The 144,179-nt window shown below is 38.3% G+C and overlaps 6 protein-coding genes and 1 pseudogene across 8 annotated transcripts in view; 3 read left to right on the plus strand and 4 right to left on the minus strand.

Moving 5' to 3' along the window:
• Positions 1-4,223, minus strand: part of LOC104452848 (bifunctional riboflavin kinase/FMN phosphatase) — a 4,716-nt gene extending 493 nt beyond the window's left edge. The window contains exons 1-10 of the mRNA XM_010067341.3: positions 4,091-4,223; positions 3,452-3,585; positions 2,821-3,007; positions 2,256-2,386; positions 2,114-2,183; positions 1,948-2,013; positions 868-1,022; positions 680-775; positions 142-293; positions 1-61 (exon numbers count right to left, since the gene is read on the minus strand). The exon at positions 1-61 is cut by the window's left edge and continues 23 nt beyond it. Coding sequence (XP_010065643.2) covers positions 1-61; positions 142-293; positions 680-775; positions 868-1,022; positions 1,948-2,013; positions 2,114-2,183; positions 2,256-2,386; positions 2,821-3,007; positions 3,452-3,527 — 994 coding nt within the window. The 5' untranslated portion in view covers positions 3,528-3,585; positions 4,091-4,223. The remainder of the gene's footprint in view (positions 62-141; positions 294-679; positions 776-867; positions 1,023-1,947; positions 2,014-2,113; positions 2,184-2,255; positions 2,387-2,820; positions 3,008-3,451; positions 3,586-4,090) is intronic.
• Positions 4,224-18,465: 14,242 nt separating this feature from the next.
• LOC104452849 (phospho-2-dehydro-3-deoxyheptonate aldolase 2, chloroplastic) lies at positions 18,466-23,052 on the minus strand. Its single transcript, XM_010067342.3, has 5 exons — positions 22,566-23,052; positions 20,968-21,245; positions 19,719-19,995; positions 19,165-19,410; positions 18,466-19,026 (listed from the first exon to the last, which is right to left on the minus strand). Exons 1-5 carry the CDS (start codon positions 23,031-23,033, stop codon positions 18,760-18,762), a joined length of 1,536 nt encoding a protein of 511 aa, XP_010065644.1. The 5' UTR covers positions 23,034-23,052; the 3' UTR covers positions 18,466-18,759.
• Positions 23,053-48,971: 25,919 nt separating this feature from the next.
• LOC108960860 (polyol transporter 5-like) lies at positions 48,972-51,691 on the minus strand. The gene is made up of 5 exons (XM_039317518.1): positions 51,357-51,691; positions 51,188-51,272; positions 50,859-51,045; positions 49,469-49,814; positions 48,972-49,260 (listed from the first exon to the last, which is right to left on the minus strand). The coding sequence occupies exons 1-5, from the start codon at positions 51,689-51,691 to the stop codon at positions 48,972-48,974; spliced, it is 1,242 nt and encodes a 413-aa protein (XP_039173452.1).
• A 15,122-nt stretch (positions 51,692-66,813) lies between these two features.
• LOC104452850 (disease resistance protein At4g27190) lies at positions 66,814-79,846 on the plus strand. Of its 3 annotated transcripts, none has more exons than XM_039316603.1 (9): positions 66,814-69,822; positions 73,659-74,467; positions 74,576-75,292; positions 75,940-76,397; positions 77,288-78,131; positions 78,253-78,353; positions 78,652-79,053; positions 79,220-79,258; positions 79,321-79,846. In XM_039316603.1, exons 1-2 carry the CDS (start codon positions 66,952-66,954, stop codon positions 74,370-74,372), a joined length of 3,585 nt encoding a protein of 1,194 aa, XP_039172537.1. In that variant the 5' UTR covers positions 66,814-66,951; the 3' UTR covers positions 74,373-74,467; positions 74,576-75,292; positions 75,940-76,397; positions 77,288-78,131; positions 78,253-78,353; positions 78,652-79,053; positions 79,220-79,258; positions 79,321-79,846. The 3 variants fall into 3 exon arrangements, with proteins under 3 accessions (XP_039172537.1, XP_018715066.2, XP_039172536.1); XM_018859521.2 differs by having other exon boundaries at positions 78,253-78,323; XM_039316602.1 differs by having other exon boundaries at positions 78,253-79,053.
• Positions 79,847-82,230: 2,384 nt separating this feature from the next.
• LOC104452851 (accelerated cell death 11) lies at positions 82,231-87,685 on the plus strand. Its single transcript, XM_010067344.3, has 4 exons — positions 82,231-82,625; positions 83,225-83,397; positions 84,670-84,815; positions 87,356-87,685. The coding sequence occupies exons 1-4, from the start codon at positions 82,431-82,433 to the stop codon at positions 87,460-87,462; spliced, it is 621 nt and encodes a 206-aa protein (XP_010065646.1). The 5' UTR covers positions 82,231-82,430; the 3' UTR covers positions 87,463-87,685.
• Positions 87,686-93,350: 5,665 nt separating this feature from the next.
• Positions 93,351-93,829, plus strand: LOC120295904 (annotated as a pseudogene).
• A 3,190-nt stretch (positions 93,830-97,019) lies between these two features.
• LOC120295905 (phospho-2-dehydro-3-deoxyheptonate aldolase 2, chloroplastic-like) lies at positions 97,020-98,482 on the minus strand. The gene has a single exon (XM_039317520.1). The coding sequence runs from the start codon at positions 98,480-98,482 to the stop codon at positions 98,009-98,011; it is 474 nt and encodes a 157-aa protein (XP_039173454.1). The 3' UTR covers positions 97,020-98,008.
• Positions 98,483-144,179: the final 45,697 nt, after the last annotated feature.

Raw genomic sequence — 144,179 nt, forward strand, 5'->3', positions numbered from 1 at the left:
TGATAAGATGCAGTTCCTCTCCATAGAAATCCTCATCGAACTTGTGCAACAACCAGGGCTCCTACAAGGAAAAATTACCATTAAAAGTGTTGCAGAAGGAGAAAGTGCTTGCAGATTGCACCATCTGTTGGGTTCACTAACAATTGTCTTCTCCTTGTTGTCAAAGTATGGATTCCAACCGATGCTCATGGCCATTTTATAGATGCCTCTGGTTGATAGTCCAGCCCAACCAAAATATACTCCGGAGGGATGTTCTGAGAGTAGATCCGAATAACCTTCTGTTGATAAATTAGCTGAAAAGAAAAAGGTTTTTACAAGGGGAGAAAATGCAACATTAAGTCTGAGTAACAAACTCTTGAAGCTATACTATATGACACAGAATTAGCAATCACAAACAATTGAGCAGAAGAATGAGAAAATAAAAGCAGTAATAAAAATGCACTCTGGGCTCCACTCATTATAGAATAGTAGTCGACAATATACGAATAAGACCCATCTCGCATTTTCCAGTCTGGAAATCAAGAGAGGATCTAAAACATGGCTACTTGATTTTTATGTAGAGGGAAGGCACTTCAATGCTCACATATCCAATATCACAGTGAAGTGCGAACAATAACAACTAACAAACAATAATATCATCGCACCAGAAAAAAGGAGGGGTGGAGATATCTGACAGTACCAGTTGGAATCCCAAGAACTTTGGAGCCACGACCAAATCCCTTGATGACAGGGCCACCAATATGCCATGGTTCTATAGGCAAAGTACCCTCAATCCCTGTCATTAAAACCAATCTTCTGAATAAGAATCTGATATGATAAAGCTAACTATCATAAAGCATAATCGTGAGTGAAGGTCTAGGGTTTTACAATCTTGAAATGGAGGCAAGCCCCAACTTTCAGGTCTTAAATCAAGTAATGAGTTGATGACCTCATCAGCTGAAGTGTAAAGGTGATTCTGTTTGGGAAGGGATGGCACAGCAACTACTTCCATTCCAGCAGCCTTGCCAGCAGCAACACCGGGTCTGACATTGAATAAACAAGTGAAAATTGGGAAAATAAAGGCCCAGATAAAAAAGAGTCCGATGTGAATGGGAGATGGTAGATTCATTCCAGGATGACATATGTATGATGAACAAAGGAAGGCCCTCCACAATGCTAACTTAGTTGGAGCTCTCCTTTAGACGACAAAGAAAAGGAAAAACAGAATAGGAAGACGAGACCCTACCAAAAATATCCAGCATGGAAACTCATTGGTAACATACACCTAGCAGACAAATAGCAGCCTCTGATCTATTCAATAAGACATCAGACGGCCTGTCACAAGCATTACATAAACTACGTTCGACAAGCTCTACCTTCTATGGAGCTATGAATTTAAAATGCAATTGTACAGCAATAGATAGATTACAGTGCACTAGCAAGACATGATTAATTGCACCATATAAAGATTTCATATGTAATTAAGTAAAACAAAACACGTTGAAAATGTTGGCAAGAACATTTTTTTTATGACAGGAAAACATCAACAAGGACATAGAAAGACTTTAGATAGACAGTTCTCTTTCAAGTTTCAACCTATAATACTTCATTAAGAGTAGCTACACTGGTACAGAAAAGTGTATTATAAAGCTGTCGCATCTGTTGGTACCTTTTGTTAATTGAATGAATGGGCCAGTAAATATGATAATATTTTTTTAAAAGAGAAAAAAGACCCAAAGTTTGTGCTGATAGAAACTATTTTGACAAATGATAGCAACACCGAGTAATTCGTGACTTTGATGCAACGCCAATTGTGGGAAAGATCGATCCAATTTTCTGACGAATCACACCATAAAGTGGAACTGGGAAGTGAGCATAATGACAACCTCATGACACTCATTAGGCAGAAGATTCATAATGCCAGAGCAAAGGACAAAATTGTCACTGTTAATGATATAAATCACTTACACAGAATCTTCAATAACCAGCAAGTTAGAAGGTTCGATCTTTAATCTATTAGCTGCTTCAAGGAATCTGAAATTCAAAGAAAAGGCTGCAGTTTAGAAGGAAATACTCCATCACTAGTAATTTGAATGATGCAAAGATGACTATACAATATAAATGTCGCTCTCACATTTCAGGAGATGGTTTTCCAATCCTCACTTCATCGCCCCCAATGATAACAGAAAATGACTCCTTCCAACCTACGTTTTAGTGTAGTTAATTTAGCAGTCCCCCTGCAGGTCAAAGTACTTCAAGGATTATGAACAACATACCTTGATGATAAGATATTTTCGTTTCTATGTTTGCTTTTGGAGAATTAGATGCCAGTGCCACTGGTACTTCATGATGTCTCAAATGCTTTATTAGCCGGTTGGCACCTGGAAGTGCCTTAATTTTACACCATCTGCACCAAGATCAAATGACGGAGCTATTAAAAAATCTTCAACATGTATTACAGTGCATGCAGGGCAAGCTGCTAATAACTTCTCTACACACCAAAAAACTGCCTGAGATTGCAAGTGGAGTGGTTGTTGAGAAAACATAATGACTTCATACACGAATCGCTTGTCTTAATCAGATGAATTTCACATCTTTCAATAGAAAAACTTGTCACCACGCTCTATAGACGAAGACAAAGAATGTACGATCAGACATGACCTAATAAATTATCATTGAAAAAAAGGAATCTAGGATTTCAGCCACATATAAAATAAATGTCGAGAATGTCACTGTTCGATGAAACATATATTATGACAAGAGGCGGGTCTTAAGAATCTCTGAACACAAAGATTTAAATAAGCATGCGACAAATTTAAGCAAAGTTTATAGCTCAATTACTGATTACTAAACATTGGAGTGATTTCAGAGAGGAATTCTTCTGCTGCACAAGGAAGCCCATAATCTTCAACTATAACAGCAGCAGACTCAAATGGCGTCTTCCCTGCAGTTTTATGAGCTTCCCTACCATCCCACTGTTTTCCATATTTAACTAGGAATACTTTTAAAACCTCCTTTACAATGCCATCTGCAATGAGTGGAAAATAACAAATTTTGTCAAAAGGATGGACTTTAACATAGGCGCAGACGCTAGATTATTTAAGCACTCGTAGACATTGGAGTCTTCATTGGAATATGAATTCAACCATAATTTTTCTACAGACTCTGAAGTATGCTTTTCATCCAAAAAGTTCTTATGTTTGACTACTGCATCAGACTATGAGGGGAAACTATGATCCTCCAACTAAAATTGATCCTGTTCAAATTGCATCTAGAACAATACAGAAAACACATACAGATGCACAGATGACGAATGCGGCTCATTTATTATGTAAAGTGTAGATGAATAGAGTAAAAGATCTTAACCAAAAAAAATAGAGTAAAAGATGGATGAAAGAATGACAAGATCATGGAATATTATGTGGACACGACGTAGCAATAGCAAAAAAAAAAAAAAAAAAAAGAAATTGACCTGTGTTCAAAAGAGTGCCATCCAAATCAAGGACAACACCCGAGACTAACTTCTTCAGAGGCTGTGCAGTAGACATCCGAGCAACCCTATGAAGATTATGATTCAGTCGCAACGCTCTCGTTCCTGGAACATGCCTAAAAACAGGTAGAGATACATGTCTGTCAGCCCAAGAGTCGGTGTAAACAGGAGAAATCTACCCAACATCAATCATACACCAAAATTCAAAATCACCCTCTTCACCAGCGGTTACTCAAGAACCGAGGAGTTCGCGAAAAAAACCAGACTACACAAAACCCAGTACGCGAAATCGAAAAAGGAGCTCGACCACATAGAAACGAGCTGAAGGGCCGCCATTCCCTCCTCCCTCACGGCTCAGTTCAGTCCGTCGACACGGACTTGGGAATCGAAACCCAACTCAAAAAGCAATCAAATTTCCTTCGGGAATAGGATTCGCAATCGAGGGTCCGGCAGTAGCCACCCGTAGCCGCACGCATTCAATCGGTCCGACTAGATTCCTAGGCGCCCGTAGATCCTAAACGCCGCGGTTTCTCACACAAACATTTTAATCGAGCGCATCGGATGCAGCCGAACGATGAAACTAGCTTTCAACGGCGACCTCGGAAAGGGCGGAGGGAGTACCGTCGACGGCGGAGGGGCGGAGGGGGCGCCGGGGCGGGGGCTGTGGAGGGAAGCGGAGCGCGATCTGCAGGGCCAATTGGCTTCTGGACTGCGTCACGTGTGTTCGGTACTGTCTCTTATCCCACCAACGGAATATGCTGCCCCCCCCCCCCATGTACGGCCAAATTTGTGTTTGGTTTGTCCTTTTTTCCTCTCAAATCGATAAAAGTCACAAAAAATTTCAAACCATATCAAATGTGACATATTTATCATTAACTTTTTTTTTATGATGTTAAAAACCTCACATGTTAAATTATCATAAACTTTTTCTTGTGTACTTATATAACACATTTGCCGGTTGTCAAGGTTTTATCGAATGATTTTTAAATTAAAACAACGTTATTCTTATTTTATTTAAGCCACGTGAGTGTTGTGTTAATGCCATTTGTTTTTGATATTTAGGAAGATAGATTTTTAACAATGTTCATAAATAAAACTTTCATGGAGAGTAAATGCGTCATACAAGTATAAATTGGAAATTTTTGGAATTGTAGAAAAAAGTTAAGGGTAATTTGTCACGGTAGATATAATTTGAAGTTATGGATGGGTTTTGTTCTTTCTTTTTCTAATTTAAACGATTGTTTTTTTTTTTTTTTTGGGATAGATCATCGAAGGAAAAAAAAAAAGCTTAACTTCTTTACAAAAACACGAACTTGCGGACAGAATTCTCACTTAAACTTCTTTTTGTCTTGTAAAAAATCACTGACTTTAGATCGATCTTGATCGTAGCCCCATTTTTTTTTTTTTTTTTTGGGTAAATGCGAAAAAAGAATCTCGACCAAACGCAAGGGGGTTTCCGCAAAGCTCTCTCTGAAGCGCACCCAACATCTTGGCACATTGTCTCAATTCCTTATTAGAAGCATTACTTCAAATAAAAATAAAAATAAAATAATACTATAACAGAGAAGGATATGTTATAATCGAAACGAAGAGAATAGCATGATTTTTCTCAATAAATATATCGTGATTCATATTATTTATCGCCATATTTTTCTAGTCTTTTCTCCTTACTAAATTTTGCAATCAAATACTCCTCAACGATTCTGATCCAAAAAAAAAAAGAAAAAACAAACGCAAAACTACTCCGTCGCGACCTCCTTTTTTCTCGGTGCCCGCAATCGGGTACGAACGCCTAAGGAGGCTAATGGCTCGGCTGAAATTAGTTATGCCCGGACTCTCCCAAGTCCACCAATTCACGACTTAATAGTCCAAATTTTTAACCTGTAAGTCAATTTTAAAACGGAGTTGCCACTAATCAGTTTGGGGTGGGTCGATTAGAAACCCAAGCGAAATATCAGGAGAAATACTCGCTCTTGCGTAACCAGAGAAATTAGGATCGGGGACTTGATTACACTAGTTAATCACTAATGCCCTTTCGGTACCTAATCTTATTTAAACCCTAAGGCTTTTTAGATATTTTAGGAATTTTCCATTCATTTGTGGAGGAAAAACATTTTTGGGATCTTTTTCTATTTTTAGACATAAAAAGCATTTTTTTGATTTTTTTTTTTTTGATCTTTTTCTAAAAATATAAATCATTTTGGCCCTTTTTTTTTTGACATTTTGGCTTTTTTTTTGGGATATTTTTGATTTTTGGAAAATAAAATATTTTTTGGATATTTTTGATATTTTTTTTTGGAAAATAAATTATTCTTGATTTTTCTCGATTTTTTAGAAAATAAAAAATTTCAACATTTTAAAAAAATATTTTTCGATTTTCTGGAAATTAAAACATTTTGGACTTTTTTTAAAATAAATTATTTATTTATTATTTATTAGAATATTATTTTATATTAAAATAATAAAACAAAATAAAACCGACCCAGTCGGATCCGCGGGTTAGGTCCAACCCGGCCGACGACCCAACGCGGAAGGGCCGCGTTGCAAGCCCGACTGGATTTTTCGCCTTTTTATTTTTATTTTTTTATTTATTAAAACGACGCCGTGGCGGGCGTTTGGGGACGCCTTGCCCGGCCCGACAACCGACCCGACAACCCGCTCCCTCCGGCGAAAACCTACCCGACCCGGCTCTAGCACCCGACCCGACTCCCACCGCCCGCGGATTGCGAACCCTACCCGATTTTCCGGGTCCGGATCCGCTTCGCCACCCGGAAAATCGCAAACCCTAGGGTTTGCGAATCCGCGGCGTCGAGGACGGAATGCCTAGGTGCGGAGGCGACGACGGCTACGGCGGCGGCAGCAAGGACGATGGCGACTACAGCGACGGCGACGGTGACGGAATGGGGTTGTGATGAATGGCGGGGACGGCGACGGGCTTTCGTTACCTTTTGATCGCGGTGATGACGGCGACCGCAAGGGTTGCGATGAACGGCGGGGGCCATGGCAAGCAACGGTGAAGCCGGTGAGCTTGATCTCGCGACGGCGAAGGCTACGACGAACGGCGACGGACGGCGACGGCGAGACCTAGTCCGGTCAAATTTAGGCGGAACGCTCTCTCTCTCCCCTCGGGCTCGCCCTTTAAGCTCCCCAAAGTCTCTCGGGGACCCCTCCGAGCTCACCACACCACGGCCGACCTGAACTCGAGCTCCCCGAAGTCTCTCATGGGACCCCAAGCCTTGGCTGGCCTCTCTCTCTCTCTCTCTCTCTCTCTCTGTCTCCCTCTGTGTCTCCCTCTGTCTCCGTGCGTCTCTATGCTCGCTTCTCCGGCCGACCTTGGATCTCGGCGTGCTCGTCCTCGGCCCCCTTACCAAGTCTCTCGGGGGAGGTTTCGAGGATCCGCAGCTTTCGATCCTTCTCGGCCCCCTTCGTCGACGGTGGCCCCCTCTATTTATAGGCGCGGGAGCGGCCGGTCGACGAGGCTTCGACCTGCCGGTTGGACTGCCGTCCCATCCGCCATCATCGCTTCCTTTGGTCACGTCCCGTCGACGCCACCTGCTCCTCTGCTCCGCACGCGATCGCCGTCCGCTCATGCTTCTGGCCGCGCGCGCCCGCGTGCTCTTCAAAGGCGCGAGGAAGAAGACGACGCGGAGGGGCCGGCTTGAGGCGATGATGGGCCGGGCCCACGCTTGCTTTTTTTCTTTTTATGTTTTCGCTTTTTTTCGCTTTTCTTGTTGTTTTTTCATTTTATTATCTATTTATCCGAAAAAGGAAAAATAAAACAAAATAAAAACCCTATTAATTAAAAAAGGAAAATTTAGGCGGCAACAGCTGCCCCTCTTTGAAGGTGAGTTTGCAGAGGTTGCATTCAAAGACAGACTGAAGCCTAAATTTTACCCATGGATGCATAGCATATTATATTTTATTTGGAACCTATTGTTCTATGCAGAAAAAGAGCAATATAACATTACATATACTAAGATAGATATGAAGATACCTGTAGTTACTTACCGGGAGTGAGTGAGATAGGGTGTGAACCCCGAGTTTGGTAAGTATCAAGGCGTCATCTTACCTGGTGATATGAGGAGGTTGTTTTTCTAGGGCTTGAACCATTCTTCGGTCGCCTATTAAAACAATCAATGATTTGTCTAGGACTCGAACCTTTCTTCGGCCGCCTTGACGGGAAATTGCTCCTCCAGGACCCGAACCATTCTTCGGTCGCCGTGACAGGAAATTGCTTCTCCAGGACCCGAACCATTCTTCGGTCACTGTTAAAACAATTAATGGTTTGTCTAGGACCCGAACCTTTCTTCTACGCCTTGACGGAGATTGCTCCTCCAGGACCCAACCATTCTTCTGGCCGCCGTGACGGAAATTGCTTCTCCAGACCCGAACCATTCTTCTGGTCGCTGTTAAAACAATCGATGGTTTGTTTAGGACCCGAACCTTTCTTCGATCGCCTTGATGGGAGATGCTTCTCCAGGACCCGAACCATTCTTCGGTCGCCTGTTAAAACAATCAATGGTTTGTCTAGGACCCGAACCTTTCTTCGGTCGCCTTGACGGGAGATGCTTCTCCAGGACCCGAACCATTCTTCGGTCGCCTGTTAAAACAATCAATGGTTTGTCTAGGACTCGAACCTTTCTTCGGTCGCCTTGACGGGAGATGCTTCTCCAGACTCGAACCATTCTTTGGTCGCCCGTTAAAACAATCAATGGTTTGTCTAGGACCCGAACCTTTCTTGGTCAAGCCTTGATGGGAGATGCACCGACCTTTCTCGGGGCATCTCATTTGTGGGTGCCTGATTTGTATCGAGGACACCAGTTGGTACCCGACCTTTCTCGGGAGATGCGTCGACCTTTCTCGGGTCATCGATTCTGGAAGATACATGGACATTCACAAGCATATCAAAGAGTACCTAGATATTCACAAGTACCAACCTGAAGGGTATTTGGACCTTTCCAGGCGTCAAAATGGGTATTTGGCTGACCATAGGCATTGAAGGGGTACTTGGATGATCACAAGTATGAATTCTTGGGGGATACTTGGTCATTCACAAGTATCGAAGGGGTACTTGATAATTGGAAATCTTGAGAACATACCTTGGATATTTGTGAAGGTGTCCCACCTTCTGGCAATTGGGAAATATCGAGGGCGTACCTGGGATATTCGTGAAGGTCTCTCACCTCCTGGTAGTTAGAATATCAAGGACGTACCTTGGATATTCATGAAGGTCTCTCACCTCCTAGTAAATTGGAATATCGAGGGCGTACCTGAGATATTCATGAAGGTCTCTTACCTCCTAGTAATTGGGAATATCGAGGGCATACCTGAGATATTCGTGAAGGTCTCTCACCTCCTGGCAATTGGGAATATTGAGGATGTGCCTCGCATATTCATGAAGGTCTCTCACCTCTTGGTAATTGGGAATATCGAGGGCGTACCTGGGATATTCGTGAAGGTCTCTCACCTCCTGGTAGTTGGGAATATCGAGGACGTACCTCGCATATTCATGAAGGTCTCTCACCTCCCGTAAAGGGGAATATCGAGGACGCACTGGATATTCGTGAAGGTCTCTCACCTCCGGTAATTGGGAATATCGAGGGCGTACCCGAGATATTCGTGAAGGTCTCTCACCTCCCGGTAATTGGGAATATGGAGGACGTACCTCAAATATTCATGAAGGTCTCTCACCTCCTGGTAATTGGGAATATCGAGGACGTATCTGGGATATTCATGAAGGTCTCACCTCCCGGTAATTGGGAATATCGAGACGTACTGGGATATTTGTGAAGGTCTCTCACCTCCCCGGTAGTTGGAATATTGAGAGCGTACATGAGATATTCGTGAAGGCCTCTCACCTCCCGGTAATTGGGAATATCGAGGACGTACCTCAAATATTTGTGAAGGTCTCTCACCTCCTGGTAATTGGGAATATCGAGGACGTACCTCAAATATTCATGAAGGTCTCTCACCTCCTGGTAATTGGGAATATCGAGGGCGTACCTGGGATATTCGTGAAGGTCTCTCACCTCCTGGTAGTTGGGAATATCGAGGACGTACCTCGCATATTCATGAAGGTCTCTCACCTCCTGGTAATTGGGAATATTGAGGACGTACCTCGGATATTCATGAAGGTCTCTCACCTCCTGGTAATTGGGAATATCGAGGACGTACCTGGGATATTCATAAAGGTCTCTCACCTTCGGGTAATTGGGAATATTGAGGGCGTACCTGAGATATTCGTGAAGGTCTCTCACCTCCTGGTAATGGGAATATCGAGGACGTGCCCCGCATATTCATGAAGGTTTCTCACCTCTTGGTAACATAAACTTGAATGTAGCATGAGGCTTACTTGGATGACCACAGGCACTTAAAAGGGGTGGAACACCTGGATAGCCACATGTGTACAAAGTACTGGAATACTTGGATGAACACAAGTATTTAATGATACAACCTGGGACCACTCAGTTGGTCCAAGTGTAAGAAAGCATACCTGGGTAGGCGCGCACACAAAGCAGTGGAATGCGTGAACATACTATTATTTGGGGACAACTTGGGCAAGTCAAGTGTCATAAAAGGAAGTACCAACGGTGGGTACTTAACGATATGGGGATACCTAGACAAGCAGAGGTATTCCAAGAGATTCTTGGTCGGTCCACAAGTATCAATGCTCAGGGACAACTCGAACAGTCGAGTGTCGAAAGGGGAGTATCCGAACGGTGGCTGGTACTCAAAGACAATAGGGATACCTAGACAACAAGTAGGCATTCAACGATAAATGGATACTTGGTCACCACAAGTATCAATACTGGGGACAACTCGAATAGGTCGAGTGTCAGGAAAGGGAGTATCCGAACGGTGGCCGGTACTCAAAGACAATAGGGATACCTAGACAAAGCAGTAGGCATTCAACGATAAATGGATACTTGGTCAGTCACAAGTATCAATACTCTGGGGGCAACTCGAATAGGTCGAGTGTCAAGAAGAGAGTACTTGGACAGTGATAGGTACTTTAAGACAAACGGGACATAGGATATGCTTACCTCGGCAATATCTCGATCTCTAAGAGTATGTCTGCTATTTGCACAATATGCACACATGATTGTATATGCAGTAAATTCATGAGTTTAAATGGGATTCATGCATGACAATTTTGTCAGTTTTGGCATCATCCGAATTCCACTAGGGAAAATTTGAAAGACAACCTTCATTCCAAATGCAGATGTCTTGAGCATGCTAGATGAGGGACTTTCAGTCTGAAAGGACTTTCCACTCTCTCTCATGGAAAAGGCTATCATGACCATTGATGCAGGATTTATAAGGACCACACTTCTCACTGTCATCATGTCAGCAGGGGTCTGAGTATTCTCGCAAATGGTACGACTTTACCAATGTGAGAGGTCTTTGTTGAAATTGTGATGAAGACTTGGTCAATAGCTCATCGAATGGGACCGTCGAGGTCAAGGCTCATGAACGAAGTGCCGCACGATCATCTCCAGGTTTGCAAGTCAAGAGTCCCGCGAAAGAGATAGAATAGTCTTGCTCGTACTTCTTCAAGCGATGCTTATAAACATATGAAATCCCACGTTAATTGAAGTGCCCTAGTCTGAAAAGACTTTTACAATGGGATGCAATGTAGGCTTGATTCATGTGTAAAAGGGTGAGAGTTAGTGATTGCCTTGGCATTTGTCACCGTCTTTCTTCTCACCGTCAAATGGAGGTTCTATGGACCACAATAGCAACATTTTCTTGGCTGTATTTTTGACCAAGGGGCATTGGCCTTGCTTTTACCAGGCACACGTTTTTCCATGCCCTTATTTTTTATCCCAACTTTTCATTTATGGGCATTGACCTTGCTTTTACCAAAAGTACACCTTTTATGCCCCCGCTTTTTCATTCTTGTTGCTTGAGAGCCGATCTTGGCAAGCTTAATCGAAGCACCGTTATTAGACTCTTGAGTCTTCATCTTCAAGCGGCGCTAAGGCTATAATAACTTCGCTTTGTCTTGATGTGAGGTAAAATTACAGACTCACTTGGGTTGTACAATGAATACAAGTGCGTAAAGAAAGAATTGCTCTTCATGACTCTAGGGCACTTAAATTAACGCGAGTGTTCATATGCAATAAAGACACTCGAAGATTGATGCAAGTGCAAGCAAGAAAATTTCTATCCCTTTCTCGCCTTGTGATGCTGACTTGTTTTCGACTTGCCCTAATGGGGGTGGTTCTTTGACTGGGGATATGAGAGAAGCTTCACCAGTGTATGGGGCTTAATGGGGTGAGCAATGAAATGCCTCTCACTGTTTTGGTTATCGTACCATTCGTGAGAGAACTCTTTACCCTGTAGTCATGGAATCTTCTGCACTCATCTCACAAGTGTATAGATGGGGGATTGTGTGTAGGATATAGCTTGCCTGTCATCATTCTGACGCGCCTCATCCAGCATGCCCAATCAATCTTGTATTCTTCACTTAGCAAGCTATTCTAATAATCCTCAGGGAATCGGTGACTTAGACAAGACGAAATCATCATGCATAATTCATCTGGAAATGACATGCAACATTTTGAATATGATGGAGTTTGAACTTTTCAAAACAAGTGAATGGTTTTGACTCAAAAAAGACCCTATTGACAACTTTAGGAGTTAACATGATGGTGTTTCCAAATATGTTAAATTTTGAACATCAAAAGGGTTATTCGCAAATGGGTGTCGATAGTCATCCCTATTGATTAGGGATATGACACATGAAGGATCAGCCAAGGATTGGGAATTTGATCGGGCATCTCTGCTTTTGCCCCTGTAGAGGAGGAGATGTACAAGTAGATCAATTAGTTTGGCCAAAATCAAATGTGAGTTGAGGCCTGAAGATTTTCTGTCATTTGCTTTGGCGATTACTCACGACGTCATTTCGTTTAGGAGAGTTTGTCATGCCTCTCATTGATTTGTTATCCTTGCTTTTGACAGTTAGGTGCTCCTGCAACAATCAAGAGGGAATGTGTTAGTCATGAACTCTTTTAAGAGTCGAATAACTGGAATCGATACAACTTTACCCTTCACCTGGTTTGCGGATGATTGGGTGAACCCGAAGTGAGAAGGGGACACGAAGTCCTATGTCCTTTGTTTTGTTAGGTCAATTATTCTCCGAATTGGCTCTGGATGACATGTCTTTTTACACAAAGCCAGTAAATTTGATGTAGGTCACTTCCATGGACCTCACTTGGCCAATATTGACCATCAAGTTTGGTTTTTGATTCCCAATGTTTCTGTCAATAGGAAAATACGTCAAAAGCGAATTTTTCAAAGAGTTGAGAGTATTGGAAACGATACCAAATTACTCTTCTCCAAAGTTTGTATTTGCTGACTCCTAAAGATATTTGAATGTCGATGATGGCCTCTTTATCTTGGCATAGTTTAATGTTTCCTTCAATTGGCCTTCCTCATTTTTGACCATGTATGCATGATTGTTGGTCGTTGATTCATCTTCAACGCCTTCCTTCTGTGGAATTTTTCTTTTGTCTTTGACTATAGCAGCATTGAGCAAAGTCATGTACTTCAAGCTTCTTTGGAATCTGAGATGGACAATCAAAACTTCCAATTCTCTTACGGAAATTACTTCTTGCGAGAGCATGCGTCTGAATAGGAAGTCAGGTTTCTAGGTCCTCATTTTGAATAGGGGCTAGAGACCGCTTCAACTATCTGGATTTCTTCCCTGTTGACAGTAGCCAATTCAAAAAAAGAGAAAAGATCCCTTCCTTGTGCTTTTGGGCTTGTTGAAGCTGGAAGTCTCGTTGATGAAACCAAGCATCTGGTTGCTCAGGCACATTGTGGGGAAATGATATTGCTCTGGCTTGTGAAGGAGTTGGGCAGGAGCGAGGTGGAGTGCATAGAGCTCTTAGGAACGGCTTGATTTTCAACCGTATGCCTGTACCTATTACGTCTTATCTTCCGTTTCCTGTAAATAGAAGAGAGAGGACATCATTTCCAAATTATATTAAGAGAATAAGACTTACCCTCCTTTGGTGTAGGATGATTCTTTTTATTTGCCATTGTTTTCTTGGCAGGGTGTCTTTGAATTTGGCGAGTTCACCTGATGTGCTTGCTTCAAATGCCCCCTGTCACACTAAGTCAAAGGGGACGGGAATGATCTTCTGAGACATGAAGTGAGTGAGTCAGAAAGACAAATGTGCGTAAATTTATCATCTTGTTTTGACAAAAGCTTTTGGGTGATGAAATATTATTTATTTTCAAAATACGTCTTTGGGGGAGAAAAAGCACAAGGAAGTCTAGCCCTCAGTATTCTCCTTGGATGATATTTTTTCATGGTTGGATAGCATCACCGGGCTGGTTTGGGATACCGCCTCATGCTCTCAAAATATTTTCAACTTTATTTAATAGGTGGAGAAAAAGCGGAACTGATGTTGAAAATAAAAACAAGCCGACTTAAGAAAGAGGTATAAGTTCCCACGTAGGGGAATACGAAAGAAAATTAAAAAGGGTTCTACTCGAGCGGGCTGCACCCATTTCCCCTTACGGTCCTTCATTGATGGTGTTCATGAAAAGGTCTCCAAACATGGTGGTCATGTCATCTCGGCCCTTCTTTCTCTCGTTGCTAAGGGTGGCACTTCATTGCCCGAATAATACGGCCTTCACCAGCCCTTGATAGATGTCAGCGGTATGTGCTTCGACATTTCTGCTCTGACTATCTTCAAAACTGAATACAGCGTTTACTTTGTCGGTGTGATCAGGGAGCGGATTGTCTTGGAATGAGAAAGCTTTAGTATCTAACAGGTTCTAGATTCGACTCTTGAGGGCGAAGCACTCATCAGTTGAATGCCCCACTTCTTCCATGTGATAGTCACATATTTTTGACGGGTCATAGTTGGAAAAACTTTCAGCGTTGGGTCGTTTTGGCTCAATTGAAAGGAGGTTCTTTTTCCGGAGGACTGCCGCACTGTGACGGAGATCCAAGAAGAGGAGTAAATTGTCTCTTGTTGTTGTAACGCCGAGATGGTTAACGGCCGGTGGTCTTCAAGGCTGTCTTGCACTTGTCTCGAATTGTTGGAGAATGATTGTAGGTTGCATTGACATCTACCGGGGTTCTTTATCTTTCTTCATGCTGAACTTGCCCGTGGATGCGGAGTTCGCTGAACCAACCATCCCTCAACCCTATCTCGATTTGCTCCCCTCTTTTGGAATGAGTTGATTAAATGATTCAGCGATCGTGGTTACCATTCGATTGCGGTACCCAAGGGAGGGTTTTGATAAACATCTTTCTCAGCTTGAAATCTGTTGGTTCGGACCGATTTGGGCGCGATTCCTCCATCGGATAGTATATTCTTTGAACGATTCATGCTTTTTCTTTTCAGTGCGCTCGAGATCCTCACGAGAAGGGGTAATGTCCATTATGAACTTATACTGCTTGAGGAATGCTTCACTCACTTTGCTCCATGTTTCGAGGAGATTCATGTTCTTTGTAATGTACCACCTTAGGGCAGGGCCTATTAGACTTGATTGGAACAACTAGATCATTAATGGTGCATTATTAACATATTGGGTCATTTGAACCAAGTACATTTGCAAATGAGCCCTAGGGCAAGTTGTGCCATCGTACTTCTCAAATTCAGGCATTTTGAATTTTTCCGGCATTTTGACATTGGAATAAATGGAGAGATCCATCAAAGTAGGATCTTTGAGGCCTTGCGCTTGTTTCGCTTCTCCTCAAGCTTTTCGAGGCGTTTGTCATGCTCAGTTTTAGACAAATTGTCGGCCTAGCTTTCGATCATGGTTGGGTGCGGATCATCCTCCACCCGGGCATGTTATCGTCGGTATCTCCACCTTGATCACCCCTGGTAGATGATGGTGGCAACAATACCTCGACTGAGGCTGGGGCAGGTGTAAGTTTGCCCTGGATGGAGTCTATCTGCTTTGAAAGTTGTTGAAGCACATTGAAGACTTGCTTCATTTCACTTTCCATGACCGCAATACGGCTTGGTACGTTTTCTTCGGCCATTCTTGCTCTTGCTTTTGAACGAGTCTGGATCGGCGAACGTTGATGTTCCGTGATTACCTTGTCATGAATAAACAAGCGTGTGGGAATACAAGGCGTAAATAGGGAGTCAGTCCATGATGACGACCTAACCCTACTCATTTCGTTTATTCATGAAAAGGTAGACGATTTCTTAAGCATGGATTGAAAAAGGGCATGTGAGATGTTAGCATAGACTAAAAAGATATTTAATTTGAAAGGTGAAGAAAGCATGAATTGCAACAAATTTTGAAAAAGATTTCTATCCCTTTTTGAGGCAAATGAAAATTCTTGCGAAAAAGAACTTTTTAACATGCATGAGAATAAAAACATTAACTGAAAGTAATTTCTTTTGCAAAAGTTTTTTTTTTAACTTTATGACAATTACTTCCAAATTTAATTGACCGTGGTATTAAATCCTAGACTAATCATGGACCACTCAATATATGCAGGAAGGTAAGTAAATTGCAAAGTACACGAAAAAAACTTACATCACGCGAGGAAATTGATGACAATCATATAGACATACGCATGATATGTGCGGCTCGATTTCTAACTAAGAAGGTTTTGTGAGATTAAAAGGATATCCGCCTGTCGCAGTCTCGCTTTAGCAGCATACCCTCCTAACCTCGGCTAAGAAATTCGGGGAAAAGAAATGCAACCTCTACATCGCAGTCTCGCGTTTGAGGTCGTATCTTTCTTAACACCATCCTAGACATCCTATGGCGGCCCAGTCCGGCCGGGTTGCGTGTGCCATGTGTAGTGCTAAACATTTAAGGATGCACAGCAGTTTATAATCACAAAACAATTTATTTTAACAGAATAAAAAAACTCTAAGCTATTACCCGCACAAAAGAAAAAAAAACCCAAGTCAAAAAGCATTTAAACAAAGATAAAATGGCCTAAGTCATCAATGTCCCCGGAGTCGCCAAGCTATCGCGACCTCTTTTTCTCGGCGCCCGCACCGGGTACGAACGCCTAAGGAGGCTAATGGCTCGGCTGAAATTAGTTATGCCCGGACTCTCCCAAGTCCACCAATTCACGACTTAATAGTCCAAGTTTTTAACCGTAAGTCAATTTTAAAACGGAGTCGCCACTAATCAGTTTGGGGTGGGTCAATTAGAAACCCAAGCGAAATATCGGGAGAAATACTCGCTCCGCATAACCAGAAATTAGGATCGGGACTTGATTACACTAGTTAATCACTAATGCCCTTTCAAGTACCTAATCTTGTTTAAACCCCGAGGCTTTTTGGATATTTTAGGAATTTTCCATTCATTTGTGGAGGAAAAACATTTTTTGGGATCTTTTTCTATTTTTGGACATAAAAAGCATTTTTTGATTTTTTTTTGTTTTTTTGATCTTTTTCTAAAAATATAAATCATTTTGGCCCTTTTTTTTGACATTTTTGGCTTTTTTTGGGATATTTTGATTTTTTGGAAAATAAAATATTTTTGGATATTTTTGATATTTTTTGGAAAATAAATTATTCTTGATTTTTCTCGATTTTTTAGAAAATAAAACATTTTTCAACATTTTTTTAAAAATATTTTTTCGATTTTCTAGAAATTAAAACATTTTGGACTTTTTTTAAAATAAATTATTTATTTATTATTTATTAGAATATTATTTTATTTTAAAATAATAAAACAAAATAAAACCGACCCGGCCTGGATCCACGGGTTGGGTTCGACCGGCCGGCGACCCAAACGCAGACGGGCCCGACTGGATTTTTCGCCTTTTATTTATTTATTTATTTATTTATTTATTAAAACGACGCGCCGTGGCCGGCGTTTGGGGACGCCCGGCTCGGCCCGACAACCCGCCCAACAACCCGCTCCCTTCGGCAAAAAACCTACCCGACCCGGCTCCAAAGACCCGACGACTCCCGCCGCCCGCGAATTGCGAACCCTACCCGATTTCCCGGGTCCGGATTCGCTTCGCCACTGGGAAATTGCAAACCCTAGGGTTTGCGAATCCGCGGCGCCGGGGACGGAATGCCTAGGCGCGGAGGCGACGACGGCTACGGCGGCGGGCAAAAGAAGGGACGACGGCGACTACAAAGAACGGCGACGGTGACGGAATAGGGTTGTGATGAACGGTAGGGACGATGGCGACGGGCTTTCGTTACCTTTTTGATCGCGGGCGATGACGGCGACCGCAAGGGTTGCGATGAACGGCAGGGGCCACGGCAAGCAACGGCGAAGCTGGTGAGCTTGATCTGTGACGGGGAAGGCTACGGCGAACAGTGACGGCGACGGCGAGACCTAGTCCCGGTCAAATTTGGCCGGAATGCTCTCTCTCTTTCCCTCGGGCTCGCCTTTCGAGCTCCCCGAAGTCTCTTAGGGACCCCAAGCCTCGGCTGGCCTCACTCTCTCTCTCTCTGTCTCCCTCTGTGTCTCCCTCTGTCTCCGCGCGTCTCTGTGCTCGCTTCTCTGGCCGACCTTGGATCTTGGCGTGCTCGTCCTCGGCCCCCCTTCTGAAGTCTCTCAGTGGGAGGTTTCGAGGATCTGCAGCTTTCGATCCTTCTCGGCCTGCCCCTTCGTCAACGGTGGCCCCCCTCTATTTATAGGCGCGGGAGCTGCCGGTCGGCGAGGCTTCGACCCGCCGGTTGGACCGCCGTCCCATCCGCCATCATCGCTTCCTCTGGTCACGTCCCGTCGACGCCACTTGCTCCTCTGCTCCGCACGCGACCGCCGTCCGCTCATGCTTCTCCGGCGTCGCGCCTGCCCGCGCGTGCTCTTCAGTGGCGCGAGGAAGAAGACGACGCGGAGGGGCCGGGCTTGAGGCGATGATGGGCCGAAGGCCCATGCGGGGGCTGCTTTTTTTGCTTCTTTTCTGTTTTCGCTTTTTTCGCTTTTCTTGTTGTTTTTTTCTTTTTATTATCTATTTATCCGAAAAAGGAAAAATAAAACAAAATAAAAACCCTATTAATTAAAAAAGGGAAATTTAGGCGGCAACAACTCCTCAATTTATGAGGCAAATATTCACACGTGGCTGCACTCTGCCTCTATGAGAAAAAGAAAATACAATATCCAAGCCCCTGTAAACATAGCACACAAAATGATATCCTGAGTAGTCGTCATGATGTTGAAATAGGCCAAAAAGTCTCTACGTATAGATATACATATCTTGATATAGTCATGTTCACATTTCAATACTAACTCAGCATCCTTTGACGCACCACCTACTAGATTCTGCATCTGCAACTGGAAAGGAGCGCGAAACCAAGTTGGATTCGCCAGCGGGATTCGATGAGAGAATCCTAGAGCCGGAAAGAAGACAGAGGGTTCCGAGGTCCGAGCCGTCTTTTCCTTAACCGCTCGGCGATGATGAACGCGAGCTCCAGCGATTGGGAAGCATTAAGCCTCGGGTCACAGTGGGTGTGGTAACGCGAGCTGAGGTCGTTGTAAGTTACGGTGCGGGAGCCTCCCACACACTCTGTAACGTTTTGCCCCGTCATCTCGAGGTGAACTCCACCGGGGTAACTTCCTTCTTGATCATGCACGTCGAAAAACGCTCTTACCTCGGCCTACAAAGATAACAGTATCATTGGCAACTTTTCAGGGACCAGAAATCCATATACTCCACAGGATCCCAAAGTCAACAATCTAGAACCAAATGTGGAGCTTTAAGCAGCCATTAGAATGAAATTTGCAAAGATCCTTACCCTAATTGCATCGAAAGACCGAGTCTTTAGTCCACAAGGAGCTTTGATGGTGTTTCCATGCATCGGATCACTAACCCAAGTGACAATTTGACCAGCTTGGCGAACTGCTCTTATCAGATGAGGAAGCTTGACTCTCATGTTCTCCGCTCCCATTCTCACAATCACAGTTATCCTTCCAGGCTTATTCCTAGGGTTCAGAATGTCAATGAGCCTAACAAGCTCATTTGGGTCCATCTTGTCACTCGCCTGCATCACAATTCAGAAATGCTTTGTTACAAGTATATAATACATTCAAACCACATTATTATGTCAGGATTCCAGAGCAACTGAACCACTGACTTGCAATATAAGAAAGATCTACAAGTATATAATACATTAAATAGTAAATCTAAATCTGTAACAAAGCCCCAACAACACCAATTCTTAATAGTCATGAATATATGGGACATTAAATAGTAAATCTAAATCTGTTAAAAAGAAAAGATAGAAGTAAAAGCAGAAGTAATGTTAAAAGCATAAATCATCCCAAACACATAATAGAGATACCTTCATACCTTAATACCAAGGGGATTAGAGACACCTCGCAGGAACTCAACATGAGCACCATCGAGTTGACGGGTACGTTCCCCAACCCAAAGCATATGGGCAGAGCAGTCATAGTAAAGTCCAGAAGTTGAGTCCTCCCTGGTTAGAGCTTGCTCATAGGGCAAAAGCAAGCACTCATGGGAAGTCCAGAATTCAGTTGTAGTCATTATTGGGTGATCAACTGTGAGACCAGCAGTGGCCATGAAACCTAGGGCTTCGTCCACCCTATGAGCCAGTTCACGATATCTGGAAAAATGCAAACCAACAAACTCAAATGTCAGCATTTACTGACCCACTAAATTCTATTCTCATGTGAATCTATTCTCAGTTCAGATTTTAAAAAGAGAAAAGATTTCCATGTTATCTTTGTTTTGGCTTGGGATAAAAGCATAAAAAAGACCAAAAAACTAAGGTTCCTGTCACACACTGCTCAATTTTAAAGGGTAGAAATCAAAACTTTATAGAGCCAAGAATTTATCCACAACTTCCATAGATTGAGGCTGAGATCATTTAACCTCTCTTGAGATATCCACTATGTTAGCCAAGACTCTGCTTTTTATAGGCATTTTAGATCAGGTATGCATCACTTAAATTTTCAGTTCCACACATGCGCAAGCAACCCACTATAAAGATTGATGACAAAGCAGGTTTCCTTATGCATTTTTATATTTCAATTGAATTTGGATGTTCAAATCTCATCTGAAGTAAAAGAATTGGGACAATTATATTTGCACAGCTGTACTGTTACTGTTAGAAAGATTTAATAGCAAAAGCAATGAGCTACTAACAGCAAGTGGAAATAAAAGACGAATATGTGACAGCATTTCACCACAGTAGTGAACTTAACCAAACATTAAATTTTTCCAACAGCTGCATTTTAGAGGACACTGACATTATTAGGATCACAGAAAATAATCTGGAAACATCACCACAAACTGTTGTCCTTCTTTTGACCCTAACATACCATCATCAGAAAAAAGAGGGAACCAATTTCAGTTTAAGAAGCATAATGCTATAGCATCAATTTATCTGAATCAAGCCTAAATAAAACCATCAAAGTTCCACCCATGCCTTGCCAAAAGAGAGCCATTCATTCTTACTTTGAAATGGCAGGGCCCTATCTTTTTGAGGAACCACAGAGGTAGAATAGTAAAAGAAAGCAACTTACAGGGTGTAAGGGGGAGAAAGAAAGGGGGGGGGGTTGTTTGCAAGAAATACCTGTCACCTTGCTCGCTATGCTCTGTGAAATCCAAATTCCAGTGTGTGACTCGCTGCATGGCCGCATATCCTCCAGTTGCAAAAGCCCTCAGAAGGTTCAACGTAGCCACAGACTGAGTGTAGGCCCGAATCATTCTCTGGGGATCTGGGATTCTAGATGCTTCATCAAATGCATCGCCATTTATGTTGTCTCCTCTGTAACTAGGCAGCTTCACTCCATCTTTCTCTTCAAATGATTCAGATCTGGGCTTTGCAAATTGTCCGGCCATTCTCCCGACCTAAAAAATATGAAAAAAAAATTATTTCTGGTCCTCCTAAAAGGCAGTCATGAGAAAAGAAAATCCAGCCAATGATCATCCAATGCACCATTGAAAGGGGAATGGGGAAAAGAAAGAGAGGCAAATTTATACCAGAACATGGTAAGCCAATCTTAGTACATAATGATTTACTCCTCACATTGACAGGATCACATGTTAGTTCATCTAATCATCAGGTGCAAAGTGAACAGAAAAGAATACGTGACCCCAGCCTTGAATGCTACAATGGAACACACTTGATTTTATACAAAGTTGATTTTGAAGTTCTTGTCATTTCAAATAATCACCCTCTGGAAGCTTGATGCACTTGAACTTGCCCTCTAAAGTCACAGAACATGTCGTCAAAAGGCAACAACATGAGGTCTTAAGACCCAAAAAGGTTGAGGGAAGTGCAGAAAATAACACGTATGCATAAAGCCAGGCCTAATTTATTCATTGTTCACCCAATTTTTTGGATTCGGATGTTCAATCTTCAGTTTTCCTAGGTAAAATAACAGAACACTGTTGAACTCTCACAGTAGTACAACATGCACCTGGTTCACCTCAACTAGAGTTGTACAATGTTTCTCTAAGGGAACAGCAAAACAATTAAGTTTGTCTAAATCGACAGATTACGAGAAAAACAGTATGATCAACATGAGAAGATCCTCCTAATAAATGAAGAATCAGAATTCCAAGTAGCCGTGGAAACAATGGGGTTCATTAACAATTGAGTTTGTCTAAATCAACAGATTACGAGAAAAACAGTATGATCAACATGAGAAGATCCTCCTAATAAATGAAGAATCAGAATTCCAAGTAGCCGTGGAAACAATGGGTTCACCAAATGAACCATCGAACTCAATCATAAGGCAGAGGATCTCAAATTCAGCTGCACATTAAGACACACAATTTGGTTCCGTGGTTTTCATTCAAGGAACCATAATGGTCCAAAATATCAACCAGTCCAGACGAGCAAAAGTCTCTACTAATCAAATCGCCCAGTTCAATTTGCAGGAAGACATTAACGAATCAAGGGTGCGAAATTGGAGTCAACAAAATAACACAGCATCGAGTTCTTGTCAGAGAAAGCTGATCTATCCATGGATGCCAGGTAAATTATAGGCGAGGTTTTCATCGAACCCGCAAATTGCATCACGATATCAATCACCAACTCCTAGATATCCAAGCACCCAACAACGCGTGCAGGCCAAGACAGAGACCCAAAAGAACCAATTTTTTTCCCACGCAATTCAACAAATACAACACTACCCTCGACGATCACCGGCTTCCGAACCAGACCTTAATAACGGGCATCTGGCCGCCGAACATGAGCACGACGCTCATCTGGAGGATCACCCGGAAGGTGTCGCGGATGTTGTTGGCGTTGAACTCCTTGAAGCTCTCGGCGCAGTCGCCGCCCTGGAGCAAGAAGGCGTTGCCTATGGCGGCCTGGCCGAGCCTCTCCTCCAGGCTCCGCGCCTCCCCGGCGAACACGATGGGCGGGAACGACTCGAGGGTCCGGAGCACGGACCCGAGCGCGTCCGGGTCCGGGTACTCGGGGAGCTGGAGGGCGTTCTTGTTCTTCCAGCTCTCGATGTTCCATTTCGCGGTGGCGGCCGAGGACGAAGAGAGAGGAGGCGGGTCCGTCGCGTGGACGGCCGAGATGGGCCTGGCAGCGGGGAGGGGGAGGCGGCGGCGGTGGCGGGAGGAGGCATGGCGGAGGAGGGGCGTGGAGGAGAGAGGGGACGGGGTGGTGACGAGAGCCATTGGAGAAGGGGAGAGGGGAGGAGAGAGAAAGTGGGAAGTTTCGGGAGAGAAGAAGGAAGACAGGTCTCTCTCTCTCTCTAACTAGCACTTCCAAAAGGGTAACGGCGGAGAGATATTTCACAATGTCAACTCCTAGATGCGATTACACACGTGCGACCAAATCGACATATCATTGTTTTCCTGACTTATTCACCGAATCTGTGGACTCGGTCCGGCTTTCGCACGTGAAATCATCTCCTATGTTCTCTCCATTTGACCAGATCGGGACGAGCATCCACGCCTCTTCGAGACTTGTTACTTTATGCGACAAACATTTAAACTCTAGGGATGATCAGTTTTCGGTTTGTTCTGATTCTATCTAAGAACTAGAATTGAACCCATAGTCTAGTTCTCGTTATGGTGATAAATTAGTTCTCGATTCAATCTGATTCTATCCAGGAATTGGAGCTAGACTAGTAGTCTAGTCCGAGTTCATTACATATGATAAATCAGTTTCCCTCCTCTTTAAAATCAAGCATGTGATCCTTACCCACAAAATGCTTAAAAAATTGCGTGAGCATCACACTTAACAAAAATTGAACCCAAAAGCCTGTTTGATTCTCGACATTTATATGAAAGCTAGACACAACAACAGAGACAAATCAAGAGTCTCACATCAATGGCGATTGTATGAAAGACTAAATACCGCAAGAGAGATAAGTCAAATATGTTGAGAGTCCAACATCAAACAGGAACGTAAAGACCGTAAGAAGGGATTGTGAATAAAATCCTAGTCATATACTTAACCAAATCATGCCTTTATTGGTTTTTTGTAAGAGTTCAAATTATTAAGAAATAAAATTAAAAAAATATTCAGTCTAGTTCGGATAGTTCCATCCCTCAATTGGAAATTAAACCAAAATCACCGGTTCATTAGATTGAACCGGTTGCTCACCATTATCAAACTTCATACAATTATTGAAATCTATTATTAAAAAGAAAAAGAAAAAACTCAGTCACTTTTATTGGGCTTTTAGCTTGTGCAATCAAGCTCGGGCTATCGGAGGGACCCGAGGTAGACGAGAATATATCGGCCCTATTTCCTGCCCAAGGCTCCGTTTCATACCTCGGTCCAAGCCCGAGCACTAGATCAGTCCACAGGGTATGGCCCTCAATGTATAAGCTAAATAAGGCGAGAACTCGTTCCCACATCCTATTTTTGCGGGGCATTATTTGACCGTGTAAGTGCAAAGGAGCAATTGGTCCAAACGGGGGAGCTGCCCTACTTGAGGAGCAACCTTCACACACCTCCTATGGTTACATAAGTACATCTTATTGTGATCGTATCAGTACCCTAACCTTAACACACTTTGCCACTCTTTCTCATTTCATCTCATACATACACTTCACGGACTCCTGAAGCATTAAAGTGTCCCTCTTAAGGCCAAACTCAAGAGGATCTCTTTTCTTCATGATGCATACGTTTGCCCACTATCGGTGGAGCCCGCCATCGCCGAAAACTAGCTCGAAAATGTTGGACGCAAAACGCGCAATCCCATGATCTCCATAACCAGAACAAGAACATAAATAATTTGGTAGAAAGATTAACGCACATGTTTTGGGATCCATCGTTCTTGATGCTGAAGCGAAAAATAATGATTCACGCGCAAGTCATTCTCCTCTATTGCCCTCCGTATCACTAGCCCTCACCCCTTAGCGCTAGGTTAACGCTCCTTGTGTGAGGATACATGTGAGAATTAGGATTAGAGAAGAGACTTGAGCACTATTTATACTATTTATAGAGTTTCCAACCAAGCCCTTTTATCACAGGCTAGGCTCAACTCGGCCCACACTAGCCAGCCTCATATTAGACTAATTAAGAAATCTTCTATTTCACCTTAGATCAACCCTATAAAAACGGTAAATTACAATATCAGTTAATGTAGTCAACATTAGAAAAACCCTTACATTCTCCCACTTGGACTATATTAATTAAGATTGTACTGTATGTGCGCACCTTGGTCTAGAGATAATTCTTAATAGTCAATCCCATTCCATAAAGTCTCAAATACTAAATCATGACGGTAACTGCATGTATACACACAGAGTTTTCCATTGTCACAAATGTTTTAAACTTTATTGATATGTATTCAATATGGTAGTGTGGCAAATGGATGATATCTCTCATAGAGAGATCCCATTTGTCAGTCACCATTCTTTTACTTTAAGTGTCACAAAACTTGTGTCACTAAAGAATGTCTTTATGGTTCCAATGAACCAACATATGCCTTATCTTTATGGTTAAAATTTCTTTCTGTATAACAAGACATATGCATAAGATTAATAACCGGATGCTCCTAGCCTTCACTCAAGGTTTATACAATACCTTGAGACTTTTATCAATATATATAATCAACATAGAATATTTTATTAAATGTAAAAATTGATATATATTAAAATGTTACTAAATGTAACAAATACAGATGTAAACTTTATTAGAAAAAAAGTAAAAACATCTCCCACTAAATAACAATATCCCAAGATACTCCTAAGCCCATGCTAATGACATGTCGCTCAAATACACACAGGCGTAGGCCTTTAGTTAGTGGATTTGCAACTATATTATCTGTAGGAATATGATTTATTGCGATGTCACCATTCTGCATTGATTCTTTTATGGTTAAAAACTTGACATACATGTATTTAGATCCCTTGAGACTTTTATTGTTATTAATAAATAACATTGTAGGGTTATTGTCATAATATAACTGTATGAGTCTATCCACAAAATTAAAAACTATTAACTCCCTAATGAGGTTCCGGAGCCAAATAGCTTGAGTAACAATTGAAAAACATGCTACAAACTCCGCTTGCATGGTAGAAGAAGATATAAATTTCTGTTTCTCACTATTTCATGATACTGCACCTCCTACCAACATAAATATGTATCATGTCATTGACTTCTTATCATCTTGACAACCAGCAAAATCTGCATCTGATACCCTACTAATTACAAGTCCGGAACATGTTTATAAACCAACATATAATTTATTGTCCTTTTTAAGTATCTTAAAACCTTCTTGGTAGCAACCCAGTGATCGCGTCCTAGATTTGACTGATATCTGCCTAGAAACCCTATCGTAAAGGTAATATTTGGTCAAGTGCAAACTTGAGCATACACGATACTTCCAGGCACACTGGCATAAGGTACATTCTTCATTTAAGTTTTCTCAAAATTTGAATTAAGGCATTGTAAAAAACTCAATTTATCACCCTTGATAACATGAGCATTTCCTGATTTGCAATGCTGCATATTGAATCTTTCTAAAATGCGATCAATATATGCCCTTTGAGACAAACCCAATGAACGGCGAGAACGATCCCTATGGACCTCAATGCCAAGAACAAAAGACGCCTCACCAAGGTCTTTCATGTTGTTAACACCTAAATTTTTGCCCAAAAATATTTCATTCCGGCATATAGATTATCTAGGTGTTTATATAGTGTTTTAAATGAAAGATGTTTTTCCTATAAAAAAATAATAATAATTAAAAAAAAAGAGAAGAAATCGAAAAAAAAAAAAAGAGAACAAGTTGGGGCCAATGATCTAAATGTGACTAGCCAAGCCCAGGAGGTCAGATTGGAATTCAAATTGCAAGTTGGGGCCAAAATGCAATTTCCAAAAGTTGAGGGACCAATTTGCAAATTTTGCAAAATTTGCGCCCGAGCCCTTAAATCATCATCTTGGTCACCAATTAAGTTGAAATTGAATTTGGGCCAAGTTGAATCAATCAAATCGAGCCAAAAAGACCACATTTGTATTGAATTGGGTATTTTTGGATAAGAAAATTGCCAACTTTGAGGGACTTTCTTGCAAAATTGGGTGGGCACAATTGCGAAATCTGGTCAAGACCTTAAACTAATATACATGAACTTGCTAATTGATCAAAAACCGTAGCCAAATTGATGGATTAAAGCACCCAAACCAGCTGCCAAATCTCAGTCTACGATTAAGTCTTAATTCGGAGCTGCTAAGTAGGCATATTGGTGGCCCCACCATATCCCACTCAGCCGCCCATTTAGCTCGATCTTTGCACGTGCTGAAAGACTGTATATGATAGTGCAAGTGGACGAAAATTCACCAGGGATAAGTGAGAGTGCTAGTATGAACACCTAGAGGGGGGTGAATAGGTGTTTAAGATAAATCTTGGCAAATATATGCGGAATAAAATAAACTTTAAACAAAGGAGTTAGGGAAGAGAATAAGAACACATAAATTATAGCGGTTCGGCTTAATCCAAGCCTACGTCCACTCTCCCACGCTAACAGCCTTCTTGGCTGGATTCCACTATGCAATCAACAAGAGATTACAACTTCGAGTGCAAACACTTAGTAGATCACACTATCTCACTAAGTCACTCTTTTGGTATTTCTCTCACGATCACAAACGTTTAAGCTCTCCAAAGACAAGTGTATGATCGAAGGTCGCTTAGACTTTGGAATTATAAATTCTACGCTCTATCTCTTACTTGCTCATCGGTCCTTCACCTCCTTAAATACTCCTTCACTTCCAAACTACCCGTTGGACAAGTATCCCGAGGATCGTCTTCCAATATACCTATTGGACAGCTCAGTATCTAGAAGATTTGATAGCCGTTGAGTGACAAAGGTAGAATCCCAAATTGATTCCGATCGCCCATACAAACGGAATCTTGGTTTCCATAAGTAAATCTTCTTCGTATAGAAAGATCTTGTCTTCAAGATCCAATTGTCAATCAAATAGATTGAGTCAATCAAATCAATCTTGATGTGGAATCCAAACCAGATCACTAGCCGTTATATGATTGGGCTTGAGTTACGTTCTGTTGAGTCTGGATGTAAAGTCTGAGAGCAATAGACTTTACAATGAGTCTCGTAGACTTTACAAACTGGTCCGAACATATCTCGCTTCGAACAGATTTAGCTTTAAGGTCTCAACACCGTTTGAATAAGTTCAGCTCCAACATAGAGTCTGTCTTTGGTTCATCATTCACGTTCGAGTCTGGAATTTGTCGAGTGAGCAGACTTTGATATAGAACAGACTTTGACACTAAAGTCTGGCGGTCTTCGACTTTGACACTAAGAGTACAGCGGCAGTCTTCGACTTTGACACGAAGTCTGGAAATCTTCAAAATATACTTTGAGCATATGTTACGTTCAGTCTTCTAGTCGTCTTCACACTTTGACAATATCATTTACATGTTCTATCATCTGCATAGTCTATTACTTAACCATTAAACATGTTAGTAGCCTTTGATTTATTTTGTCATCTTCAAAACATCATAAGGGATTTCCCTAACAATCTCCCCCTTTTTTATGATGACAAAACAATATCTGAATATGCAGATTTGTAAACATACTTTTAAAGATATTAATTTAAATCAAAGGACATCAGAAGATAGCAAATAGATTGAGCATAAGAATATATAGACAAATAATCGCAGCTCAATATTATGCAATAAATAATATCAACCAATCAACACATATGCATATTCACATCTTCTCCCCTTTTTGTCATAATCAAAAAGCGATAATAATGAAAAAGTATAACGTAGAGAATTATAACAAATATCTCTTGCATAATTTCTAAAATCAGCTTTTATAAAGTAAATCGAATATTGAAGATATGCAATATAGCTCATTTCGATCATATACATCAGCAAATATCCAATAAAAATCACGGATGCATCATAAAATGCATGTACCTTTTTTGTCATAATAATATCAATAAGAGATTTGTTAATGACAAAAGGTAATAAAAATGCACTAACCGGATTTTTAGAACAAATTCTGATACATTTACCTTTCCTTCTATTCATAAGAAGATCACGATCAATCCAAAAAGATTTTTTCCATAATTGATCAATGCTCCCCCTCAATTGTTGCCTTTTTGAGGTGATCACGATTCTTTTCCTTTTCTTTTGGATTTGATTTCTCCCCCTGTCATCATGACAATATTTTCGAATAGAAACAGTTGTTGCTTGTGCACGTTGAACATAATATTTTTCCAATATTTCCTTTGTAGCAATAACATCTGCAACGATCACTTGCATTTTAAAATTCGAGGCAAAAATTTATTTTCTTCAATCAAGCTCTTCTCGAATTCAACCTGCATCAACTTAACAAACTTTTTCCACAAATAATATCCACGTAATATATAATGCCATTTCTTCAAATAAATAAGTTGAATAGCATATGTAAAATTAAAATTCAGAATTACTCAACCTTCCGTACGACACATAAGGGATTTCCTCAACAATTTGCACAAGGAAGGGAATTTTGAACTTCCAAAAGATAACTGACCAAAAAAAAAAAAAAAAAAACTTCCAAAAGATAGAATAAAATCTTCATGGTTTTCTGATTGAGTTTTCCAAAATCCATGTGGAAGATTCTATTGATACCTGCAAATTCTTGTATAATAGATAATCATCTTTGCAAAAATGTCACGTAATATTTTCCTTCGATTTGCGGATCAAACTTGCTAGATAGAATATATATTCTAAGAATATAGCAAGAATATCCATAAATATGCAATCATATCTTTCAAGATCAAAGAGATTTCCTTGAGCATAAATTTCAGATATGCATTTTGCAAAAGGAAAATAGATATTTCTGTCACGTGCTAAAATTGCGATATCTTATATTTATGACAAAAGATATAAACAATCATCCAAAATCATAATAAATGCATGTAGAGATTTGCAAGGCGGGATGATAATTTTTTTTTTCTCTTACCCAGGTATATGTTTCAAATATACCATTGATTTAAAAAAATCATTACCAATTGTCGCAGGAGATATTTTCTGATTGCACCAAAATTTGCGTAGATTCGCAATCATCCTTCCCTTAAAGAATTTCCTGCAATCAACTCATTTCCCTTTTTGGTATCCATCAATTTGGATCCTTCCATTTCGTTAGAGCAAAATATAAAATCTCCATAAACAAATATTCTTTCTTAATTCATCATAACAGAGTACTCAAAGAAAGAATATTATGCATAATGATATTTTGAAAATTAAATTCTCACTTAGTCATGGTACGATAAAAACATAGAGAATGAAATCTTTGAATATCTAAGAATATCTTGCATCATCACGTAAAATAGATTTTCACTTTGCAAAATATGATTAAATTTGAGAGTATAAAATTAGACAAAATGATCTAAATTATCTCAAATAATCACACGTGCTAAATCAAATCTGAGAGTATAAAATCAAACCAAATAAATTCTTGTGTCTTTAAGCATGATATCAAAAATGATCACATGTATCAAATTAAAGCTTGTCACAAAAACAAATCATGCGATTCTTTCTTCAATAAAGCAAAATATGATCATTATAAAATCTCAATCAACCAAAGATATATCAAATATCAAGCATAATGAGAAATAAAAATATATACATTTCTTACCAAACTCTCTTTCTTCTTTCTTCTTTATATCTTGCAAAAATAACTCATCTCGATTTCCTCATCGGATTCTGAGTCTGTGTTCAAGTCAGACTTTGATTCTGAGTTTGTGCCTGAATCAGACTCAGATTCTGAATGTGCCATCAAGCATAAATTTCCTTGCTCATCATCTTCTTTTATTGTTCTTTTCTGGCCATTCTGCTTGTATTTTCTTCCATCGAAATATGGTGGCCTTGTGTTGCTTTGCCCTTCCATAAGTCCTGGTGCCAACATACTAGCCATAAAGAATCTTTAGCTCAAAAGTAAAAACACTTTTATAAACTGAGCACTTGGCTCTGATACCAATTGAGAGTGCTAGTATGAACATCTAGAGGGGGTGAATAGGTGTTTAAGATAAATCTTGGCAAATATATGCGGAATAAAATAAACTTTAAACAAAGGAGTTAGGGAAGAGAATAAGAACACATAAATTATAGCGGTTCGGCTTAATCCAAGCTTACGTCCACTCTCCCACGCTAACAGCCTTCTTGGCTGGATTCCACTATGCAATCAACAAGAGATTACAACTTCGAGTGCAAACACTTAGTAGATCACACTATCTCACTAAGTCACTCTTTTGGTATTTCTCTCACGATCACAAACGTTTAAGCTCTCCAAAGACAAGTGTATGATCGAAGGTCGCTTAGACTTTGGAATTATAAATTATACGCTCTATCTCTTACTTGCTCATCGGTCCTTTACCTCCTTAAATACTCCTCAACTTCCAAACTACCCGTTGGACAGTATCCTGAGGATCGTCTTCCAATATACCTATTGGACAGCTCTGTATCTAGAAGATTTGATAGCCGTTGAGTGACAAAGGTAGAATCCCAAATTGATTCCGATCGCCCATACAAACGGAATCTTGGTTTCCATAATTAAAGCTTCTTCGTATAGAAAGATCTTGTCTTCAAGATCCAATTGTCAATCAAATAAATTGAGTCAATCAAATCAATCTTGATGTGGAATCCAAACCAGATCACTAGCCGTTATATGATTGGGCTTGAGTTACGTTCTGTCGAGTTTGGATGTAAAGTCTGAGAGCAATAGACTTTACAATCTGAGTCTGTAGACTTTACAATCTGGGTCTGAACATATCTGCTTCTGAACAGATTTAGCTTTAAGGTCTGAACACCGTCTGAATAAGTTCAGCTCCAACATAGAGTCTGTCTTCTGGTTTATCATTCACGTTCAGTCTGGAATTTATCAGAGTGAGCAGACTTTTGATGTAGAATATACTTTGACACTAAAGTCTGGCGGTCTTCAGACTTTGACACTAAAGTTTGGCAGTCTTCAGACTTTGACACAGAAGTCTGGAAATCTTCAAAATATACTTTGAGCATATGTTACGTTCAGTCTTCTAGTTGTCTTCACACTTTGACAATATCATTTACATGTTCTATCATCTGCATGGTCTATTACTTAACCATTAAACATGTTAGTAGCCTTTGATTTATTTTGTCATCTTCAAAACATCATAAGGGATTTCCCTAACAATAAGCTGCTGAAAGCACCGGAAAATCGTAGCAAAATCCGCACACTCAACAGCTGCAGAAGTTAAAAAAATTGGCTGAGTCAGAGAGTGGGTGGAGTAGCCCTGTTGACAGGCTTGGTAGGTGGACAAGAGACCGACCAAAAATCCCTTAATTCAGGGGATAAGATCACTGAAGCAAGGTCTTTCAGGGGACAAGAGAGAAGAGACAGGGGAGAGAGGAGAGAGCTCGGAATCGATCTCCAAAGAAGCCCTCAGAAGCAACTCCAGAAAAGAGAAACCCAGAAATTCCAGACCGACCTGGAGAGAGAAAAGTGAGATTTTCACACACCTGCGGCTAAAATTAGCCAAAACCTTCAACTAGAGAGTGAAACTTCATTCAAAGATATTTCCAACCATAGGTCGCATGTCCCAAATGAAGATCGGGAAGGCCTTCTAAAGCCCCCCGAAACAGTGCCTTTCTAGCGGGCCAAGAAAGTCCGAAACTGTTCTTTTTTTTTGCAGATCTCATTTCCAGTTGAAGAAGCCAACTTCCACAGGCCCCCCGAGGATAATTTATTGGTTTCATCGGCCAATAACCACTTGAAAAGGAAACTAGGAAGCAATGTAAGCATTCTAGATGTACTTATTTTCGAGTTTGAGCATGTTTTGATCACGAAAATCAAGAGGAAAACCAGCCCAGAAAACTGATTTATGAGGCTGAAATTTTTCTAGTGTTTGAAATCTCTTCAAGAGTTTTGCATGTATGCTTCTTGTAGAGGTCGTTGTGATGTGTTCAATTGGTCATTCTCTATGATGTTTGTTGCATTTGAAAGCCCATGCTACATACTTTTACTCAGATCAAGTAATGTGTCCCGTAGATCTTGCATGTGGTGAGTGTCGGGGCTTGAATATGGGCATGTAACCTATTTGCTTGACCTGGGTTCAAACCCAGATTTGCAAAATCAGCTCAAACTTGTGCATTTGAGGACGATTTTAGCTTGGTTCTAGTGTGTTTTTAGCTATGATTTCTATCTAATCTTGTTCTTTGCATGTGGTAGTATAATTTTGATACTTTAGTTCCACATGAGATTGCTTATGAGTGGAGATTGAAGGCTACAAACATGGCTCGAGGAGGCTATTGGGGCTAGTTTAATGCACACCAAAAGTTCGACAAAATGCCCAAACTAAGCTTCGATATTGAAACGGTCGATTTGAGTTTGATTATTGTGATAATCATGTGATGTGTTACTCCTTGTTAGCATAGATCGGTTTAAGGAATTATTATTAATTTTTTAAAAATAATTAAAAAAAGAGAAAAATATGAAAATTTCAAAAATATCAAAAAATGTTAGATAGCATCAAATTAGGATAGAAATGACATATACGAAATTTTCCTAATTTTATAAGGTCATTTTCCTAATTTAATGCTATTTTGGTATTTTATAACCATTTTTTTTATATAATCCATTTTGCGTAGATTAAAACTATTTAAAGTAATTTCATGCATATAGAGTAATTTCATGCATATTTGAATTCTCATTTTGCTCATGGGGTCCTGTCCCAGGTGTGATAACAAGGTTATGTAATATTATTTGCTCGACTTGTATCGGGTTTACCTTTTCCGCGTTTATTTTCAAGTCATTTCAATTTCTTGGATGTTTATTTACCGCGCCGCTTTTCATTAATTTGAGTGTAAATTTCTCTTCTAAATTATGTTAGGATTAGTCTAGATATTTAAAAAAAAAAAAACCTACTAAAACACTTAGTGGTTTCATAAAGATTATAATTGGTAATCAAGATTGTATGGCCATTTAGATAAACAACCTTCCAAGTTAGTGGTACCGCAAGGGTGCTAATAGAAACATTGGCGTAAACAAGTCCCCGTTCCTAGAAATCTCTGGTTGCGTAGAAATCGAGACAACACTCCCATGTCTTGATTGGTTTCTAGCCGACTCCAATAGGCTAGTGACGACTCCTAGAAATACATAGGTTGTTAAGAACTGAAATACGAAATTCAATGTCGCGCGAGGTATGGGCTTGGGAGAGCCCGCGCCTAATTTAGGGTCGCTGATCCGCCTCTTTAGGCAAATACCCCTAAACCTTCTTCATTTCCCCCCGGATGGAAAAAATGGGGTCGTGACACATGTCAAAATTTTTCGATAACATCCGTTTTGTCTCATGCAATAAACCAATGTCAATACTAGCAAGCAAGATATCATCCACATAAAGTATGAGAAAAATATATTTCCTCCCACTAACCTTGCAGTATATACATTGATCTACTTTGTTCTCAATAAATCCGAATGAAGTGACAACACTATGAAACTTCAAATGCCATTTTCTAGAAGCTTGCTTTAGGCCATAAATAGACTTTTTCAATCTACATACGAGCTTACCTAAGTCTTTTGCCGCAAAACCTTTAGGCTGCACCATATAAACCTCCTTATTAAGGTCTTAATTTAGAAAAGTAGTCTTAATATCTATTTGGTGTAACTCCATATCAAAATGAGTTACTAATGCCAAAATCACTCTAAAGAAATCTTTTGAAGAAACTGGAGAAAATGTTGCTTCATAATTTATTTATTCTCTTTAGTGAAACCTATAGCTATCAGTCTGGCTTTAAACTTTTCAATATTTCCTTTGGAAATTGAAAACTTATTTTCAACTAATGTTTAACATTGATTGGGTGGAAGGGTCTAAGTTGTCAATTAGTAGAATATTATAAAAATTGCTATACAATATATAAATTAATAATATGGCCATCTTACGTTTTAGAGTCATTTAGATTTGTTTATCATTTTGAAAATAAAGCTTAATCTTTAATTTGTTCAATTGGCTTAAATATCATGTTACTAATATATTTTGTTAGATGAATTCAAGACCCACACAAGGAGCGGGTTTAGATCTGTCCTTTTTTTTTGGGGGGTTTTTTCTGGTTGTTTTTTTCACCTTTTCTTTGTTGTGCGAAAAAGCAAAGAAAAATGTCAAATCGATGTTGCCGTTGAGAAAAAAAATGAAAAATCACATTAAACTCATCACAAGAAGTCATTGTTGATATAAGGGTCTAAGTAATGGTTCAAAAGGCAAGAACAAAGAGACCTTAGAAAAATTCAATCGTATCATCACATGGCAAATTTTTTATAATGTTCTGTTTGGACTATGAGTGCATCTACCTCGAACATTCCACTTCTCTAATGGCTCTATCAATGTCTTTTGACTCCTTTTTTAAAGTGGAAGCCATGATGGGATCTTCTTGGATGTCACAAAATTTAACAGTAAACACGTTTGGCCTCTAACGTGTAATCAATGATGATATCGATATGCATCTCCAATCTTGCATTGAGCATTGCTTCATTGGACTGAAAAGTAAAATTCAATAGACTCCAAAAGAAACATTCCTCTAGTGTGTATACATATACAAAACACCTATTTTGTTTGGCTATTTTCCCACCCAATTTAGATTAAATCACATCTTTTTAAGTCTGAATCACAAACAAAACGGCTGATTTGTTTAAAAGATTGGAGCATAAATGCATGTTTCAGAATATGAAATTATACATATGCTTTCATCGAACTTTAACTGTAATTTTCTGAAAATCATGACTAAAACACCATTTCTTGGATTTTTCATATTTGAACTTTCATTATTTCATAAAAAAGATCATTTCAACAGGTTAATTTGATTTAGATGAGTTCATATGTCAGTGAACTTACAGATGGTTCTGTTAAAAAAAAAAAACTTGCAGATGGTTCTCTATTTAAATAGTTATAGACAATGGTTTTGAGACATCAGAAGTTGATTCTTTTCATTTTTTTTTAGCTAATTGGTTATTCTGATTTTATAATGCTAGAAAACTTGGGTGAGAGTTTCATTTTGAGCATCTTCAGAGTTATTTTAAGAATAATGGTTTTTCCCAAAGGAAGAAAGATGGATGCTTATTGTTTGATTCAACTTGTTGACCATCTTAAAATTTATATTGTGTTGAGTAAAGAGAGGAGAAATCAACATTTTACAAAACATGGATTTTGTACTTTAAAAAAAAATGTGGCCGCCTAGGCTCCGCCTAAACTAATATTATACACTACTGACTTGATAAATTACCCATATAGAATAATTTTCTTATATGCACTAATTCCTTATTAACTAGACAAAGGTTCCACTTAGTCTAATTACAAGAGAGTGTCCCGCATGACATTAATTGTTTTTAATAATTGAAAAATATTTTCAAACGGTCATAATGCATGCACAGATTTAGGGGCAAATTGACCTTTCCACCTTAACAATTCTGATCGCCGAATTTGTCACGTGAAACTAATAAACAAATAGAATTTTAGCTAGCTCAATATATAAAGTAGATCTATCATGCCTTGACCCTTGGACGTGCAACAACCCTCCTTCTCTTTGGTCAGTTAATTGCGATGTCCTAGGAGGTGTCACCGACTCATTCATTCTATCTTTTGATTATACGTGAACAAAATAGAATTAACACTACCCAATTATTTACAATAAGAGGGATAACATAGAACACATATTAAAACACACTTTCATTTAATATATACATTACACTTCAGTTTAAGCATTGTAAGTTCACATTTACATATCTGCGGCACGGATTCCTTTCGGTCCATCAAAAAGGGGTTGGGGGTCAGCTTAGCACCTCTATACTATGAATGCGACCTCAAAAAGTGATATCCCCTAAGCACCTAGTACGCGTCTAGGTTATAGTACCAAGGCTCGGATTCGAGATCCGACTCTAGATCCGAGTCCACTTTCGGGTTAGTGACGTCGCCGTTAGGAGCATCCACGACCATTGGGTCCTAGATGGGACCCCGGGTCCCCTACTTGGCAGCCTTATCAAACCCCCAAAAAGGGCACCAGAGCTCCCCTCCAAATCAAACGTACCAGGTCACGAACCTATGGGGCACTAGGTTAGGCAGCATGTGCTTCTCATAACGCACATCCAACCCCTTGACCGGGTAGGAGGTCACCTTAGTGTTCTGGTCAATAGGCACCTTGAAGGGAACCTGGCAGAATGGGCTAGTCATGCTTAGGTCTTGAAACATTTAAATAACAACGAATGAGATATACTTAGTAAGTAAACTTCCTAAATCTTGCGTAGGAAGGTATTTTGCCTCGAATACGTCTTAAACATGCAGCTTAATTGTCAATGGCAGATCAATAGCAAAGCCTTAGCTTTGCTTTAACTATAACATGAATGGATTTAATCTCAACCTAAATCTCTTAGACCAAATCAAGGTATACAAATCCACATACCTCTCAATTCATAGCCAAGGTCGATCAAACATGTACATGCTATATAAGTTATTAATATGATAATTAACTCAAGCATGTGTTTCATGCAACTCATATAATTCTATGCCATAAATGGCCAAGTCATAATATCACTCTCAAAATATGCACTTTGCACATGTTTAGCGTCTCGAGAATCATATGACTTCCCATAGTATCATGCTATTCTTAAGACCATAATTCCATATTATTACGACCATTCTTGGTCACGATCGACACTCATGTTGGTGGTCTTCCAGCATAACCGAGTATCGTCTCATCCCATCAGGCACGACATTGTCTTGACCTCACTCAAAAACGGCATTCCATTTAAGGAGCTTCCTTTCGAAATCTATCCACGAATAGCATCCTATTAAAGTGGGGGCATCCGAAATCCATTGGGCATCATCTTTTGTAATCATGCGAGTATGGAACCATTATGTGATCACATGAGCACATAACTACTCAAGCCAATTTTTATCTTTCTCATTAGCCAATGCAAGAGTATTTAGTGCTCATATGTTATGCATTAGCAATATTCACACACAAAAATGCCATGAAATAATCCCATGTGATCATCCATTGATTATTCATCCACCAAAATAATCATGCATCAACCTCATAGCATATAATACCATACCATGAGTTCCTTTATCAACTTAGCATTTCACTTTTCAAAAAGAACATTTTACAAGCACTTATCAAATTTAAAATTAGGATATAATAAGTATTCATCACTTTAAAAAAAAAATTAGAAATTAATAAGTACTTATCACTTTAGAAATTAGAAATTAATAAGTACTTACCATTTTAAAAATTAGAATTTAATAAGTACTTATCACATTTAAAACTGCAATATAATATGCACTTATCACGTTTAAAATTAAAATAAAATAAGCACTTAACACATTTAAAATTAAAATATAATAAGCACTTATCACATTTAAAAATTGAAATATAATAAGCATTATCACCTTTTGATTAGTTACAACATACCCTATTCACTATTCATGATAAGTTATCTTTAGTACTTATCCTATTCATGATAGGTTATCACGTCCACTTATCACTATTCATGATAACCTATCACTTGTACTTATCACTATTCATGATAGGTTATCATGTCTACAACTCTAGGAACAGATTCGGCTGGACCAAGTGCTACTCTAACTCATTCAGCGGACTTTTCACGCATAATGGATGTTTTGTTGGATTTAAAGAAGGGTTAGTATGGTTTGGACTATGAGATAAAAGATCTCAAAAATGGCTTTCTTGGCTACTTCAGTTTTTTTGCAAGATTAGTTACTCACCCTGAAGACTCAAGTGCAAGATCATGTGAAAGGTGAAGATTTACAGTTGTTGAAGGAGACTATAGAAAAGCTTGAGAAGACAATGAATTCCATGGGAGAATTCTAGCTTGTTCGTCTACCCAAACAGCCTTGACTCTCTCTATTTTCAAACAGCTCTTTTTATTTGTTCTCCACTTTCTGCTGTTGACAAAATGGGGAGAAGTTTGATGCATATTTGACTTTAGTTTTTGACTTTGGTTTGGATTTTTGGACTTATCTTTCTTTTGTTTGGTTGTGGAATATTTGATCTGATCCTTTGTCTTGCAGTAACTTAGGCCGTGATAATGATTATGGAAAGGATATTTGTTTTGCAGGACTAACATGTTTTCTGTGGTTGCAGAATCGTTGCTATCCATATCCTAATTCACTTATCTTTTATGAGATATCTTTTTTTGCTTAAGTATTGTTTTGCAGGACAAAAGTGCTCAAATTTGCATGAAAGTTTTGTCATCATAAAAAATGGGGAGATTGTTGAAGGAAACTTTTTTATTTGTTTTGAAGTTGACAAAACATTTCCATCAGTCTAGTCTAAAGACTTGCAAACTCTATCGTCAAAGTTTGAAGACCTCTAGACTCAAGATTTAAAGTCTATCATCACCAATAGTTTCCAGACCGACGAAAAGAAGACTTATCCAGATGCAAGTATATCTCTAAGGTTTTGGTTCGTACGGTTGAAGAAGATCTCACATCTGGAGATAACATCTTGTGATCAATTATTCTTATTGAAATCAATTCGGATAATTAGATCTATTGATTGACGAAGTATACTTGGAATATTCTACTTATGGAAACCTAGATTCTAATTGTATGAGCGAGCAAGATTGGTGGGCTATCATTACATTCCTTAAATAACTCAAGATCTCCCTAATTGATTATGTCCAACGGATAGATTGGAATAACTCATTTGAAAGGTGCCAACGATCATGAAGGCATGAATGAGTATATAAGGAAGACGCTCAAGTTATTCAAGTGAGTGTGTGAAAAGAAAAATTCCAAAGTCTGAAACTCCTAGTTCTTTGTTGATTCAATCGTTGAGCTTAAATTATATTCGAAAGAGAAATTAAATACTTGTGAGACATTGATAAAGTGTAGTAGAGTTTCTACACTATGGAATTAAGGATGTGAAACTGTAAATTCTCTTTTGGTTCTTAGTGGAATCCAACCAGTGGGCTATCAGTGCGGAAGGGTGGACGTAGGCTTGGTTTAAACCAAACTACTATAAACATTGTGTTTCAATTCTCTTTTCCTAAACTCTTTACTTTAACTTGCAGTCTTATATAACTGCTTATAGTCTTTTACATCTTTAGTCTATTATCTTCAAAAGACGAATTAAGTTGTTAAGTCTTGCAAAAACTTTTTTAACACCTATTCACCCCCTCTAGGTGTTCTTACTAGCCCTATCACTATCCACCTAACATGCATCGACATTTAATTAAATTCACTAATCTAGTATAATCTAACCACCTAATCCATCTTAGCCTAAACTAATCAACCCCTAAGCATAATTAACCTACTAAGTGAGGATTAGTGAGTTAAACTCACTTGTTTTGTGATCCGATCGGCTCAAATTGTCGGAGACGCAACGGGCTCACTTTTTCCAAAGCGGGCCTAGTTTTCGGGGCCGGGAACAACCTCAAAACGGGCCTCGAAGGTTGTTGGAAACCCACTGGTTTTTGTTTTGTTCTTGGCTGAAACAGAGGGAAACAAGCTCGTTTTAAGGCGGGGATGGACCAAGGATGGTGGAAGGGGCCAAATCGGGTGCAAGTGGGGACTCAAGGTGGTCGGAGATGGGCTGAACGGCTCTGGTCGAGCCTCACAGTGCTGGACAGTGCATGAACAGCTAGGGACGGTGGTGAAGCTAGGTGTGGCAAGGCGTGTGTGGAGGTGAGCAGCACGAGCGGTGGCGGTTCGACGATCCGGTGGTGGTGCGCGATGGAGGAAGAACCGGACAGCTTCTCCTTTGGATTTTTGGTCTTCGCATGATAGCTTAGATGGAGGAGGAAGAAGGCTTGGACGGCAGCTTGAATGGAGAGAGGGAATAAGTCTTGGCTTTGGTGGGCCACCTTGGTCACATTTTCTCCCCATTTGTCCCCTTAACCTTATCCCCCTTGCATGACTGTTGGATTCCACCAGCAATTTCCAGCCTCAACTTCCTTCTAGAAGGCTTTTTGAATTGGTCCGTAAGTCATGGATGGGGGCATACGAATTTCAAGCATTTTCCCTCCAATTGGACTTCATGTCTTTCTTAAATCAACACAAACCGGCCTTTATAAATTCAATCGACACCTCACCAATCCAATTGGTATTTTTCCTCACCAATTGATCCCACTTGTATCTCGATTGCGTGATAAAAAACGATCCCTGACTTTTTCTAGACAAAAACGGCATTAGGACGACTTTTTCCAAAAAGTCCCGGTTTGCAGAAAAATCTTCTAAGACTGAATCGACGTTCCTAAAATGATTAGTAACATGATAGAACCTTCAATTTTTGAAATTGGACTCAAATTCGCAGTTAATTTCCATTTGGCATGATTTTAGCGCGACCTAGGCTACCGATTAGCTTTCATAAAATTTTAATACAAATGACTTGTGGTCGATTTTCTTCGAGCCACAATGAACCCACTTGACGCATTGGCGACTCTCAATTGTCGTGAAAATGTCGATGATTCAAATACGGACATAGAGTACCAAAACAATAGAAAAATCAGTTTAGTGTCGACCGATGAGAATTTCATCACCCACGTTTAGCCACACATCTCGGAGAAACCTGACCTCTCTCTAATTTTTAATCGATTTTTCACCATCAAAGTGTCGAACATGCTTTTTGGCCTCTAAAGATGAGTACGGTTGAATCATGAGTAGGGTTTGGAAAATATAAGGACTTTCTTCAAGTTCTTTGCGTTTGAAAATTCCTCTTTTTCCTTACGAACTTCCCTAGATAACACGGTCGAATCTTCAGTCATTCTCAAAGTGATCAGCTAGTCTAGTTATCTCGAGAATGATTGGCTCGAGAACAGCGTGTTGATGAAATGCCCGATTTATTCGATGAAAAATAGGATTGAAAATCTGGGATGTTACACTTGGGCTTTCCCAAGCCTATATCTCACATGACATCGGGCATTGAAATTTGTAATCAATTAAGCCTATACAACTTTTTTTTATAAGGAGACACCATTAACCTTTTTTATGGGTCAGCTAAAAACTCAACAAGATATTGGAGGATATCTTACTATTTACATAATTAGAGATTTTGGACTCGGGAATTTGATTACGTTAACCTTAAAGCTAACACTCTTTTAGTATCTAAGCTAATCATGTGCTAACTAACGCCATAGAGCCTATCAAGAAAAATCTAAGATTTGTTTGAAACATTCTAAAACAAGAAAATAACATCCAAATATTGAGATGCACAATCAATTATAATTGTAAAGGAAAGCACACAAGCATTTTGATATCACCCTAAAAATGAAAAAAAAAATCCAAAACAAAGAACCCTATTGCAAAGCCCTAAAGGCTTTTCACTTTATAGGGGTTTTTAATCTTTCTAAATGTTTATGATATTTTTTTTTTTTTTAATGATTTTTCTAATTTTTTCTATTTTTTAATTTTTTTTTTTTTTAATGATTTTCTGAAATTATAATTTTCCAATTTTCTAAAATTTTATATTATTTATTAAAATTTTAAATTTTTTTATCATTTTGAAATTTGAATTTGTTAAATATTTTTCTAAATTTAAAATTTTTAATTAATTTATTATTATATTGAGGAACGGGTTCGGACCATGTTTACCTGATCCGACTCATTGGCCCCACCCAAACTTGGATCCAACCAGTCGGATTAGAGCAAAAAAAATTTCTGACTTTTCCTTAACTTTCTTATTTCTCTTTTTCTTCCTTCTCTTGTCTTTTTTCTATTTTGTCCTATTCCCTACACCTTCTTCTTCCCCTTGCTCTATTCTTCTTCATTGAAGCGTATCTTCTCTGCAACTTCACCCGAACCACCTTCCTCCGACGCGCACTCACCGGATCTCACACTTCGACGATTTCCAATCTTTGAAGCACCTTCATTCACCATCGGTCATCGCCTCCAACTATCATCGAGCTACAATAGCGATGTCACCGCCAAGTAGAGTTGAATGCGGGATTCTAATGCAGCTTCAAAGATCGGTAGAAAACGACTATATGTAGAGGCTACGGTGTCCAGAGATGATGAACTTGATGTGTCCACGACAAAGATTCTCCAGCAACTACGGATGACGGAAGACGAACAGAATGAGGAACGATCGCTGGCGAACTCGACTATTTCGTTTCTCCATTCGCAACTTTGGACGTTTGGATGGTTGCCATAGGGAATCGGGGGCTTCATTTTTTCGGAGAGATTTTTTCGGTGAAATTTTTTGCTTCTTCCTTTTTCGCCTTTGCAGCCATAGCCAGATCCTCCAAAGTCGAAGGTTCTTTCTCTTTAGCCATTTCTTGGCTCTGCTGGGCTTGCCTTCATTGTCTTCATCTTTCTTGTAATCATTGGGTTAAAGCTCAGGACCAATATCACATACCCAGCTTGCAGCATAAGGCCTAGACGCCTCCTTTAACACTATAAACGGCTCATGCCAAGTGAGCTTGCCACGCTTCTTGATGTGAGGAGGATCGAGCATGCCTGAGAGAAAGTTTAACCTTTGTACTTCCAAATATAGATGTTCCAAAACAAGTGTTCCTAACATTCTGGGGTTCGGGTTGGAGGCACCATTTTCAATAATTAACCTTTCAACAGCTTTAACATTTTTCTACCCTTGCTCACATGCATTCGCACACATCTAGTACATTTTATATATCGTTAAATGAGGTTAGAAAGCAGCTGAGTTTACGAGAAAATTGGGGGCAAATATCAATATAGTCATAAATCTATCCATGCTACCAAAAGTTATTGTTCAAATTTTCGAGTTTAATCTATTGTCATAACTAGCTAAAGTAGTCTCCCAATTCCAATTATTTCAAAGCCATTAATCTGATGTTCTTCGTTGAAAGGGTATATATACAAGAGCTTGTCTGTAAATTAATAGCCAGGACAACAAAAGGGGGAATTGGTGTTATGTATATGAGATGGAAACTATCTACTTTTGTTTTTCTTTGCTAACACCCACATGCATGTTATGACCCTTTTAACATCATTATTTTTACTTCTCTATGGCACGTGAATTAATTGGCAAAAATAGAACATTTCAAATCCATGATCAAAGTCTCACATGGAAACCTTTGGACCTGTTGCATGATTCGGGGTTAAGCTAGATAAAGGCTCTTTAGTAAATAGTAACCTAAAGTTGGTCTAACTATAGAGAGTTGCTTAGCTCAATCACTTCATAAGACAACCTTTCAGGCTCATCTTCGGATCGCACAAGCAAGGGAAAGAGAAGAAGAAGGTAATACCAATTCCTCTCCCTCTCTCCCACTCCGATGACAGCCCTTATTTTGTCTCTTCAACTCCATCATTAAATCTCTCTCTCTTTTTTTCGTTAAACATCATTAAATTTTGTTTTCGTATCAAAAAAATGGAGAAGCACTCTTAAATCTGAGCTGAAGCACTCTTAATTTGCTAAATTAAGACAACACTTCCAACGATCCATAGACCTTAAGATTTCACCAGTTCCGCCTGTCAAAACACACAAGGCAAAAGAAGGATAATTTGTAAAAGGTTTTTTATTGGGGCTGAAAGAAAGGGCATATGAAATCACTTCATTTAGGTTTCTCCTAAGCTAAGCTAGCGTACAAGGACATCAAATAAATTATAAAGGAAACATGAACTCGTCCATCAACGTTCTGGAACATAAACACCGCACGCAAAGCGTCTTCCGAAAACAAACAAGGAGCCGAAGTCGATCCCACTTACTCCGCTGAGGTTTGGCGATGTCAACCGGAGCCATGATCACCGGCATGTCCCGCAACCCCGTCCACCGTCCCGACGAGCGAAGAAGGGGAAATCGATCGAATCCGCTCGACTCCAAATCGCCGTTGATTCTGCGAACCCCCTTCTCCCCAACGTGAGCGTGCCAAGGAAGAAGAGGACAGCTTGGGCCGGGCTATACAAATACATATTGTCTATTTTCTTTATTTATGTTTTTACCTTTTTATTAATTTTTCTTGTTTTACAAAATAAACGGACGCCTAAATTGATGTGGCAAGGAGGCACCTCATGTGTTTTTTCTTTTTAAATATTATTTTATGTATATCTTCACTTATCCTTTTATTTCCTTTTTTTTGCATTTTTTGTCTGGTCCACTTTATTCATTTTTCAATTTTTTTGGCTTTTTATCTTTTATAAATTTTAATGCTTTTGTAAAATAAATGAATATGTAAAATGTCAACAAAAATTCGTCTGTCAACACATCCAAAGATAGTTGCACGTTATCATCTTCCGTCATTAGATTAGGTCATTTAATTAAAATCACATAACATATAGCTTGCATGTTAGGCTCATTTAATTGTATGTTACATGTCATCTTGATATAGATATATCTTGTGCATCATTGCATTTAGAATAATTGCATTACATTCAATGTATGTAGTTTCATTTAAATAAACAAAAACCCTTAAAAATGAGTGAATTGTGGTTCATCCATCATTTCATACGTACGAAGAGGGAAATCACAGTAGCTATCGTCGTCCCTGAATGATGCATGCTCTCGGTCACCATCGAAAGACAAGCTCACACATTTACGAGATGGACCTGGCGGGTGGACTGAATCAAGACCTCCACAAAATATGATACTTTATGTCACTTCATATATATGTTGCCCTATAATCTTGAATTTCAAATAATTTGTCAATTTTCTCTCTCTCTCTTCTATATATGTTGCCCTATAATCTTGAATTTCAAATAATTTGTCAATTTTCCTCTTGAATTTCAAATAATTTGAATTTCAAATAATTTGTCAATTCTCAGTTTTTATCTCACTTGACAATTTAGAGTATCAAGATCAATTTTTAGATCTTGCATTTCATATAATCAAAAAATTGTAGTCCGTGTATTTTGACTTCTCTCTTTTTAATCTTGAACCCTTGAAATTTTCATAAAAGTGTAGATATTAACTTGTATATGATTTTTTTTTAAATTTAAATGATATTTTAAATTTTGACGGCCAAGTATAAAGAGGTTTAGTTTTACCTTTCATTCAAGCTGAAGAGAACACATCTTTAATATTCTTCTACATATCTTTCTTTTCAATCCAAAGATTGACTTTAATGAGCTAATCATTTGTCTCCATGTGGAAAGTCAAAACGAGAGTTTTTTGAAGTAGAAAGGTGAAGTCTAGAAACCCTTAACATCAACTACTGGTGCCGTTGAGCTGAGTTAGGGTTGACCAATACTCAAACTCAAATAAGCTTGAATTTTTTCCATGCCTACTCTCTTACGTGATATGCCCGATTAGATGGAGCTCAACTCGATTCGGCCTGCTTATCCAACATTAAGGGCTCAGGTTTTCAATAAATCCAATTTCCAAATTGCTACGGATGTTATAGATATAGGGTGCCGGTATATCTAATACTACAAAATGTATATATGAAACAATGTCATGTTCATAAAATAAGTTATAAATTGAATGAGTTATTGCATTGTAAAGGAGCAACACTATGCATAATAATATCGAATAAAATATCATCAAGTGAAATTCGATGATTACAAGTTCAATAGCATTTAATTGAGATGTTCAAGATTTCTAGATAGTACTAATTTGACGTCATCCTCACAAGTGAGGAGAATTCAAAATTCTAAATATAATATTAAGCACCTTTAGTTGCGCTACTCCTTCGACCTTCTAGTTCTCTAACTAAGGACCTCCAATGGATCCATTAACCAAAAAATTCTAGCCATCTGTTCTAGATTCCTTCCCTTTGACTTTGGCATGATAAGGTAGAAGCAAACCCATGCTAGGATCGACACAACCATAAATATGAAGAATAGCAGCCCACCAAGAGTAATTTTCTGGAAGTAAAACACGAATTCGAATGATATTAAGTTGCTCGCCAGCTGGCTCACAGTGACGCCTATTGCACACCATCATACACACAACCTTAGAGGGAACACCTCTAAGCTATATATTGATGCAATTGGCCCCATCCCAATGGAGAAGGAGGCCACGTAGCACACCAACAAGAGGAAGCAGATGGTTAGTGCCCACTTGACCACCCCCTGGCTTTGGTCAATGATGGTGAGACATGTACTAAGGAGGGCCAACGATATAATCATTCCACCAATACTAGTTAGCAACAACGGTCGTCACCCAATCCGATCAAGAAGGAAAGCGGCTAAGAGGGTGCAAATAATCTTCACAACATCGAGTGTTATGGCCAAGAGGAGCTTTGTGGTGTTGGAGATAATGGCCCTATAAAAAATGGAAGGGTTGTAAAGGATGATGGTGTCACTCCCAAAAGCTTGTTGGATGAAGTAGATTCCAATAGTGCATGCAAGCATGTGTAAGGCGGGTGAGGTCCAATGGAGATCCCGCCACATGTCCCCCCAAGTTCCCTGGCTAGTGACATCGATGATGTCGTCATTGTTCTCTTCATGGATGCCAACAGCATCCTTAATCTTGGCAAGCTGGACTGTAGCCTCCTCCTCAAAGTTGGAGATCTAGGCAAGGATACGCTTCGCATCGCGCTGACGGCCCTGCGTGATAAGCCATCAAGGGGATTTTGGCATGGCGAAGACCCAAAAAATGAGCAAGAAGGGGATTCCTCCTATGCTGAGTAAGAGACGCCAGCCGAGGTTAGAGTGAATCCTAAATAAGAAAAAATGGGTGATGTCACTGAGGAGGGTGCCCATGTCGATGAATACTTGAACCACCAAAACATGTATAAGAAAGCAATCACCTTCCTTTAAATTTAAATATCTAACCTTAATTCTTCCCCCGACAATCATTGATGATAAATTAAAAAACAAAAATATGTTACAAAATTTGGGGAAAAAAAAAAAGAAATGAAAGGAGTACCTTAGGAAAGAGGTGACAAAGCCCCGATAAGAGACTAGAGTGATTTCAACAATATAAATGGGAATGATGATGAGGGTATAGGTTGCAACAATATTAATTATGAAGCGGCCAACCACAAGGATGAAGTTGTCATCCTTAATGGTCACAATGAGGGCTCCGACGAAGAAGATGCTTGCTACCAACCCTATTTTGCAATGGTAACCAATCTTGTTGGGGATCCACCAAGCGAGTATCAACCCAATGGGGATGATAACTTTGAAACCCCCATAAGATGATCCTCGAATTCATCATTCGTTTGTTGGTTGGGCTTTATGTATGCTATCCTCTTACTCATCAATCCTATGTCTAATTTCAAAATGAAAATCTTAGTTATTATCCTAATATTCTCAAGTAAATCATAATTATGTATAAGAAATTGAAAACATAAAAAAAAAAAAAATAAGTTTTTTTTTTCTAAATATTTCTGATTTTCATTAATTTTCGGAATTTTCAATTTTTTATTATTTTTCTATTATATATTATCTTTTGATGTTACCTATCCAAAAGACAAAAGGCATGAAAAATAATCATTTCCATAATTTGAGCCTGAGCCGCTGGGCAGAAAACAATCTTAGTTATTATCCTAATGTTATCACATTGATACTTTATAAAAATTATGTGCCCTAAGTGTGTTATGTACGTGTCGTGCTAGCATCGTGCATGTGCCGTGCCGGCATCATGCACGTGATGTGCCGGCATTGTGCATATTATGTACATATTCCAACATCAACATAAACAATATAAAATTGGATTAAAAAGGATAACAAATTCAATTGACATAAGTACTAATAAGTCATAAAGTATTTTTGACTAAATTGAGGTTCGGTCTTATGTTGGAAGTAAAACACGAATCCGAAGGATATTAAACATCTTGCCAGTTGGCTCATAGCGACACCTATTGCACACCCTCGTACACGCAACCTTAGAGGGAACACCTCTGAGCTATATATTGATGCAATTGGCCCCATCCCAATGGAGAAGGAGGCCACGTAGCACACCAACAAGAGGAAGCAAATGGTTGGTGCCCACTTGACCACCCCCTGGCTCTGGTAAATGACGGTGAGGCATGTACCAAGCGAGGCGAGCGATATAATCATTCCACCAATACTAGTCAGCAACAACGGTCGTCGCCCGATCCGATCAAGAAGGAAAGCGCTAAGAGGGTGCAAATAATCTTCACAACATCTAGTGCTATGGCCAAGAGGAGTTTTGTGGTGTTGGAGATAATGCTAGCCCTATCAAAAATGGAAGGGCTATAAAGGATGATGGTGTCACTTCTAAAAACTTGTTGGATGAAGTAGATTTCAGTAGTGTAGGCAAGCATGTGTAAGGCAGGTGAGGTCTAGTGGAGATCCCACCATATGTCCCCCCAAGCTCCTTGGCTGGTGACATTGATGATGTCGTCATTGTTCTCTTCATGGATGCCAACAGCCTCCTTAATCTTGACAAGCTGGACTGTAGCCTCCTCCTTAGAGTTGGAGATCTGGGCAAGGATACGCTTCGCATCGCGCTGACGACCCTGCATGATAAGCCATCGAGGGGATTCTGGCATGACGAAGACCCAAAAAATGAGCAAGAAGGGGATTCCCCTTATGCTGAGTAAGAGACGCCAGCCGAGGTTAGAGTGAATCCTAAATAAGAAAAAGTGGCAGATGTCACTGAGGAGGGTGCCCATGTCGATGAATACTTGAACCACCAAAACATGTATAAGAAAGCTATCACCTTCCTTTAACTTTAAATATCTAACCTTAATTTTTCCCTCGACAATCATTGATGATAAAGTAAAAAATATATATGTTACAAATTTTGGGGAAAAAAAAAAAGAAATGAAAAGAGTACCTGAGGAAAGAGGTGAGCAAGCCCCGATAAGAGATTGGAGTGATTTCGGCAATATAAATGGGAATGATGATGAGGGTATAGGTTGCAACAATATTAATTATGAAGCGGCCAACCACAAGGATGAAGTAGTCATCCTTAATGGTCACAATGAGGGCTCCGATGAAGAAGATGCTTGCTACCAACCCTATTTTGCAATGGTAATCAATCTTGTCGGGGATCCACCAAACCAGTATCAACCCAATAGGGGAGGATAACTTTGAAACCCCCATCAGATGATCCTCGAACTCATCATTCGTTTGTTGGTCGGGTTTTGTGTATACTATCCCCTTACTCATCAATTCTATGTCTGCCAAAATTTCAAAATGAAAATCTTAGTTATTATCCTAATGTTCTCAAGTAAATCATAATTATGTATAAGATATTGAAAACATAAAAAATGAAAAAAAAATATTTAAATTTTTTTTTCTAAATATTTTTTATGTTTTATTAATTTTCGGAATTTTCAATTTTTTATTATTTTTCTATTATGTATTATCTTTTGATATTACCTATCCAAAAGACAAAATGCATGAAAAATAATCCTTTCCATAATTTGAACTTGAGCCGCTGGGCAGAGAACAATCTTAGTTATTATCCTAATGTTATCACATTGCTACTTTATAAAAACTATGTGCCCTAAGTGTGTTATATACGTGTCGTGCTAGCATCGTGCACGTGACGTGCTGGCATCGTGCGTATTATGTACATATTCCAACATCAACATAAACAATATAATTTTGGATTAAAAAATGATAACAAATTCAATTGACATAAGTACTAATAAGTCATAAAGTGTTTTTGACTAAATTGAGGTTTGGCCTTATGTTGGAAGTAAAACACGAATTCGAATGATATTAAGTTGCTCGCCAGCTGGCTCACAGTGACGCCTATTGCACACCATCATACACACAACCTTAGAGGGAACACCTCTGAGCTATATATTGATGCAATTGGCCCCATCCCAATGGAGAAGGAGGCCACGTAGCACACCAACAAGAGAAAGTAGATGGTCAGTGCCCACTTGACCACCCCCTGGCTTTGGTCGATGACGGTGAGGCACGTACTAAGGGAGGCCAGCAATATAATCATTCCACCAATACTAGTAAGCAACAATGGTCGTCGCCCGATCCGATCAAGAAGGAAAGCGGCTAAGAGGGTGCAAATAATCTTCACAACATCTAGTGCTATGGCCAAGAGGAGCTTTGTGGTGTTGGAGATAATGCTAGCCCTATCAAAAATGGAAGGGCTGTAAAGGATGATGGTGTTACTCCTAAAAGCTTGTTGGATGAAGTAGATTCCAATAGTGTAGGCAAGCATGTGTAAGGCAGGCGAGGTCCAGTGGAGATCCCACCACTTGTCCCCCCAATCGCTCTAGCTGGTGACCTCGATGATGTCGTCATTGTTCTCTTCAGGGATCCCAAAAGAGTCCTTAATATTGGCAAGTTGGACTGTAGCCTCCTCCTCAGAGTTGGAGATCTAGGCAAGGATATGTTTCGCATTGCGCCGACTGCCCTGCGTGATAAGCCATCGAGGGGATTCTGGCATGGCGAAGACCCAAAAAATGAGCAAGAAGGGGATTCCTCCTATGCTGAGTAAGAGACGCCAGCCGAGGTTATAGTGAATCCTAAATAAGAAAAAGTGGGAGATATCACTAAGGAGGGTGCCCATGTCGATGAATACCTGAACCACCAAAACACGTATAAGAAAGCAATCACCTTCCTTTAACTTTAACTTTAACTTTAAATATCTAACCTTAATTCTTCCCCTAACAATCATTGATGATAAATTAAAAAACAAAAACAAAATGTTACAAATTTTGGGGAAAAAAAGAAAGAAATGAAAGGAGCACCTTAGGAAAGAGGTGAGCAAGCCTCGATAAGAGACTGGAGTGATTTCAGCAATATAAATGGGAATGATGATGAGGGTATATGTTGCAACAATATTAATTATGAAGCGGCCAACCACAAGGATGAAGTAGTCATCCTTAATGGTCACAATGAGGGCTCCGACGAAGAAGATGCTTGCTACCAACCCTATTTTGCAATGGTAACCAATCTTGTTGGGGATCCACCAAGCGAGTATCAACCCAATAGGGGATGATAATTTTGAAACCCCCATCAGATGATCCTCAAACTCATCATTTGTTTGTTGGTCGGGCTTTATGTATACTATCCCCTTACTCATCAATCCTATATCTGCCAAAATTTCAAAATGAAAATATTAGTTATTATCCTAATGTTCTCAAGTAAATCATAATTATGTATAAGATATTGAAAACATAAAAAATGAATTTTTTTTTATTTTTCTAAATATTTCTGATTTTCAATAATTTTCAGAATTTTCAATTTTTTTTATTTTTCTATTATATATTAATTTTTGATATTACCTATCCAAAAGACAAAAGGCATGAAAAATAATCCTTTCCATAATTTGAGCCTAAGCTGCTGGGTAGAAAACAATCTTAGTTATTATCCTAATTTTATCACATTGCTACTTTATAAAAATTATGTGCCATGTGCCATAAGTGTGTTATATACATGTCGTGCTAGCATCGTGCACGTGACGTGCCGGCATCGTGCGTATTATGTACATATTCCAACATCAACATAAACAATATAAATTTGGATTAAAAAATGATAACAGATCCAATTGACATAAGTACTAATAAGTCATAAAGTATTTTTGACTAAATTGAGGTTCGGCCTTATGTTGGAAGTAAAACATGAATCCGAAGGATATTGAACATCTTGCCAGCTGGCTCATAGCGACACCTATTGCACACCCTCGTACACACAACCTTAGAGGGAACAGCTCTGAGCTATATATTGATGCAATTGGTCCCATCCCAATAGAGAAGGAGGCCACGTAGAACACCAACAAGAGGAAGCAGATGGTCGGTGCCCACTTGACATCCCCTGGCTCTGGTCAATGACGGTGAGGCACATACCAAGGGAGGCCAGCGATATAATCATTCCACCAATCCTTCATAAGAATGCATGTGACAGCATCATACGAGAGTTTTTCAAGGACAATGGCTTTCGTAACGATGAATGTTTTGTTGAAGGATTTTGCTAAGAAACCCCTTCTAGACGAGAATTATCAAAATAAGTAAAAATCATTTCCTCATCTTATTTCTTCTCAAAGAGCTCACTTTTTCTTAAATCTTTTACTCCCACTTCATTTAGGGCTAGGGTTAGGGCTTGAGTTGGAGGAAAACCAAATTTGATGATAAAAGAATGCCAAACCAAGAAAAGAAAGAGTGCTTCATTTTTGTGTCACAAAGAGAAGGAAAGACAAATCGTGAAAAGGGATGAACAGAAAAGAAAAAGAAAAAGAAAAATAGTTGTAGCTCGAGTTTTTTGAGATACTAGGAGACGAAAGGAAATGGCAATCACGATATTATCACATTGCTACTTTATAAAAATTATGTGCCCTAAGTGTGTTATGCACGTGTCGTGCTAGTATCGTGCACGTGTTGTGCCAATATCATGTGTATTGCAACATCAACATAAAAAACCTAAATTTTGATTAAAAAAACATCACAAGTCCAATTGACATAAGTACTAATAAATCATAAAGCATTTTTTACTAAACTTGAGATTTGGCCTTATGTTGGTATTTCCCCCATTCCTCCGGGAGAGTTTAACTTAGTTATGCTCTATTATTTGAATTCAAAGTTCATAATGATGAAACCATTGATCTGGATAACCATGTCTTTACTATTAATAGGTACAGTAAGTGTGTCAACAACATTTTCTCTAGTGACAGCGACAATTCCCTAGTAATGCCTTTTATTAAAACTCATAGTTTGGACTTCCAATGTAACTTCATTTTTCCTTATATAGCTGTTGAGAACATTACAAAGGAGTGTAATAATGAACGTTAAGAAAGGTAAGGCGCCATTTGTAATGGATGAGTTTTACTGGTTTCCACTTCAAGTGGTAATATGATGAAAGAACTAGCGCTTGAAGTTTAAACATTAAATGCAACATCATGGGTACAACAAGGATAAGCTCTTTGTATCCGTTCATGTGGGCTTTATCGCGGTACCATAGAACTTAAGGAAGTATTATATGCTTCTATGAAAAAAGGAGTTAAAAGGAAAAGAGTCCTTATAAAATGTTAATGTTATGTCATGTGCAGCTTGAGGAAGAAAGCGAAACGATGTTAGCAAGTGCAAAGATATCAAATCTTGAGACGCAAAAATTGTCATACCTGGCTTTAGTGTTGCTAAGATGAACTTAACGGGAAACTTCGACGTTTACATGCAACTTTACGATGCTTTTCCTTTTCCCTTATTTTAGTAATTTGGTTTATGTTGCTGCTTGATTTTTTGATGTCCTACCCAACTATCATGTTCAATAAGAAAACTTGAGCATGAAATAAGTAAATCCATCTAAATGGACGAGTCATAAATGTATTTAGCCCATAGGGCTTTAATTTTCTTTAACAGGATATCTAGTCTTTTGAGGTACTTATTTAGAAGGATTGTACTACTAGATGGTTGTCCTTTTCTGCTACCGGCAAGTACCCTAATAGGTCTGTCAATGTTATGATACCCTTTCGCAAATCATAATTCAGTCATTGTTCATGATATTTATGTTTGTTCTTTTTTCTTTCATTTTTTGCTTAGTTCTTTTCTTAATGCCAACCGTTTATTCATGTTTACCTCAGGGCTGATGGCAGAGCAGCAGCTCCGTGATATAAACCTGACGAATCTGCTGTCCCTGGAACAACGTTAGGGCCAACTCAAATTGAGGCTTTCCCAGGAGGAAGTGTATCTCTCTCTCTCTCTCTCTCTCTCTCTTTTATGCATGGATGCATGTATGGCTATGTCTAAGACCCTACTGAAATTTTTCTTTCCACAGAAGTTGTATGACACACCCGGTGGTGACTCATCTGTGTGAGTAATTTCTTGATGAAAGATTTGAAAAAGGGGGCTATGAATGATGCATGTGAAAGTGAAATAGCTTCAAGCTGGCCCATGAATTGAATAATTGCCCAGGCCATCAGCCCTTGAAAAACTTGCACAGGCCATCAGCCCTTGAAAAATTCGCACTTGAAAGTGGAATAGCTTCACAACCCTGGTGTTTCGATCACATTATCTATGTTATCTTGATCCGCTCAATCTTTGGTGTATTGCATTTGGAGATCTGTTCTCACTTCCCGCTCGGGTCGCATATGAGAACTACAAGATCACGTGGATGCATGATGGCACCAATTAGTCAATTACATAACAAAGTGCACAACTTGAAAAGTAAAAAGGAAAGAAAATTACCAAATGATACAATGCTATTCATAAGCAAATGAAGCACTAAATTCTTGGACGCGTTCAATTTAATTTAGTGTAAATACAACGAGTAAATTTAAATGCTTTTTAATTGTTGATATTGTATTTTATTTATCTCTACGTGGTAGCATTCGCAAAATTGGTTTCATTTGGAAAAGTAATAGTGGTATATTGAATTTATTTTCTCACCTAATTAAAAAATTGAATTCTTATGAAAACTAATGAAGTTTTTATCTTGCTGGGCAAAAGACAACTTGATTGGAAAATTAATCTTATAATATATAACGGCAAAAAAAAAAAAAAAAAAAACAAAGTAGAAACCGAAAAACCAAAACAAGCCGAGCCAAACCAAATCGAACTAGGATTTGCGGTTCAAATCTGATCGGATTTTGGTTCGGTTTGGTGAATTTCCTTATTAGTTCGGTTTTCCAAAAAATGGAAATGAATCGAACCACTTACACCGCTAGTGAAACATCTATTTTGAAGATAGATTGCACACGAAATAGCTTTAGCCTAGAACTTCTTGGGCAAATTTTTACTCTTCAACATGTTTCGAACGATGTTAAAAATGGTTCTATTTTTTTGTTTAGCTACGTCATTTTGTTGAGGAGAATACGAAGCAGTCAAGAAAAGCCGAATACCATGATCCCCATAGAATTTGTTGAATATGGCTGAAGTGAATTCTTTGCCACGATCATAGCTTTGATAAAATAGTCACTCTCATTTTCAGCCAAGTTCTTGAATTGTTTGAAAGTATCAAACACTTTTGTCTTCTTCTTTTTTTCAAAAGATACACCCAAATTTTTCGAGTAAAATTATCAATAAATGTAACAAAATATCAATGATTACTATATGAGGGAGGAGTGATTGGGCCACACACATAAGAATAAATCAATTCAAGCGGCTTCTTCACTCGATAAGTTGTTTCCTTGGGAAAACTATTTCTAGAATGCTTATTGATAACGCACTCTTCACATAATTAATTAAGGTGATCAATATGTGGTAAGCCATAAACCATCTTCTTGCAGAAAAGTAGTTGAGTCCACCAAAATTGAGATGGTCAAACCTCAAATGCCATAACCATGAAGGATCATCCACACACGTCTTTAGACATCGAGATATTTTATTCTTTATGTCACACACCGACCCTCAAGCACGCAATAACCCCTATTTCTCTTTGGTCATTTAGATGTTGTTGGCCCATTTATTTTATCTTTCGATTAAATGCAAACGGAAACATATAATAATCACCTAGTCAATCATAATAGTAAGAATAGTATAAAATAACAACAAACATTTCCAAAAGCACTACTTTTATTTATATACTTGTTAACCCTAGGAAGTTTAATACTTACAAGCCTTTACAACAACAATTTCCATCAATCAACACAAAAACCAGCAGGAGGTCAGGTTAAGTTAAACTTCTCTAACACAAGGGCCAGCCAAAAAGTGATGTGTCTCATGTCCATAACAAGCCATGGTGTCCGGGTGGAGTCTCAGGGTCATAATTGGAGGGATATTTCTCGTTCGAGTTAGTCTCTGGATCCTCTACGGCACCATCTGAGGTGTCGATATCCATTGCATCCCAAATTTGCTTTCTAGGACCCCCGTCAGGTGATCCATCAAAAGCACACATCAGGCCAAAATGTTCCTTCCCAACCTAAATGAACCATGCTTTAAACCTATGAGCCACCCAGTTGGCCAATCCATCGTCTACCCAAATCGTAGTAACAAAAAACTCATAAACATGGTCAGTCCCCGATATGGGGTACAAGGTTACAACATTGTCTTGGTCCTTAAAAACTCCGAACCGAACATGACGGTTCCCTTGACTACGGGCCTAAAAACAATAAACGACAACAAATGAGATAAAATCTCAGTAAGTTAATAACTTAAACCTCGTTTAGGATGCTAACTTGTCTCGGGTGCAACCTACAAATGCAACATTATATCGACGGTGGATCAATAGCAAAGCGATCCCCGCTTTGCCTTAACTATAATCATGATCATGCAATTCGACCCAAAAACAAACATCAAACTGTCAACTAAACCCACGGGTATTTTTATCTCACCTTGCCATGCCCCTACATAATAACAACTACCACATGCCAATAGCATTGCATCAAGTATAACATATAATTAGAACACTCCTTATATTTTTCCATGCACAATGCATTCATGCATATTCCAATTATTACAACTACTCAAGTCACAGCCAACACAAGAGTTGGCGGTTTTTTGACATGATTGGGTATCGTCCCACCCCATTAGACATGGCATTGTCTTTGTCCCCCGCCATAGACAGCATTCCATAAGGAGCATCGATTCGGCTTTGATCGCAATTTGACATCTGGACCCCCACTAGGTATCCAATAAAATTGGACATCATCCCTAAACTCTCGTTAGGTGACGGGTTCCTTTAAGTGACCACACGAGCACACCACCCACTTATGCCAATTTCATTTCTCATCAATTAGCCGGTACATATTCGGTTCATGCTCATACAACCAACTATTGCAACTTTCACACATAAAATTGCGGTAAAATAATCACACATGATGACATACATATAATTAACCCATCAAACTTTGTATACTTTCATTTTAAAACATCATTGCCCCATTTGACATATAAAATATGGCACCCAAACACGACTCCTCATGAATTACCATTTATATATCCATAAAACCTTTCTTAAAATATAGCGACCAAGGTTTCTAAATGGGCAATCAATTTTCATGGCATCACAAGCTTCAAGCACCATAAAACATGTATAAATTCATCTCATAACTCAAGCATAAAATACATATAATCACTACTTATCGCCCTATTGCGATAACTTATCAATATTAATCCGATAACTTATTGCTCTATCAATGATAGCTTATCGTCTATTTAGCAATAACTTATCACATATGTTTTGATGGTTTACCACCATTTTATTGATAGCTTATCACCTAATTGATGATAGCTTATCAGTCCTTTAGTGATAGCTTATCATTTTTTTTCATGATAGGTTATCACTTCCATCGTATCACTTTCCTTGATAATCTATCACCACTACTTATCACCTATTATGATAACCTATCAATTTGACTTATCACTTTTCGTGATAACTTATCCACTAGGCCATCATTAGTTAAAAGTAACTACAATTAACCTTAATATAAAACTATCCCTAAACGCAGTTAACACCATAATTAAAGATTTGGAAGTTAACTCATTGTTTAATGGCAATAGCGAGCTAATAGTGACGGTGGCGCGATGGCAACGACAATGTGGTCATGGTTCAAACGACGGCACCAACGATGGCGACATCTTGCGGACAATGCATGAATGGATGGCAACGAGTGGCGTAAGCCTCACAGCCAAGGAGCTTGGCATGCTTGGCAATGAGGACGGTGGACAACACGGACGACAGTGGTGTGAGGGACGATGAAACATGGCGACAGGTGACATAAGGGACAACGATGGTGGTGGTGAATGGCGGTGGTGAAGAGAATGAGAAGTAGAAGAGAAAACTAAGAGAGATGGAAGGGGAAGGGAGGGTCAACCAAACCGAAACCGAGAGAGAGAGAGAGAGAGAGAGAGAGAGAGAGAGAGAGAGAGAGAGAGAGAGAATTGAAATATCTCACTAACTCTCCCTAAAACTCTCCTATCCATGCATCTTGCCCCTTTGTCTTCATCAATGCCCAAGTCTTTTAGAAATGGCAATTTAGTCATTTCACCAATCCTTATATAAAATTTCAATTTTGCTCTTGAGCCCAATTGCTTGAAATGGGCATGGATGGGCTTCATTGGGTTAACTTGGCCAAACCTCCTAGGTGTGAGGCCCACTGGGCTCTCTTAACCTGGCTTCTTTTTTCAACTTCCAATTCTCGACCTACTAATCCTTATCTAGAATTTAAAGCTTATCGGTAAATTGGCAAATAAATGAGGCGACATCTAATAGGTTCGTCTTGAAATCCTTGAAAGTTTGATACCTAAAATTGGATTGAAATCCATGATTAAAAATTGATTGAATACAACTTTAGTACGACTTAAACTATCGGATGTCTCCTATGCATTTGACCCATGGTTGATAAATTTTCAACCCAAGTTTGTACTTCTTCGAATCATGGATAACCTTCGGTTGTCATGTAATCACGAGAAATCAATTAATTACCCTAAGTATAAGATCAATAGGAAATTGGTTCACTATCAATCGCAGCAAGTATCGTAATCGTACGGAATTACTCGTAAAATAACTACGTAACTCTATCAAATTAATTTACATCCATTCGCTTATTGACTTGTAATAGCATAATATTATCCCTTGTTTTTATGGTTGAGCGATCTATCCCTAATTGAATTCTCTGGTTGTGCACATTTTAATTTTTTATGGCCTCTCCAATAAATTAGTTAACTCATGAGTGATCGATTTAGAGTAAATTCAACTAATAGTGCATTGATAAAATAACAATTTCATATATCTCGAGAATGGTTGAATTTTAGGATATCACACTTTATATTAAGAGTAAACATCCTATTCTTCGACATCTTCACATTTGCAATCGGTTTATTATTCCGGTCTCTTAGCACAAGGTTAAGATCTTTCATATGAACAGTATAACCTTTCTCCATAAGTTGTCCCAAACTCAAGATATTGCTTGACATTTTTGGAACATAATAAACATTAGTAATAAACTAACATGCACCATTCTTCAAACAATTTAGAATTGTATCTTTGCCTTCAACAAGAATTTTGGAGTTATCACCAAACGAGACTTTCCCTTTAATTGTCTCATTTAACTCGACAAACATTTCCTTTCGCCCACACATGTGATTATTTGCACTGATATTCAAGTACCACGTATCATTTTGACCTTATTCATCTTCTTTGAATGCCAATAAGAGAAATTGATTGGAATCATTCACTAAGTTTACATTTTTCGTCTACTTTGTTACTCTCTTTGTTTTAGTAGTCGGAAGCATAATGGGCAAGTTTATTATAATGATAACATTGAATTTTAAAATTATCATACCATTGGCCTGTCGAGTTATTTCCTCTTCCCGAACACCTCTTTGATTAAGGTATCTACCGTCATTTCAAGCAGCATCTCCTTTACTTTGTCCATGACCTCTTGCTTGAAAGCGACCTTAGTCTCAACCTCGATCACAATCTTGATTTGTCGCTCGAATTTGCACAAGCTCCCTTCTTCGCTCCTCATCTTGGATGGTTAGCCGCATTTGAAGAACTTCATCGACCAGTCAATCTTTTTTCTTCTAAACCTTTCTTTGTGGGCTTGTAATGAACCCATAATCTCATCTATCGTCACGACATCTAGGTCTTTGGATTCTTTGGTTGCAACACCAAAGTGGTCGTACTTCTTATCTAAGAACCGAAATATTTTCTCGACAATATGAACATTTGAAATGTCTTCTTCATTTCTTTTCATTTGGTTCACAATTGCCAAAGCTCTTGTGAAATAATCAGTAATCAATTCAGATTATTTCATATTCAGATTATTTCATATGAATTACCTTGAATTCGTCTCTCAAGGTTTGAAGGCAAATCTTTTGAACTTTCTAAATTCCTTAGTGTGTGTTATGAAGAATCTCCCATGCTCCTTAGTAGTAGTGGCGTTCAAAACCCTTTGAACATGGAATCATCTAAAGCTTCATAGATAATTGACAAGGCATATTGATCTATATTTGAACTTTCTCTAAGGCATTCCTCTAGTTCTGGCTCAAGGTGACTTCGTCCTCTGCTCATCATAGCTAGTATTAACAAGTTCCAATACACCATAAACGCTAAGTAGAGCTTTCATTTTAATGGCCCGGTTATCATAATTTTCTTTAATAAGATGAGGGTACTGAAGAGGAAGTTAAGTATATTGTTGAGGCCATGATCATAAATCGTGAGCTCTAATACCAATTTGTTGGGAGAAAATGAAGGTGAAATACTCACAACTTACACAAAGAAGAGAATGAGATAGATAAGCTTTTTATTTAAATTAACCTTATTTCACCTTATCAAGAACGATTACAAGACTTCCACATTTATAAACTTGTTACATAACTTTTACTTTTCTTCATAAATATAGCCAACGTTCTAAAGGAGATAAATGTTAGGAATTTACAAAACATTAATTGCACCTTAAAACACGAACAATCACGATATAAAAATATAAACAGACTTCTCAAAAGAAACATTATAATGATAACTCTTGTTTAATGTGTATACCGGACAATCTTTGGTATCAACTCTGAAATATCCACACTGCGATAATTGATTGACATTGGCAACTCCTCCATTGTCATCGATAACTTGATAATCTATATATTTTAATAAATTTGATTTAATTTCTAATAATATAGGGGTTGCCGTGGGTTGGAGATGCGCGAGTGAGAGTAAAAAATGAAAAGAAAGACAAAAGGGAGGAGGGGAAATAATATTATAAAAAAATCCTCTGGTCAAGTACAAAAGTTGGGGTCTAGGCTAGTGAGAGTAAAAAATGAAAAGAAAGAGGAAAGAGGGAGAGGGGAGAGGAAATAAATAAATAAAAAAATCCTCTGGTCTAGTACAAAAGTTGGGGTCTAGCCTCCTATAGTCTGAACGTATATAAGGGGAGAATAGACAAGAAGGGCGTAAAGTTAAAAAGGGAGGAGGACAAATTGATAGAAAAGAGCGGAGGGAATAAAAAGAAAAGGAAAGAAAATAGGAGAGGAAAGGGAAAGTCAAAAAAGGGAGGAGGACAAATTGATAGAAGACTGATTGGGGCCCTCCCTCTTTAGGATGAGCATAGATCTATGATCAATTCCGAACTGACCATGAACCGATCCAATCATGTTGGTTTTGATTCAATTTTCAAGGATATTGGGTCCGTTCTTGATTCTAAGATTCCTAGATCAATATTGTATGGATTAGTTCTCAATATTAAGAATTTAAGATTGATCTAAGAGAGTTTAAGGTTAATTTAACCTAAATCAACCATAACCGTATATATTATATCCAAAATATATTATATATATAATATATTATTTATAATATCTTTGCATATGGTGTTATGAGTATTATTAATAGATGATTATATGAACTTTTCATCTTGTCCTATATTCTTATGAGTGGTTTTAATCGTTTTTATGGGTTTTTGCTTTTAGTAGGTGTGAATTTTCTATTATTACATCTTTACCAAAAAAAAAAAAAATCTATTATTACATCATCTTAAATTTGTTGAAAATATACTTGTATTTATAATTTGGTTGCATAACGTCATATTATTATCAATGGATATGTAATTTGGAATTGTAGATTTTATTTTTCAAGGAATATAAAAAATAAAATAAAATAATTATTAGTTGGTCTCAAATTAATTTTAAAATAGTATCGACTCTAGTAAGGCAATTCGTTCTTCGATCCTAGACTCAATAGGATCGATCTTCGATCTAAAAAATTGAGGATCAAAATTATGTGAATTCATCTTAGAGTTAAGGATGGGTCGGCCTAATTCGGATCATGCCAATCCGTACCCCTCTTTTTGTTAAGTCTGACATTTGCATAGGATCTGCAAGAAGAAGATCACGTGAAGAAGAAGAGAGAGGCGAAGAGTCAAAGAGAAAGAAAAAAGAAAGTAAAAAATGAAAAGAAAGAGGAAAGGGGGGAGAGGGGAGAGGAAATAAAATTATAAAAAAAAAAATTCCTCTGGTCTAGTACAAAAGTTGGGGTCTAGCCTCCTATAGTCTGAACGTATAGAAGGGGAGAATAGACAAGAAGGGCGTAAAGTAGAAAAGAAAAGAGCGGAGGGAATAAAAGAAAAGGAAAGAAAATAGGAGAGGAATGGGAAAGTCAAAAAAGGGAGGAGGACAAATTGATAGAAGACAGATTGGGGCTCTCCCTCTTTAGGATGAGCATTGATCTATGATCAATTATAAACTGACCATGAACCGATCCAATCATATTGGTTTTGATTCAATTCTCAAGGATATTGAGTCAGTTCTTGATCCTAAGATTTTTAGATCAGTATTGTGTGAGTTGGTTCTCAATCTTAAATTCTTAAGATTGATCTAAGAGAGTTTAAAGTCGATTCAACCTAGATCAATCATAACCATATATATTATATATATTATCTTTAAAATATATATTATATATTTAATATATTATTTATAATATCTTTGCATATGGTGTTATGAGTATTATTAATAGATGATTATATGAACTTTTCATCTTGTCTCATATTCTTATGAGTGATTTTAATCATTTTTATGGTTTTTTGCTTTTAGCAGGTGTGAAATTTCTATTATTACATCATCTTAAATTTGTTGAAGATATACTTGTATTTATAATTTGGTTGCATAACGTCATATTATTATCGATGGATATGTAATTTGGAATTGTAGATTTTCTTTTTCAAGGAATATAAAAAATAAAATAAATTAATTATTAGTTGGTCTCAAATTAACTTTAGAATTTGATCGACTCTAGTAAGTCAATTCATTCTTCGATCCTAGACTCATTAGGATCGATCTTCGATCTAAAAAATTGAGGATCAAAATTATGTGAATTGATCTTAGAGTTAAGGATGGGTCGCCCTAATTCGGAGCATGCTAATCCGTACCCCTCTTTTGTTAAGTCTGACATTTGCATGGGATCTGCAAGAAGAAGATCACGTGAAGAAGAAGAGAGAGGCGAAGAGTAAAAGAGAAAGAAAAAGAAAGTAAAAAATGAAAACAAAGAGAAAAGGGAGAGAGGAAATAATATTATAAAAAAAAATTCCTCTGGTCTAGTACAAAAGTTGGGGTCTAGCCTCCTATAGTCTGAACGTATAGAAGGGGAGAATAGACAAGAAGGGCGTAAAGTAAAAAAGAAAAGAGCGGAGGGAATAAAAGAAAAGGAAAGAAAATAGGAGAGGAAAGGAAAAGTCAAAAAAGGGAGGAGGACAAATTGATAGAAGACAGATTGGGGCTCTCCCTCTTTAGGATGAGCATCGATCTAAATCAATTCTAAACTGACCATGAACGGATCCGATCATGTTGGTTTTGATTCGATTCTCAAGGATATTGAGTCAGTTCTTGATCTTAAGATTTTCAGATCAGTATTGTGTGGATTGGTTCTCAATCTTAAGAATTTAAGATTGATCTAAGAGAGTTTAAAATCGATTCAACCCAAATCAATCATAATTGGATATATTATATATATTATATATCTAATATATTATTTATAATATATTTGCATATGGTGTTATGAGTATTATTAATAAATGATTATAGGAACTTTTCATCTTGTCCCATATTCTTATGAATGGTTTTAATCGTTTTTATAGTTTTTTGCTTTTAGCAAGTATGAAATTTCTATTATTGCATCATTTTAAATTTGTTGAAAATGTATTTGAATTTATAATTTGGTTGCACAACATCATATTATTATCAATGGATATGTAATTTAGAATTGTAGATTTTTTTTTTTAAGGAGTATAAAAAATAAAATAAATTAATTATTAGTTGTTCTCAAATTGACTTTAGAATCGGATCTAATCCAGTAAGTCAATTCGATTTTCGATTCCAAGCTCAATAAGATTGATCTTCGATCTCAAAAATTGAGGATCAAAATTATGTGAATTGATCTTAGAGTTAAGGATGGGTCGGCCTAACTCGGAGCATGCTAATCCGTACACCTCTTTTGTTAAGTCCGACATGCGCATAGGGTCTGCAAGAAGAAGATCACGTGAAGAAGAGAGAGGCAAAGAGTAAAAGAGAAAGAAAAAAGAAAGTAAAAAATGAAAACATAGAGAAAAGGGAGAGAGGAAATAATATTATAAAAAAATCTCTCAGGTCAAGAGAGTACGAAAGTTGGGGTCTATCTTCCTCTAGTCTGACAACGTATAGAGGGGGAGAACAGACAAGATGTGAAAAAAGAAGAAGGAATTTTTAGTGGGACGGTGCACGACCCGGGTCGTCCGGGCCGGATCCGGATTGGGCCGGCGCCGGGACTGATCGACGTCAGTTTATCATATTATTATATTTATTTTTAAAATTAAAAAAATTTTGAAAAATTATTTTTCAAGAAAAGGTCTAAAATTTATTTTGAGCATTTTTTCTCTTTAAAATGCATGAAAAATAAAAAATTTCCGAAATTAGGGAAAGGCCTAAAATTGTTTTTGGGAGTGTCTTTTTAATTCATGAAAAATCCTTCAAAAATTTCTGAAATTAGGAAAGGCCTAAGAATGGTTTTTGAAGTATTTTTAAATGCATGGAAAATCTGAAAAAAAATCAAACTTTGAAGTTTAAATAAAATTAGGTACTGGATCCCAAAAAATAAATAAATTAGGTACTAGAAGTGCATTAATTGATTAACTAATATAATCAAGTTTCCGATATTAGTTTCTTTAGTTGCGCATGAGTAAAATATCTCTCTCACCACCTCAAATTGATTATTGATGATTCACATTTGAAATTAATTTGTAGGTAAAAAAAAAACTCAAATCATAAGTCACGATTTGGGCACTAAGCCTAATACTTAACTGAGCCGGCTCTCGAAAGGGAGGTCACGACGACTAGGTTAGCGGATGAAGACAATGATGGCTTATTGTAATCTTTTTATATGGTAGAACAGGAAATTTTAATATCTAGTTCTAGAAATATGATTACTTGGTTTTAGTTCCAAACTTCACTGCTTTTTATAAGTTAAATGGTGTGAAAGGGTAACCAATGTTGACAACACCAAGCGTTTTCATAGTTCAAAACTATGACAAGGAGTGTTCCAAATTTTACTTTTAGAATATGTATGTAAGAAGGCATTTTATAAATTCCTTTTTTAAGTTAACACTGTCTGTAAATGAAACTATGAAGACTAAGACTAACTAGAGAGCTAAGAAAGCAATTGGAAATAACGTTGGTGGCACAAATGCTAAATGGAAGGCCAAAATGGTAAGGGGGCAGCAACTTACAATTTCGATACTTCACTGTTCTTATATCAATAGGGATATATTTTTCTCTCTTTTTTCTTTTTTGGTTCTTAGAACGTCTGAAATAAGATTTCTTGCTTCATCAGAGGTGTCACTTCTGTTTAGGTAATTATTTTGAGAGATAAAACTTGAAGAGTTAAAAAAACTTATCTTTTACTAATGATCAACATTAAATGGATATAAGGGTCAAATTTGGCCCAAGCCTAATAAGTCAATAAGTAGAACATCATCAATAATTGGTATTCTATATAAATCAATAACACGGCAATTTTACGTGTTAAAGCTATTTCGATCAGTATACCATTATAGAATATAAAACATCATTTTTCTTTTCTAGTTCAATTGGCTTAATTGTCGCATCACCTCTCTATTCTTAATATGGTTTCAGGATCCACACAACAAGCGGTATACGACTAACACTTGCCAATGTTCGTCCATTGGCGGTGGAGAAAGCATGCGGAGACTGAGACATTGATGATGGTGACTGGTTAAGTAAAGGAATGATAAAATGTAGAAAATCATTCATTTCTATAACTCCATTGTTTTTTTTTGACCTAGGAAATCCCGAAAGCCAATAGCCGACGGGAAGAATCTGAGGCTGATGTAAGCTGGCCACCACCTTCACGTCAGCGGTTAAGTCACCCTGCGACGCATTGGGGATTCGAACCCCTCCTCTTCGTGAGCAGGAGAGGGCCCAAAGCTAGCAAAGCCATTCAGGGTGGAGGGTTCTATAACTCCATTATTTATAAGTCCACAGTTCGTGTTTCGATCGAGGCGACTGACTTTTTTATTCTTTTTTTAATTCTTGATTTTGGCTAGTGACAACTCGGAGCAGTGTGCTACCGTGTTTTATCTTCCCAAGGAAATAAGTAGCGTTTAGTTGAGGCCTTAACTAAGGTTACTTTTTAGTCATAAAAAAAAAAAAAACCAAGGTTACTTTATCAAGCTCCATCTGTACCTATCTTCTCTTTCTTCCTCGGGTCATTTTTAGGGTTGTACAACATCGTTGGATGCACGGTACTATCAGCTGTTGAGTATTTGCACTCAAGTCTCTTTGCCTTCTTCGTCTCTCATCATACTTGCGTTATTTCCGCTCTTTCTTTTCCTCAGCCCAACTATATTTCCTCTTCTTCAGTATTGCAGCTCTCTTTCAACACTCTCTATCTCTCTGTTTTCTCACTATTTCTTTCTTGGAAAAGAATCAAAGAAAAATGTCTATTGATCCTGCCATAACTATTGCGTGGGATGTTTTGAAGTGCGTAGTGGCTCCCATCAAGCGTCAATTCGGATACGTCATGTCCTCTAAGAGCTATGCCCGGGATCTTCAGAAGCAAGTTGGGAAGCTGGCGTATGAGGCTGAGAGGGTTCACAATGCCGTGGAAGTGGCCAGAAGCAATCTTCGGAATGTATACAGTCAGGTCATGGAGTGGCAGGCATGTGCTGAGAAGTCCTTGAAGGATGCGCAAGATCTGTTGGGCGTCATCGAAAAAGCGAGCAAGACTTGCTGCTACGGGACTATTCCTGACCCTAGTAGTCGCTATCAGTTTAGCAGGAAGGCCAAGGAAAAGATTGAGATCATTCGGCAACTCGCTCGAGAAGGCAGTGAATTCAAGGACATCTCCTTCAGCGATCCTGCTCCAGGGAATGTCGTTGCTCCGACTCTAGCTGGGGGAGCAGGCAAAGATGTGGTCCAGTTGACCGCCGCGATGGCCTCCACTTCTTCTGCCTCGATGTTAATTAAGCTAAAGGATGATGGCGTCTTCGAATCCAGAGCTTCGATGATACGGAAGATCATGGATGCTCTGGCCGACAACTGCTATAGTGTGGTTGGGGTTCACGGGATGGGCGGGGTCGGCAAGTCCACCCTTTTGGTTGATGCCGAAAGGTGCATACGGGAAGAGAAGTCATTTGATCTGGTTGCTAAGGCTGATGTGTCGGAAAATCCGGACATCAAAAGGATTCAAGAAGAGATTGCGCACGCGTTGGGCCTTAGTGACGTGAAGAACGAAGAGTATGTTAGCCTGCGAGCTAATCTTCTACACAGGAGGTTGGAAGATGAGGAGAGGAAGAAAAAGAAGGTCCTCATAATACTGGACAACCTATGGGAGGGGCTCGACTTGAAATCAGTCGGCATTCCTTGCAGACATGACAACAGAGTTTTAGGATGCAAGTTACTGTTGACATCGAGAGATAGAGATGTTTTGCGAAGGGAAATGGCCTGCGACAGGGACTTCCTCCTTGGTGGGCTGAAGGAGGAAGAAGCGAGAAGATTGTTTGAGAGAATGGTGGGAGACAAAGTACATGATGATGTGTTCAAACCCTTGGTAGATGAAGCACTCCACAAATGTGCAGGTTTGCCTTTCTTAATTCTTGCAATGGCCAAACGTTTTAAAGACGCTGATATATTTGAATGGAGTGATACTCTGAAGCAAATCGAGATGTGTAAGAATGAAGGAATTGGTGAGGTGATAAATAAGATGTTGCAATTGAGTTATGATCATTTGAAAGGCGATGAGGTGAAGTCATTGTTGCAACTTTGTGTTGTCTATGGCATCTCTAAGCCCTCTCTTAATAACTTGGTGAGGTACGCAATAGGTTTGGGGTTATTTGGAGAATATAATCGCTTGGAGGATGCTAGAAATAGGTTAAGATCACTAATTCGTACTCTTCAAGCTTCCTCCCTTTTGTTGGACAATGGAGACGCCGATAGTTTCAAGATACATGACTTGGTTCGTCAGTTTGTTTCCTCGGTTGCTTCAAGGGATCACCCTCTTCTTGTGTTGAAAGATAAACATAAGTCAGTAACTAAGTTATCGAAGGACACGCTCAAAAGTTGTAAGGCTATATGCTTTCCCTATGTTGACATGAAAGAGCTTCCTCAAGAATTAGATTGCCCTGAACTGCACATCTTTTTATTGTTCACAAACAATAAATCTCTTAATGTCCCAAATTCATATTTCGATTCTATGAGAAAAGTCATGGTCTTAAATCTTACTGGGATACGTCTCACTCTTTCACCTTCCCTATTTCAGTTCTTGGAGAACTTACACACTTTATGTCTTGATGGTTGTTTGTTAGAGGATGTAGCCATTCTTGGCAAGCTAAAAGGACTAGAAATTCTCAGCTTTGTGAACTCCAAAATTCAGCGATTGCCAAAAGAGATGGGGCAATTGGCAAAGCTGAGGTTGTTAGACCTGAATTGTTCCCTACTTGAGATAATTGAACCAGATGTGCTTGGAAGCTTGATCAAATTGGAGGAGCTATATATGGAGAATAGCTTTCATCAATGGAATGCCATGGAGCAAACTCCACCAACTAATGCCAGTCTAATTGAGTTGAATAATATGACGAATCTCTACACTTTGCATGTATCCATTCCTGATCCGAGTGTGCTTCCAGAGGATTTAAACCTCGAGAAATTAACGAGGTATCGAATCCAAATAGGTAATGCATGGCGCTGGCCAAGCGAGAATAAAGGATCGAGGACATTGGAGCTCAAGTTGAATCCAGTAAGCGAAGTTCTTCGAAAAGGATGTATACAATCTATCTTAGGCAAAACCAATAATCTGTTTTTGGACGGGTTGAATGGAATTGAGCAAAGTATTTGCAGATTATCCCTGAAATGTTTTCCAAAATTAAAGCATCTACACATCCAGAATAGTTCCTCCGTCCATTACATCCTTGGATGGCCTTGCATTCCCACTTTTAAGACGTTAGAGTCATTACATCTCCAAAATCTCATCAACTTGGAGAAGCTATGCCACAACTATATCTCCTCGAAGTCCTTCAGCACACTAAAAGTAGTACGCGTCATAAATTGTGATAAGATGGAAGTTTTGTTTCCTCTTTCATCAATGAGCGAACTTCCACAGCTAGAAGAGATTAGTGTTTTCGAGTGCTATTTAATGCGGGAGATTGTAGAAGCTGATAAGTGTGGCAAAATTGAGTTGCGTAATTTGCATGAGTTGAAATTGCGTGACTTGCCAAATATAAAAAACTTTTCCATTGCCAAGATAGCTCCTTCGAATAGTACATCAGACGACCAAGTTGGCACTCGAGTTGCATTCTTCAACGGGCAACAGGTAATTTTATATTGACAGAATATAGTGTCTATTAATTTTTCCTTCCTTTGCTAATTAGACGTAACATGATTATAATGCTTACTCATTCTGTTACTTTCAGTTCATTTACCTCCTAATTACCTTATCGATTCATGATTCTTTGTAATTAGATAAAGCAATCTTCCGTTTCTCTTTATTGTGTAGAAATCCAGCTAATTGTATGAAATCCATGTAAATTTTGTTTGCTATCTTCTGAATTATTTACAACTTACATGCGGCAAGTATATCTATGTTGATATGGCAACATAAAGCAAAATTGAAAGGAATTTTGACATTAGAATAATTCCATAAAAAAGCAGTTAATAATCTTGTGAAATTGATTCCGTTGAATTTAGTTTTCTAACTTTGTTATTATCTTTAAATGTATAATATAGTTGATTCTGGTAAAAGCCATTGCGTAGGCCCGCACTTATAAGAGTACACAATTCTATGCATGTTCATGCATGCATGCATGCAAAATTGTATAATATGGATGGATATGTTAATACACATCTTTGGCATCACAAATATAAATTTGCAACTTATATTTAATATTTTGGGGTCGCAGGCATTATTGAGCGACTTTGAGTAAACATTAAACGAAATCCTCCATGTACTTTTGGAGGGGTTCATATTTACTCTCAAAATTTCAAACTTCACACAAAACCCTTGAGCCATCAACCCTTGGTCCATTTTTCCATTTGCAATCTCCCAACATGTGATTTTTCAAGGGTAAAATTGTAATTCTACTCTATTTTAATTCAATTACTATTTGTCCTCAATGATTCTTCACTATCATTGCATTTTCTTCCTCATTTTTTATATGGAAAATTTAAGTTATTTTAATGCATTCGGGGGCCAAATACAGAAATATTGCTTCTTTACCGTTAAAAAAAAAAATCACATGTCAAGCACATCAAATGGTGAATTGGACGAAGGGTTGATAAGGGGTTTTTGAGTAATTTCCCTTTAACTTTGATCTTTCATAAGGGGCCCCTCGGCCTGCCTAGCAAATATTTCCATAATTAGTACTAGGGAAAAAGAAGAAGAAGAAGAGCAAATTAAGTGTGAGGAAGTGATAGAATAAACAACGTATTCATTTAATAGTTTAAACTTTTAGAACAGTTGGTATTGGTCCTACATAATCTCACACTAATAAGCTATTAAAATCAGAGAAATCTAATGGGTTTACAAGGACGATATTGGATTTTACACATTAATTTTGAAGTTAAAAACTTGTCTAAAATGAAAAAATGAAACTATTTTGGGTGGGACTATTTCCACCTCTCTTTAGCTTGGTATACACCTATTATTATCAATTGACCAAAATAACTTTATATGTTAGGGAACAAGATTAATCACCCTAATTTTCTTTCCCATCTCTTTTCTTCACCTTCTATGTTTATTGTTATCTAATTAAAAATTCCTTTTATGTTTGAAAATCAATTAATCATTAATGACGCTTGCTTTTTCTCTCTCAAATTTTCTTTCCCACTATTGCCACAGCCTCTCCCATCTCCTTTTAAAATTATGATCGCTTAAATTTTCTAACAGATTTAAGTTTGCAATTTTAGTCCATAAAATCCTACTATGCTTTTACATGCCTCATCTTGCTCCACTAGTTGCCTTGACAGATGCCCTGCAGCATTCTTCAACGAGCAAATTTACCTCATTCGAGGTAGGGCCTCGTATCGTCCCATTGCCGTTAAGATGAATAGAAAAGTTGCATAAAAGAATTAACAATCTAAGCAAAGTTCTTTTTTATGGGCCAAAGTTACGACTTACATATATTATTAATGGATCATAATTTAAAAAGATGGGACAAGTAGTGGTGGTAGTAGGAAACAAAGATAGAGAGAAAACGTATGCTTAATTAATGATGATTTGTTTTCAATGTACAAGGAAATTTTAGTCAGTTAACTATAAAAGTAGAAGGTGAAGAATAGAGATGGGAGAAATAGGAGGTGAATGGGCGATTGATCTTGTTGCCTAACATAGAAGGTTATTTTGGTCAATTAATAATAAAATGTGTGATCCCCACCACCCAACTACTTTCAATAAAATGAAAATGGAAAATTGCTAGTATTGGACAAATCAACCGTGACGACTCGATTGAAAAAGCATAGTAATCATAGAGAAACTGCACAACCGACCGTAATTGATTAGAGGAATATCGTCATTTTTGTTTTCAAATATTTGTTATTGCACTTTTGGTATGACCTTTGCAAGATAAGGATGCGTTCACAAACGATTCTGGAAAAAGAAATGGAGATTTGAGGAATCTCTTTGATCCCATGTATAAGACAACCACAATCGATAGAGCAAGATAGGGCCACAGTTCTTTTCCGTGTGTTTCCTTGTACCTAGTAAATAACAATTTAGGAAAATAACAATTTGACGGATGATTAGTCGCCTGTTTAATCTCAATCTCTCCATCATTTTCTTCCTAAATGGCTAATACTCTTTCTCCAACCAATCCTCACCTGCATTTTGTTTACCCTTTCGAATCTAAGCGGAACAATTTACATTGTTCAACTCTTTCTTGACGTGCTTCTAGTTTCTTTGAAATTGTGCCCAGAAAACAAATGGCAATTTCCTTGAAGAATTTTATTCATATTGTAACTTAAATAACCATCTCGAAGTGATTCAAAAATTACTACTTATACTAGCTAGTTTAATTTTGGACTAGCAAAAATGGCACACGTATATGTAAGTTAAAAAATACCAAGAAAATAAATGCAAAATAAAAAAAGTGTGGTTTGATTGTTTTAAGAAATTAAGTAAATTGAAGAGTGGGAAAGATTTGAACTAAGTTTAGAATCTAGGAGAGACTAAAGTGACTATATGTTTGCTGTATGAGCATTTGTAAATTAACATTTTGCCCATTTTCAAAAACATATGGTTAGTTTTCCTTAGACATTGGCCAAGCATATTATTTTAACTTTATGGGTCAAAATTTGAGGTTGAGAGTATTGTTGGGTTTGCTTTATTGTATTGAGACATAATAATGCTCCACTTGCTAAGCCAATCTTGACCTCAGTATTTCTACTAACTAGATTTTTTTATTATGTAAAATTCTTCAGATGGAATAAAACTGGCTCACTAATCAAATTAAGCTCAGCAATGCAAGTTATTATTTGAAGGGTAGACTAGAGAAAGATTCCTCATTTTATTTTTTATTTTTTGTTTCTTTTTTTGTGTGTGAGTTTTAGAAGCTTTTTTAAAGTCCTTTTGATTTTATTCCGTTTTTCCTTTTGTGCTACTTAATATTTTCTTCAATAGCAAAGGATTGCACGACTCATACGTCGTTGGAGAGGGCTGCGCTTACACCACGATTTTACAAACTATTTATCTTGAGCGACCATATGGAAAAATGACTGGAATCATGCTATAACTAATATCATCATCTCTAGTTCTTAGTGATTGTTTAGGGTATAAGATGGACTCTTTTTTAAGCTTTGAGGAATGATTGAGTCTAATGGTAAATGCCTCAAATCTTCGATAAACTAGACAAGTGAATAGAAAGGTCATTTAACTCATCGGAAATGTTCACGTAACTATCTTAATATTAAATGATCTAATAAGTTTTTGAACACCAGCCAAACCCAACATGCCCTTTTTACTTGCTTAAAGACGCAGAAGTTATTATGGCGCAATCTTCTTTCTTTTTTCATTAGCTTCCTCGCTTAAACGTGTACCGTCACAACTAGAGTAAGCGACAGGCTTTCCTCGTATTCCCTATCCTCCCCCCCCCATCACTCTTCTGTATATACATTGGAAAGTTATGGAATCACCAATTCTATGAGCGAATATTGCAGGTTACATTTCCTTGCTTGGAGAATTTAGATATCAGTGGGATGGATAACATTGAGATGATATGGGACAATCAAGTTACTGAGGATTCTTTCCACGATCTAGAATCGCTTTCTGTGCATGAATGCAGTAAGCTGAAGTGTGTATGGGATAAGAAACTCTACTGTCAAGACAAATTTCAGTGTCTACGTTCTGTTAGCATTTCCAGATGTGAGAGTCTCACCTCTCTATTTCCCACCTCAGTAGCCAAAGATCTAATCCACCTTGAGGAGCTAAAGATTGATAAGAGTGGCATTGTGAAACTCATCGAGAAGGAAGGATCAGAAGAGCTGACTATCAATGTGGAAGCTGTACAAGGCCCAAGTCATAACCTAAAAGTAATATTACCCATTTCAAAATATTTTGGACATCTGAAAACTCTAGATGTGTCGTATTGTGATGGGTTGTCAAATATGTTTCCTCCTATAATAGCTGAAAATTTGGTGGAACTCACAAAATTGAGGATAAGTAATTGTAAAATGTTGACAGAAGTCATTAGTGATGAGGGAGGTAAGGAGGGGCATGTAGTGGCTTTTAATCAATTAAAGTATATGGAGCTTAATGGGTTGATAGGGTTGAGGTGCTTTAGCTCAGCTAAATACACTTTGATGTTCCCTCTCTTGGAAGATGTCATTGTGATTGGATGTTTTAACATGAAGTTCTTCTCTAGGGACCAATAGAGGCGCCAAAGTTGAGGAGAGTACAAGTGTCGGAAGAAACGTGGTTTTGGAAGGGAAACCTCAACATCACCATCCAAAATATATATGAAGAAATGGTATGCATCCATTTCCAAATTCTATCCAATTGGATGGTTTTGATTATCAATAAAGTAATTGCTTTTTGCTAACAAGTAGTTTATGTTTAATGATGCATTTTCTAACAGGCTATGGTTGCTAAAGTAAACTTTATGCGGCTGTCTGAGTTCCCTGGGCTGATCGAAAAATGGCACACTGAACTTATTCCCATAAAGTCGTCTTGGCAGTTAGAATCACTGGTGGTAGATAAATGTTCATCGTTTATTAATGCTATTTCTCCTAAATTAATGCTGTTTTTAGGCAATATGAAATCATTGCAAGTGCATGATTGCGAATTGCTAGAAGTAGTATTCGATCTCGAAGGATTGGAGGCGGTGGAAAGCACTTGGGTGTTGCCTCAATTACAGTTTCTGCACTTGGTCAATTTACCAAAGTTGAGGCGACTATGGAACAAAGATCTTCAAGGGACGCTTCTCTTTGGTTATCTAAGTGCTTTGACCCTTTATAATTGTAGCAACTTGAGACATGCTTTTGCTCCATCGATGGTTCAATGCCTTGCCAATCTTACATTGATGGAAATAAAGGAGTGTGGTCAAATGGAAGGAGTGATCGCAGAGGGAGTAGGGGAAGGAAGTGGAGTGGACAAGATTACTTTCTCGATTCTTTGGGCGATAAAGCTGGAGTACTTGCCCGATTTGACTACTTTCCTCTCGGGGACGAATCATATGCTCGATTGTCCCGGATTATATGAGCTGAGTATTGCCCACTGTCCCAAGATGAGAAGTTTGACTTCGCAATCTTCGATGGAGATTGACCAAGGCACTCAATCACTTTTCACTCCACAGGTTAGTCTTATTATAATTCTTCTTGTTTTTAACTATAACCTGAAAATGCACTTCAAAATATATTTTTTTGGGCTAAAGGATATTGTAGTCAAGACCAACTTGTGGCCAAAAAGACAAGAAAAAAAGGTGTCAACACCAACCAAGACTTCGTGAGTGTAAACCCAATTCACAAATTGTTTACCTATCAGAGAGCGGGGCCTTGATCTAAACTTTGATAATGGCACACTTATTTGTGTTCGGCAAACATGAAAGTTGGAGAATACTAATGATAGGTATCCCCTACATTATTAAAATATTTCAAAAACTCATCATAATCCTTAATATAGAATATTAATAGATTTAGGGAATTATGGAAATAGTCATTCAATTTTTTGATTGTGACAAGTCATAATTACAATAATTTTATTGTAGCCAAATAAAAAAGGTAAAGTACTTGCTTTCAATGCACAAGTCGTAAGAGCTCATAACATGATTGATTTTCTCCAAACAAGCATAATGTGGTCATAGGGATCATTTGATTGAGGCAAATATCTTGGTGGATCGTTCGATACTTGCGAGAACTGTGAAATTTTGGAAAAATCTTCTTTTAAGGTGGTAACTCCATGTAATCACATTTGTTGTGCCATTTTTTTTTTTCAATATGACAGGTACAATTTCCTTGGCTCAATTCCATGGTTCTCTCCCACATGGAAAACTTAACCAAAATATGGACCGATGGTCCTGGAGAAACTCTCACTTCCAAACATTTAGGCAAAGTGGTGGTTCAAAGTTGTAAGAGCCTTGAAAATCTATTTCCGCACTGGGTGGCTAGTAGTCTAAACCAACTTGAGAAACTTCGAGTGGAGTTTTGTGTGATCGAGGAAATAGTTGCGAGTGGAGATGACACTCCACTCTCCACTACTGCTCAATTTCTTTTCCCGAAACTGACCTCTCTAGTATTACATGATATGCCACGACTCAAGAGCTTCTGCCCCAACTTTCATACTTTGAATTGGCCATTCTTGAAGAAAATGCGAGTGACTCACTGTAACAAACTGAACAAGTGGACTCAAAGGGACGATCAACAAACCTTTCAGACCAAGAAGCACACTCTTCATTTGAGAGGGTATAATTGCAACTACTCTTTCTCAATTTTTACTTATGTTCTTTAACACACTCACTGATCTCATGTCCGCTGCATAGTCATGTCATATTATGATACTGTAGAAAGCATGATATCCCTTGCCTATTAATGTTTCAACAACATAAGATGTCCCTAAAATCATAATTATACTTTTCATTTGTGGACACTTATAAGATATTCCATTATCAAAATTTACAAAAATAGTTATAGATTGTTGTTGACAAAACAAGATATTCCCCATCTAATTTAGTTAAATATTATGTATTGTGGTGCTCGTCGGAGAAGTCAATGAGGATCTAATATGTGGTCCTGTCGATTGTCGACACTGTGTCTCATCATTTAACTTTTCTCTCTTTTTCATTTTCTGCAAACTCTAAATAAAATAAATTCAAACAATGTTCTTTGTAAGACTAATTAATTAGAATCATCATCATTCACTATATTCTACTTTATGCTTTAATTCACCCCCATATGTTTTAGTAACACTATTGAGTGTATTCCGTTTCGTAATATTGCAAACAATGACATATTATTATTGAGATTGAGATAATTTTAATGAAAGATTAATTTGGTGAGTTGGGTTGTTCATGAATTTAGATTCACTCTACCAACTTAGACATACCACCGTCTACTTAAAAATTTCTCTTCAAGTTTTCGATGTGGATGATTATAGTGGAGCATTTGATTATAGTTGTATTTTGTATCATGACTTCAAAAGATGAGACTTGTATGCAGGGCTCTTTAAATTTAATGAATTATAAGAGGATGCACCTTCCATGTCAATCATATGACTTAAGTTTACCTTTTACAGCACATAATCTATAAATGAACCTTTTTGGATTACTTCTTTTGTTGTATTGGCGATTTGACAGGAGTTTCCAAACTCAGAGAGACTTTTATTAGTCGATAAAGATATTCAAATGATAGAAGATGGAAAATTTCCTCATAACATCTTCGGCCAGGCAGAAGCACTAACATTGGGATGCTTTCATGATGAAAATGCTGTCTTTCCTACCAGATTCATCCTAGAGAGATTTCAGAATCTACAAAACCTTGAGGTCTTCTGTAGTTCCTTTGAGGATATTTTCCCAGATGAAGGACTTGTTGATGGGGGAAGACCTTTGGTGCTTGAAAATTTAAGAAAACTTAAGTTAAGCCACCTACACAACCTAAAGCGTGTGTGGAGAGAAAACTATTTAGTGTCAAAAATTCTTCAGAGTATCAAAGCTTTTAAGGTTTGGGATTGTCCCGATTTGACAACATTATTCCCAACCATGACATCCTTCAAAAATTTGACGGAGTTAGTTGTAAAAAATTCCTCTGGATTAGTATATCTAGTAACAATTTCAGCAATCACAAATTTGGTGCACCTCACTTACATGTCTATAGTAGGATGTGAAAGAATGAAAGAAGTTGTGGCAAATGATGGAGACGAAGAAGGAAAAGTGATTTCTCTTAGGAAGCTAGAAACATTAGGACTTCAACATCTGCCAACCCTAGTATGCTTCTCCTCCACAAATTGCATCTTCAGGTTTCCATCCTTGAATTATTTTGAAGTGGAAGATTGCCCAAAAATGAAGATATTTTCTAAGGGTCCTGTAAGCACACCAAAACAACTTCTTGCGACACTGTTCAGATACAATTACGAAGTGCACTTGGAAGGTGATCTTAATACAGCCATACAAAAGCTTTCGGCATAAGCAAGCGTATGTAAAAGTTAGTAAGATCCGATTAATGTCATTTTCATCCTTTTTTTTGGGCTTGCCTCTGCTTCTCCACTTGTCCAACACGATAAGCACTCTAAATTCTAAATTTTTCATCTTTTTAACTTGTCTAGACACTAGTACAGGGAAGGGCAGGTGCTGCAAATGGTACAGAGACCTGGAAGTTAATGAGGCACAGTCAAAGGTTGAGATGAAGGAAATTTTGATTGAACTGGTGAATCTTTCCAATTACCCTGTTTTCCACTAGTTATGCTATAAGATTGTTCATTTTTTTGGGATCATAAAATATGATATTTTTAACAAAACGGAGTGTGTTTGGGCCTATCTATTACATTCCTGCATAATTATTCCATAGTCCCATTGGTATAAAAGAGACTCAATTTGTATTTAGTCATTGCACCGCACACTCTCTCTTGATAACGACCTAAAGAGGATGGATGTTGTTATACTTGATATATGTAATAAACTTTCAATGACAATCACTTACTTGAGCCTCTTTTAATCGGGTATAGGAGGCATAAAAATGTTCCGGCAGGTGAAGATAGAGCACGTGTTTAGGGGACCAATAGCTGTGCCGATGCTCTAGCCAACTTGGTGAAGGATAAGACTTTCTTGTTTTATTTTTTTCCCCCAACTTGCGTTGTTGGCCTCTGGGCAAATGATAATGACCTAAAGATACTGCTCTTTTTTTTTTTATGGATAATTGGGCTAACAACTTCCTGTGAGGTTGCCAGTTCCCAAAGTTTAGATTTATTAGTTAACTAGTCTGTAGTCAGATAATAGTAAGTCTACTGCAAGAAGTGGCAACGGGAGCATGTCGAGAAAGAGAAGTAGAAGCCAGTCATGCGAACTGATTTCTACACTTTGGCCTTCTCGAGAAATTTCAACACTCTTTCGTTTCTCCCTTCAGTCAGGTAACTTAAGTTCATGGCAGTTCTTACGCACATTCAACAGCACGGAGTTTGGGGAGAGACCGAAGTTCAAACAGCTCATCATGAGATTTTCGGGGTGAATCTGAATTTACAAGCTAACTCTGCGCTTGAATGTTTTGTTTTCTTGTTTAATTTGAATTCCGTACAGGAACTCTCCGGTGGGTTAGAGTGTGCTGCCCCTATCGATGTAAGTTCAGCATTTCATCTTTGCTTTGTTTACTATATTGCTTCTAACTTCTATCTTGTTAGATTCGTTGTCGCGAACTTGTTCCTACTATCATCAGGTCAACGACCCAACTTGACCCCAGGAAAGTCTCTCTTCTTGCTTTTGACACGGTCAAGAACGTCAAGCAAACTCTCCGCAAAATAACTCGGATACCTTTTATCACCCCTTTCGAGTTCAGTCCAAAAGAACTTGCCAAAGCTCACACCGGAAGAATGTCTCCATTCATTCCTGAAGATATTTGGAGAAGGCGTCTTTGGACTCTTCTGTGACCCTCGACTCGAGGTACAAGTTAAACTTCTCCTCCAATCATTCTGTTCTGATCCCGTTCTTGTTAGGCGTCGTGCCCTCTAAGCCAGCTGCGACAAATACCTTCCTGTCTTTCTCGAAAGCTTGGACACTATCAAGAAGAGCAGTGATCAGCTCAAGTCTTATATGCGCTACTAGATAGATTACTCATAATTTTATTTTTTTTGTGCCGGAGGAACTACTTGGCTGACAGCCGTCACGTAAACTCTCAGGTGACGCTAGTCCATGACTCACTACCACTACCAGGGCACACGCGTAAACACCTAATGATCTGCTAGCCTCCCTGCAACGCGCAAGTTGCAGGGGTTTTGGACATCTAACATTTCCCTTCAAAGGTAGAAGCCTACCTAGCAAAGCCACCACGGTAGTCTCATAAAAATATTCTTATATGCACTATTTCCAAGAAAATGTTGATTGGATCTTATAATTTGGATGGAGGGCAAGTAAGTCAAATTTATGAGTATTATAGGATCAATGGCTGCGATTCATCGGACAAGTCCGAGCAAGTCTGTGCCGTTTCTAGCGGGCCGGAGAGACAATTAAAAAAAAAAAGCACTATGGGTACATTTACCGGAAGCAAGAGAGGCAAAAGGAGGGCTAACAGTGAAAGTGAAAGTGAAAGTGGTGGGACAGTAACAACTTTTTGGCAATCACGTCAAAAAAGTCAAGAGATCCATCAACTTGATTGGCGCTGGTGGATCAGCAGTGGATTTTAGTGCTTTATTTTTTGGTCGGTGGTTTTAGTACTTCGAAACACCGTGAATTGGACTCCAAATGGAAAGCCAAAAATGCCATATATGCGTGTATGTATCTATTACCTTGGCTCCATTTAACTTACACCTCATTCCATCACTTACCACTTTCAGGACTCATTCCTATGCTTACTTTTTTCTTTTCCTTAAAATATTAGATATGACATGAGTGCTTTAATGTCTGCATTGAAACAAGTAAATCTAATTCAAGTTTAGGAAATTCATTTAGGATGACCATGTTTATAATTTGAAGATTCACCCACATCAAGTATCAATTCCTTTATCAACTTGACTAGTAAAAAAGATTTGCCCTCATTTTGAAATTCTTTACCATGGAGGCTACACTAGTCTAGAGCAAATGTAAGTGACAACAAAGGTCGCAATCAACTTTGTTTAGTAGAAAATAAAGTATGCATTTGTTTTGGTGAAGTAACTAGAGGCATAAGGCAGGTTCTTCGATGTATGGCATTTGGCTCATTAGCTGTCCCATGGTGGACGACTCTATCCCAAAATTTGCAAAGTCTTGCTAATAATGACTCAAATGGGCATGTCGTAGATAGTGAATAGTCTGAAATTATTTGACTACCCGCAAATTTTTTTTTTTTTGGATAGTAATACAATTCTTGATTATAAGTAGAGCAAATGTGACTTTTGTTGATAGGGTTTCAAGAGACTTTGGGGATTCTACTTATATAAATATGAAAGCAACGTACGAAGATCAAGATGATACTTTCAACCAAAAATTGACACTGTCCAAGCACTAGAAATCCTACACTTAACAAGTCACGGTGGCTCGCCAGCACGAAAAGTTAATTTGGAAATTACGCCATCACGGTAGCACAGGAAAGAAGAAAAAAGTGCGGTATAAACAAACAGCGAATGGGAATGGTGACCGAACAACCTGTGCATTTACATCTATTACCAAAGAATAACCACGCGGTAATGTGTTATCGGCATTGTTAGCTGCCTTGACCCAACGTTTGGCACCATACATCGCTTCCGTTGTGACTAATAACCGAGTGCCATGGTCAAGGCATGCCTTGCCGAGGCCATCGCCCCACCCTTGGTGGTTGCTGTTCTTCTAAGCACCGCCCTCGCTGGTCGATCATTTATTTTTGTAGAAAACCTGATCAGGGATCTTCCCTTTTTTTTTCTAGGTCGGAATGTATCTTCCCTTTTCTTTTCTTTTTTGACTTGAGGTATCTTCCCTGTTTACATGCCAAAAGAACACGGCAAAGACCGCGTGAATGATTCGGTCTTTGGTCGTTAAAATACATATTTTTTAATCGACAAGATTAGTCAATCGAGTGACGCAAGATCCGAACCAGCTTCTCTCCTTACTAATAACCGAGTGCCATGGTCAAGGCATGCCTCGCCGAGGCCATCGCCCCACCCTTGGTGGTGTCTGCTCTTCTAAGCACCGCCCTCGCCGGTCGATCATTTATTTTTGTAGAAAACCTGATCAGGGATCTTCCCTTTTTTTTTTTCTAGGTCGGAATGTATCTTCCATTTTCTTTTCTTTTTGGCTTGAGGTATCTTCCCTGTTTACATGCCAAAAGAACACGGCAAAGAATGCACGAATGATTTGGTCTTCGGTCGTTAAAATACATATTTTTTAATCGACAAGATTAGTCAATCGAGTGACGCAAGATCCGAACCAGCTTCTCTCCTTACTAATAACCAAGTGCCATGGTCAAGGCATGCCTTGCCGAGGCCATCGGCCCACCCTTGGTGGTTGCTGCTCTTCTAAGCACTGTCCTCGCCGTTCGATCATTTATTTTTGTAGAAAACCTGATCAGGGATCTTCCCTTTTTTTTCTAGGTCGGAATGTATCTTCCCTTTTCTTTTCTTTTTTGACTTGAGGTATCTTCCCTGTTTACTGCCAAAAGAACACGGCAAAGACCGCGTGAATGATTCGGTCTTCGGTCGTTAAAATACATATTTTTTTAATCGACAAGATTAGTCAATCGAGTGACGCAAGATCCGAACCAGCTTCTCTCCTTACTTATACTAGCCTACTGAACTGTATAAACGTAATGACTTAATTGTATTGGTTAGATTCCTATTTCCAATCGATGGCCGAGCCAGGCAACGACGACAAGCCAGTGAGGAAGATTGCCCAGTCGTTCAAGGAGCTCGCAGCGGCCGTGAACTCCCAGACGGCGGACGTCGAGGTCGCGCCTTTCTCTCACGCCTGCTCTCTTGTGTTCCCTCTCCTCGGCTGCCTCGGCATCGCTTTCAAGTTTGCGGAGATGGACTTCGTCCCCAAGGTATTATTCTGCGACTTACATGCGTGCTAGATTCTTTTCCCCGACTTCCTCCAATGATCGAGTTTTTTTTTTTTTTGACAACTCCAATGATCGAGTTTAAAATTGTTAAAAAGTTATGGAAGTGTGAGTAACATCAGGGGTTGATGGCTAAGTTGATGGTAGTAGCGAGTGTACTGTGAAAGCGCGCAGAGGAAGGAATTTGAGTACTACTCTATTGAGTTTTACTAACGGAAAGGTTGGAATTGAAACCAACTCCGCTGATTCTGTGTTTTTATATTGGCTGTTCTGGTGTGGTGAAGAATGTATGATCAAACCGATTCTATTGGGCTGCGGATAATCTTGCTTTGTTAGTGTAAGGAGCTCGTTGTAACGACTAGCTTCATGTGTCTTCATGTGATTCTATGACTCTTCTCTTGGAGAGTGCTATTCCATGGAAGTGATTTTGGGATTTAAATAGGGATTTACTATCACCCTTCTTTCGATTTTGCTATTTACAATGTTTGCATTTTCAAATTTTTCTGATCGACCATTTATGTGATGGGTGATCATCTTGCTGTTTGTGCCCTCACTGCAATTTTTTCCTTTCCTGTGACAAACAGGTTCGTGATCTGGCAGACGCATCCAAGTCAATCAAGACCTTGCCGGCTTTGCTGGATCACGATATGGAAAGGAACTGTGTCAGGAAAGCAGGTAGCCATTCGAGAAATCTGCTGAGGGTGAATCGTGGCCTGGACGTGGTCAGGGTAATCTTCGAACAGATTCTTGAATCAGAGTATGTAAATGACGTTCAGCTTCAGCTTTCTCTGTTGTACTTCTTGGCACATAACTGCGACAAATTAGCAAATGTGTGTTTCCTGGAATGCTAACGGTATTAAATGGCAGGAAAAGAAAAAAATCTAATTATATGGTAACATTTGCTCAAGTTTTCCATCGTCCGTAATCAGTCCATTTTCAACTTGTTTAGAGTGAACACAATTTCACGAAGCCCAGAAAACCACCGCCTAATGACCCCTTATCTGCCCTCCAAATATCATAGGATATAGACATTTGTGGAGCAAGAGAGGAGGAAACTTCACAAAGTTGAGAGTGGGCGAGGGACTAATGAATTATCTTCCAAAGAACTATGGTTTGAAAGTCTCCATATGTCTTGGAAAGATTGCACAATATTAGGCTTGCAGTAGCTATGTAGGTATGTGGTCATGCCAATGCAACAAATATTAACAGGAAGGGTCATAAAAGATGTGCTTTGAGGAAATTACAGTTACAGATCTCTTCACAAACCCAGATCTCCTATACACCCATCTCATACTGTGTATATGAATCTATACAGTCAGGTTAAATGCAACAAAATGCCCAAACAGTCTATTACCTCACTGCAAAGTAGGAAACTGGTTTGGATTCGTGTCACCATGAGGCCTACATCTGAGGTCCCCACACCAGCTGGAACCTCTACAACCGAAAACTCAAAATGGGTCATCTCATTTTCTGATCTGATTGATATAATTTGGGTCGTGTCCCACTTAACAATGGGCTCAAAACTCAAGAGTAGGATAGTGTTGAACAAGTTACCATGGAAAATGATTACTTTTTCCCTAGACTAGATGAAATTGTGATCACTTGTGAAAAAAATTCTGAGTTTTGAACACCAAAGTTGGAGAGTGCATATCTTTGAAAGAAAGTTGTTGCTGCATTGATCGAGGATGGGAAGGGGGGGACTCAATTTAAAGTGGGTTAGACACAGGATATGTCTAGTCAATATGCCTCTACAAAATGTAGTTCTGCAGTAGGGACACCACAATGAGAGGAGGACGAAGAAGCGAAATGTAGTTCTGCAGTAGAGATGCCACAATGCGAGGAGGACAAAGAAGACATGACATAAAGAAGAATGTTGATCTGTGGAATTCAGGAAGGGTAAAAACTAAATAGTGGGTGAAAATGTTTTGGATCTGTCGGCTTATCCTCATTAGCTTGTTTCCAGTAATGCACTTGACATTGCTTTCATATGTTGTTATGGGTGATCTTTATGGCTTATTAATTTTGGCAGGGGGGATTCCTTCAAGGATATAGTCTCCAAGGCTTACGCGCAGGTTCTTGCTCCTCACCATGGGTGGGCTATTAGGAAAGCTGTAGCTGCTGGGTTGTATGCCCTTCCCACAAGGGCACAGTTATTGAAGAAAATCAAAGAGGATGGTGAGTTTGTATGTATTTATAGCACTGTTTTTTTCATCCTGCCCCCTCTCCTCTTTTTGTTTCGTCAGAACAATTAGGAAACATGCCCAAAGATACGTAGACCATGTTTTGTGGAGTGCTGGTTAGCTCCTCTGTTTCTAACATTGATTATCTTGACGCCAATCCATTGATTTTGGAGCCAATTTGCTATTTTACATTACACTTTCTGGGTAGAGGAAGAAAAATAGGCACATAGAATCAGTATTAACATATCATCTGCGCTGCTCAATTATTAATTGCTTAAAATAATAAATATCAATGTAGAACAGAAGCACGATCAGCTTTAAAATTCTGTCATGCATTATTTGCAAGTTCTTGCAAGAATTGAACGATGTTTTTGTTTGGAAAGTGCAATAAGGCTTGCGATGTGAAAGTGTGGATTACCATTGGAAGCTCTAGCATCCATGGCAAGTATGTAATTACTCTTAAACCGTAAGATGCATGGCTAAAAAAGTAGTTCAACAATCATATATTAATGTAGTTAATATGTATTAATCCTTGTATCAAAAGTCAATTCATACGAAGGAACGAGCATTATATTTAGTACAAGGGTCCAGGTAACATCATCTAATAGTAATTTGTAAAGCCAGGTTGGCGTCAGTGAATGACATTATGCAATTATTTACGTCCTAGGATCCTTGATTGGTCAAACCTAAACCAACTATGACCGTATATATTATATATAATATATCTAAATTTATATATACTATATATCTAATATATTATTTATAATTTTTTATTTAGAGAAAACCCTAAGTCAAATTATGTCAATAGCATTAAACAGCTATTTAGTGAGGAGTTCAAGTAATTTTACATTGTTCTTTAATAGTTTGGACTTTGAATGTGTTTTATGGCATCAACAACCATAATTTACAATATTACCAAAAAAAAAAACAACCATAATTTACAAAGAAGGAAAATATCTAAGTGAGGAGTCCTCAGGGCATCCAAAACAACATAAAGAACTTCTCACAATATCTTCTTTTAATACTCGTTCTTTTCTATCTTTTTTGTCCTCTTTGTCTTCAATTTGCCAAGATTGAAATAAACAACTTCCCCGCTTGCCGGTCAACACTAGTCTTGCTCACTTCTGGTCACTCGTGTTGCTTGACACTCACTACTCGATGCTTGACGCTCACTGCTTGCCCCCTTGTTGCTTGGTGTTTGCCTTACTTGACGCTTGCGCCATTTGACGCTTTCCACTCGCCTCTTTTTATTGACCTTGCTTATTGCCGAACCCATTGGGTCGGTCCAATCCTTGGTTGCCTTTTGAAGGAGTACAAAAAAATAAAATAGAAAAATTATCGGTTAGTCTTGGGTTAACCTTGGAATCGGACTAAACCTATTGGATTGGTCTAGTCCTTTGTCACATTTTCAAGGAGTACAAAAAATGAAACAAAAAGATTATCGGTTGGTTATAAGTTGACCTTGGAATTGGACTAAACTCATTGGGTCAATTCGATCCTCAGTCGTCTTTTCAAGGAGTACAAAAAATAAAACAAAAAAAAATTATTGATTGGTTCCAAGTTGATCCTGGAACTGGACCAAAATTATTGGATTAGTCCGATTCTTGGTCTCAAGATTAATAGATCGGTTTTCAGTCCCAAAAATTGAGGATCAACACTGTGCGGATTGGTCCTAGGGTTAAGGGGATGGACTGGCTCAATCCGAACCATGCTCACCCCTATGTCTAAGTGTTTTCCTTTTCTGCGGAAAAGCTTGGTATATGTCCACGTGTACTCTCCCCTCATGTGTTCTTGCGTGCCTTAGTATGCTTGTTTGTCTGCCTAAGGGAGGAAGGGATGTTTGAGCTGTACACATGTTTTGAGAATAGATGTGTGGTTACTAATGAAGGAGTCCAACATGATTAGCACTGCTTGTGATGATAAATAGATTATTTTGTCTCCGATATAACTAGGGTAAGTGCACGGGCTGATTAATCTGGTAGAAACAAATCTTGATGGTCTCCTCTCAATATCAATGGCTATTAAGACATTTTAGGTGAAATTTTTTATAGAGATATTGTTTATCTGCAGTGTACATGTATTTTTATAGTAGTTTTGGTATTTTGCTAATTGCCTGCAGCTGACGGATGTTTGAGCTAACCGAAAGACCACTTCTTATACTCAAAGATTATACTTATAGAAACTTGTTATTGAGGTGTATTTGTGGAGATAGAATACCACTACGGATAATATGTCGTATGAGTTATGTGATTATTCAGTATTGGAATGTTGGAATGGTAATTTTAGTTCAACGATTGCTGGGTATATAGAAGGCAGCATGCACTTTAGATTGCCTATCCTTGAGGAGTAGTGGGATGGTTTCCATGCTAGTAAAGGCCAGATAGAGTGAATGAAGATAATTAATAAAAGAATGAATGAAGATATGAGATTGTACTAAGTTTACTCTGAGATGTGATGCACTGACCTTCTGCTTGAGTTTATGTGACTTGATTCTATAATGGTGGCTTTCTTCTCAACAAAATCTTCTTCTCGCAGAGAACTCGTCGAAGATTCATTTGCGGGATTACATCGTTGCTTCAGAGACTGTCATTCTTTACATCAACGGACTCTTCCTTTCTAGAGACCTAGGCATTGAATGGTAAACGTATGACACACGTTCGGATGTATCCGTACACGATTGCATAGTCACCTTGAGTTTGTCTGAGCGGTAAAGTGGTGGTGATCTGTCCGGTCAGGGTTCTGAAGGCTTTTCAGGTGGCTTTTTGGCCACAGCGTCTGCTTGTAGGCTTGAGCTTTCAAGTAGAAAAATGTATTAGAATGATAAAATCTGAACCGTATGCAAAATATGGACACTACGTACTTTAACCAGTTTTTGTTTCTTTCATAGAATTCACACATGAATAATTCGAGCAACTGGCTTGTTTGGTTCACGATAACTTTTCGTATTTTCATTTTTCCTGCTCATTTGAGAATTATACAGTTCTGAAGATGGAAGCACTTTTAGACTATTTTTGAACAAAAATAAGAAGCTATGTTCAAAGTTAAAAGAAACTAAGAAAAACTTTTTGATCCTTCTAATTATTTTGGTTCCAAAAGAAAACACAGGATTTTGGTATATCAAGGAAAGTCTCTTTTGTATTTTCGATGGTGTATAGTCAAATACTTACAATGTTAAATGTCGAGGCAAAATTTGCATTTTCAGTGATCAAATATTTTTTAAAAACGAATAAAAAAGGAACATGTGAACTATTTTTATTCCATTTCGGTCCATGGATCTTATTTACTTTGAATTTTAGACATCATTTCATTAATGCAAAAGGTTCATATTGATACATGATTGTTACATCCGCTGGCAAGTATACGAGCACGTCATCATAGTACTACTAAAGGGCTAAAAATCTAGAACTAACTACTTAATTACTTCACATGTTAAAAAAAGGTTGTGCTTTTTTCCACTCCTTTTTGGGTTAATCCACTTTCTATTTCAGTGTCTTTAACATATTACGCCTATTTTGACCCCCCCAAAAAAAAAAAAAACATGTTACGCCTGTTGTCCCTCTTTTGTTCTTTTTCTTTTGGTCAGATCCCCTTTTTCTTTGATTGATTCATTTTCTCTCCTTGCGGGTCCCACGTTCTTCTTTCATCCCATCATCTTTCTCTTTCCCTTTGTCCGTGCTTCCGTGTCGTGTCCGACACGTCGGAGCGTGTCGGACACGTCGACACGCTCGGACACGCGGTCAACGCGTGTCGAGTTTTCCGACACGTAGTCAACTTTTTTCGACTTGTCTCGACACGCGTGTCGGATGGAAGCGAAGGCGAGGGAGGAGAGACAAGGCCGCGAGCAACGGCGAGCCCGCGACGGCGAGAAACCGCCAGAGAAAGAGTAGAGACTGATGCGCCAGAGAAAGAGTAGAGACCGAGGTCCGAGGCAAGGGCGGCCACAGTGATGCTGCGGGATCGGCAATGAGGCTGCAACTGCAAGTGAGGAAGGGCTGAAGGCGAGGCGGAGGACGAGGAGAAGGATCGAGAGGAAGAGGAGAGGAAGGGGGTCGTATGGAGGTCGTCCGACGAGGAGATCGAGAGGAAGACCGTGCGGCAAGGGGAAAAAAGTGAGGAGAGGAAGGGGTTGCGAGGTCGTGCGGCGAGGGGAAAAATGTGATCCGGTAGCTAGGGTTTTGGAAACTCAATGGGGGTGAAAGTGACAGTCTGTCACGTGGGTGGGGGAGGGAAAAAAGTGAAATAAATTTGGGGTGGGGGAAATAGTCTGACGTGGGAAGGTAGGGAAAAAAATTGAAATAAATTTAGGAGGGGGAATAGTCTCCCGTGGGGGAGGGAGGGAAAAAAATGAAATAAATTGGGAGTGGGGAAACAAAGTTTTAATCGGAAAAAAAAATTAAAAAAAAATACTGAATTTTAAATGATAATAAATTTTGATCATTGTAAAAAATCATAGATTTATTTAAATAAGTTAATTCTAATTTCCAAACATGGATACGTATTAATTATGAATGTCTTTCGAATTTTCAATGAATTAATTTATTAATATTGTTAATGTAAATTTATTGTAGGCTCTTTTTTTTAATTAATATGAATTTAAATCAAATTAATTAAAAATAAAAATATTTATTTAATATTTAACGTGTCGAAACGTGTCGAAATTCTCTACTTTTAGAAATGACGTGTCGCGTGTCGTGTCGCGTGTCGCGTGTCGGTCTTGCATAGGTAATAAGGGTGAGTATGGTCCAGGATTAGGTCGGTCTACCCCATAATCCTAGAACTGATCCGTATAGTATTGTTCTTCAATTTTTTGGGCTGAAGACCGACTCTATTGAGTCTTGAACCAAGGATCGGACCAACTCTAGGATTAACCTGAGATTAATCGATAAATTTTTTTTATTTTATTTTTTGTATTGTACCATTTCAAATTACATATCCATCAACAATGTGGCGTTGTGCAACCAAATTATAAATACCAATACATATTTAATAAATTTAAGATAATGCAATAATATAAATTTCATACCTATTAAAAGCAAGAAACCATAAAAACGATTAAAACCGCTCATAAAGATATGGGACAAGATGTGAAGTTCCAGTAATCATCTATCAATAATTCTCATGACACCATATGCAAAAGCGCCACAAATAATATATATCTATATATTTCAGATATTATATATATATATATATATATGTTGACACCTAATTTAAAAAATAGAAATAAAAAATAATCTTTGATTAGAGAAAAAAAAATTAAATTTTTTTTTTTTTGAAAATTGAATTCAAAACTCAATCGTGTGATTTTGGAGCCACTTTGTTGTTGAGAGGTTGAGCGAAAATCTCCACCGGCGAAAGGTTGAGCGAAAATCTCCACGGGCGAAACGAACTCGAGTTTTGGCTTTATAAATAGGGGGCTTCTCTTCATCTTTGGTGGAAAGAAAAATAGAAAACTGAAAGAGAAAGAAAAAGTGTGGGGGGCCTCTCTGTCTTCGTCGAAGAAAAGTCAGAAGGGTAAGAGAGTTCTTTGAGGGGCCATCGAAAGTTTAAAAAAAGAAGAAGAGAAAAAGTCAAAAAAGAAAAGCAGTGGAGCAGCATTTGCAGAAGAAGTGACGTGCGAGAGAAGATGTGAGGGGGCTTCAGCAAAAAAATAATAATAAAAAGAAAGAAAAGGGGCCCCTGTTCATCTTCGTCCGTGGAGCAGCCCATTGCCGGCCTTGTCTGCAAGTGCCTGTGCCGTCCGCCGCTTACACACCCTGTGCTCACACCACCACCACGCCAACTCGCCTGACGTTTCTTCAACCCAATCAACGCCACCGGTGTTCCATTTGCTGCAACCCCGAGCAGCCAACGAACCTGCATCTCCACGAGCACCGCCGTCCCGGCGTCCAGCAATCGCACCGTTCGTCGGAGTCCGACGCCACCACACTTCTGCAGCTCGAGTTTTCACCAGTCATCACCTTGCCAAGCTGCATCGCCGGTCCTTGAACCCCCTGATTGCCGCGCTGCTGTTGTCGTTCAGCCACTGCGCCTTTGCAACGCGCCCCGAAGCCCCCGTTGCCATCTTTCGCCCGACGTCCTGCCGACCCGCGTCGCTCGCCGCCCCGAAGCCAGCCGCGACCGCCGCGCCGCCCTCAGTTCCTCTGTTGCAGCCCACTGTGACCCGCGACCTGCTGCTCGCAACCACCGTGCGCCGCCCCGCCTCTGCACCAGCATCATCCCTGAAGCCCGTCAGTGACGCCAGCAGACCACCCCGCAACCCGCGAGCGCACCTTCGTCGCTCCGGCAGCCCATTCCGCGGCGGCTCGCCTCCTGCCGTCCACCGCCGCACCGAAGCCCTGCTGCTCCGCCTGCACCAGTATCCGAGGCTTGCTTCACCGCGACCTCCTGCTTGCTCGCGCATCCGCAGCACCGCTGCCGCTACCACAGCTCGCATCCTCACCTCTGCAGCAACCGACGCCGGCTCCACGCCTGAACAGGACCATTTGCTGCCTCCTCTGTTTTGCTGCAGGTCTGGTTACTGCCGAACCTCGCCGGAGCTCTGACGGATAGCCCTTGTTCCGAACGGCGACCCATCACCGAACCACCAGCTGCTCCTCGCCATTCCTCAAGCCAACCGTGAGTTGGACTAGGTGATTTTCTTAAGAAATTTATCATATTAAGTTATGATAATAAAAAATATTGACCCGCGAGACGTCGGGTTAGATTTTTGATTATTTCGACTTTTTATGGCGAAATTCATGAATTTCTTTGCATCATTGATTTATATTAAAATGCCATTGATTTATATGAATGGATTTTTATTTTAGCGTGTTATTATTTGCTCATCACATATCATGCATCATATTAGATATTTAGGTTTATACACATTTCACATTTGAAGCAACTTATTTTAGTTTCTTTTTAAGATTCATGTGGAATTAGAATGATCTTCCTTTAATAAAACCAAAACACAAAAAAAAATTATTTAAAAAAAAACAAAAAAAAAAAAAAATGTTATTTAGGTTATATAGATTTTATAATGTGCACACCACATGTTGCGCTTTTACGTTAGTGGGTCATAGGTTAATGCTTTAATATTCTCGTCGTGTAATTTTTTTAGTATTGCATCATTATCTTTTAAAGTCATTTAAAAAAAAGAAAACACAAGAAGATCATTTCCGTGGTTAGTTAATAGGTTAATTCATAATTAATCTCATATCATCATTATTTAGCATAGGTTGCATATATGCATTAAAAATGAATCATCATTAAAATAAAATCATAAAAGAGTATGCATATAGAAATATCATGTTATTCATCCCATATCACGTAAAGACACGCATATTTAGGATTATATAAATTAGATTGCATACATATAGTAATAAGTTTAAGTCATACCATATAAATTGCATCTCACATATCATTAAAGTAAAATCCATGCATATCAAATTTAGATTAAGATTGCATATAATCGCACAAGCCACAAAAAATCAAATCGTTGCTACAAAAGAAAAAAGAAAAATTAGATGTCATGTCATTTAGAAATCATGTTTAGGGCATGCATTTTTATTAGCATTTTTTAATGTTATTTTATTGATTGTGCACCCGCATGACCACCATTTGCATGTTAGTAGCTTAAGTTTAAATTAATCAACATTGCTTGCAAAATATTTTTTAAAATAAAAGGTACCGAAAGGGCGTTAGACTAATCTAGCGTAATCATGTCCCCCGAACTTACTGAATCTGTTGCAATAGTAAAGTATTCTCCTATACTTTACTTGGGTTTCTAACCAACCCTAATTGGTTAGTGGCGACTCCAAATTGAAATTGCATGTTTAAATGAGTTAATTTCTATCAAGTCGCGATTGGTAGGACTTGGGAGGGTCCGCGCCAAGTCTTCGGACTTAGTAATCCATTAACCTAAACTTTAGGATTGCCCTGAAAAATTTTAGGTCGCGACAATATATATATATATTATATATAATATGATTGGTTTGGGTTGGATCGACCCTAAACTCCTATGACCGAGAACCAATTCGCATAATACTAGTCCAAGGATCTCAAGACCAAGGATGGACTCGGTCATTTTAGAAACCAGACTAGGATCAGCAGGGTTGGATCGGTCCAAAGTTGATCCTCGACTGATGCTCACTCCTACATGGTGATGCTAATCTAAAGAAATACGTGCCAAGTGGAATCTGCATTTGCCAGCTTCACAACATTATGTTATTTCTTTTTAGCAAAAAAAAAAAAAACACATTATATTCTTTCTTACAAAAGATCCAACGTTCTGTACTTGCTACCCTGTTAAGCTCGCTAGCAAGATTCCAGAGTCTGTCGTGCTGATGAACCAGGAAAAGCGGTCGTTCAGTGGGAACCTGGACCTTAACGGGATCCCAACGAGGAACATGTGCTCGCTGCCTTCTTCCCCATCGTTCTTGCGGTCGAACATGTTGCCTCTGACCTCGGCTCTGGCATTGCGGCTTTCCTGGAGGAGATCTACTTGACCCCAAGAGAAAGAACGCCATGGCAAGCAAGTCCAAGAGCCAAAATGGGGTTCGACCGGTGACCATAATAATAAAAAGACGGATAGCAAAGAAAGGAAAGGATAGATGAAGATAGAAAATATAGTAAGGAGGAGAAACGTGATCAAATGGCTTTAGCTTTGGGAGCAATGAGAGAGAGAGAGAGAGAGAGAGAGATGGCGTGGTGATGATCAAGGGCTTAACGGTGCGTGCCTTCGTTGAGTGACGGGGAGCAGTTCAAGAAGAGTGTGGACGAGTGGTTCGTCCTTGGGCCTCAACTGTGACAGCGTCCTCTCCTGGTTTGAGCTCCGCAAGGCCTTCGAGTCGATGCCCCTCATCGAGTGCCACTTTGGTGTGGACGTAGCCACCACGCCGCAGGAGCTGACCCATCTTTATGACTCCATCTTCGACGGCTTTGACTGCGATTGACTGCACTATCGACCTCAAGGAGTTCCGGTCAGAGATGGGGAAGATCATGCTCGCTAAACCGCGGGGAAGAACGTAGAACGCGGGACCGCAAGGAGCGAAAGGAATCAATCAAACAAAAAAGGGACAGCAAGGGTAATATGGTAGAGACGCTATATTTGGAATCGTCCAAAGGAAAAACTGGGTTGGAAATAGTGCGCCCCTAAAAGAAATTGCAATATTATCTTCATTAACTTAATCCCTTTTTTTTTTTTTTTTTTTTTTGGGGGGTTGTTTTCTGATTGTAATCCCTATTGAACCCTGCATTGTTGTTGGTGGCCTAATCACCATCTCAGATTCCATCCCCCATCCGCAAGTAGTAGTGTTGTCGCCATCACCGACAGCCACCTTGAGCCAACATCTGGCACCATCGCCCGCTTCCATTGACATCAATAGCTGAGTACCACAGTTGAGATTTGCCTGACGGCCATCGCCCCACGGTCGGTCGTTGCTGCCCTCCTCGATCGTCAATCATTTATTATTCTGGAAACCCTTCGACAAATAAGGTGTCTTTCGAATTTACATGCCAAAAAGAACATTTGTTAAGGATGCGCGAATGATTCGGTCTTATTTGTCGTTAAAAGACATTATTATTGACAAGATTAATCAATCCAGTAACATAACATCTGAACCAACTTCTTTCCTTGCATAAACTCACCTATCCAACTGTACAAAAGTAACAACTTGATTGGATTGGTACCTTTGAATTGCTCCCAATGCCAATTCAGTATTTCTGGTTAATTTTAGCTGCATATTGCTTATGTAAATACCAGTTGGTCGACGTTGACAACTATTAATAATATTTTAATATTTTATAAAATTATTTATTTATTTATTTATTTTATTTTTCTTTTTTCCTTCTCCTCCTCCTTCCTCTAGCTAGTCGTCAGATTTTGGTGGCCTCTAGAGGATCTCACCCAACCCTTGGCAAGCCTCGAGCCCTCAACAATGGCTAGGCGAGGCTCGCCCTCACCGCCCAACGCAAGACTACCCTCTTGGCCTTTGGCGAGGGCATTGGCCCTCACCTTTGGTTGGTCGTTGAGGTCTGACGACCAACTAGAGGAAGGAAGAGAAGAAGGAGAAAAAAAAAACAAAAAAAATAAATAAATAATTCAAAAATATTAAAATATTATTAAAAGTTGTCAACGTCAGTATCCAGTTATGCCACATTAGCCAACCAATGTCCACGTTAGGAATATCCAATCAAAATTAGCTAGAAGACTAAATTGGCATTAGATCAAAAAATTTAGAACTACAATGACACAAGTCAAAGGTTTATAACTAAATTGGCATTAATAAAAATTTAGGATTAAATTGCATAAATGCAAAAGGTTTAAGATTTTTATGACACGTAGCCATTTAAAAATCACATATTGTTGGGCACCCGGTTTAAATTGATATGGAGATCCAAATCCCGTTCGTATTTCATTGAAAATGTTCTCATGGTCACACCTTGGATTATATAGCGAGAAACTTTTGTCTATTCCAGCCCTCGTCATCTGTTTCTTCATCGGGGTCGTGATTTGAATTGTCATAGTCGCTATCTCTTCTTGCGGCATTGATCGGAAAAGCAACGAAATCACAGCATCCCTTCTCCTGACATATTCAAAGTAGAGCCAAACATGGATCGCCATGAAAGCCCGGTCGCGATCTTGAAATGCTCTCTATGGTTGATCTAAAAAATGGTGGGGCTTGTCACATGAATGAATTGTGATAGAGACATGACTGAACAGAAATTTACATAGTTAAAAAGGGAGCTTCTAAGGCCCCGCAGGAAGGAGTAAAAGGGGGACCGGTCCTGTTTTAAAGCAATAAGTTTTTTAAGTTTCTTGGTAATTTACATAAAATCATAAGGTTAATGGCACTTGTAACTAGTAATTTAACTTTACAAGTTGTAATTTACCTATAATCATAATTTAAACCATGATGATGTTAACAAGTAATAGTTAATTAATGAGGCTATTGTTCATAGAGTCATAAATCATTACACAGCGGCCAATTCTGTCATAAACATTTGAACTTTATTGGTTTAGTCCCAAAACATTTCGATGATTTTCCAATTTTGTTAATTCAATCAATTTTGACTTGAACTCATTGACGTAACAGTCTAGTCAGCGTTAATCATCTTGTGGGGGCATGACAGTGCTAATATAGATGATTGTTACAATTTTTTTTTAAAATTTTCTAATTTTTATTTTTTTATTTTTTCTTGTTTCTCTACCGGTCACCGCCACAGGACGTGGCGGCCTCTTTCTGATGTGTGGATCACCGAAGGATAAGTGGAGGAGAAAGAAGGCAAAAAGTTGGAACCAGTCGCAGAGGTACCTCCAAGAGATTCATAATAGAAGCTTGATCCTGGTTGCTTGAGCAACCACCGACGGAAGGACCCATTGGGTGCACGATATCTTAAGAGAGATCCTGCTAACAAAGTCGAAGGAGCAAAACTTGACAACGAATTCCAATCCAATGACCAGATCTGGGCGCACGCCCTCCCCGACCACAAGTCTGTGGCCTTCATGGTTCACCCGCCACTGATCATTGGGCTTGCGACCCCCGCCGCCCACCGGTCTGCACAAAGAAAAACATGAAGGAAAGAAAAAACAAAAGAAAAAAGAAAAAAATAAGATTATTTTCTAAAAATTGCAAAACGATGTCGTTCATTTGAGATGTACACATCAACTGTTGAACATGCTATATAAGATAGTCGATAGTGATTAGGTCGCCACATTGGAGATTTTCATTCAAAATTGACTGGATAGGTTATATTGAAAAATAGTTAAAAGGTTTACAACTATATTGGTCAAATTGAAAGATCTAAAACTGAACTGACGGCGGAACAATAGATTTATGACTTTTTGACCAATTTTCCATGCTAGGTGATTCTGCCTAACAGTGCAATTTTCCTCTTTATTTTATTTTCTTTCCTCGTTAAATTAATCCTCACGTGGCAAATGTTCATGCTATTTTCGGCCAACGCAAGCGGGAGAGAGAGGAAGGGGCCGAATCTGGTCTTTGCCGTGGATCGGGCTCGGACTCTTGGGTTCAGTGAAAAACTTGGATCGGGCATAGAGTTTGTCCTGCTCGCCAGAAAGAATGGAGTCAGGTCGTACGTTGAGGCATTTTAAATGAAATTCATAACCAGGGCTATAGTTTATCCCATGCGATTATGCTATTCCTAAACAATATATATAGTATCTAAATGCAGAGAAATGTAGTAAGAAAAGAAAATCCATCCAATGATCATCTAAGGCACCATTGAAAAGGGGAACAGAAAAAAGAAGGCCGCAAATTTACAGCAGAAAATGGTAAGCCAATCTTAGTACATCATGATTTATTCCTCATTTTGAAAGGAACAGATATTAGTTCATCAAATTATCACGCACGAAGTGAACAGAAAAGAAAATGTGACCCTAGCCTGGACCCTCAGTTGCAAACTCAACCTCTCACTTCCAAATGCTCCGATTGAACACACTTGATTTTAAGCAAAGTCGGTTTTGAAGTTCTTCTTGTCACAAATAATCACCCTCTGGAAGGTTGATGTACTTGAAGTTCCCCTCTTAAGTCACGGAGCATTTCGTCAAAGGCACAATAACAGAACACTGTTGAACTCTGATAGCAGTACAACATACACCTGGTTCACCTCAACTAGAGTTGTACAATGTTTCTCTAAGGGAATGGCAAAACAATTAAGGTTGTCTAAATCTACAGAGTACAAGAAAATCAGTATGATCCACATGACAAGGTCCTCATATTAAATGAAGAATCAGAATTCCCAGTAACCGTGGAAACAATGGGGTTCACCAAATGAACCGTCGAACTCAAGCATAAGGCAGAGGATCTCAATTCAGCTGCAAATAAGACATGTTGGTTTTCATACGAGGAACCAAAACGGTCCAAAATATCAACCAGTCTCAGACAAGCACTCTACTAATCAAATTGCCCTATTCGATTTGCAGGAAGACATTAACAAATCGAAGGGTGCGAAGTTGGAGTCAACAAAATAACACAGCATTGAGTTCTTTCCAGATAAAGCTGATCTATCCACGCACGCCAGGTAATTATCGGCACGGTTTTCATCGAGCCCGCAAATTTCAGCACGATATCAATCACCAATTCCTAGATATCCGAGCACCCAACAACGCGTGCAGGCCAAGACAGAGAACCAAAAAGAACCAATTTTTGTCGCGCAATTCAACAAATACAACACTACCATCGACGATCACCGGCTTCCGAACCAGACCTTAATAACGGGCATCTGGCCGCCGAACATGAGCACGACGCTCATCTGGAGGATCACCCGGAAGGTGTCGCGGATGTTGTTGACGTTGAACTCCTTGAAGCTCTCGGCGCAGTCGCCGCCCTGGAGCAAGAAGGCGTCCCCCATGGCGGCCTGGCCGAGCCTCTCCTCCAGGCTCCGCGCCTCCCCGACGAACACGACGGGCGGGAACGACTCGAGGGTCCGGAGCACGGACCCGAGCGCGTCCGGGTCCGGGTACTCGGACAGCTGGAGGGCGTTCTTGGTCTTCCAGCTCTCGATGTTCCATTTCGCGGCGGCGGCCGAGGACGAAGAGAGCGGAGGCGGGTCCGTCGCGTGGACGGCCGAGATGGGCCGCGCGGCGGGGAGGGGGCGGCGGTGGCGGTGGCGGAGGAGGGGCGTGGAGGAGAGAGAGGACGGGGTGGTGACGAAAGCCATTGGAGAAGGGGAGAGGGGAGAAGAGAGAACGTGGGAAGTTTCAGGAGAGAAGGGAAGGGAGGGTCTCTTTCTCTCTCTAGCGTGCGCTTCCAGAAGGGTACGGGCAGAGAGATACTTCACAATAATGTCAACTCCTAGATGCGATTCTACACGTGCGACCAAATCAACTTATCAGTGTTTCTTAATTCGAGGCGGAGTGCATGATTATTGGTCATGAGCAAGATCTTAAAAGGCTTTTACCATTGAGAAAATTTAGGTAGAGACGGATTCAAGCCTCGAAAAGATTTTGACCCCATTACTTCTCCTGTCCACAACCTCCTTACGGTAGAGGCGCTGGATCCCCACGACGCTTCCCGAAACACGGGCGTGGTACAGAAATGATTATTTTTGAAAATAAGTTTAGAATGAAAATCCGTTATTAAACGTAAAATTATTTTTCTATTTTTTAAATAAATTTTTACTTCAAAAAATAGATTTTAAACAAAAACCAGATGTAATTTTTTTTTCTTTTACATTTCTGTATTTATAATGTTAGAAAATTTGGATGAGAATTTCATTTTGAGTACATTGAGAGTTATTTTAAGAATGATAGTTTTTCCCAAACGGAGGAAAGATGGACGCTCATTGTTTGATTCAACTTGTTGACTATCTTAAAATCGATTTTGTGTTGGGTAAATAGAAATTGACATTTTACAAAACATGAATTTTGTACTTAAAAAAAAAAAAAAAAAATTGGCCACCTAAGCTCTACCTAAACTAATATTATAATACACTACCGGCCTGATAGATTATCCATATAAAATATTTTTCTGATAGAGGTTCACCCTCATGACATTAATTGCTTTAATAAGTGAAAATATTTTCAAACAATATAATGTATACACAAATTTACGGGTAAATTGACCTTTCCACCTTAACAATTTTGATCGCCGAATTTGGCATTGGAAACTAATGAACATATAGAAGTTTAGCTAGCTCGATATATAAAGTAGATCTAAGGCCAATATTATGAATATCTGCCTTATAATACTATTTTGTAACATTATAATTTTTTAAAGAAATTGTGCATAATGCAGAGTTCTTTATAACCCTCATGACTTTAATTTATCTTTTTTTTCGTTAGAAATTAGTAGTCACAACAAATATATGGTAGGAGTAATTTGACATGCTACTCTTACAATTATAGTTGGCAAGAAATTAAACAACTCCAATTTTCCTTAAGAACTGGTTTTTGGTGCTTAAACGCATGATAACGAGGGACAACAAATTTGTGAAAATTTGGAATATAATGTCTGAAAAATCAAGACTTATTTTCAACCAGTAGTCAACATTAAGTAGATACAAGGGTCGAAATTGGCCAAAGACGAATATGTCAATAAGTAGAACACTATGAAAAATAGCTATTCAATATAAAAATCAATAACATTGTCATTTTACGTTTTAGAGCTATTTCGATCGAGCTAAGAATAATAGGGCTGTCAAAATTTCGTACAACACTTACTTGAATATCGAAACTTTTTTTTCTACTAACTCGAGTGTCATATCGGAATAAATCTGATATTAATCAATTGAATGTCAATTTTGGCAAATCATCCTACGTGGATTTTTTTTTTCATTTTTATTTCTTTCTTTAGGGCTGGCTAGGGATCACTGGCGACCATTGCCACCTTGCGACCCTTACCAGCCATAAAACCCTTGCCCAGATTGGGTGAGGCAACCCACACCCTCAGCAATGAAGGTTCGGCAAGGGTATTACAACCTTGCCTACAACCTTTATAGTGAGGGTAGGTGGCCCTCACCCAGATTTGGCACTGAAGGCCTTGGTTGAGGGTCCTCGTGGCCTTGCTAGTGGTCAATGAGGCCCCGACAACCTCACCTAGGGCCTTTGTTGCTTAGGGCAGGTGACTCTCGCCCAATTTGGGCAAGGGTCTCGCGAGTTGTGAGAGTTTCTAATGATCATTGCTAGCCCTAAAGAAGAAAAGCAAAATACAAATGAAAATAATAATAAAAATTTAAAATTGTCTACATCGACGTTGACGAAGTCATGCCATTCGAGTGATCTATTTTTTAAATTTATGACACTTAAGATATATATATGGCACTCAAGTGAGCGTTATATACAAGTTATGATATTCTTGCTCTTCTTCTTCATTTTGATCTACTTTTATTTAGGTTTTATTGAGCGTTTTCATTATATTTAATTTAGAATTTTCTTCACCCACAGTATCTCTCTACGTGCAAAGGTCTTTGAATTTGATTATGCTTATCATTGTTTGTTGGGTGTAAATTTTCTTTTTAAGAAATTTTACTTCTGGAAACAAAATTATGCACCGACTTCACATACAAAATCAATTTGAAAAGATATATCTAAATAATTATATAATGACAACCTAATTCTAAGGTTGACACACAACACTCTAAATAGCTAGAAAAGATTTCTTCTTTATTTCAAAAATATATTTGCTACGTTCCCCAAGAAATAAAAACAAAAAAGAAGATTTCGAGTGGGCCGGCATGTCCGACCCACTTAGCATTATATTCGGCCCCCTAAGAAATCCCTCTCCCTTAGCCCATTTCCTTGTAGCTTCTGCCCATTTCATTTATGCTTTCATGACCCATCTTTTAATTTCCTTCTTCTAGCCCACCTCTTTTATTGTTTTCGAAGCCCACATCAAAACTTCGACCGAAAAAGCCCACATCAAAACTAAAAAAGAGATAAAGCCCAGCCCATCCTTTCTCCTGGTCTTGCTTCGGTAGGAGAACGAGAAAAGATGGAAGCAGCAAACGGTCGCGTCTGTGAGCGAGAAAAGAGAACGAGAAGTGAGACGAGCGAAATTAAGAGAGACGTTTTAGAAGGATGGGGAGCTGGAGCATTGGGCCGAGGGGAGCAAGAGGGCTGGAAAAAGAGGAGACGCTCGACGGAGAGAGGGGGAGGATTAGGCCATTTGGGAGGAGAGGAGTAAAAGAAAGAGAGGAGTGAAGCGTTGAGCTTCAGCCAGACGATTATAATTGATTGTCAATTTCAGTATTTTGGAAATTACTTTCCTGCTTTTGAATGGTTAGGATGAACTTAGATTTCTTTTGGATGTGTACATAGTAAGATATTCTCCCATATTTTACTTGATTTCTAGTCAACTCCAAAAAAGCTAATGGCGACTCTTTTATTAAAATTTGCATAGGTTTAATTGATTAAAATTTTGAAAAGAAATCTAAAGTTCGTCCTAACCATTATAATCATAAAAGAAAACATACATGGACCTTAATATCGTCCTTAAAAGTAGAATGATAACGCAAAACAAAGAGCTCTATTGTAAAGCCCTAAAGGCTTGTCTAATTTTAGATTTTAATTTTTAGGAATTTTTAATTTTTCTGATTTTTTTTTTATAGAATTTTCTAAATTTGTAATGATTTTTCTAATTTGTAATATCTCTGGCCGCGTACATAGTAGGATATTCTCCCATATTTTATTGGGTTTCTAGCTGACCCCAAAAAAGCTAGTGACGACTCATTTGTTAAAATTTGCATAGGTTTAATTGATTAAAATTTTGAATGCTCAATATCGCGTGGAGTATGAACTTAGGAGAACTCGAGTTAATGGAAGGTTGTCAGCCCAAAGTTGACAATATCTCTAAACCTAATAGCTGCTGAGTCAAGAGAGGTTAGGTTGCAACATCCATAAAGTAGTAATGCTCTGACACCAATTGTTGTCCCAGTGTGTTCTATATGTTTCATTCAAGTGACTAGATGTTAAGTTAAACCGGATGTGGTATGATTGTATGATTCGATACGAGGATGTTATTCCCTTTACTGTTTTTAGGAACAATTATAGAATGAGGATTGGCTTCGTGTTCTAGGCTCACCAGGCACTGCATGTGACCAAAAATTCGTTGGCCCGTGGCTTTATTTATTTATTTTTGCTTTGCTCCAAGGGCCAGGTCCTTCGGGCCAATTTTATGTATTCTGGGCCACCCAAATGGCTACTGACCCATTTGTTGTGCTCAAGCCGAGCCAACCCATTTGCCAATCAAAACACCACCAAAGTAATAAGCAATCAACACAAAACCTTCTTTCGAAAAATTAATGATAATTAGAATTTCCCAATTATGTGGTTATGGCCTACCAATTACGATGACAATCCTATGTTTGGAAAGGAATTCCAAATATTTAGTGATTGTCAAACAACTTTTTATTTTTATTTTAACACTTAGGATTGTTATTATCAACATCACAAGTAAAATTATCATTCCAACACGAGTCCTCTTCTTTGCTTCTCTCTTTGACATCTCCAACTCAATCCAATCACATATTCATTCCATTCTCCATTTAGATTAATAAGAAGCAAGATCTTCCTCTAAATATTTGCTCTTCAAAAAATTTTGTTCTTCCAAATCTTCTTTCCAAGATTTGTTATCCTCTCAAGATCTTACTTTTTCTCTAGCCTCTATAACTATAAGTCAAACCTTCTCCTTCTGTTCGAATAAATCCACAATCATCTTTCTATAAAATATTAAGTATCTCTGCACTAGGTCTTTTCTAGAAGCAATACACAATCAAGCATCAAAAGCAAATTACTCATTCTGATAGCAAGATTTGCAATATGCATTGACAACAAACCCATTGAAAGCTAATATCACTGACACCTTTAGTTGTTACCATCGGAAAGAAAAAATTGATAAATCCTTTGTTCGAAGAAAATCAGAGGATCTATTTGTACTTAATTAGTCGAAGCAACGTGCATAGGATTTAGGGCTTTGTTGATGGAAGAAGCTCCTTGCTACCGATCTTCAATTTGGACTTGCTGGCTGATCCTCTTTTTGCTTGGAAGCAAAGCCCTATCTCTTGATTTCGCTCATGCTCTTGCACTAGCAAGAGAATTATTACATTCAAACTGCTTCGTGTGTATCAAAGCTAGAGATGAGACTGTAAGGAGATGAGGGAGTAACAATTTAACAAAAAAAATTATCGATGGATATAGAATGTAATTTTGTTTCCTATATTCTTAAATTTGACTAATTTTAGGAGGGAATGAGGTTTTTCTTTCCATCCTCATTATTATTTTTGATTTTGTGGAAGATATTTCTAGAGAATGTGTTAGTTAATGCAAAATGCACTTGTTAAACAACCAATTTACAAAAGTTCCGAGCTTTCCAGGATACTAACTTTACTATTATAACGTATGTTGTCAACACCTGAATTTTTACAATTCAAGCGTCTATCCTTGTAAAAGTACAAAAATGGAAAATAGCAAAAATAACAAAAAGGAGCGAAAAAACAATAGGCAAATAAATGAATAAATAAATAATATACCGATGAAAAAAAATAAAAGCTTTTAGAAAATGATGGGCGTTGAAAAATGGGGGCTTTTCTGGTTCGTGGCCCAACTCACACAGCTCTCACAAGATGAAATTCCCTTTGAAGTCCATCAAGTCTAGTCTAGTCGGCTCCTCTGGCCCACCCTATATTCTAATAAACCCAAAGCCACAACCAATTCCCAGCTGAACTTCGCTTGAAATTTTGGAATCCCATCATTTCCGACGCCATTCATGGTCGAATGCCATTAACCGGAAATGACATAGGGTCAATTTTCCAATAAGAGGAAATTTAAATAGAAATCTCAAGTCGAAAGACCAGTGGAAATTAAAAATATTTCTATGGAATTAAAGTTGTGAGAGATAAAAGTGAAATTTTCTTGTCACAAATGACGTCAAACATTGTTCATTCAGTGAGAACAAGCCGCGGACAATAAATTCGTGCGATTTACAAAAGCGAATTTCAAGCCACGATTCAACATACGAGCAATCTAGAGACAAAAGTGCCTTCCTAACAGTAAAAGTGACAAGAACAACTAAAATAATCACCACCTAGGACATCTAGCAGGGATAGGGCGATGGAAGCCTGAAAGTGGTTGATAGGCAACAAGCATATGGATGTGCTTCTATGAGAGAGATCGATGTATTCTTGGTTTTGAGTTGTGAGATCGATGTAGTCTTGATTATGAGTTGTGATTTATTATTAATGAAGTTGATAAAAAAAAAGAGAAAAAATCACCAAATATCTTAAATTATGTATACTGTGACACATTCACCTTAATTTTTTTATTTTGTGACACCAAATATTTGAAAATATACTTATATGACACATTTACCCTCTATCAATATCCTGTTAATGATTACGATTAAAAATATTCTTACATAAACGATGAAAGATAAATGGTGTTGACATAGTGCCCAAGTGGCTCAAATTAAATAAGAACAACTTCGTTTTGTCTAAAAGATCATTATACAAAATCTTGATATAAGGTTTTTGTGTCATATGAATATAAATTTAGGATTTTTAACGTCACAAGAAAAAAATTTAAGATAAACATACCATAGACATCATTTTGAGTTTTTGACGTAATAAAAAGAAAAATAAATGTGACAAAAATGAATATAATTTGGAGTTTTTTACTGGCCTTTTCCATAACGTCCGTGAGTTCCTCTTTTCCTCTCTCTCTCTCTCTCTCTCTCTCTCTCTCTCTCTCTCTCTCTCTCTCTATATATATATATATATATATTGAAGGCTTTATTGGTATTGGGCTTAAGGCCCGTCCGCCCATGCTGGGCCCAAAAGGCCCGGCCCACGGAAATAAGGCCCGTGGAAGGGGAGAGGTATAAAAGGGAGGAGAGAGAGAGAGAAAAAGGCACTGTTTTGATTTTAGAAAAGACGTATGTTTTCTTTTTCTCTCAACATACTTTCCCTCTCTCTCTCCGTTTTCTTCAAAAAGAAAAACAGTAAAGCACATGAAAGGATTTTGCTTCCTCGGATCGAACAGGACCGTTTCTCTTCCTCTTGTCGGCGTCGGTGTTTAATCTGTGGCTAACAAGGTACGCTCGAATCCGTGGTGTGCTTTACGATCGGTGATGCGTGTTTTCCCGGGCTTCGTCTTCCGCATTGATTTAGGGGTTCGATTCGGTGTCGAATCCGGTTTTCGGGGATCCGTTAATCCCAACATTGGTATCAGAGCCCTAGTTCACGTTTTTCCCGATCAATTTAATGTTTTTGATTGATTTTTTCGCGAAAGAACTTTGGCCGCACGGATCGGGGCAAAAATCCCGACACGTGAGCGCTTTTCGGCTATTTTTCCGAGTTTTCGTAAGTCGAAATCAAATTGTGATGGCATAGGAAGAAGGGCGACGTCGAGACGAGTTCGGCGATATGTCAACCGCCGCCGGGCGCCGCCGCACGCGCCCACACACGCGGCTGGAAGGCGCTGCGCGTGGGCGCGACGCGCCGGTCGGCGAACCAGCGCGTACACACCGCCGGCGGGCGAACCGACACGCGCCGGTCCGCAGACCGACGCGTGCTGACGTCACCGTGACATCATCCAATGGTCGGTAACCGTTCGGATGACGTCACCGATGACGTCATCACCGACGATGTTTCGCCAGGCGGTCACTGGCCGGCGACCCGACCCGACTCGCGGACGCGGCAGCACGCGCCCGCACGTGCCGGATGACGTCTACGTGACGTCATCCCCCGCACGCGCACGGCACGTGCGGTCGGTCCGCGCGAGCGGTTCGACTGGTCCGACGTTTGACGATCGTTAACCGTTGACCGACGACCGTTGACCGTTGACCCAAAAAAAAAAAGAGGGAAAAGAATGTGTTTCTTTTTCAATTAAGTCTATGTGGATTATAATGTGATCCCTTATTTGTTCTGCATTTGTTGCAGGAACAATGCCTCCCCGAGGTTGCGCACACCTATTCGCGCGATTCTGGGTGAACAAAGGGATAGGCTGTCTAAGTTGATAGCTGAGTTGACTGATCATCGATGGGAGAGAGGTGTCTTAATTGATTATGTCCTTGAAGTTAATGGGAAAATTCAACAGGTCATATGGAATTGTCGTCCTATGTCACAAGGTCGAGATTGTGCGATTTTTCATAAAAACTCTTCCACCTGAATGGCAAGATGTGTTGAATCGCATATGAGATGTCAACGGAGCTGCTTCCTATAAGAATATTGTGATGGATTTTGTAAATGAATATTACTGTATTATTTCCAGAGAAAAGATCAAGAAATTGAACAAAAGAGGATCTTTCCTAGTTCGTGTGCTGACTTGGTGTTAGTTGTATTGGCTGATATATGTAAAGTGTGATTTGTGGACATATTATGTAATGATTACTACCTAATTGTGTTAATTAAAAGCATTATATTTTTTTAATTGTATGTCAATTATCTGTTGCTTTCTGTTATTACTGATTGCTGTGGGTAATTAGCTGTGGGTAGTTTTAGAAGTTTTTGTAGCTTCATAGAATTGATTTTGCATATGACAATCATATTAATGATAGTTTTAAGTTAGGATTTTTGGAGGATGATTGGAAACGTAGTGACCTTTTGATTCTGAAGCCTTACTTGAAATTATTCATTAATATGATGGGTCTATGTAAATAGGGATGCATAAATTATAGGCATTAATAATTCGTGCATATTTGTCTGATTTGTTCAGATCAATGGCTTCAGCCACAAAGAGCATAGTTGCCGAGCTGAACAAAGGTGAAAAGCTCAATGGAGACAACTATGAAACTTGGTAGATGAAAATCTAGTATGTGCTAGAAGAGCAAGAAGCACTTGAGGCTCTTGTCATGACCATGGTAGAACCCGAAGAGAGAACCACTGCACAGCACAAAAGAGACAAAGAAGTTTTTTCTGCGTGGAAAAGAATGAACTCTCTAGCTCGCATCACGTTGCTGAGCAGCATGGAAAATAACGTCATGCGGGAGTTTCGGCGTTTTGACAATGCGAAGGAAATGTGGGAGGCATTGGCAGCTAGATTTGGTCATACTTCGGTGACTAGACTGAGGCAGCTTACTATCAAGTTTGACTCTTATAAGAAACCTCATGGTCAGACCATGAAGCAACATCTTAGAAAGATGTCAAACATGATAACTGAGCTGAAAGATGCTGGCCATGTCCTCACAGATGAGCAGCAAGTGCAAATAGTGATTCGTTCCTTGCCTCAGAGTTGGGAGCATATGAAGGTGCACCTGACTCATAATGAAAATATCAAAAACTTTGAGGATGCAATGCGTCATCTTGAGCTGGAAGAGGACCGCCTTTGTTGGCGCTAAGCCGGATCTTGAGCCTATCATGCTAGTTCTAGCTCACATGGAGCTTCGAGCTCCAAACGCAAGCGCCTTAACTGGTTTGATAAGGGGAAAGGTAAGGAAGAAGCAGGTCCTTCAGGAAAGAAACCCAAATTTAACCAACATGGAAGAGGGAAGCGTCCTCGCATGAAAAAGCTTGCAAGGGTGAAATGCTACAACTGTGACAAGAAGGGTCACTATGCTCGCGACTGTTGTGAGCCAAAGAAGGTATGCATCCCTTGTACTTTTCAGAACTTTGCTTATGTGTTGAGTTCTGTGTTCTTAACTGAGTCTAATCCTTTGTGGACTGTGGATTCAGGAGCGACAGACCATGTAGCGAATGATAGAGGATCATTCGTGGAATTCCGACGAGTACCAATTGGAACTAAGTGGATCTATGTGGGAAACAACTCCAGAGCTGAAGTGAAAGGAATTGGCACATGCCAACTGAATATGCGTGGTGGACACACTTTGTTTCTTCATGATGTGTTGTATGCTCCGGAGATTCGTCGAATTTAGTGTCTCGTATTAGTGTTGGTTAAATTAGGTTTCAATATGAACTTCTATAGTAGAGGTGTGAATTTGTTTTTGGAGACAAATTACTATGGTTGTGGTTATTTTCTAGATGGTTTTATTGTATTAGATATTGATTATGTTAATGCTAATGTTTGTTATTCCCTTCTCACGTCTACTGATAAATATGATAATGATGTGAATGTGTGGCATGCTAGACTTGGTCACATTGGCCAACAGCGTATGAATAGACTAGCTAAAGAGGGCTTGTTGGGCAATATTGAAAAAGTCGATTTGTCCATATGCAAGCATTTCCTAGAAGGGAAAACGACAAGGAAACCATTTGGAAAAGGAAAAGAGCTGAATTTCCTCTGCATTTAATCCATTCGATGTCTGGTCCAATGAATGTGAAAGGAAGGCATGGGGCTGTTTATTTCATCACTTTTATTGATGATTATACTCAATTCGGATATGTCTATTTGATTTCTCATAAATCTGAAGCGATAAGCTGTTTTAAAAGGTTTATGAACTTGGTAGAGAATCAATTAGACAAGAAAATAAAAGCATTGAGATCCGATCGAGGTCGAGAATATTTATTTGATGAGTTCAGAAAATTATGTGATGAAAAAGGAATAGAAAGACAGTTGTCTATTCCGTACACTCCTCAACAAAATGGTGTTGCGGAAAGAAGAAACAGAACCCTACTGGAAATGGTTAGGTCCATGATGGTGCATGCTAACTTGCCTATCACCTTTTGGAGTGATGCATTGTTAACTGCTGCGTATATACTTAACCGGGTGCCTTCCAAATCAGTTACTTCCACTCCATATGAGTTATGGACAGGTAGAAAACCGGACTTGAGTTTTCTTAAGTCATGGGGTTGTGCTGCCTATACACATGAGTCCTCTCACAAGTTTGGGAAATTGGGTCCTAGAGGAAAGAAGAGTATTTTCATAAGATACTCGGAACACTCGAAAGGGTATGTGTTAATTGGTGAGCAGGAAAGTGAGAGTATAACTGAATTTGAATCACGAGATGTCACATTTTTAGAGGATGAGTTTCCTAAGAAGGGAGAAATAGGGGAAGATTACTCCCTATATGAGACCTTGGATCAAGATAATGATATTAGTGGAGTTCATCCAAGTGGGAGCATAATAAGGAATGATGTACAAAGTGTACAATCTCCCATACGGCGAACAAGTCGCCAAAGTATTCCCCGTCGACGTTTTAACATTGAAGGGGAAACTTTTATGGTTGCTCCACAAGATGAGGATGAGCCAAGAAATATCAATGAGGCTCTGAATTGCCCTAGTAAGGAAAAGTGGATTCATGCAATGGAAGAGGAAATGGAGTCTATGAAATCAAACCAAGTTTGGGAACTGGTTGATCTTCCAAAAGGACGAAGAGCTATTGGGAACAAGTGGGTTCTCAAAATAAAGCGAAAGGCTGATGGCTCGATAGAAAGGCATAAGGCTCGCCTTATGGCGAAGGGGTATAATCAACAGGAATGAATTGATTATGAAGATACGTTTTCTCCTGTAGTGAGATTTACCTCGATTCGCATTATTCTGGCAATAGTAACTAGTCTGGATCTTGAGTTACATCAGATGGATGTAAAGACTGCTTTCCTCAATGGAGAATTAGAGGAAAAAGTATATATGGAACAACCTACTGGTTCATAGTGAAAGGCCAAGAAGAAAAAGTATGTTGACTTTTGAGGTCGATATATGGTCTTAAGCAATCATCAAGACAATGGTATATACGTTTTCATAATGCCATAGTGGCATATGAGTTTACAATGATTGATGAGGATCATTGTGTATATATCAAAAGATCCAAGGATCAATTTGTGATCATATCATTGTATGTTGATGATATACTGATTGGCGGAAGCAATATGGAGTTGGTTAATAATGTCAAGAGATGGTTGTCTTCTAACTTTGAGATGAAGGATATGGGTGAGGCTGTATACATTCTTGGAGTTAAGATTTCGAGAGATCGTTCGAAGAGATCGTTATCTCTTTTGCAAGAAACCTATATAAATAAGGTTCTTGAACGATTTCGTATGCAATACTATAAACCCATAGACACTCCTATTACAAAAGGTGAAGGATTGAGCCATAGACTGTGTCCAGGGACTCCACAAGAGAATGAACAAATGAAACATGTTCCTTATGCTAGTGTTGTTGGGAGCTTGATATATGATATGATGTGTACAAGACCCGACATATGTTTTGCAGTTAGAATGGTGAGTAGATACCAATCCAATCCAGGTCCAGTACATTGGAAGGCCGTCAAGAGAATACTGAGGTATCTGAAGGGAACTGCTGATTTCAAGTTGAATTACCAAGGAAAGGATCTGCGACTTGAAAGCTATTCAGATGCTGATTAGGGAGGAGATTTAGATGAAAGAAAATCTACCTCTGGATTTGCTTTCTTACTGAACAATGGCGCCATATCATGGAGCAGTAAGAAGCAAACGTGTATAGCTTTGTCCACGATGGAAGCTGAGTTCGTGGCATTATCAGCAGTGGTTCAAGAAGGAGTTTGGCTTAAGAGATTTTTGGATCATTTAGGTGTTGATGAGAAAGCTGCAAATCCATTGTTGGTTAACTATGATAGCCAAGCAGCTATAGCATACACCAAAGATCCAAAGTATCATGGCAAGACCAAACATATAGATACCAAGTATAACTTTGTGAAAGATATGGTTGCACGAAAGGATGTGAACTTGCAGTACATATCTACGCATAGAATGGTAGCAGATCCTATGACAAAGCCAATACCTAGAGATGTGTTTTGTGGTCATGTAAAATCTCTAGGATTGCGTAGAGTCTAATGTACTGGATATTGTAATTTCCCTGAGTTGTTCACATCAATGAACTTGTGTTGTTTCGTTATTAATGCCTATGAATCTTTGTATGATCTTTATGCATCTTAATGCTCAGTGCATTATTTTAAGTTGAGAAGTATGTCGGACAGATATAAGATTAGCCCATTCACACGGGTAATCGCCTCTGTTTACTATGTGATAAATAGAGATGAGACTGTTTTTAAGCTTATTATCTAGGTGATAATCAAGAGCTCAACCTTAGAATACGTATGTCGCCTTAACTAAGTGTTAAGATGAGGACATAATACTAACGATGTTCGAAAGTAAAATACCCTACATATTTTACTTTATCTGTCTAAAATGCCAAATGTGAGTTATGATGAATTTTGTGAATGAGTAGATACGTGAACTCAAGTTAGACATTGGGTATGTCTGAACTATCATTTTTTACGGTATTGAAAGGTGTAGACATACGCTCAATGGGAAATGAGTTAATACCGTAATACATATTTCATACTACGTATGCAAGAGACGACCAATAAGAGTGGCAAAAAGTTTGATCTCAACTTTTATGATGTGTGAGACTCTTGAGGAAAAGAGTTCCTCAATTTTTTAGTCCCCTCAGGACTCTTACTTATTCTCAAGATTTCTATTTAGTGTTTGCTATCTTAGGGTGTTGCCAATGGTCATGAGATGATTCGATCTAATGGGGCATTTCTAGAAAAGCAAGCTGGACTGAAATTGAGAGTTTGAAGGAAAGAGGAAGATCGATTTTGGAGAATCACATTGTGGTTTTGTATTCACTGGTCGACCAATTATGACTGTTTTTGTGATAATTATAATTGTGAATACAATATAAATATATCATTATTTAAAGGAGATCAAGAGAGATATAAATGTGATCGATCGATCTAGGGTATTGCATACTAAATATACTCGGAGTGTGACGCCCATTATGAGCTGTTATATATTCCTAACAAATGTATAGCAATGAGCTCTCAAAGTATGCTGGTCGCACGGATTATTCACCAGTATGAATATTGAAGAAAGGTAAAGAGAATACTGTTCGGCCCACCATGTGCGAGTGGGAGATGAAGGCTTTATTGGTATTGGGCTTAAGGCCCGTCCGCCCATGCTGGGCCCAAAAGGCCCGGCCCACGGAAATAAGGCCCGTGGAAGGGGAGAGGTATAAAAGGGAGAAGAGAGAGAGAAAAAGGCACTGTTTTGATTTTAGAAAAGATGTACGTTTTCTTTTTCTCTCAACGTACTTTCCCTCTCTCTCTCCCGTTTTCTTCAAAAGAAAAACAGTAAAGCACGTGAAAGGATTTTGCTTCCTCAGATCGAACAGGACCGTTTCTCTTCCTCTTGTTGGCGTCGGTGTTTAATCTGTGGCTAACAAGGTACGCTTGAATCCGTGGTGTTCTTTACGATCGGTGATGCGTGTTTTCCCGGGCTTCGTCTTCCGCATTGATTTAGGGGTTCGATTCGGTGTCGAATCCGGTTTTCGGGGATCCGTTAATCCCAACATATATATATAACTAATTTACAAACTCACTTCATTTCTCATCCAAAGAACAACCAACGACTTCACCCGTTTGCCCCGTTTTCCCACACAAAATATGAATTACCTCCATCAACCCCTTCACTTCGTGTCTTTTCATTCTTCGCTGTTTTCTCTTCGCTTGCCGCCACCAATCTTCATGCTCGATGTATCGTCTCGGTGTTGGAACCAAAACAGATAATGACAACTTTGGAAATTTGGAATGAGTGCACAAATTGGAGGAGAAATTATTCTTAGAATGCTTTCCATTGACTTCTAATTACAACACTTGCCCTCACGTCCTTATATAATCGTAGAACATCTACAATAAAGAAGACAATCATCCCACATGCTTAAAACACACAAGAGCCATGAAGTCTTCGTCGCTTCTTCGGACAACATTAAATGAAGCAATAAAAATGGCAAAAGAACGTTTCAAGTGTCATAACTTTTGCCAAAGGGACACTTAGGGTGCGTTTGGTAATGTTTCTGTTTAAAAATTGTTTCTGGGAACAGAAATAAAAAAAAAAAAAAAGTGTTTCTGTTCCAGGGAACAATTTTTGAACAAAAAAACACGTTTGGTAAATCTGTTCCAGAAATATAAAAAGAATAGAAACACGTTTGGTAAGTTTGTATAAATTTTTTATTTCTTTTAATTTTTTAATTTTTTAATTTTTATATTTATTTTCTATTTTCTTTCTTATTTTTCTTATTTATTTTTCCTTTTTTCTATTTTCTATTTTCTTTTTCCTTTTTTTTTTTTATACTTTTGGCCGGTTGTCGGCCTCGGCCATGGCCGGCGATCGGTCGACGAAGGCCGGCGGCCTTGCCCAGCCATGGCGAGGCTCGCCGGCCCCGGTGAGGCTTGGCATCGCAGGCCGCTAGGTGAGCTCGGCCTCACCGGCCTCTAGGCGAGCTCGGCCTCGCCGGAAAAAGGCGAGATCGAGCTCACCCAGCGGGCGCGAGGTCGGCCTCGCCACACCAGGCCGACGATGACCCAGAGCCACACCGTTGTCTCCCTCCACCACATCGGCGACCGCCCCTCGACCATTCAAATTAACTTGTTCTCAACATGTCTGTTTACCTACGCAAGGACTTTAATAACCAAATTGTGTTGTCGTGAAGGTCATTCCTTTCCTTGAATCGCTAAGGACAACCCAAAGAGTTTTAACTCTCCGTGTCCGTAATGTCAATGTCAATGTCAATTAAAAGCTTGACATGCTTCGATGTAAAAATTGCGAAATTGGTTTTGTCAAGGAATTAGGGTCTCGCACTTGTAAGTCATCCAATAAGGGGAGAGGTTAGGTTTTGAGTAATATTCCTTTCACTACGTGTTTCGATCTCTTTCCTTCGCAACACCCTTGTTCTCTTCCCTTTTTCGGAATATTTCTATACGAAATGCTGAGCTTTTCATAAGATAATAACATATCCCAAATCCTTTTCGTCTCACCAATATCTCAAACTAATACAAATGACCCAAAAACATCTTCATTAGACTTCTGTCCATAATGGCCATAAGAAACCAGACGTGGGGTTGGCGTGCATGTCGTGGTTTGGATTCTTAATTGCCATTATAGACAGAACTGTAATAAAAGGTACTTTTATCATGTGGAATTTGATGATTTCAATATCTGATATAATTATGCATTCCAAGAGCATGGGCAATCCAATGAAGTGAACAAGCTCTCCAAAAGGGATTGGGTTCAGTAAATCTATCTCTATATAAACTTAAAGACAAGTTTGGTTATCTTGAGAATCACTCATTGAATCTTCATTAGAACATGACATGGATGTGAATGAGAAGAGGTATTCCATTGATAAGCTTAAATCGAAACAGAATGAACCCAAAAACTTTAAAAACTTTGAAAGGATAAGTTCTGAGTTTTTCGACAAGAACTATAAATGTGCATGGGAGCATTGCCTCCCGCCAAGACCACGGGGTTTAACCAGTTCTTTCTACTGTGCATGAACGGGGCTGGACTTTCTTGCTGAGGGGTAGCTGATCGGACCCGCCTTGGTCCTGAAGCCAACTACTACCTCATCGTTTGGGCAAAAGTGAAATCCTAACCCATCGCCCCTTTGCTTCTTTCTCTCGCACTCTTTGCGAGGCATGCGATCAGCCTTCGCAACATGCTGTCGCAAACCTGATGATGTCGCTTTCTTCGGCGTCACTGTCCTCATCCTTGATAGCTAGTTTGGTTCATCATGAATCCTTTGTCTCTTCTAATCTTTTTGCAATTGCTTCCACATGATGGCACGGTGCATCTTCTTGCCGTGAGTTGAACCCCAATTAGATGGCTAGACTAACTTCATGACTGATAATTTGGATTAGATTGCAGATTGGAAATTTCAGAGTTGAGCGAGGGCCTTGTCACTATACTTATATATGTGTATAATGTAGTACTTTGATATCCAGCCTCTTTAGGTGTTAGCCATCGAGTCTTACTATGATTTTGAAAAAAAAAAAAAAAGTGGATGTGGATATAATTCTTTCAAAGTTCAAATGTGACGCTATTGATGAAATTATTGCATAACTTATAAACCATGTAAAACAATACCACCTCATCCATTGATTATGTGGATGCTTCACAATGGGGCTCATGCAATCGACGTTGGAGATGGGTTTGGTTTACATGGTCTATAACTCGCAATAAAGTAGTAGTAAAGACACAACACAATAGATTACCATAATGAAATTCTACTATAATTCTTGATTTATCTATAACTGTCCTATCTGATCTGATATTGAAAATTGAGATAAAACATAAAATAAAAAAAACTCCTACATTCTCTCTCCAATAGGATCGCATATATAAGCTATATTATACTAATATTAATATAATAATTTTTTTTTATATTTTCAAATTTTGATAGCTGTATTGATTGTATAACTAAATAAAAGCATGGTATTAATAATTCATAATAGCATTGGTAAGAATGACTTCTGATCTATTAAGTTATTGTTATTTTTCCTTATATCATATTTTTGTAATGCAATAATGTTATTGTCTGTGTTATAAATTTTAATAACTGATGATTATATAATAAAATAAAAGAATATATTGGCTATGGCACTATCAATTTATGACAGCCCTAGTCATGATTACTCTAATATCTATAGTCATTGTAGTTTTAAAATTGCAGTTATCTTTTACTAGTATATTTCTTTCTGGTTCGGAGTAATCTTTTATTAGTATAGAAGTATGATATTCATTTTATATATTAGTATTATATCAATTGTCGTACCACCATCGAGAAGGAAGAGGGATTAAAGAGTAGTGAATTCCGTAAAACTTCTATTTACGTGCAGCTTTATTAGGGATTACACAGAATTATAGCTATAACTGCATATAAACAGAAAATATAAATAAATTCGTTAGATTTATTAATTAAAAGAGAAAATACTACGCAAAAAGTTTAAACTATTTCTAGTTACCTTTATATCCCAATTTTTTTTTTGTCACCAAAACTCCTATACTTGTACCAACATGACAATAAGCTATCTGTTTATAACATAAAATCCTAAATTTTTCTCATTAGGACATCAATACCCAAATGATGTTTGCGTCACCAGTACCCTAAACACCGGTACAAGTTTGGGGGATTTTGGTGACAAAATAAAAAACAAAAATTTGGAGTATTGGTATCACCATAAGCATTGTTTAAGATTTCTAATGACATAATTAAAGATACACTTAGCATTTTAAGGACATGTTTGATTTGGCCTTTAAGCTTAAAAAAGGAAATGCCCTCTCTATATATCTACACGGAAAATCAATGTTATAATTCATTTAGAATTTCAAATAACGTTAGAAAAAGTTGAAGTGACTTTAAAATTCTTTAAACGTTCTGAAATCCATCCGTCGGGAATTGGTCATCGCATCTGACTGAGCGCAGCACGTAATCCTCCCTCTTTCGACTCACAAAACGTCTAAATTTTCTCTTAGGATCCATTTCCGTCCCTTTATATCGATAGATGGCGCACGCCTTGTATGTTATAACTAGTTATTTAGTAAAGCTGACGACTGAAATCGAGCCGATATCGAAAGTGTTCTTTGAATGGGAACAGGACAGGGAGCTGCGAAGGAAGACTCGTCAAACAGCAGTATCCTAATCCTGCGTCTTTGTCAGAACCGTGACCCCCCCTCCTCCTTAGAACTCACCGGTCTTCTTGAAACTTGTTATCCACGCCTGTGTTAGTTGGAACGCTTTCCGATCTTAGGGGATGATGCCATCAGTAGGCGTTGAAAGTCATTCGAAATAGGCGCACCCAGGAAAGCAGAGCTATTTCAACAGCTAAAGCCCCAGCTAACAAAATCAATAGTGAGAGAAAGGAGTGAGAGAGATGGTGGAAAGGAAGGAGAGCAGTAGGAGTTCTGGAATGGCAAGAGTTATTATTATTTATGGCGATGGCTCAAAAGGAGAAGTTGAAGCAGAAGATTCGACCGATAGAGAGACTTGGAGAGAAAAGTGAATCTTGGATCCGGTTGGAGATGTCAAAGAGTGAAGCAAAGGTGGAGACTTGGTCTTTATTTTTTATTTTTTTGGGGGGTTTCCTTTTTCGTCGACAAAGGAATTTCTTTTATTTATATCATAAGCCTAGGCTGAGCCCAAACGGCAGACGCAGGGGACCTTTCCAAATCAAGGCCCATAGGGCCGGAGGTGGGGAAGACAGCCAGTTAATGTGGAAAACATTGATTTCGATCGGCTTTCACGGTCCAATCTGCTACCGTATTCGGGCTTCTAGGACAAGACTCCTCTAAAAGCAGCAATGGAAAGATCTATACACTCAGTGATGAGAACTCGGATGTCCCAACTTACCTGATGATCTGTAACCCGATAGAGGGCGTATCAGATCAACTCTGTCTGACTGGAGGACAGTTTCTACTAAGCTTTGCTTCTGTACAAATTTCATTGCTTCAAGTACAGCTAGGGTTTCTACATGAGCCACCAAGACTGTTACATCACATTGTTTTGTCATATCAATCGACGTGACATTGACTTAAAGTTATTCTTGGAGAGTACGGATAAAAGATCATTAACAAGAAACACGCTCGGGAGATTTAAAGGAGAATAAAGAATATAGAGACGAATTATAATGACGTGTTGGAATGTCTTCCTTCGAACCGAATTATTCTTTTTTTTTTTCTTTTGAAATTTTAGATAATCTTTTCATAGTGCCATAACAAATTTCCCAATTGAATATGAAGAATTTTAGAGAAATCTACCTTCGATGGTCAATGTTTTCCCGATCTTGAGCCATTAGGGTCCATCGTGACGAAAACGTGATAATAAAAAAGAGGAAACCTGCAAAAAAATTCTTTTCATGAAATTGTCCAATCGTTTTCTGTTCCCTTTCGTACGAGCAAAAGTTGGCATTATCAACACCATTGTAGTAACCATCCACCCCATAAAAAAGTATAGGTCAAACTTCATCCACGTCTTTCTTTTTTTTTTTTAATGATTCAAGAATCGCCGTACAGTCAGCAGCCGGCGGCATAAATCTAGGATGAAATCAAGCCCATCCACCTGACCTGATCGCGATTGTGTCACACAAATGATCGCGGGAATTTGAACCCGCTCCCGTTGCAGGAGGGAGCAAAGCGCAAAACCACGCGATCATCAATGAGGTGGGTACTTCATCCACATCTTTTTATTTAGTAAGTTTAAAAATTCTTAGAAGGTGTTTGTTCGATAAATCATTTGGTTCTAACACGCCATTATCACATACTTTGTTATATATTTTAAACATCATACCTTAACTTGAAAGATTATAATTGAGATATACTGTTTTAGGATTTAATATAAATTTCATGTAAAAGCTTTCTCGAGAAACTAAACACTAAGAAGGAATCTCTTTATTGAAAGCGAGTCTCATGAGTAAAGTGTATCACAATTGTTGATTATGTGGTCATTCACATAAGTTATGAAGCTACTAAGAATCGAGCAAAAATCTTACTCAAAGTTAATAGCTATTATGTGATCTTACAACTAAACTCTCTTGTTGCCTCTCTTTGTATTCTAAATCACGAGGTTTAACAGTTGGATTGTTGGTATTAATCTCAACCATTGATTGCTGACTTTTCTAGTTAAATATTGCTGCGGTTCTTCCTGTCTCCATCCGCAAGGAAGGTCTCTCTTGCTGGCCAAAAAGACTTACTCTGATGCCTGAGGAGTGCATCCAATGACGTCTTTATTAAATCTTATGTAGTTTGCATACTTCTTTACATTATCGGTATTAGTGTAGTCTCTCTCTTATGGGGAAAAGTGTTGGAAAGTTCTAGACTTATTGCACATGCGCCAATGTAATCGCGAACCTTTTGGCCTAGTGCCAATCTAGTCATTTTGGCTGATTTTGGTTGGATATTATTGATGTAGACTCTAGGTAGCCTATGTGGTATTGCTGATGTTAACACGCACAGTTTTTCATGATATTTCAATATTTTTTCATTTTTTTTCCTTTTTCTTCCTTTCGCTGGTGACTGGCTACCGGCCATGGCCGAGTTGGCATTGCCTAGGTGAGGCTTGCTATCACTCGGCAAAGGTGAGGGCTAGCCCTAGGAGACCTAGCCTCAATTTCCTTGCAATTTATTTAATGCTTTGATTATTGGGTGTTATATCTTTGTTTGCACACTTATGTGATCATCTCACATATGTGTCTAAGTTAAAATGAAGAAGCATCGGGTGACAAGCGCAGGGAAGACCATGATGATCGGGTATTCCAGTATTTCAAACCCACTAAAGGCTTTGAACTTGATGACTCCCTTGATTCCAATATGTTTTGGTCTAAATATCTTGAACTAGCATTCGAGTCTTTCATGACCCGAGGCCCTATCTCGCATTGGTTTGTTGGTTTCGATTTTCTTGACTCTCATCATTTCTTCATCTCCGAATTATCTAAAAATTTCCAGTTGAAATTATTCTGTGGTATAAAAGATGAGGTTGATCTAATTCTTGTGGGCTCTGTTTTACTCAAATCTTCATTTACCTAGCTGTGATTCTTTTGTTTTTACCTCTGAGGAAGAATTTCACTATGACTGCTACCGAGTTATTGAAAATTATCAAAGCCTCGTATCGTGATTTTGCAAAAATCTTTATTGGACCAGATGATACAGTTCAGTTTTGGAAATTCTTATCTTTACTCAAGGATTGAAAGAAGTTGTCCCTTTGAGCCTTTTTCCTCTCAAAGTAAACTTCATTTTTGATAGATTTTCATTTTCAATTTCTCGCCCGACTATCATCTACTTGCGTTGAACTACGAAAAAGAAGGTAAGCTTCCTTATGCTGCTCTCATCACTAAAATATTTTGCATAAAGGGATAAATTTCACTGATGTCATTGATCGGAGCTTGTAAATGTTGAGATGGGGAAGGACACGCTGAAGAAGATTATGCTGAGAATGACTCCTAAAGGTCGGGTTAATATGAGAAATGACGTGATCCTCATAGGTCAAGGTGATAGTGAGCAATTGTCCTAAGGGAAAGGTTGGAAGAGAAGGTTCAAATTGAAAGAAAAAGCCAAGGCACATATACGAAGGCAATCTACTTGTCTACCATGATCTGAAAGATCGATATCTCTGGTGGAAATTTTTGCCTCTCCTACTAACTTAGCTTCAAGCCGATGTCTAGGATATCAAAACTTCCATTGCTTCTATTGCACAATATCCGATGAAGCTTGAGCGCACCACCCTTATTCTGGATTGTTATAATCCTCTCCAGCCAATCCCTAAACAATATCCACCGACCTCCTCCTCTCAACAAAGAAAATGTACCCGCACCACTTTATGTTTTATTCGCCTTTGCAGTTTGTTTTTCTTTTTTCAATGTATGCCTGTGTTTATGACTCAATGAAGTTTTTTTTTTTTTTCGCACACCGTTTCTATTATCTTTTTGCTGATGACAAAAGGGGGAGAGATATGAGATATGAGATATGAGATGCGATTATGATTATCCTGTTGTCTCTCAAAGCTTATCTCCTGATGATTTCTTGAAACGTTTGCTAGAAAAAGAAAACGTGTTGCATGTGTGAAGAGATCTCCATTTTCTCTTCTAAAGTATTATGAGAATATTTTCCTGAAAAGTTTAGAGTTTTTCACTCTTATTACTAAAGATCATTTAGACATTATCTTCTCAATCCTTGAAATCTTTATGGAGATTCCGAAATCTGTGAAGTGTACCTTTTTGAAAAATCAACATTAATGCAAATCTTTACATTTCTTGTAAATTTATTAAAAATCTTCTATCACATATGTGGAGTAGTTTTGCTATCATAAAAAATGGGAGATTATTGGAAAAACATTCTTAAGTATTTTGATGATTCCAAAACTATTCATAGTATAAGTTTACTATGATTATTGCAAATGTTTTTTGACAATTCATTAACAACAAAAGTGATATCTATGATGCGCGGCATGTGTCCTTTCTATCTATACTTATAATTATAATTACGCATACAAAAACACAATAAAATTTTCACAACATCCTTTACAAGAAAATCGCATGACTTTAATAATATATAGGTCTTCAACTTTATACGAACATCGGTGGTCATTATCATAACAAAATACATGGTCCTAGGAAAGGTCAGGGTCACCTAACACCACTACTCCCATACTGAACCAAAAGTGAGTCTTAACATTAACCAAACCACCATCCAACTCAAGTATTGATAACCTCCAACATCATCTCATCCCCTCCATCACCAAGTCCAGGGGACCAACCCTACAAATCTAAAAACTAAGGGGTGAACTAAAGTCTAGCAAGTGAATCTCTAAGTCTAAGGTAGGAGATTAGCTTACCACTCAATCTGGTACCAACAAATAGGATGAGATTAAAGCAATGCAAAGATAACCATGTATAACAAATGCATAAACAATACTCCATATTTACTATCATGATGCTTTAGTGGAAACTACTAATAACATTACAAGTCCATTCACTCGAAAGCGAACAAATGATGTATTATTTTATGATGCACTAGTATCACCTAGTAGCTCATCAATATATACAAGAATATACATAGACAAGTTCATACTTCTCAATGGAGTTTCACCACCACACACACAATTGAATTCACACATATCACTAGCTAGGACCTTCTCAACTAATGAGGCATCGTCACCACTAACTCATGGGGACGGAATCATACATTACCTTTTGCCACACCTTAGCCCATTCATCACGAGTGTCCTCCATATCAGCAAGGATAAATACACCATTGTACATTTGCATGATGATAGTCATTTCTTAATGTCACACCATCGTTGTACAAGCCATGTCATACAATGACTACAAGAGCCATGCCATAATAAGATTTCATACCATATCAACCTTGTAGAGAACTGTCATATACAATAAAATATACGGTTGACTCTAGAGTCTTATCTACATGCTCATACAAGGAAATTTGCTTGGTTGCATATAGGCTATGGTAAAGGTCTTAATCAAGTAGCATCAAGGACATACACATCATTGCACAACAATTATCATATGCATTATAATAATTTGTCATTTCTTATGCAATTAATGATAGATGAAAAATTACATGCGCTTCAACACATGCACTTTCCTTCTCTTTCCATGCTAAGCCATTATCATTTAATTGAAAGTCATAGAAGGGTAATCGACAATTTAAGCTCCATACTTATAAATCAACATCCAATGCACCACATCATTTCACCTAACTATCATCAATTGATCTTATTTGACATCAACGCTCTATGCATACCTTCCTTAAGTATAACGAGATACACATTTACTAAATAATGATGCTAAAAAAAATGAAGGAGTAAGATATCCATAAGACCAAAAAAGCTCGAGAAATTTAATCTTTTTAATTTTTTCTATTATTGGTAACTTTCTTGAATCGGTGTTGGCATATTCAGTAATCAATATTGCTATATTCGGTACCTGCCATAATTGGTATTGATACTACCATTTTCGGTAACCCTTTAAAAAAAAAAAAAGAAAAGAAACTCTCTTAATCAAAATGCTACCAATCACCAAAGAATTAACTCATGCTTCTTAATAAAACAAATAAAATCATCAATGTCAAACTCAATATATCATCGTCAAGATTCGCACAAGTGAGGAGCTTAACATGCTATCACCAAACTTATTCACGCATGTTCATAAAACTCACTTAAGGTAAACATCCATATAGCAACCAAGTCAAGTACTCATTAGAATAACCTAGTTTAACGTCTAGAGTTTTCACTTACCATCAAATTCAAACCAAGTTAACAAATATCAATCAACCAAGTCAAGAATACTAAGTAGATCAACCCCACTTAGCCCTTAGAGTTTTCACTTACCGTCAAATCCAGACTAAATTAACAAACATCAATCAACCAAGTCAAGAGTATTAAGTAGATCAACCACACATAGAGAGTTTTCACTTGTTATAAAGTTTAAACTAAATTAAGAAACCATCAATCAACCAAGTCAAGAGTACTAAGTAGATCAACCCCCCTTAGCCCCTAGAGTTTTCACTTACCTTGAAAATAGCTTGCGTAAAAAATAAAACTTTAATTTCCCTTCAAAGTAAGACAAAACCAAAATCAATGATTTTTGTCTTGAAATGACAAACCCATTCATGAAGAAAATTAATGAGTTTACCTCGTTCAAACCCATAAATGAACTCAAATTTTCAATGAAAATGCACGTGGGATCTTTTGCTTTTACTTAGGGAATTGAAAGTGAAAGTTGAAAGGGAAGTAGATAGAGTGATTGGTGAAGTAAAGGAGTGGGGCCTTCTCTTGGAATCTCTCTCTCTCTCTCTCTCTCTCAATCTCGAAGTTGAGCACTTACTCTTCGGTAGGGTAAGTATCTAAGAGTGAATTGATGAAGTTGCTCAATTAACCAGGGGTAAAATTATGAGATCTAATAGTAGAGAGGCTTGTTGTTCCAATCAAAACAGTTCATGTGATCCCTAAGTGAATAGTTTAAGCATGTGGCACAATGTCATAAGCCATGAGAAGAGATATTTAGGAGAATTCATTTCCTTTTGCCAAATAAAGAGGTGAGTCATGCCTTACATTAATGAAGTATAAGTTGACATAGATGAAGTAGGATGGCATCAACAAGGGTTAAGTTCAATGTTTCAACTTGCCAATGGAGGAAAACTAGAATGCAAGGTTCAAGGGAAACTTGCCGATGGAAGAATGAGTCATGAGAACAACTTTCCAAAATAACGTCTTCGGTTGAAATGTTAAGGAATCGAGGGAATCCGTACATAAATAAGAAAACCAATGTTTGTTCTAAATATTGATAAATCCAAAATAAAATTCCAAACCCGTCAAAACATTTAGCAAAACTTTCCAAACATAAGTTAATAATAATAAATTTCTAACCCATCGCTCAAACATGATAGTCATATTAATCATATTAATCGATTACATAAAATTTCTCACTAGTGTTATTGATCGCAGCCAAGTTCCTACAAATCATTGAATGTAGGAATTTTTCGGATGTCACAATATCCATGATGGAAGAAGATCACAATCTATTTTGCTCGTAAACAACACCAACAACCTAAAAAGTTATTTGATGATGATGTTTATGTTAATGCTAAATATATCATGTCATTGGTAATGTTGGCACAACAACCATTTAAGGATGTTCATTAGAGAAGTTAAAATTAGTTGTTGTCAACTAGAGATGCACAACAAAAGAGCCAAAAGTTGTTAGACAATTGGAAATAGCCTTTGTCAGTATTGTTAGAGCTATTGGTAATGGGACGGTAGTGATAGAATCTATTTTGGGTTAGCTAGCTAATGTTCACAAAAAAGAAAAGTATGAGCTATTCAGCTTCTAAATAGTTGCAAGATTGAAAACCTAATGGCTACTTGCTTCTTTGTACCACCTTCAATGGGAAGATTAAACATGTTTAGATGAGAGAAGTTGTTGAGGCCAAAAACTTAGATGCGCAAAACAAAGAAAACCAAAAATGTTCAATGTTGTACTATGAGCTAATTTCATTTCATTCTCTTGAGGTCTATTGTGTTTTTGTTGCCTTGTAATCATGAGAAAGATTAAGTGCACAAAGTGAGAGCAGCACATGAGTTCTAATAGTGTGATCTATCATCAGTTAGGATCAATGATTGCTGATTATGACTTATCATACAGATTACTAGTGTAATTTAGCTCGACTTGTGATTGTTAATGTGGATAGTGGACATAGGCTTAGTAATAAGCTGGACCACTATAAATTGATGTGTGCTCTCATTCATTTCACATTCATATACTCTAGCACACAAGAACTTCACGATACTTGAAATATCTCCTCAACCTGATTTTCATAATAGCAATTGGTTTATGCAAAATTGTCAAAGTTATTAAAACAACCTATTCATGTCCTCTCTAGGTTGTATTGTTATCCTGACAATAATAAAGCACCTAAAAACCATTGGCACGAGAACTTAGCGACTGTAATGACCTCTAGGACTTATAATTGGTAAATAAGGCTGTTTGATCACTTAGGTGAACACACAATCAAGTTAAAAGTACCAAAAGGGCATTAATAGGGACTATTAGTGTAATTAAGCCCCAAAACCTAGAGAACTTTGGTTTCATAAGAAATGAGGTATACTCCCTTGCCTTAGTTGGTTTCTAATAACTCCAATAGGATAGTGGTAATTCCCAATTCACATAGAATTTTTAGGATTAATTAGAACTTAAAATGAATGCCTTAGTTGGGTTGTCCCTAAGCCAACCTTTTGTTCCTAGGCTTGGAGGAAACTTCTTGATCTCAGGAAAGATTTCTAGAAGTACTTTAATTGGCGGGTGGGCAACGGTCTCTCAATCTCCCTTTGATTCGACCCTTGGCACCCTAAAGGACCATTGAATAGTTTTTTCACGAATGTGTACATCTATCATTTGAGACTTTCCAGGTAGGCTACCATTGCAGACCTTTTCTCCCTTCCGGGCCAAGCCATCAAGGCCATCTTAGAGTCGTGGATGCACTCTTCTGGTACTCTCGCATTACCCAAACCGTTTTTATTGGTTGGAGCACCCATTTGGGTCCTTTTTGATCGCCTCTACTTGGGAAGCAATTTGACCGAAGAGAAGCATTGTCCCATGGTTCTCCTTCATTTGGAACACTACGTACACCCCTAGGTACCGTTTCACCTATGGCTCATCACCGGAAATCGGTTACCCAATCAGGTTTTTTTACTATCCTATGGTAGGATTGCGGATGGGTCTTGTGCTTTTTGCAATTTAAGACCTGATTCTATTGATCATCTGTTTTTTGGATGCAATATTACTGTTGGCTTGGCTTTGTTTTGGGCTGCGAAATGTAACCTTCCTTGGCAAAATAGATCATGGATGGAAAACCTACTTTGGGCCATCAAATTTCTCTCCAGCAATGAATTCTCTTAGTGCATTGCTCGGTTTGCATTTGGAGCCCTTTGTCACCTAATTTGGAAGACAAGGAATAACATTATCTTCCAAAGCCAAGTCTTGTTTGTTCCTGCTTTGAAAAAACACCTATTCAAAGTCGTCAAGGACAAGGCTACAACTTTCAGCAATGTTGCCGACACGCCAAGGAATAGGAGGATTCAACAAGTTGGGGACTCGATCCCTCTATATTCTCTTCCTAGGTGTTTGGTTTTCTCTATACTGTTTGCTTGAGGGTTGCTGCTATTTTGGCTTCCCCTCTTTCTCCTTTTGCTCTTGGCACCCTTCCACTCATATTGACATTGTTGTCTTTATGAGTGCAAGTTTTGTTAGTGTTGAGACTTACTTGCTGTATAGCTCTTTTGGTTAAAAGTCAATACATATCTTATCTTACCAAAAAAAAATAAAAAAAAAAATGAATGCCAATGTTACATGAGTTAAGGGCTTGAGAGAGTTCATGCCTAATCGAAGGTCATCAATCCACTTATGGGCATTACCTCTAAACCCGTCTCCCTAATTGCATTGGGAATGGTTGGGACAATAAATATATCGACTTAGGAGTAATTTGACATGCTAATCTAACAATTATGGTTGGCAAGAAAATTAATCAACTTTAATTTTTCCTTATGATTTGAGTTTTTTTTCCCACTTAAAGGGAAGATTATGAGCTCTTTCTAAGGGATGACTATGAGGACTTTCTATCAATAAGTTTGTGAAAATTTGAAAGGTGATACATGAAACGTCAAGGTTTTTTTAATCTACCGGTCAACATTAATAATATATAAGTCCTAAGTTAGCCCAAGTCTAATATATCAATAAGTAGAACCTTTCTATTCAATATATAAATTAATAACACAGCCATTTTAGAATTATAAAGAGAATCTTACGATGTCATGATTATGACATTAGGAGAAGAATATCCAATAACCTATAATTTATAACATGAATCGAAGTCTCAATACAATAAATAGGAAAAAAGTACACGAGTGAATTCTAAGATTTGGATTTTATAATACTTGTTCCTTACAAAAATCAAAGCAAAGAGGAGACCGAAGTAAAGGTAAAGAGCCTTGACGAACAAAAAAGCACATTCAAGGATTTGGATTTGATATTACTTGTTCCTTTTATAGGGAATCATTCGGAGTTTCCAAGTTACTTTCCTTTCGACTTTTCCAATTAATACTAAATCTCCACCGTCGATTATCAACTTTTCTAGCAAAAAGTTGTCATGTTCACAACTCGTCTCCCCATCCACAAGGAAGGCATATCTTTGCTAGCCATTAAGTCTTATTCCACTCTTTGATGCTCCCCTTCCTTCATCCTTCTATGCACTCAATTCTCTTCACCTTCTTCGTCTCTCATTGCTCTTGCTCTATTTTGCTCTTCGTTCTCCTCCGTACAACCATTCTTCCTCCTCGTCCTCGTCCTCCTCCTCCTCCTTCAGTATTTCCTGATTTTATCATCACTCTCTCTATCTCTCTGTTTCTCTCTGTTTCTCTCTGTTTTGGCGCTCTGTGCTTTTAAAAAAATCAGAAAAATGTCGACCGATTCTGTCATCTCTATTGCATGGGATATCTTGAAGTGCGTTGTTATTCCCATCAAGCGTCAATTTGGATACGCGTTGTTCTCCAAGAGATATGCTGAGGATCTTCAAAAGGAAGTCGGGAAGCTAGCGTACGAGGATGAGAGGATCCATAATGCTGTCGAAGAGGCCAGAAACAATCTTCGCAATGTCTATGGTCAGGTCACGGAGTGGCAGGCAAGTGCCGAGAAAGCCTTGAAGGAGGCACGAGACCTGCTGCGTGACTTTGAAATGGCGAAAAAGACTTGCTGCCATGGGACTCTTCCCAACCCCAGTTGCCGCTATCAGTTTAGTAGGAAGGCCAAGGACAAGATCAAGATCATTGAGCTACTCGCTCAAGATTGCAGTAAATTCAAGGATGTCTCCTTCAGTGATCCGGCTCCAGGGAGTGTGGCTACTCTGAGTTCGACCAGGAAAGAAGGCAAAGATGTCGTCCCATCAATCAAGCTTAGGGATGATGGCATCTTCGAATCCAGAGCTTTGATCATACGGGACATCATGGACGCTCTTGCCGATAACAACAATAGCGCGGTGGGGGTTTACGGGATGGGTGGAGTCGGCAAGTCCACCCTTTTGGCGGATGCTGAAAGGAGAATAAGGGAAGAGAAATCATTCGATCTAGTAGCTAAGGCCGACGTGTCAGAAAACCCAGACATCAAGAGGATTCAAGGAGAGATTGCACATGCGTTAGGCCTGGACATAAAGAACGAAGAGTATGTTAGCGTGCGAGCAGAGCGTTTGCACAAGAGGCTGGAAAATGAGGAGAAGAAGGAAAATAAAGTCCTCATAATACTGGACAACTTGTGGAAGGGGCTTGACTTGAAATCAGTCGGCATTCCTTGTGGACATGACAACAAAGTCATAGGATGCAAGTTGTTATTGACATCGAGAAATCGAGATGTTTTACGAAGGGAAATGAGCTGCGACAAGGACTTCCTCCTTGGTGGGCTACATGAAGAAGAGGCAAAAGAATTGTTTGAGAGGATTGTGGAGACAAAGTTCACGTTGACGAGTTCAAACCCTTGGTGGATGAAGCGCTCCACAAATGCGCAGGTGTGCCTTTCCTAATTCTCGCAATTGCAAAACGTTTTAGAGACGCTGGTTTAGCTGAATGGAAGGACACTTTGAAACAAATCGAGATGTTTAAAGATAGAGGAATCAATGAAGTGATAAATAAGATGTTACAATTGAGTTATGATAATTTAGAAGAAGAGGCGAAGTTGACACTACGACTCTGTGTTGTTTATGGCGTGTCTGAGCCCTCTCTGGAAAATTTGGTGAGGTATGGTGTGGGTTTGGGGTTATATGGACAAGATAGTAGCATGGAAGAAGCTAGAAATAGGTTGAGCTCACTGATACGAACTCTTCAAGCAACCTCCCTTTTGTTAGAGAATGGAGATGGTAATGGTTTCAAGATACATGACTTGGTTCGTGAGTTTGTTGCCTTGGCCATTTCAGGAGATCATTCTCTTCTTGTGTTGAAAGATAAAGATAAATGCATAATGGAGTTGCCGAAGGACAAGCTGAAAAATTGTAGGGCAATATGCTTTCCCTATGTTTACTTGAAGGAGCTTCCTGAAGAATTAGATTGTCCCAAATTGCAGATCTTTTTGTTGTTCACAAACAATAAATCTCTTAACGTTCCAAATTTATTATTTAAATCTATGACGAAACTCATGGTCTTAAATCTTACTGGGATAAGTGTCACTTGTTCACCTTCACCATTTCAGTTATTGGAGAACTTGCACACTTTGTGTCTTGATGATTGTATGTTAGACAATGTAGCCTTTATTGGTGAGCTAAAAGGGTTACAAATTCTTAGTTTCCAAAACTCCACCATTCAACGATTGCCCAAAGAAATTGGTCAACTTGTAGAGTTGAGGTTGTTAGACTTGAACAATTGCTCCCAACTTCAAAAAATTGAGCCAAGTGTGCTCGGAAGCTTGATCAAATTGGAAGAGTTGTATATGGAGAATAGCTTTGATAAATGGAATGCCTTGGAGCAAACTTTACCAAGTAATGCTAGTTTGATTGAGTTGAATAATATGAAGACTCTCTGCACTCTGCATGTGTCCATTCCCAATCCGAGTGTGCTCCCAGATGATCTAAACATCGAGAAATTAACCAAGTACAAAATCCAAATAGGTAATGCGTGGTGCTTGCCGAGGGCTTACAGAGGATCGAGGACATTGGAGCTCAAGTTCAATCCAATAAGTGATGTTCTTCAGAAATGATGCATACAAACTACTTTAAGTGGAACTGACAATCTATTTTTGGATGAGTTGAACGGAATTGAGCAAAGTATTTGTGAGTTATCCCAAGAAGGTTTTCCAAAACTAAAGCATCTACACATTGTTAATAGTCCCTCCATCCATTACATCCTCCGATGGCCTTCCCTTACTTCTTTTAAGAAGTTGGAGTCATTACTTCTCAAAAATCTTATCAACTTGGAAAAGATATGCCACAACCATATGTCCTTCAAGTCCTTCAGTACATTAAAAGTAGTACAAGTCGAAAGTTATGACAAGATGGAAGTTTTGTTTCCTCTTTCATTATTGAGAGAACTTCCACAGCTAGAAGAGATCTGAGTTCTCGATTGCCACTTAATGCGGGAAATTGTAGAAGATGATGATTGTGACAAAGTTGATTTGCGTAATTTGCATGTATTAGAGTTGCGTAACTTGCCATATATCAGCAACTTTCTCATTGCTATGATGGCTCCTTCGAGTAGTACATCCATTGACCAAGTTGGCACTCAAATTGCATTCTTTGATGGGCAACAGGTAACTTCCTATCAAAAGAGTATAAGTTATTTATTAATCATTTCGTTATCTTCTGTTCATTTGTTCTTAATTACCTCATCCGTTGATGCCTCCTCAATAATTAGATATAGCATCCTTTGTTTCTCCTAATTGAGTAGAAATCCAACTAATTGTATGAAATTCATGTAACTTAGTTTGTGATAGGTTCTGAGTGACTTTCAACTAACAGGCTGCAAGTATATCTATATTGATAGGGTTTCGTAGAGCAAAATCGAAGGGAATTTTAACCTTAAAATAATTCCATAATAAAGTAATACTGTAATACTGTGAAATGGATTCCCCTATAATAGTTATCTTCGTTATTATCTATAAAATATATAATATAGGTGACTCTGATGAAAATCAATACGAAGAATGGGTAAGAGGACTCAGTTTTTAAATAAAAGCAACTATGCTAATTGATCCATGTATTTTGTGTATCGTGTATTTAAATAGGCATTTAGTCGTGCATAGGCCCCTTAATTATAGAAATGCTTAATTTTATGCATGTTCATGCCCGCATGCGCGCATGCACATGCAATTGAATAATTGTACGCACTTTTGGCATCACAAATATAAATCTGCAACTTATGTTTAACATCTCGTGGTCGTAGGCATTAGTGAGCGCCTTTGAGGCAAAACTATACGAAATCCCGTATCAGGTTTGAGAGCGGTACACATTTACTCCCAAAATTTCAACCTTTACACAATGCTCTTGAGCCATCAACCATTCATCCATTTTCCGTTTGCGAGTTCCCAATTTTAAGGATGAAATTGTGATTCTCAACTATTTTTATTCAAATTACTCTTTTGTCCCCAGTGATTCTTTGCTATCGTTGCATTTTTTCCTTATTTTTTTGTACTTATTTTGGAAAATTTTAATTTATTGTAATGCATTTGGAGGCAAAAGGATGGTTTATCTCAAACAGATATCTACCATTAGGTAATCACATGTGAAGCAAATCCAAATCGTAAACTGCATGAAGGGTTGACATCCACAATAAAATCAAATATAAAGGAACACTAAAGTTTAGAAGTAAAGGTGCACCGCCCTTGAAGTTCATGAGGGGTTTTGTAGGATTTCCCATTATTTATATTTTTTTAAGTAATGAAGTTTAGATTGATGTAATTAGCATCATTGAAGAATTAGGAAAAATATAATAGTATTTATATAGTGAAGTAATATAGCAACCCTTTTATAATAGCGTGATTATCATTAAAGCTTACGGTGAGGCCTAAGGCTTATGCGATGTGTTAGCTTCACCGTGAAGGGTCCTCGACATATGAGTTGTGGATCCCACATTATCATCTGTCTGAGTAGACTTTTCTTCTTTGCGTGCTTTGAGCTTCCACGAGGAGAGCCCGCTTTCAAAGGCAATGGAAGGAACTATAAGGGGAAAATTTGCAAAGAGGCTTTAGGGCTTTTAATCTTCGTTAAAGAATTACTCTTGCCTTAATAATCATTTTCTTTTTCATTTTTTTTTTTGCAAAGAAACTACTAGATTTGCAAAGATCCTTGGGATTATACTGAAATGTTTCTTTAAGTACAGTTAATTAGGATAGGTTACGTAAGCTTACGGACTTCAGAAGAATATCGAGGTAATTTACTAAATATCAGGAAAAAGAAGTTCGCAATAATCTCAAGTTGGTTATCATTTCTCAAGGAAATTTGGAATCTCAAGGACATTCAACTTTACAAGTACTAGAGGTAATGTACCATATTCAAAGATAGGTTACTGTCATTGACATGGACTTACAGAAAATTTGCGATTATTGCAGTTAATCGCCAAACACAATATCTCTTATGGCAATTTGAGTTAACTCACTTTGTTATCGGGTAATTTTTAAGTGATAACATTCTCATGTCAGGATCTCTAAGCTAACCAAAGGCATGCAACAAAGGAAAGTACTAACTATATAGAGACGCAGTCCAGAATTGGACGACTTTAGGCAAACTTTGTTTAGAGGTGTAGTTGCTAGTGATTGTACACTATAAGTTACTACCTAATTGAGAAAAATTACAATGATTGTTGGGTACATAGTAATACCATCGTGGAGTCGAGAAGCATGAAAGGAAGTTAAGTACGGATTGTTTGTGGGCTACTATGCATAAATTGTCCACGATGCGCATCAATGGTTCGCATGGATGCTTCACAAGTGTCGTCTTGCTTCTCTCTCTCTCTCTCTCTCTCTCCCCACCCCCGGCGGCAAAAAGTTGAGAACCACATCTGCTTGCCCCTACCATTGCAATGGTCATCCGCCACCACCATGACCAGCCACCATTCACTCCATTGACGTCACCACCAACAGCTCGTGGATTCGACCCTTGTGCTCGGCGTCTCCCTTGCGGACCGAGCGCAGATTCTATCTCCATCTGTTTCTCTTCACCCGCCAACGAGTCGGTCGCGGCCGACAAACTTGGCTCTAGCACAAGCCACGGCTTTGACTATTCATGCGAGTCGCAGACAATGGGTGAGGATCGTACCCGATGATCCATGCCTAGTGAAATTTCCATCAAAGAGAGGAAGTACATATAATATAATAAACTACCAATTACTACCTTATATAAGAAAACGCAACATTATCAAACAATTGTTAATGACAACATCCTTGGGTCACTGCATAAAAGTACAATATGTTACTGTACATTATTGGATATAAATATAACACGTCATGTATAAACTAATTTGGCCTGGGACTCCGGGCAAGTGCAAGTGAGTTTAAGCGGGTGGCCAGGCATCAAGAGAAAGTTACATTAAATAAACTTTTATGGTAGCAATTTTCCCTTGTGAAGTAGTAAATTACTCTTTTATAATAAACGCATTTCTCTCTCTCTCTCTCTCTGGAACGTGAAAAGTCATCACGCACCCCAAAACACCAACTTTCTTCTTCAACCTCTGTGGAGGGGAGGTTTTGAACTAGATCTCTTTCTCCCCTCTCTTTTCTTTGACTGATTCACTTTTCTTTTCCTTTCTTTCCTCCGGTTCGGGGAGCTTTTCTTTTCTGATTTAATCTAGATCTAGAAGCTTCTTTCTCCTGTTTAAGGGTGGTTTCTATCCTGATCTAGTCTAGATATAGAGATTTATGTGCGTATGTGTTCAAGGTTTCGCCACAAGTCCAACTTTGCAAGAGATCAAAGGAGTTTCATGAAGGTTTTGCTCTCATGATTAGATTTGTGCTCAATCAACATTTTTACTCTTGAACAATGATGGTGTTGGGAAAGCTAAACCTAAGCACCTAGCATCGAAAGGCAAAGCCATAGCAACAAATAGAGTTCTCGATGTGTGATCCTAACTAAAGATGCATTCGGTGACTGGTTGCCGATTTTGGTTTGAAGAAGTTACAAATCTACTCTAAGTGTGTGACTCCTAAATTTGTTCTAATGATTCATCTTGTTATCTGAACCTTGTATTGCTTCAGAACTGTTTGGGATTTGTTTTGGTTTACAATAGGATTGGATTGTTTCTTTCTTGATTTATTATGAAAATGAATGAAATGCTACTTTCAACCAAAAAAAAAAAAAAAAAAAAAAAAAGCAGTAGTAATCTACTCTTCGAAATTGCTAAATTTCCTTAGGTAGTAAACAAATTAAATATACCTTCCGTAATTGAAGTATTATAGCATAGTAATTTACTTCTAATGATTGCCATCTTGCCTAGTTGAGATGAACAATCACGGATTGCAATAATTGATTTCCTTTTGATAGTATATTGACTATTTCTTCCACGTCTACAGCTCCATAATCTCTTTCATGGTAGTAATATCCACTTGTGAGATAGTAAATTACTTTCTAGCAATCATCCTATAAAATAAGTAATGTATCTTCAAATTAGTAAAATAACCTAAGAGGGAGTAGTTTTATGAAGTAGTTTACCATAAAGGAAGTAATTTATTCTGAAAGTACTTCTTTTTGCTTTATGGGTCACTCACTAATTTTCATTGTCATGAGTAAACTGAATGGGTGCTAATTCATGTTTCTAATTCCTCTTTTTGCTAGAATCGCAAACTAAATTTATTCGTAATAACATCCCTTGTTATATTGTAAATAACAAGTAAAGTTCAGTAGCAGCCATTTGGGCTCGTAATATACCATTTTGGATTGTAAATTATCTTTCATTTATCAAAGATTTTTGTATATGCAAAAATTATTCTAAAGATTGTTAATTACTTTGCTCGTAAATTTCCTTTAGCAACCATTCCTGTTATGGCACGTAGATTTCCTGTCTATCTTTCGTAATTGTAAATACTATCGATGATGGGATTGTGCATCAGGTTTCAACTCCATCCTTGGAGTCCTTGATGATGATTGGACTTCCCAAGATGAAATATTTATGGGGCGATAAATTTCCATTAAGGCTAAGCAATCTTCGATCTCTTGTGGTATCACAGTGCAACTATCTCTCAAAGGTTATTAACTCTGTGTCGCTGATTAACCTACACAAGTTAAACACTTTAACTATAGAATATTGTGTTTTGGTACAAGAAATTTTTTACCTAGATGGATCAAGTGCCAGTGGAAATGTTGAGACTCTCTCTGAGCTTACCATCATAAAATTAGGGTCTTGCCAAGCTTGAGGAACATATGGAACAAGAATCCTTGTGGAATAGTACAATTCCATAATTTAAAGCAATTATCGGTATATGGCTGTGATAACCTCCCATTTATGTTTTTCCCATCCATGGTTAAATCTCTTGCAAACCTAAGAGTTCTAATAGTATGGAATTGTAAGAAGATGGAGCGGATCATTATGGAGGAAGAAGGGTCGGGAATGGGAACATCGGAAATTCTAGTATTTCCTATGTTAACCAAATTACACATAAAAAATTTGGAAAGCTTCTCGTGCTTCTCCTGTGAAGAGGGTAAGGCTAATTTTTTTTTCAATACTGAAGATCTTATAAATAGATTCATCCTTGCAATACAAATGGTGACATTTTGTTTAATGAAAAACTGCTAATAGGTTCACAGGATATTCAGAGTCAAGATCACATCATATCACGCTTCAGTGCCCTCTTCAATCGACAGGTACGTAATAATGTTATGTCCAAATATTAATATAAAAAAATATTCTGGAGTAAAATACTTCGCATGATTGTTATCTGCCATGGTATTTTGGAAGTTTAGGTTGTATGCATTTCAAGTTGCCACATGGCACTACAAACAACTAGCAAGTTTCAATTCACACCAATCCCATGAAAGGAACAGTTGGATCAATCCCATCAAATTATTAAAAATTAATAAAGGAACATATAGGCTTATAAAAAAATATTTTTCCCACCTAAGTAAATAATTAACTTCTAGAAACAAATAGTTATGCCGGAGACAACACAGCCAAGATGAAAAGTAACTAAATTACTTACACAGCTTACTTTGGTTTAAATTTATCACATTCCACACAATGGCTGCACCCTGAAATTTGCAGGTAGGATAAATGGAATCTAATGATTTTTGTAACTTTGCCTAAATTTTTTTTTCTTCTTTTGTGAAATTAAGTTTTATTCTGACATTAATCAAGGCATAAGTTACATAGTCTTGGTCGATGATCGAGTGCAAACTTGATTATCAAAATTTACTTAGAAATTACTCATATGAAATTTGGGTTTAATTTCATTAAATGATTCTCGTTATCAAGTATTTCATGCATTTATGAACGTCATGTGCGTCATTCCTTTATTATGGTCAAAATCAAATTTTTTTTTTTTAATTTGGTGAAAGATTAAAATGAAACGATTTTCGGGCAAATGCTTTGAGCCCATAGGAAAATCTCAACTCATTGTTTAAAGGATTATGCCAAGATTCAGTCAAGAATCAAGCGTTTGAAATAGTAATCGACGCATAGTAGACTGTAAATACTATGAATAATTAATGATTTTGTTCAATAAACCTTTATAACCTATAAATCTGACTTAGAAAACCATCTTAGGCACTATGTAATTGAAAACTTGTGATTATTAAGCTGTTGATACAGATTATCACAAGAACAATTACTAGCATTTAATTGAAATTGAGGGCAATTACTTGTAGTAGACTAAACTACTAACTAGTCGGTGGGAATGTAGTTAACTGTTTTGGATTTAGATGAAAAAATTTCCACCCACTAAATTGGTTATTGATAGTAATTTACTAACGTTAGAGAGAAGTTATTGAACTAAGGATAAACAATTATCTAATTAAGGAAAACAAAAAGCTATTTTGTATAGAAAAAATTGCTAAGTAGAAGTTTTGAGTTGAAAAGATTGCCTTTTTATAGTGGCGCAATTATCACTAAAGTTATAGGTGGACCCCAAGACTCGTGCAATATGGCACAATTTTCTTGTTTATAAAGAGTGAAAAGGGAATTGGGGGATGGGGATGCTAGTAGCATTGGTGCAGTGCTCAACTTCTAGCTCTGCAAGGAAGCAAATCAAAAGTCAGAGAGAAAAGGAGGGAAGAGTTAGAGGTATGACATATATATATATAAAAAAAAAAAGGAGTGGAAATTTAAGTAGTGGGCCCCACAAGGTAGTCTATCTAATCATTTCTGCTTCAACCCCAACTTTTCTTCCCATGCTTTGAGCTTCAATGAAGAGAGCTTGCTTTCAAAGACGGAGGAGGAACTTGATTGGGAGGATTTGCAAAGCGGCTTTGCGGTTAATAACTTTATAGGGTTCTAACTCTACATTCAAGAATTGCTCTGGCCTTAATGCTTTTTTGTGTGTAGAAACTAGATCCGCAAAGATCTATGGGATTATATTGAAATGTTTATTTAACTATAGTTAATTGGTATAGGCTTCATAAGCTTATGGACTTTAAAACAACATTGAGGGAATTGAATAAGGTACATAAAAATATATTCACGATAGTCTCAAATTGTTTATTATTTCACAAGGAAATTTGAAATTTTTAGGACTTGACGGTAACGTATTGTTTTTAAGATAGGTTACTTTCATTGATGTGGATTTAAAGGAAATTTCCAATTGTTGCGGGTAATTACTAAACACAATATCTATCCCATAGTAAATTTGACTTACTTTGTAATCACTGGATAATTGCATTCTCACGTTACATTCTCTATAGCTAAACCAAAGGATATGCAATAAAGGAAAGTGCTAACCATATGGAGATGCAGTGGAAAATTGGAGGACTTTAGACAAATTATGGTTAGCGGTGCAGTTGCTAATGACTGATACCGTAAGTTACGACCTACTGACGAAAATAACAACAATTGTTGGGTACTTAGTAATTGCATTCACACTTGTCTTGCTTTTCTATTTTTTTTTTTTTTCTGCCTGCTCTCTCTCTCTAAAAGTTGCTCAGCATCACAAGAGGGCCCGCAGCCTCTCTCACCTCGTGTTGAGACGTCAGCTTGCCCCTGCCACGCTCATCCACCACCGCCACCACCGCTGCCACCGCCATCACCGGCCACCATTCACCTCCATCGATATCGTCACCAACAGCTCATGGATGTGACCCTCGCGCTTGGTCATCTCTCTTGCGGACCGGGTGCAAGTTCTGTCTACATCTGTTTCACTTTGCCCGCCGCCAACTTGGTCGCGGTCAACAAGGTCGGCGCTAGCACGAGCCATTGTTGCATCTTCCGGAGGTTGTTTCCTCTCATTGAGAGAGAGAGAGAGAGAGAGAGAGTTTGGTAAATGAACAAAAAACAAAGAGAAAACATGCGCTATTTTTTTTACTATTCGCGTAAGTTGCAGATAATGAATGTAAGGATTGGAGCAGATGATCCACGCCCAGGGAAGTTAATATCAATGAGAAGAAGTACATACTATAATGAACTACCAATTACTACCATATATGAGAAAGCACGACATCATTAAATAATTGTTAATGACAACATCCTTAAATCACTAGATAAAAATAAGTAGTTTATTGGACATTATGGATAGAATATGACATGTCATGTATAAACAAATTGGGTCTGGACAAGCGCAAGGGGGTTTAGGTGGGTGGCCAGGCGTCAGGAGGAAGTTACTTGCATTAATTAAGCTTTTTTGATAGCAATATTCCCTTGTGAAGTAGTAAATTGCTCTTCGAAATTGCTAAAATTTCCTTAGACAGGTAGCAAAAATATACCCTCCGTAATTAAAATCTTATAGTGCAGTAATTTACTTTTGTTTTTTTTTGTTTTTGGTCTATGCATGGTAATTTACTTTGCATGATTGCTATCTCGCCTTGCTGAGATAGTCAATCACAGTTGAAATAGTCAATCACAGGATGCACTAAGTAATTTCCTTTTGATAGTAAATTGCCTTTGTCTTCCGTAATCACGGTCATTCTACAGCTTCTTAATCCCTTTCAGGGTAGTAATCTCCACTTGCGAGAAAGTAAATTACTTTCTATTAATCATCCTATAAAATGAGTAATGTATCTTCAACTTAGTAACATAACCCAAGAGGGAGTATCTTATTAGTGCACCTTATAGGAAGTAATTTATCCTGAAAGTACTTTTTGCTTCAAGGGTCACTAATTTTTGTTGTCGTCAGTAAACTGAATGGGTGCTTATTCATGACTGTAATTTCTCGAGTAGTTATTTTGTCATAATAACACCCCTTGTGATATTGTAAATGACAAGTAACGTTCATTAGTTGTCTTTTAAGCTTGTAACATGCCTTTTTTGGATTGTAAATTAGCTTTCGTTTATCAAAGATTTTTGTAAATGCAGAAATTATCCTTAAGGTTGTGAATTACTTTGCTCGTAAATTTCCTTCAGCAACCATTTCTATTACGGCATGTAAATTTCCTGTATGTCCTTTGTCATTGTAAATTCTATTGTTGATGGGTCTGTGCATCAGGTTTCCATTCCATCCTTGGAGTCCTTGACAATGAATGAACTTCCCAAGATGAAATATCTATGGAGTGATGAATTTCCATTGGGGCTGAGCAATCTTCAATCTCTTGCGATATTAGATTGTAGATCTTTATCAGAGATTATCAACTCTGTGTCGCTGGTAAAACTACACAAGTTACACACTTTAACTATCAAAAATTGCATTTCAGTGCAAGAAATTTTTTACCTTGACAGACCAAGCATTGGTGGAAATGTTGAGACTCTCTCTGAGCTAACCACCATGGAATTAAAGAGATTGCCGAGCTTGAGGCACATATGGAACAAGAATCCTTGTGGAATAGTGTGGTTCCAAAATTAATGGAGTTAGAGGTGTCTAACTGTGACAACCTCCGGTTTATGTTTTTCCCATCCATGGTTAAATCTCTTGCAAAACTAAGAGTTCTAAGGGTACGGATTGCAAGAAGATGGACTCAATCATTATAGAGGAAGAAGGGTCACAAATGAAAACATTAGAAATTTTGGCATTTCCAATGTTAACCAATTTATACTTAAACAAATTGGAAAGCTTCTCATGCTTCTCTTGCAGAAAGTGTAAGACTGATTTTTTGTTTTCATTACTGATGATCTTGTAGATAGATTCATCCTGCAATACAAGTGGTGACATTCTTTTGGTTTAATGAAAAACTGCTAATAGGGTCACAAGGAGTTTGGAGTCAGGACCATGTCAAATCATGCTTCACTTCCCTCTTCAATCAAGAGGTATGTAATTAACATTATGTTAAGATATTATTATAACAAAAATCTATTGGAGCAAAATACTTGGCTTGATTGTTATGTGTCATAGTATTTTGGAAGTTTAGGTTGTGTGCATTTCAAGTTGCCACATGGCACTACAAACATCTAACAAGTTTCAGTCCACAAAATGATAGGAATAGTTGGATCAATCACATCAAATAATTAAAAATTAATTAAGTAATATATAGGCTTATGAATAATTATTTTGCCCACCTAAGTAAATAATTAACTTTTAGAAATAAAAAGTTATGGCGGAGACAACTAGCCAAGATGAAACGTAAATAAATTACTTACACAGCTTACTTTGGTTAGAATTTATCACATTCCACACAATTGCTGCACCCTGAAATTTGAAGGTAGGATTAATGGAATCTGATAATTTTTGTAAACTTTTCCTAAACTGTTGTTCCTTTTTCTTTTGTGAAATTAAATATGATTCTGACATACATCAAGGATAAGTTACATAGTCTTGGTCCATAATTGAGTGCCGACTTGATTATCAAAATTTACCAAAAAATTACTCACTAATTTCATGTTAAGTGGCGAAAAATCGTTCACTTTTCCTAATATTCTAGTAATCAAGTTTTTTGCTAATATATGGACAACTCCGTGTGCTTTAGTCCTTTATTATGGTCAAAATCATGCTTTTAATTTGGTCAAGAATAAATCAAAAGATTTTCAGGCGAATGCTTGGAGCCCATGACAAAATGCTAATCCACTGTCTAAAGCATTATGCAAAGATGTAGTTAATTGCTCTAGCTTTGGTTATAACATTTAATAGCAGATGAAAATCATGCAAGTGCAAATTGACAGGAGAAATTAAAGGCGAAAAAGTTTTGTTATTTGTTTGTATCAATGAAAACGACGTTACGTACCGGTGTAGGCAAATTTTATGTCCCCATCTGCACTTTTACGGGACCAGTCCGATATTCAACACCAGCTGTTGGATTTAAAGCAAAAAGTTTCCACCTATTGAATTGGTTATTGATATTAATTTACTCAGTCCCGAATCTAATTAAGGAAAGCATAAACCTATTTTGTGCGGCAAAAGTTACTATGAGTAGAGCCTTTTTAACCAGACAAGATTGCCCTTTTATAATAGCGTGATTATCATTGAAGCTTATAGTGGGGCCCAAGGCCAATGCATTACAATAGCTTCCCTGTCAACAATGATTCGTGGAAATTTAAGTGTTGGTCCCACAACGAAGTGTGTCTAAGTATCTCCACTTCAACCTCGACACTTTCTTCTCCCGTGCTTTGAGCTTTCAAAGACGGTGGAGGAACAAGATTGGAAAACTCAAGAAGAAAGACATTAGAAGTGTCAAAAGTTGTTTAAGTCACTCACTTTAATACCATTTTTTTTTTTGGGATCACTCAAAGTGTTAACTTTGATCTGGGTTACTGAAAATCCGACGTTGCCATATTTTATTTATTCTCAATCTTATGTGGCTCGCCGGTGTGCTTAGTTAGCATATAATCCCTAAATAACGTCATATAGTAGGTTAAAAAGTGATCACTTTAATACCAATCTCAATGAAAAGTAATCACTTAAGTGTAAAAAAAATGTCACCTTAGATAAAATTTTTAATTATAGAAGTCATGTAATTTTTCCTTTTAGAATTTTTCGTTGGAGTTACTTAAGTGATTGTTTTTTCTTTAATTTGACATTTAAGTGAGGCAGCGAAAACTTATAGTATTAAAGTGAACGTCATACACAACTTTGATATTTCTAGTGTCCTTATCCTAGAAAATTCACGTAGAGGCTTTGAGGCTTTTTAACTTTCAAAGTATGTATAGGAAAGCAAATGAAAAAAAAAATTGAGAAGAAAGTGAGTAGTAAGGTTCATGAGGCTAGAGATGAAGAGATTTTGAGACGCTCGTTTGACTTCATTTGCACTTACAAGATCTCTTATGTATATACATACGCTCACAAATTGGGCAACATTTTGTTAATTGCACTCTTGCTCTCATATTAATCATACCCTGAAGCCCCAATTCTTTCTTAATTGCACCAGCAAAAGGAGTCTAGCCCCCCATCGCCAAATCGGGCAACGTCTCTAGGGTTCGGGGCTTTGGAAATCACCCTTTTTAATTTTCACATTAATCGCTTGACCATTTTTATGAAAACATTGTTAAATAAATAAAATACATTTCGCAAATCAGCCACTTTAGTCCAAGTCATTTGACTTCTCGTATGGACGTTGGAAGTTGAACTTGTCCAAAATGAAACATGAAACTACTTTTAGTAAAATTAAAAGAAAAATTTCCAATATGGACAAAAATCAAGCCCGATTACTTCGTTGAAGTTGCAATGTTGTCATAGAGAAACAGCACAACCAAAAGCAATCGATCGTATTCAATATGCCAAAATTGAGGAATGTCTCCTTTTTATTCTCAATTTTTTTTTTTTTTTTATTGCAGTTTCAATTGTCTTTCATGAATAGGATGACCACAATCGATAGACCGTGACTTTTAGAAAACTGTTGTGCCTTCCATGCGTTTCCTTGTACCTTGTAATTTTCATTGCGATAAGTGTACTCAAAATTCTTAAACTTGTCATGAATGTGCAATTGAATTCTAGAACTTTCAAAAAACACAATCAGTAGAAATACTTGATTGGACTAATTTGATAAATTTTAGGACTAATTGCATTGGTTTTACTAATTTGATAAATTTTAGGACTAATTGCACTTTTTGAAAGTTTTAATACTCAATTTCGCTTTCGTGATGAGTTTTAGGATGTAATTGTATTTTTTGAAAGTTTTAATACTCAATTGGTCTTTTGTGACAGGTTTTAGGACTTTCAATGAACTTATCTTCTTTTATTTTGCCTCAATGTATATCGTTAAACCTTTCTTGATGTGCTTCTAGTTTCCTTTTATGAATTCTTCCTTATTCTTACTCAATTTTGCAATTTCCATGAAGATTTTCATCCATATTAGTAATAATAACCGTCTCTAGGTGATGTAACAATTGCTATACATAGTGTGATTTGGTTATTTATGGGAAATTAACTAAATTGAAAATAGGGAAAGATGCAATTTAGATCTATAATCTATAAGAGTCTAATCTGGTTGTATGATAGTTATATGAGCATATCTAAATTACTAATTTGCCCATTATATATATGGTTAGTTTTAATTAGACACTGGCTATGCATATTATATAAACATGTTGGGCCAAAATCTAAGGTTGAAAGTATTGTTGGGCCTGCTTTGTCATGCAGAGAGATAAGTTAAAGCTCCACTTGCTAACACATTTCTGAAGGAGAAATTCTTCTAATGGAATTTTTTACTCTTTTTTTTTATTCTTTTTTTTTTTCCTTTTGTGCAACTTAATAATCCCCTTCTTCCCGCTTTACCAAAAAAAATAAAATAATAATAATCCCCTTCTTCCCTTGGCACTCATCTATATCTACATCTTGGAACTTCATGAATTCGTAATTTAACTAAATCACCAATTTCGTGAGCGAATTTCGCAGGTTGCTTTTCCTAACCTGGAGAAATTAGAAATCTTTTCAATGGGTAACATCGAGATGATATGGGACAATCAAGTATATTTTCGACATCTGAAGACCCTCAATGTGTCGTTTTGTGATGGGTTATCCTATATTTTTACACCAACAATAGCTGGAAATTTGGAGGAGCTCACAAAGTTGAAGATAACTTATTGTAAAATGTTGACAGAAGTCATCATTGATGAAGGAGGTGAAGAAGGGCATGTTGTGGCTTTCAAACAACTGATGTTTATGGAGCTTGAAGGGTTGACAAGGTTGAGATGCTTCAACTCAGGTGGATACACTTTGGTGTTCCCTCTCTTGGAGGATGTCATTGTGAATGGGTGTCTCAACATGAAGTTCTTCTCCAATGGACTAATAGAGGCACCAAAGCTAGACAAAGTACAAGTAACTGAACGTAAAATGTGGTTTTGGAAGGGAAACCTCAACATCACCATCCAAAATATGTTTGAAGAAATGGTATGCATGAGTTGCCAAACCCTGTGCAATTGGATTATTTTGATCACCAATAGAGTAATTGCTTTTTACTAACTAGAATTTTTACATTTATTGATGCATTTTCTAACAGGCTACAATTGCTAGATTAAGGAAAATGCGGTTGTCTGAGTTCCCAAGCTGATTGGAAAATGGCATAGTGAACTTAATCCCATCAAGTCATCTTGGCGGTTAGAATCATTGATGGTGGATAAATGTCCATCATTTACTAATGCAATTTCATCCAGATTGATGCTTATTTTAAACAATATGCACACATTGCATGTTCGTGATTGTGAGTTGCTAGAAGAAATATTCGAACTTGAAGGGTTAGAAGG

Source organism: Eucalyptus grandis, chromosome 7 (genome assembly GCF_016545825.1).
Source record: "Eucalyptus grandis isolate ANBG69807.140 chromosome 7, ASM1654582v1, whole genome shotgun sequence".
NCBI classification, from domain to species: domain Eukaryota; kingdom Viridiplantae; phylum Streptophyta; class Magnoliopsida; order Myrtales; family Myrtaceae; genus Eucalyptus; species Eucalyptus grandis.

What these genes read in the sequence shown, in the direction of transcription:
- LOC104452849 (XM_010067342.3), bottom strand. Translation starts at nt 23,033, where the DNA reads ATGGCTCTCGTCACCACCCCGTCCCCTCTCTCCTCCACGCCCCTCCTC. An exon ending in GCCAGATGCCCGTTATTAAG is followed by an intron (nt 21,246 to 22,565) that starts GTCTGGTTCGGA and finishes CATATTTTTTAG; the next exon opens with GTCGGGAGAATGGCCGGACA. An exon ending in GGTCTTTCGATGCAATTAGG is followed by an intron (nt 19,027 to 19,164) that starts GTAAGGATCTTT and finishes TTATCTTTGTAG; the next exon opens with GCCGAGGTAAGAGCGTTTTT.
- LOC108960860 (XM_039317518.1), bottom strand. Translation starts at nt 51,691, where the DNA reads ATGAGTAAGGGGATAGTATACATAAAGCCCGACCAACAAACAAATGAT. An exon ending in AGCGATTGGGGGGACAAGTG is followed by an intron (nt 49,815 to 50,858) that starts GTGGGATCTCCA and finishes AAATTTTGGCAG; the next exon opens with ACATAGAATTGATGAGTAAG. An exon ending in TTGCTCACCTCTTTCCTCAG is followed by an intron (nt 49,261 to 49,468) that starts GTACTCTTTTCA and finishes TTTCTTATTTAG; the next exon opens with GATTCACTCTAACCTCGGCT.
- LOC104452850 (XM_039316602.1), top strand. Translation starts at nt 66,952, where the DNA reads ATGTCTATTGATCCTGCCATAACTATTGCGTGGGATGTTTTGAAGTGC. An exon ending in CATTCTTCAACGGGCAACAG is followed by an intron (nt 69,823 to 73,658) that starts GTAATTTTATAT and finishes CGAATATTGCAG; the next exon opens with GTTACATTTCCTTGCTTGGA.
- LOC104452851 (XM_010067344.3), top strand. Translation starts at nt 82,431, where the DNA reads ATGGCCGAGCCAGGCAACGACGACAAGCCAGTGAGGAAGATTGCCCAG. An exon ending in AGATGGACTTCGTCCCCAAG is followed by an intron (nt 82,626 to 83,224) that starts GTATTATTCTGC and finishes TGTGACAAACAG; the next exon opens with GTTCGTGATCTGGCAGACGC. An exon ending in GAACAGATTCTTGAATCAGA is followed by an intron (nt 83,398 to 84,669) that starts GTATGTAAATGA and finishes TAATTTTGGCAG; the next exon opens with GGGGGATTCCTTCAAGGATA.
- LOC120295905 (XM_039317520.1), bottom strand. Translation starts at nt 98,482, where the DNA reads ATGGCTTTCGTCACCACCCCGTCCTCTCTCTCCTCCACGCCCCTCCTC.